Source organism: Meriones unguiculatus, chromosome 10, assembly GCF_030254825.1.
Source record: "Meriones unguiculatus strain TT.TT164.6M chromosome 10, Bangor_MerUng_6.1, whole genome shotgun sequence".
Lineage (NCBI taxonomy): Eukaryota > Metazoa > Chordata > Mammalia > Rodentia > Muridae > Meriones > Meriones unguiculatus.
In genome coordinates, this window is record NC_083358.1 from 60063940 (window position 1) to 60187977 (window position 124038).

Below are 124038 nucleotides of genomic sequence, written 5' to 3' on the forward strand. Positions count from 1 at the left end.
GTAGGTAGCTGTGCGTTGCCCTCTGTGGGTGCTGGGAACTGACCTAAGTCCTCAGGAAGAATCGCACACGCTTTGGACTTCTGGGCCATCTCTCCAGTCTTCCCAACTCTGTTTCTAACATAGCAATCAAATTATTTTTTAAATTTGCAGTTATTTATTTCTTTAAAAACTACTCACTATAAAAGGTCATTCCTCCATCTAAGGAACAGGGAAAATTCAAACAGGAAAAGAGAGATCAGGAATTGGAGCATGAAGAAAGTTTTGGAAGACATGTAAAAGTTTGGTTCTTTATTTGGTAAAGGTTACAAAAACACATACCTTTAGAAAATCTATTAAACTATATTCTTAAAATGACAATACTTGGCTGTACATAAATTATACCTCTAAATACTTAGTTACTTTAAAAACTACTTTTTCTGTCATTCAAACAAAATAGTGTTAATAAACTTATATATATCCTATTATGCATTTTCATGTATATCCTAATGTGTTTAGACAAAGGATAGCATCATTTTTTATTAAAGGTAACTTGTTTTTCACTTATTTTTATTTTCTAGTCCTTTACTTGAACATATATTTTTGCCTCCCAAACCAACTGCCCCAGCAAAGCTTACTTCATAAAACCCAAGTGGGAAAATTGGTCAGGGAGGGAGAGACAGGAAGCAGCTTTGGCTTTCAGAGCCTCTGGGATCTCATTATTGACTAGTTAACAACCATTACACACTTAGTGAGTAAGGCCTTGCTATATAAAGATTGTATTGCAGCATCTGCCATTGGTAATTTAATGGCAACTGATTGCCAGGAAACCCACTGGAGGCTCCTGCTGATGTCTGTGAATGTAACCCACTTGTTTATGAAAAGGTGATTCAATCTGTATTTTGGTGCCCAGTACACAACTCTCTACATCTGGACCTTTGAGGGCTCAGATAAGAGTACATTCTCACCGCTACATCTCCCCAAGGCAAAGCGGTCCTTTTCCAGGGTTTATAATTCTGAATCCCTGAGAACTAGGTCCTTCTTGTCTGTACAAGACCTCAGAGCATAAGGAAAGGCTCTGGGTTCAAAGTCAAAGCAGCCTTTGTTTCTATGGCTGCTGGCCTGGCACCCTGGCTGTTGATCATGTGTCACCACCTGGCCCCACCTCTGCCCTTGAGGGTGCTTGTGGCCATGTAAGCAGGTGGCTCTGCAGCCCAGGGTGGTAGAATTTTATGTGAGAAAAGTAAACAAAAAAATTCTAATTATGGCATAATCTGTCTCTAGGATAGCTGGTTCCTGAAGACCAGGAAAAGAAGCTCTGGAAACAGCCAGTTTTGGTAGGGGACAAAATAATTCCACTCAAATGACAGAAAAACAACAACAATAGCAAAACGCTAAAGTTGGTGACTCACTGAGCGCAGTGCCCAGTAGCTCAGGGCCATCTGTAGATAAGGGTTTAAGCAGGGCTTCCTGGTGACTCAGCTTTGCACATGTCTTGGAGGAGGAGGTCTGGGACCGAGGGACAGGCTGGCCCACGGTGTATGACTCCCAGTGCTTGCCACTGGCCAACCCCCAAGAAGTCAGGCTTGTAGCGAAGCCTCAGCCCCACCCTGATCCAGGCGGGCAGGAAGGCCTGAGTTCTTCTGGGTCAGATCTCGGTGGGGCGGGGGAAGGGCCACCAGGCTGGACTGGCTGCTCCTGTGTCTTTGTATCTTGGGGGAGGTTAGACTCACTCATTCTGCAGGTGTGTACAAAGTGAATGTCATCCAGGAGAGGCAGAAGCCCGGGCACTCTGACAACGGCAGAGAAGTAACAAATGAGAGGGCGGGAAAGCGAAGCTCTAAGGCGCTGCTGTCTGGGCCATTTAGCTTTGGCCTGCAGCCCTGTGCGCCCCAGACACTCCTGAGGGCACAGCTGCCTTATACCACCGCACCGTGATTGATGTCCAAAGTGAGTCATCAAGAAAAGGTCAAGTTGTGTTCAGAACATTTTGTTTAGGAAGGGCAAAGTACTACACAAAGCATGTTAGAGAAATTACTTTCCAAAATAAAAAGTTTAGATTGGCAAGTTTAGGTTGCATTATGCTGGCTTTTAATATCATCTCTACTTAAAACATGAGATGTGTTTCAGGTTGCAATATTAACAGTCCCATCCAAAGAGAATTACTGTTCTCTCTTATGTTCCTTCTGATGTACGAGCATATACTCATACATAAATTATGCACATACACACACACACACACACATATATTTGTGTTGTTTTAAATATTTGTTTCTTTTTATTATATTTGTGTGTATTTGTGTGTGCACACATGTGCACGTGCGTGCCTGCATGTATGTCTGTACACCACAGGCATGAGTTGGAGCCCCTGGAACTGAAGTTACAGTTGGTTGAGGGATGTTGGTTGAGGGTGCTGAGAACTGAGGCCAGGGCTTCTGCAAGAACGTCAATTACTCTTAACTGATGACTCATCCCTCCAGCACCGTGTGTGTGTGTGTGTGTGTGTGTGTGTGTGTTATACGTGGTTTGTGTTTGTATGTGTGTGTATGTACGTACTATGTATGTGGGGAGGGGCTAGGATTCTGAAGCTATGGAAGATTGGAGTCTGTCTTTTAGAAGCTTTTGGCTGAGCTCTGTGACCTCCTAGAGTCCAGATTCAGCAACTGTAGTATGAGGAAATCAGCTTGCCTTTCCCTCCTTCCTGCCCATCACAGCCCCCCTTTTAACAGCCAGGAAGTGAACTAGGTTCTCTGTGCCTTGTGAGATTCTCTCTCCAGGAAACCCTCCAGCTACACTCAAGTCGGCAAACTGATGAGACAGATGTCGGAAAATGCCAGCTCACCTGGGATAGGACCCCTCTTTCCGGGATCTTAGTTTACGTAACTGCTTTACTTCAGCAGAAACCCAACACATGTAAAACATATTTTTTGTTATTTCATTGGGCTATCTCACTTCCTTGCACTAGAAATTCTATGGACAACTGCATCTTACCTGGGAGTGGAAGTGCAGTGTTTCTACTTTTAAAGGCCCTGGTTAAAGGGCTGCAGGGCCGGCTTCCCAGTTAAGAGAACTTGCTGCTCTTACAGAGGGCCCAGGTTTGGTTCCCAGCACCTACATGGTAACTCACATATTACATGCTGTGCACATACATACATGCAGGCAAACACTCATACGCACAAAATAAAATAAATACATCTTTAAAAAACCTTTGTGAAGTTATCTGAGTGCTTTGTACATAGCAGAAAATAACAAGTAAAACTTTAGAGAATAACGAAATCTTTTCTGAATGAGATGGTAATATTTGACATGAGTTTAACTTGTAATAAATGCAAAATATCATCAAGAATGTGTTCTATATTCATATATATTATCTATATTTAATTCTTGCAATACTCTTAAATAGGAGTCTCTATGACTGGGCAGATAAAGGCAGCCATGTGTACCGAAGTATCTACAGTGGTCAGTGTCTTGCTCTGCACCGGGTACCGTGTACTTACGAAATCATTTCATGACGGTCACTAGCTGGAAGATAGGTGCCTTTCTCTCTTCTCCCAGAAAAAATAAAGACTGAGAAAGGGTGAGGGGGTCGTCTAAATGCTCATACCTGGCGAGAAGGGAGCCAAGGTTCAATTGCTGGGTCTCACTTCTCATCCAGGCTACCAGCATGTCAGTTTTTGGATCTATTCTGACAACAGCGTTCCTGGAACAGAAAGCTCTTCCTAAGCATCAGTATTCTGCAGGGATTTTTCAGGGATGACGTGGGGATACTCAGAAGTAGGCCAGAGAGCTTGATGGAGGCTGTACAAGCTTACTCAGATGACATTCCTCTTGCCTGGTCTCAGAGCTGAACAGCAACAACTTGTGAAATAAATGGTGATTTAGGATTAACCATGCATCTGTAGCAGCAGTCATAAGCAAATCGGAGCCTCGCAGGAATTGAATTTCTTGCTTTGACTTCATTAGCACCTCTGCTGAGCCTCTGAGTTAACTGGCCAGAGATCTAATCGCACTCTGTAATGGTTAGCAGCCCCATCACACTCTTTAAATACATTGTTGCTGCTTTAAAATCAAACCAACTGCTGTCACATGTTACATTATTTGCTATCATGTAGAAACACGAAGAGATTTACTGGAGAAAAGAGTCAGGCATTTCAGAGCCTTAGTGGAGAAGAGGTATGCTTTCTTGGTGCTAAACTAGATTTCATTTTCTCCTAACGTGTTCATACAATATTTTAATGGTGGGGTGAGAGGAAGATGTTCTGGTGGGGTGTCCAATCAGACATATTATTGGATAAGGATGGATGTGTATTAGAAGATTTACTTGAGGCATTATCTCTAATTTTTTTATGAAAACGTGCCTGTGGAATAAATGACATAAATTCCTCTTCATCAAATAAGACTTTCAGGAAGTAAAGTTTCTTTAAACCCTTTAACATTTCTGCCTGAAAGCTATTATTATTCTCAGTGAAAGATTGAAGCGATTATTGTAAAAGCACAATACTTTGAAAAGGAACTATCTTCATTTCTGTTCTTCTTGTATTATTGGTTTGTGCCTAGATGTATGCACATATGTTTGCTAAGTAGATATAAACATATCTATGTAGCCATGCATGTATACATGGCACACATATCACTATGCAAGCAGAGCCTATATGTCCAGCTGTTAATGAACCACGCTAGGTCTCCTGTATAAATTACTAGGTAGATACTTCCTGGCTTGAATTTCAAATCCAGTGTCTCTTCTTTATTAAAAAAAAAAAAAAAAAAAAAAAAAGAATATAAAAAGACTGTCTTCAAAATCAAAGTGGAATCCAGGTAAGCGCAGGCCTCTTTTCTCCCGTGTTCACCCAGCCACCTGTGGCCCTCTAGACAAGCTCCTTCCAGCTCCCTCTGAGGGCTCCATGTCCGCATTTCTGTCTCACTCAAACAAAAGGTCATCGCAGACTGCAATCCAGTCTTGCTGATTCTTCTCACTTGTATTGACCAGTTTAAACAAAATGAGCCAGTCAGTCTTTGTTCCTGTGTCAAGAGGGTTCTACGGCCTAAATCCTGACTGTGCTGGAACCCCAGTCTATGACTGGCTCTGGCCATCCCCGCCCCCAGTTAAAAAAGTGACTGGACAGAATGGCAGAAACAACCAAAAGACAGCCAAGGACCCCTTCCTACGGAAACACCTCTCAGTTACACTGAAAAAAAATAGCTGCTTTAAAAAATAGCAACCATGAGGGAGCAATTGTATCGATTTTTTCATTACTTTTTTCCTCCCGTTGCTAGGATGCAGTCATTATTAAAGGAGACTTGTTGTCTAGGTGAAAAATCCTCCCAGAGTAAAGGAATACTGCGCCCCCTGCTGACCAAGAAACACGGGCTGTTGGATTTGATTGAGGAGCTTTGTCATCTCCCCCCCCCCCCTCCCCGCTTAGTTTTGTTTTACCTTCCACACTGCCAAGTTTAAAACAGATGAGGCAGTTAGACACAGTTATTAGACAACTTTAGATTTCACCTGCAAAATTATATTCCGGGGATATCAGGAACGCATGTAAAGGAATCTGGAGAGGTTTTCCCCGCTTCAGTATGATGAGACATGCAGCTCAGGGCCCAGGTCTCCAGCTGCTTGAGGCTCTTTATCTCTTGGTTTTTAGCCTGTGGTGAGCCTGGCTCTTAAGGTGGCTCTTGACTTGCTAATTTTAGTTATTTGGTCATCTGAACTTATGAAAAAACACAAGGCAAGAAAGTACTTGTATTGCTAAAGAGTAACTTTTAATGATCACTTATTACTCATAATAAAAGAGAAAGAATCCCATAAAAATGTTGGCTTCTTTCACACTAAGAATAACTGGATGTTTCTCACATCCAGTGAGGGGCAGAAGCAGCCCTGAGTTAGAATACAGATATTCAAGGAAGCACAACTGACTGTTCAGTCCATGAAACTATGAGCTGACAGAGCCTGACTCGGTAGCCAGTTTGAAGGATTACTTATATAGCAAGCAGCCGTGCTTCAGAGTTGAAATCACGACCATGGGTTTAATCACCAAAGAGAGAGGTGTGGAAGATGGAAGGGCAGAGCAGGAGGGACATTTGAGGTACAGCATCAATGCTGTTTGCCTGTATGTTCATGGATTCTGAGTCAGTGCCAAAGACTCCTGAGGACAGCTAGGACAGAGTATCAGAACACAGTGAGTGTCACGGGCAAAAGGAAGTCAAGAAAGATGAGAGCCGATGACTCCAAGAGAGTTTCAGTACAGCGGTGAAGTAGAAATTCAACTTTAGCGGGAACTTAAGATTCATATGTTTATTTATTTATGTAATTTATGTTAATGGGTACTATATCTGCATGTTCATCCGCATACCAGAAGATGGCATCTGACATTTGTGAGCTGCCATGTGGGTACTGGGAATTGAACTCAGGACCTTCAGAAGAGTACTTCATAGTCTTAACCACTGAGCCATCTCTCCAGCCCTTTAGTGGGAATTTAAATAATAAAAATGAAAATAAAGACAATAAGTGGGAAAACTAACACTGTAGAAAATATTATAGTGATATGAAGAAAACAACTGGCTAGCACAGGGAGAAAGTGACAGAAGTTAAGTTCCTAAGATAAACAGAGTGGGGACTGTACCGGGGGACATGAGGAAACACCCGATTGGTCTGTCCCAGTTCAAGAGAAAGTGGAGAAAATGAAACATCAAGTGATCAACCATGCAGGCTGAGTCTTAGGGAAGAGGACGCTTCTTCTGGGACCACTGGAAACTAGGAAAGAAACACGAGACAGGGCAAAGGGCCTGGTTAGGGCTTCCTGCTGGAGCAGTGCTTTCCAGGACAAGGGAAGGAAAACTGTCAAAACAATTGTAAAAGCTCTGCGAAGGGTCTTTGTGCTGTGATAGAGATCTAGATTGCATGAGCAAGGCCCGGGATTGGTAACATAGCACTTCAAGAGAAAACATAGCTTATCTAGACAGTGTGGGGGGACAGGGTATAAGACTGGAAACACAGAACTGAGGTCAGCCCTGAGATCATTTTATATATATGCAAATATGCAATAGTATACCAAGCAGGTTGTACTTACATACTTGGAAATGCATGTATGTAACAACTAAAGAAGAGGAGGCTATAGATTTGAGAGAGATAGAGAGAAGGAGATTCCTGAGAGGGTTGGTAGGAGGAAAGGGAAGGCTGGTGATGTAATTATCATTTCAACAAATAAAACATTATTTTAAAAACGACACGGTTGAGTGGTTTTCCTTCAGCAGCAACAAGGTGTTAAAAGTCAGAAACCATAAGTTGGGTGGATTCAGTTATAGCTTGGAATAACCAAGCGAAGGGAGAGAAAAATGTTCTGCTAAGTGATCAGCAGTGAATGTGACAGATGGTGACGCTGGTGTGGAGAGAAAGGACTGGGTAGAGGGCTGGGGTGGGCTAACAGTTTGGAAGATATTGAGATATTAGAGAAGCCATGGGGTACAAATCACAAGTTAGGGAGAGAGCCAGTTGGGAGAAGGGGATCACGGCTGGAAGCTGGGGTCTAAAAGGACTTAGGAAGTTCATGATCTGGGGAAAGGGAGCCTTCCCGGGTGTAGATGGTGCTGGAAATAATGACCCCTGGGCACAGAATGAACCTAGAGCCTGATGTCTGAGCCTTCATAGAATGAAGATGGCTGAGGTTAGGTTCAAGGGACTGCACGATGGGAAACCAGCATAGGCTCAACGGTTTCAACCACTGTGTCCCCAGCTCTCTGTGGAAGTAACCTGTACATGGTCCCTCATTTAATTCCCATCCATTTCTTGCCACCTCTAGGGAGGTAAGCATTAACCCTGTTTACAGAGTGTGAAACTGAAGCCATTTACTTAATGTCCCTCAGTTCATAACATAGTATATACATATATATGTATTATATATAGTATAATATTGCCATGTAAATGCTCCTCTGGGCTGTGCACTCCAGCTCAGGCTTCAAAATTGCATTCTTAGCAGTTGAAATTTCCAAGCACATTTCAGGCACTTTAAAAAACAAATAAATAAAAGTCAAGTAAAAACGGTACTAGAAAAAAAAAGAAAAGAAAAGCAAAAAATTACAGCCAAAGGGGGGGAAAAAAAGCACAAAGCTCAGGCAGTCTCTACTCCTCCCATGGACATGACCACTGTCTCCCCAGAGGAACAGTCTAGTTTGATGGCCAAAAGTCTGGTTTCCCACTTCAAAACACGAAGAATCCCTATAATTGCTCCCTTCATCTTCCTCAACTGTTTAATGTGTGGTTTTATTTTTAAATCTGAGCCTAAGCTAAATTAAGAGTCCTACATCAAGCCTCCTGTCTGCCCTGTTTGTCTTATGAGGAAAACAATCTTCCCTTCTCTCTTGCACTTTTCCAGGAACTACCACACCATCCCCACCCCCACCCCACCCCCAAGGGTGTTCTCAGGACTGAAATAGACAGGCAAGGAGCTCTAGCTGGGTTTTTCATGTCAAAAGTGAAAGTGAGAAAAAGAAGTGTTTTGTGCGTCTGGAAACTGAGGGAGTGCTTTGCATCAGTCACCGGGAAGGACAGACTGGCAAGTCTCCATTTGGGGCTAAATGTCCTGGAGTGTGTAATATCGTCATGAAAAGAAAGAGCACTTCTGCATAGGCTTTTTCAATACTTTCCAGAACCTTATCGATCAATCTTATATTGCTCATGACGCTATGGCAAAGTCCTACTAAGTTTATCACTTCCAGGGCCTCTTGTTTCACACAGGCTGGAGGAAGGGAAATAAAGTTTCATGCTCATGACAACAGAGATTAGACACCCCCACCCCATACTCCCTCTCCCCTTTTTCACTTGCCCACACCCTCCCACCCAACACCCAGACCCTGCCTCCTAAGGGCCAGGAGAAAGCACAAGACAAAACAGTTGGCAACCTTGGTCTAGCAAGCCAGGCAATCCTGCAGTGTGCAATACTTCTGTGCAGTCTCCAGCGTGTTCTGGAAATACGGGGTGAGGAGTTGGAGGACTGTGGGGACCCTGTGGCTTTCCAGCTCCCACAGCTCTGCCCTTACTTGTTCTGTAAATGGAGCTTCCAAGTAAGACCGCTTTGAGACCTCTTTGAGATCATGCTGAATAGCAAAGGAAGACAACTAACCCTATGATTCTTTCTAATCCATTCTTTCAAAATCCACTACAGTTTTACTTCTCTCAAGTAACTACACTAAAGGTAGAATGCTACAGTATTTTCTGGTTCACCAAGACCCCAAAGCATCAACTTATTTAAAAATCTATTGTATAAGATTACAGGTAGAGGAAGAAAAGGATCTGGGAGAAAGATGTCCAGAGTCCAGATGTCCAGGATGAAAGGCCTGTCTAGCAACCCTGAGTGTACCACAAAGAGGTCAAGGAACAATGGGAGGGATGGAGGTCTAAGGACCCACTAGAGTAAGGGGCCACACAGGAGGCTATGAAGTGCGCAGGAAAATTCTGTGCCAGCTGACACTGTCTGTAAAGTCAGCCTCGGCAAAATTTGAAGTATTTTTGGTATCCAAGAAATATTAAGAAGAGTTTACAGAGATGTTCCCCCAAAACTTTGAACATTGCGTCTCTGCTAAACAGACAAGCTTGGCTAGTTGTAGGGCAAAAATCAATGTTAAGAAATTTTGGGAACAAAAGGGAAGGATAAATGAAAGTTAGACTCAACCTCCTTCTATGCATGCAATAAGAACAAAGTCATACTCATATCCATGGCCAAAACTGAAAGGATGGTGATAGGATTCAGTTTCCTTTTATGTTGTAGTACCTAAGGCCAGGGGTAAAGTGATTAGAGAAAAAGCAGAAAGTAGAGATAATTTATAGACCATTTTTTGACTGTTTTCCTTCTCACAGCAGCATGCTTTGAACAAATTAAGCCATGGATGATTGAAGGCTTTCCTTAGCATGGGCAACTGATAGACCTCTGGGAGGTAATGGGTGGGGTCCCCCAAGCTCCCATCAGTAGGATAACTTCAGCACTATTGCAGACTTTCTTTTTTATATAATTTTTATTTTTTATATTAATCACAGGTTATTTACTTTGTATCCCAGACATAGCCCCATCCCCATCCCACCCTCCCTCCCTTATCTCCTCCCTTCCCCTTTCCAAATCCCTTGATAGGGGAGGTCCTCCTCCCCTTCCACCTGACCCTAGCTTATCTGGTATCTTCAGGACTGGCTGCAATGTCCTTCTCTGTATCACAGACTTTCAATCTTTGAGTTATGATGTATGGTGGAAAGATTCTGTAATGCTCCCTGGAGATCTAAAAATACAGCAAGCCCCAACAGTGTGCATAGCAACAGTCTGCTGGCCAGATCTTGGGGACACGCTGCTAAACGTTTCCAGCCATTGGTTATAAAAATAAGATGCATCCAGTGAGTTTGCAAGTGTTGTCTTCAGTGTCATCCTAGGAAAATACCAACAGTGCAATGTCATTTAGGACTTTTCTGGGAAGTAGGTGAAAGCTGGGTTTCTTGTATATAGAAAAAAAAGAAAAAAGGAAGAGAAAATAAGGGATTTTTTTTCTCATCCAAAGCTCTTCCTGGTTGAACTCTTCTGAACCTAGGTTGACACTCAGCAAACAAACAACCCCTAAATCTCTTTCTATAGAACTTACATCTTTGTGAAATATCATTTTCTTCTGGAGTAATTCAGTCACAAAGGAGATTTTTATTTAAAAAATAAGATCAGAGTTGGGAATAAAAAGGTAAACGTGATTCTAATTAATATTTTCTATTACTAGAAGATGATATACCTGTTTAATGTTGAAAAACATTTCTTGCATGGCCCACCATGTTCATTAGATGATAAATTATTTCTAATAGGAAAAATTAATCATGACAAATATCTCTATATATTAGTATCTCATGAGGGCACATATATTCCAAAATAGATGAAATGAGGTTATTATAAAATAAAAATTCAACCCTCTAGCTGACAACTTTATTTTATCCCTTTCCTCCTTCCATTCTATTCTTAACACAAGAGCCTATTTTTAAAAATCCAGAATGTTTCAGACTTTTGATCAAATTTATACAATATTTAAAATACCAAATCTTCTAGTTAGGAAGATGGCTTCATGAGCAAAGTACTTGGCACCCAAGAGGGAGGACTGCGTTCTGGCCCCCAGCTCACATAAGTGCCAGATGGCCCACCTGAAGTCCCAGCATTCAGGAAGCAGGCAGGCGCTTACCCCAGCAAGCTGGCTACTTAGTCTAGCTGAATTTGCAAACTGGCAAGCTCTGGGTTCAAGTCAGAGATTCTTCCTCAGTAAAATAAAGTGGAAGGAAATCAAGAACAACGCTCAGTCCCAACCTCTGGCCTCCACATGTACACACACAAATACATGTGTAAAATAAAATAAAAACAAAACACTTACAAGTTCACACAGCATCTCTAAGACACTGCCTGCCCTTATGCCCTGTGACTCTGCTCCAACTAAGATGGCTTTCTTGTTGCTCCAGTAATCCTGGCATCTACTTCTTGCTCGATGTTAGTGACACATTTGACCTACTCAGGAAGGTCCTCCCTTCGTGCTCAGTTCCCACTCTGAAAACCTCCCAGCCCCCTTCTCCCGCTCCCTTCCATTCTTTCTTCTCTCCTCTCTTCTCTCTCTTCTCTTCTCCATTCTCTCTCCTCTCCTCTCCCCACTCTTCTCTCTCCCTCCCTCCTTGTCCACATTCTCAGCATTTTTCACTATCTGATTTAACCTGAATTTTCCTTCAGTATCCACTCCGCAAGGACAGGAATGCTTCTGTTTTGTGCTCTGAATTATCTGTTTTGAGCGCTAAAAGAGTGTTTGACAATCAGATCACCATGAATCTGAGGTCCTATCTAGACTACAGAGTGAAAACTTGTCTCAAAACAAAACAGACCTCCTGGCTGCAAAGCAAGACAGGGCATACCTATAATCACAATACTCTTGAGACAGAGGCAGGAGGATAAAGATATGGAAGCCAGTGTGTATAGCAAGATCTTGTTTCAAAAACTGTAAGTTCAGTGTGGTGGTGTACAGTCGGGTCATACAGTGAGTTCAAGGCCAGCCTTGGCTAGCTGCAGAGTGAGAGTGGATCTTAAAACAAAACAACACAAAAAAACAAAGAACAATGCTTGGTACCTAACAGAGGAAGGGAGATATTTGTTCAATGAACTAAATGAAGCCAATTAGGACTAACTTAATGAAACAAGAAAGAGAAGAAGTTGAAAAGAAATACAACTTAAGTCCACCAGCCTTTACTGCTTCTTGACACTCCCTCCTAAGGAAAGGTCCAGTCCAAAAGCCTTGTGATGCAACAACCTGCTCGTTCACAGGTCGGTTCCGGGAAAGGGCAGCAGCATTCTTAGAAGCAAATCCAGGCAGCACTCTCCCCACACCCTTGCAGGTCACCTGCTTTTCAGTCGTCCCCACCTGAATACTAGATACATATTTAAATGTTATTTTAGAGCTGTCAAGACTGCTTAGCTGAGAAAAGCTCCTGCTGTCAAGCCTTTCACTGAGTTCCATTCCCAGAACATGCCTGGTGGAGGGATAGCAAGGACCCCTGAAAGCTGACCTCTGACCCCCACACGTGCAGAGTGATCAGTGCATGCCCACACACATACAAATAAATGCATGTAAAGAACACCTTGATTTCATTGGTTTTGCCTGCTTATGTGTCCACAAAAGAGGATGTCAGATCCCATGAGAGTGAAGTTTCAGACAGTTGTGAGCGGCCACATGCATGAGTGTGGGGTATCAAACCCAAGTCCTCTGGAGGAGCAGCCAGCGTTCCTAACTTCTGTGTTATCTCTCCAGCCCTAAAGAATAACTTGTTAAATATGAAAGGGAAATACATACATGACAGTATGTGGAAGACAGAGATTGATTGGGTTCGGCTCCATGCATTAGCACAGACCAGTGGGAAGGAGAAGATCGGGAGTCAGTGGATGGAAAATTACTAAAAGGAAAGGTGAGAGATTTGGCTAAATTCCTGATGAAGCCAAGGTAATCCAATATTAATTGGGGTGTGGAGGATGATACAGAGGAGGGTTTTTGCAAAATGGTCGACAGCTTGTTTGTTAACCCAGAAGACATGAGGACGCAGCAGGTGAGCCTAGCGGATACTGAAGTGTGACTAAAGTCTGGGCCAGCAGAATCTGTCACCCTGCCTGCCGAGTCAGTGTTGGTGCATGTTTGAGGAGAGGTAGACTGAGAGCAGGACATTTACAGAAACCAGACTCACCTGAACAGACATTGCTGTCGAAAGCAAGACTTTTGCTTTTCAGTAAGAAACTCAAGACACTACAAATTCCACTGAAACCGGGTATGCCAGACTATATCACATGTGGACAAGAAATCTGATCTATGTGCTCTTAACAAAAACAAAAATAAGAAGTCAGCAGCTTATGAATGGGCTGGTACCTTTTAGAGCCAGTGAGCACCTGGTGCAAGCATTTCAAGCCGCATTGAGTGTCCCAGGCCCTGTTGCATATTGCTGCCCTCTGTGATGTGGGTGGTCCATGAGGTGGGGCTCACGTGAGGGGTACCTACTGGGAAACTAATTTTTTTCGACACACTGCCCATCTCACACCAACAACTGACCAGAAACAATATTTACTAAGAGTTACCCGAAAAGTTCTTGCTCATTACTTCTCAGGGTCAGAGAGTTTGACAGATTTAGGAAAGAGGTTTTGGAAGATTTTGCAAAGGCAGACACTTCTTAGAAGTAAATCCTGCCTAGAATTCTGGCATTTAAGTAAACAGCACAAGCCCAGGCATGTTGAAGTAGACTGCAGGCTCAGGGCCCCTGCCTCATCCTCCAGCAGCTGTGGGGTCCTCACACACCTCAGTCTAATCCTGAACTCTGCAGGAAGTGGGCCGAATCCACAGTTTGAGAGCTTCCCAGTTTTACTGCTGAGGCAAGCCAAAATATCAGGAAGGGGTACATATTTGAGCAGGGCTGTGGGTCCTCGTAAAATTAATTCTCTGAAAGTGCGAAATAAATTTACTCGGAGTTCATCCCCTTATTGTAAAGGGTGATACAGTTTACTTGAGAGGAAATCCAAAGGCCTGTATTACCTGTTTGTGTTTAGAATGGAGGTCAAAGCAGGTGGATTTGGGGGCTAGGTTTCAAATCCTTTCTGAAAAGTTCTTCCATTTACTAAGTTTGTCTTTATGCAAATTATCTAACCTCCTGTTGCTTTGCATCTTCATCTAAAAAAAAAAAAAGGACAGCAATAGACTCTGCTTTGGAACATGTTCAGAAAAATGTGAACAAAAGGGTATAAAACAAAAAGAAGATGTTATCTATAGTTCATGGGGAGCCATGGAAAATTGTTTAGCTTTCAGCAGCTCGAAAATTTATCTTAACCCTGAAAACTATATTATTTTTATTGTGAAACATTGGGGCTACTTCTTAGTGTGGTAAAATACAAAGATGGATCCCCACTTGTTCATCAGGACTCACAGAAGTTACAACCAGCCAGTCTTCCCCTCTGAAAGATACATTTGACAACACTGATCTCCATGTAAACCTGCTACTGTCCCCAGGCAAGAAAAACTCTAGCCACCAAACTGCCCTGCAATATAAAGAGAAGAAGCTGCAAGAAGGAAGAGACAGATACAGGGCATACCAAGAGTATTCATGAACCAGCGAAAATAAGTGAGTTCTCATTCATTTATCAAATACTCATATTGACTAAAGTCTTCAGTTAGAATTGGCTATAGTTGGATACTATGACCCTCATCACCTTCTACAAACACAAAAACTGGAGCAGAAGGTAATTAAGAAACTTCTCAAAATCACACATTTAGCAAGTGGTATCCCAAGCATCCCATCGAAGAGAATGACTTTTCACCTCTAGTCCACACTAGTGAACTCGTCGATATGATTCCTCTTTGGAGCTGAGGAAGAGAGCTGAGCAATGGAGCCAGACCATAGAGCATAGATCTGCTAGAGGACAGTAGGTTGAAGGGGGAAGGGGAACAGCAATAATTGTCATTATGTGCTGAACACTCATTATTTGGTAGGTATTCACCTGAGTATTTTGCATACTTTGTCATTGAATTATAGTTCTGTAGGGTTTGTGTAACTATCCTTCCCATTTTACAGGAATGGTGACCAAGGAGGAGAGATTAAGCCATGATGCACTGGGAATAAGTACATACCAGAGCTGAGACTCAGAGCCAGTTCTGCCCACCTCTAAACTCATGCTTCTAACTATTCATAGGCTCGGATTTCATGAAATAGTGTGAGAAATACTAGGACTGAAGAACTAAGGCTGATGTCAGTCATACCTAATGTTCAGCATAGCTGCGGGGTGTAGGGGAAAAGGAGGGACTCAAAGGTGAATCACGCGGAAGATAGTGATAATATCCAAAGAAATAATAGTGTCAGAAAGAGCCCAGCCTCTAGGAAGAACAAATGCTAATGTTTTGGTGACTCCCTTCCTAAGCAGGAAGACTGCCTGCAGAGCAGAGACCTAAGGTAGTTCACACCACTGTCCATCAAATTCCCCACGTGGAGTGTGGCCTAGCACCCCAAATTTTGGTTGCTTAAATGGAACACACACACACACACACACACACACACACACACACACACTTCCTTCACTAATTGAACAATTGGCATGATTTGAAAAGTGAAGTCTGAAGGAGAAATTTTGACCATCCTCTTTTTCTCTACAGGCTTGGTGTCTGTGTTGAACCCCAAAGGCAACTAACACATGACTACGTGTGACAACCACCAACATTCACCCACAAGATACATAGGGACTATCACAACAGGCAATGCCAGAAAGAAAAAAGAGAGTTCTGCTGCCAGCTGGGCGGCGGTGGCCCGTGCCTTTTATCCCAGCACACAGGGTGGCAGAGGCAGGTGGATCATGTCTACAAATCCAGTCCAGGACAGCCAAGGCTACACAGAGAAACCCTGTCTCAGAAAACAAACAAACAAACAAAAACACCTTCTGCTTCCCCTGCCTCTCACTGCCACCAAAAGGTGTCCAAGTCCATGGTAGACAGTAACAATATGCCAAGGTATAGGACTGACGTCACTCCTCTGGAAACTAAGTGGTCTGTCCACATTAAATTAAATGGTACTCATATTTACCTACCCTTTACTGGATGGATGGTTCATTCAGATACTTGGTTTCCTATTATTTGTGAAGTGAGAATGGTCGTCCTAGGACCTCCTACCTGAACAGACGCTGAGAACTGAATGCTGCCTCACAGTTGGTGCCAAGAGATGCCCTTCCCTTCACTGACAAAGTGAGGCACAGGGTTTTACCTTCCTCTAGATGGAAAGCTGGTTAGATCTGGATCCTTACTTGCAACTGTGTGCATTTTCCCACTGTACTGTGGTGTCTTCTTTAATTGACTAGTTTTAGAAGGGATTGCCTTGGATGAACTCTGAGTGAGTTACAAGAGAGATAGGGAAAAAAGAAAAAAAGAAAAAAAAAATTCAAGTCTGGCTGACCTGAGAAAGATTCATGTGTTGAAGTTAGGTTCTTATAAAATGAAATCCCACAATACTTCAGCTACAACATAAAAGTATTAGGGTGAGTAACAGGCTTTTATAGCTCAGTATATTCTGGCTGAAAGCCTCACACAGAATTTCTGGTCTTACTCCTGCAGACACAGCACAGCTGCTCACGTCACTCTGAAGCTGAGGTTCCTGACACTACACAAGAAAGTCTGTGCTGCCCTCCCTCAGGGGGGGAGCCCTCTGCTGAGTCTGCACTTAGTGCCCTCTTTCATTTTCCTCCTGGAGGAACAAAGGAGGAAAACGCACTGTGAGGTAAGTAGATGCAGAAGACAGTGGTGAAGGCTGTTGGCAAGTCCACCAACAGAACCTCGGGTTCTCATTTTAACTACCATCTTCTTATTGCTAGACCAGAAGGCTGAAAAAGAGAATAACAAAGGCAAATTTAAAAATAGAGCTCTTCTGATGGGTGTAGGGTGCAATCTCAGGGTCGTTTTGCATTACCTTGATGACTAAGGAAAGGACGTTGAGTATTTCTTTAAGTGTTTCTCTGTCACACAATATTCTTCTACAGAGAATTCTCTGTTTACCTCTGTACCCCATTTTTAAACTGTATTACTTGATTTGTTGCTTTTTAACTTCTTGAGTTTTTTTATATATCCTGGATATTAGCCCTCTGTCAGATATAGGGTTTTGGTGAAGATTCTTTCCCAATCAGTAGGCTGTCATTTTGTTCTGATGACACTGTCCTTTGCTTTACAGAAGCTTTTCAGTTTCATGAGGTCCCATTTATTGTTGCTCTTAGAGCCTATCCTGCTGGTGTTCTGTTCAGGAAATTGTCTCCTGTGCCAATGAGTTCAAGGCTCTTCCCCACTTTTTCTTCTAATAGATTTAGTGTGTCTGGTTTTATGTTGAGGCCTTTGATCCACTTGGACTTTAATTTTGTGCAGGGTGATAAATATGGATTTTTCTACATGTAGGCATCTGGTTAGAGCAGCACCATTTGTTGTTCACCTTACACCCATCAGAATAGCTAAGATCAAAAACTCAAGTGACAATACTATGCTGGAGAGGTTGTGGAGAAAGGGAACCCTCCTCCGTTGCTAGTGGGCATGTAAACTTATACAACCACTTTGGAAATCAATCTGGAGCTTTCTCAGACGATTAGGAATAGTGCTTCCTCAAGATCCAGCTATACCACTCCTAGGCATATATCCAAAATATGTGCAAGTACACAATAAGGACATTTGCTCAACCATGTTTGTAGCAGCTTTATTTGTAATAGCCAGAACCTGGAAACAACCCAGATACCCCTCAACTAAGGAATGGATAAAGAAATTGTGGTATATTTACACAATAGAATACTACTCAGCAATTAAAAACAAGGAAATCAAGAAATTTGTAGGCAAATGGTGGGATCTAGAAAAGATCGTCGTGGGTGAGGAATCCCAGAAGCAGAAAGATACACATGATATATACTCACTTATAAGTGGATATTAGACATATAGTATAGGATAAATATACTAAAATTTGTACACCTAAAAAAGCTAAGCAAGAAGGAGGACCCAGGGTAAGATGATCAATCCTCACTCAGAAAGGCAAACAGAATGGACATTGGAAGAGGGAGAAAACAGGAAATAGGACAGGAGTCTAATACAGAGGGCCTCTAAAAGACTACCCAGCAGTGTGTCAAAGCAGATACTGAGGTTCATAGCCAAACTTTGGGCAGAGTACAGGTAATCTTATGAAAGACAGGGCAGATAGTAAGACCTGGAGGGGACAGGAGCTCCACAAGGAGAGCAACAAAACCAAAACATCTGAGCCCAGAGGTATTTTCTGAGACTGATACCAAGGACCATGCATGGATAACCTAGAACTCTTGCACAGATGTAGCCCATGGCAGCTCAATCTCCAAGTGGGTTCTCTAGTAATGGGAACAGGGACTGTCTCTGACACAAACTCAGTGGCTGGCTCTTTGATCACCTCCCCGTGAGGTGGGGTGCAGCCTTACCAAACCACAGTGGAAGACAATGCAGCCAGTCCTGATGAGACCTGATAGACTAGGGTCAGAAGGAAGGGGAGGAGGACCTCCCCCTATCAGTGGGCTTGGGGAGGGGCATGGGAGGTGATGAGGAAGGGAGGGTAGAATTTTGGGAGGAAATGAGGGAGAAAGCTATATCTGGGATTCAAAGTGAATAAACTGTAATTAATATAAAAAATTAAATTGACAGAGGAATGGATACAGAAATTGTGGTATTTTTACACAATGGAGTACTACTCAGCAATCAAAAAAGAGGAAATCATGAATTTTGCAGACAAATGGTGGGATCTAGAAAAGATTATTCTGAGTGAGGTATCCCAGAAGGAGAAAGACATACATGGTATATACTCACTTATATAGACCTATAAGATATGATAAACATTATGACATCTATACACCTAAAAGAAGTTAAACAAAAAAGAAGACCCAGGGTAAGATGATCAGTCCTCACTTAGAAAGACAAATGGGATGGACATTGGACATAGGAGAAAACAAGTAACAGAACAGGAGCCTACCGCAGAGGGCCCCTGAAAGAATCTACCTAGCAGTGTATCAAAGCAGATACTAAGACTCATAACCAAACCTTCGGCAAAGTGCAGGGAATCATATGAAAGAAGGGAGAGTTAGTATGACGTGGAGAGGATAGGAGCTCCACAAGGAACAAATATATCTGGGCACAGGGGTCTTCTCTGAGACTGATACTCCAACCAAGGACCATGTGTGGATATAACCTAAAACTTCTGCTCGGATGTAGCCCGTGGTAGCTCAGTAACCGAGTGAATTGCCCTAGTAAGGGGAACAGGGACTATTTCTGACATGAACTCAATGGCAGGCTCTTTGACCTCCCCACCCCCCAAGGGAGGAACAGCCCTGCTAGGCCACAGAGGAGGACTTTGCAGCCAGTTCTGAAGATTACCTGATAAAACAGGATCAGATGAAAGGGGAGAAGGTCCTCCCCTACAAGTGGACTTCGAAAGGGGCAGGGAGGAGATGAAGGAAGGAGGGTGGGATTGGGAGGGATTGAGGGAGAGGGATACAGCTGGTATACAGAGTTAATAAAATGTAACTAATAATAAAAAATAAAATAAAATAAATTTAAAATATAAATAAGTAAAAAATAAAAATAGGGCTCAAGTGAAATTGTGCTTGGCACTTCTGTAAGCTGTGGGTAGAAGCATATACAGCCACCCCAGGGCCTGGATGTGCTAACAACTTCCATCTGAGCTGTGGAGTTCAAGGACTGCCTGCCTGGTACCTCAGAATCCCTCAAAGACAGACTCTGATTAAAATCGGAAAGAACTAATCAATAAAATGGACCCATGGTGTTTATGCACCAGAGTTCTTTTTACCGTATAACTGAAAAAGAAAATGGGGGGAAAAAGTGAATGAGCCATGTGCTTCCTTAAAGGAAAAATTATCTAGGACATAAAACGGCTGCCCAGTCTGCACACAGAAAGATGAAAGCTTCTTGATGCTGGTTTCCTGGAGCTCTTTTCTGAAGGATGAACTTCATCACACTCACAAAGTACATAAGGATGCAAAATAACTCCTATGACAAATACACTAACTGCTTTTTAAAAAATCACGCTCTCATTCATTTGTCCAATCAGTCAGTCATCACCAATGATTCATTGAGCAATAGGTCACCTCTGTCTCTACCAGGCAGATCCCAGTGCTGGAACATAGCAGAGAAGCAAGTATCCAAACGCCCTGAGCTCACGAGCTACGACCTATTTGAGGTCTGTCTATTTTCCAGCTGTCAATTGTATACACGTTGAATAGTGGTACTAACAGCTGATGTAGCTCATGGCTGTGTTAGAAGATGGGTTTTAAGGCACATAAAGCATAAGACATATGTATGTCACTAATTAAACCTGTTATCTCGCCTTCGCTTCCCTGCAAGCTCCCTTTTCCTTTTTGACCAGCAGAAGTAACACAATTCCTAGGAAGTGTTTTTTACCAAGGCATACAGTATAAAGAATCAAGAAAAGTGGGCTTTACAAACAAAAATGAGCATGCTGCTGATCCCCCTCGTCTGTGGGACTCCACACTGAAATACCTCAGATTTATATGGCAAGCAGAAAAACAGGTGTCCAGGCCACAAAAGTAGCATCACACACACACACACACACACACACACAAAGCAGTAAAAAAAACCCAGCGAAAACTTACTTCAAGGAGGTTCGGAGAAGACCCCCTACAGCCTGGCCTTGAAGATTCCATGTTCACTGGGAGCCAGCACAGCACTGTTCACCTCCAGCTGGGTCTACTTCATCTTCCAAGTGCCCTGGGTGGTGCAACTGAGGAGGGGTGGGTCAGGCAAACCCAGGTGTTTCATAATACAGCCAGGTACAGAGCACGTACTTGCCTCTGGGAAATAAAGTTACGAGGCTGAAAGCTTGTGAGGGAAATCAACTACGGCATCAAAAAATGGCTGCAAAATTAAAAGCATAAACATCAAAGCCTCAGCAATTATAAAAGTAGGTCTGTCTCTAAAAGAAAGGCTGTCACCGGACAACGCCACCTTAGGTGCTTCCCTTGTGGGCCAATTAGATGAGGGAAGAAGGGGCCTTCTTATTATATCAGGAAGGAAGGAAAGAAGAGGAGGAGAGATGGAGGGAGAGAGGAGAAGGAAGGAAGAAAAAGAGGGAGGGAAGAAGGAAGAGAGAGGAAGGAAGGAAATAAAGAAGAAAGGAAGGAAGGAAATAAAGAAGAAAGGAAGGAAGGAAGGAAGGAAGGAAGAAGAGAAGGAAGGAAGGGGGAGAGGAAGCAAGGGAGGGAGGAAGAGGGGAAGGGAGGGAGGGAAAGGAAGGAACCAAGAAAGGAAGGAATGAAGGGTGTGTCAGAAAAAAACAATAATTTCTGTATCTATTCCTCTGCTGATGGACATCTGGGTTGTTTCCAGGTTCTGGCTATTACAAATAAAGCTGCTATGAACATGGTTGAGCAAATGTCTTTGTCATGTACTTGAGCGTCTTTTGGATATATGCCTAGGAGTGGTATAGCTAGATCTTGAGGAAGCACTATTCCTGATTGTCTGAGAAAGCTCCAGATTGATTTCCAAAGTGGTTGTACAAGTTTACATGCCCACCAGCAATGGAGGAGGGTTCCCCTTTCTCCACAACTTCTCCAGCATGTGTTGTCACTTGAGTTTTTGATCTTAGCCATTCTGATGGGTGTAAGGTGAAATCTCAGGGTCGTTTTGCATTACCTTAATGACTAAGGAAAGGATGTTGAGCATTTCTTTAAGTGTTTCTCTGCCATTCTATACTTTTCTACAGAGAATTCTCTGTTTAGCTTCATACCCCATTTTTTAATTGAATTGCTTGAATTATTGCCTTTTAACTTCTTTAGTTCTTTATATATTCTGGATATCAGCCCTCTGTCAGATGCAGGGTTGGTGAAGATCCTTTCCCAATCTGTAGGTTGTCATTTTGTTCTGACAACAGTATCCTTTGCTTTACAGAAGCTTTTCAGTTTCAATGGAATACTACTCCGCAATTAAAAACAAGGAAATCATGAATTTTGCAGGCAAATGGCGGGATCTATAAAAGATCATCTTGAGTGAGGTATCCCAGGAGCAGAAAGACACACACGGTATATACTCACTTATAAGTGGGTACTAGACCTATAAGATAGGATAAACATACTAAAATCTGTATACCTAGAGAAGATAAACAAGAAAGAGGACCAGGGGTAAGATGATAAATCCTCACCTAGAAAGACAAATGGGATGGGCATTGGAAGTAGGAGAAAACAAGTAACAGGACAGGAGCCTACCACAGAGGGCCTCTGAAAGACTCTACCTAGCAGTGTATCAAAGCAGATGCTGAGACTCATAACCAAACCTTCAGCAGAGTACAGGGAATCATATGAAAGAAGGGGGAGTTAGTATGACCTGGAGAGGACAGGAGATCCACAAGGACCAAATGTATCAGGGTGCAGGGGTCTTCTATGAGACTGTTTCTCCAACCAAGGACCATGCATGGATACAATCTAAAACCCCTGCCCCGAGGGAGGAACATCCTTGCTAGGCCACAGTAAGAACTTTTCAGCCAGTCCTGAAGATACCTGATAAGCTAGGGTCAGATGAAAGGGGAGGAAGACCTCCCCTATCAGTGGACTTGGAAGGGGGCAGGGAGGAGATGAGAGAGGGAGGGTGTGATTGGTAGGGAAAAAAGGAAGGGGCTGCGGCTGGGATACAAGTGAATGACCTGTGATTAAAATAAAAAATAATAATAATAAAAAGAAGAAACAACAAAAGAATACCAGTATTTTCAGGAATAATGGTATCTTCCATGTCAAATAAGCTTGAACAGAAGGCAAATTTAAAATAAAAAGAATGAACTAAGCTGTCTTCACTGTCATGCTTAACAAATCAATATGACTAGCAGCTACATTAATATACAAAGAGTGAAATGTAAGAAAAACTTAGAAAATAACAGCAGTAAGATACATGTTTTTTAAAATTCAAAGAAAATAAAGTTCATACATGAGCAAGGGCACAAAGTGGTCCTAGGTAGTCCAGAACACGAGGTACTTCCATTGTGAGAATAACAGTGGAAGGTGGATTAGAATTCTGATCCCGCCATTAAGCATCATGTGAGGCAGCCCCTGGAGGACATACAACGTCACCCCACAGCTATTAGAAGCAACTTCCTGTTTAGTAAGAGGAACCCAAGCATGAAGAAGCCATCACGTTGAGTCAAACAGCCACTGAAAACTTCAACAATGCTCATGACTTCGTAAGGTGACTCTTCTTATTCACAGCTGAAAATTTCAGTATCAGAAAGGCTTGGGGAAGGGGAGACAGATGGGGGGACCAGCATATGAAGACAGCAGGCAACTGTGACATTTGAGTCTCTTTTTCTTGTTAACTGAATTTAAACCTTTGCTTTGGAATACTTTCAAAATATTTTAAAGGTGCTGGTCTCTCCTTCACACTCATTTTTCACTGTCGTCTCTGGATTCCTTCCCTGGTTGTTCCTTTCGGTGTCTTTTCCTCTTTGCCTCCATCTTTTGTGGCCTGTGAAGTTCCAAGTTTCTATAGCAACAACAACAAAAAAAAAGAAAGAAAAGAAATATGAGTAGGGAAAATGTGAGTGTAGTCAGAGGAATGCCTGGTTTTGCCCACATGTCCTACTTGTGTCTTTGTTGCTGGGATGAAACATTGACCAAAACCAACTTAAGGAGGAAAAGATTTGTTTGATTAGATTTCCACATCTACCATGGAGGAAACTCAGACGGAAACTCAAGCAGAAACCTACAGGCAGGCACTGAGGCAGAATGGCAGAGGAACAATGCCTACTGACTTACTCCCCAAGGCTTACTCAGCTAGCTTTCTTGCATAGCCATATAACCAAAGACCATGCCTCCAGGGTGGTACCATAGTAGGTTGAGACCCCATCAATCCAAGTTTAACCATCAATTTAAAAAAATGACCCTAACGTTATACCCACAGGCTAGTCTTGTTCTGGATGATGCTAGTTTGTGTCATGTTGACAAAAAATTAGTCAGCACATCACATTTCTTAAGCTGGTGATGATTGCTGTGGTGTGTCTGGGGTAGAGACCCAGGAAGGAAATGTCAGCACAAGTCAACTAGGCAGCATGTTACAGCTCTCACATCATTCTAATGTGCTCCACACCTTCCACCTTCTGGACAGGTGATAGTCTACAAAAATAGACAAGGAACTTTGCGTTCCAGAAGTCACAAGGCATGCCTAGAAAACATGGCTACACAGACCAGGCATAGTGGCTCACACCTATACTCCCTTCACCCAGAAGGCTGAGCAAGAGAATCACCATGAATTCAAGGCCAGCACGAACTCTAGTGAAACCTTTTCTTAGAAAAAAAGGAAAGCAAGCAAGAAAGAAAAAAGTGAGGAGAAAGGGGGCAAAGAATGAATGAAGGAAGGAAGAAAGGGAGGGAGGAAGGGAGAAAAAAATTGCTAAATGTCAATCCCTTTCAGAGACCCAAAAACCAACAGCCACACAAGAATACTAACCGTCCTACACACTAAATATTCTGGTAAGCTGTAAGGCTTCTGACTTTAATTACTCATGTTCAAACACAGTGTAAATGCTGCTGGTGTTTCTGTGACTAAAAAGAACCTCGTTGGAGCTTGGGAGATGGCTCCATTGGTAGGGTTCACGTAGCATGTGCTCAGCTCCTCATTCAGTTCTTAGCACCACAGAAGTGGATTGTGGTGGTATATGTAATTCCAGCACTTAGGCTGTGGAGGCAGGAGTAAGTTCAGGACACCCTCAGCTACTGAGCAGATAAAAGACAAGCCTAGACTCCATGAGGCCCTGCCACTACCACAACAAAAATCTGCTCTGCACCAAGGAAAACATCTAACAATAAATATACAGTTTCTGCTAATAAAGAATAAATGAAAAAATACACAAAACAATTGTAAAATGAATACACAACAGCATTGGCAATATTATTTTGTCATTAAATGGCAGGGCATTTTGAAGTGTTCATTTGTTCCTTTCCCTTCTCTGTAGGTGCCCTTTCTTCTTCCTTCTGTTTGTATCCTGCCTCCCAATTTAAGTTCATAATTATACATTTACAGCCTCTAAGTAGCTCTTGGGGCAGGAGGAAGATGGAAAGCAACAGAGGCCCGTGAGGTTTGGAATCCTAATTCTTCCAGTCATAAAAATGCATGGGCATTTTGTCAAGAGAGTAAATTTTGATGCCAAACAGAGCAACATGCTGGTCAACCATAAAATAAAAAAGACTTTTGTATGAAGAGATTCCATCTTCTCCAACAACAGGCCGAGGAGAGAAGAGCCTGCTGAGGTATGCCAGCTCTGAGAGCAAACCGAGCCACACACTAGTATAGCTTTGCTGAGCTCTGGGAAGCAAAGTAAAAGTTCCAGCTAACTTCAGCAGGTAAAAGTAAGAAAATCAATTCTTGTTGGGTCTTAGCTTGGAAACAAAGGACATGAAAGTACTGGTAGTTCGTGGGGAAGCTCAGAAGTACAAGGCAACTCGTGAACACCTTCAGAATGGGGAAGGTTGAGGCACAGAAAATCCTGCTTACAGGAAGCACAGAAGACAATCAGTGAGAGCAATGTACAAGTCCAGCTTATTTAAATACTAAATTCTTTCTCCTACTTACTGATCACTACTATGCATTGGCTCTAATAAATTCCCCATTTTCTCATAGTCTCCTAGTCCCTGCCTGCTTTTTCAGCTCATCTTCAATTATTTTCCCTACCTGCACCCATATCCTCATAATAGCAAAGGACTTGTATTTCCTTGAATACGCTGTCCTATTTCACAATCACCATTTTTCCTCATACCATTTTCTTTACCTGGAAAGCCCTTCCCTGTTTCCTGTCTGCCTGAAGATTAAACTTGCCCCGTTCAAACACTTCCTCTTTGAAGATGCCTCCCAGGTGACTTTCCAGCCCTTATACCCTTTTCCCATCACTTCTCATCATACATTAGGCAAATCTTTCCTGGTTTATGACTTAATTTTACTGTTTTGTAGTTATTTACATCAATGTTTATCTCCTTATGGATCTTTGAGCTTTGTTGGAAGATTTTAAATAATGAGTGTTGAATAAGTCAATGAACTTTTCAGATAGAAACCAACATCCCACAATGTACCACCTTGCTTAGACTCACACACACTGAGTGCATAGAATAGTCCCTAAAGCCGTTGTTTTCTGACAGGGGCTGACAGGCCACTGATGGAGATGTACAGTTAATGAGATAGGACAGGAGGTTTTATTAAAACCTTCAAACACTTGTTCTTCCTAAAGGCCACCTTGACTTACAAACAAAATGTGCCCCTTTTGCTTCCTTGATTCACCAATATCTAATAAACCTTCATTTTATGTCAGCTGTGGAATAATAAAACTTGCACTCCAAAATACCATTAAACGTTTAATTGCTAACAAGATTTATGTCTTGAAGCATTTCGTAACATGGCCATTAGCATAACATGATAATGAGGCTTAAGAGCCTGGTGGGCTGGGTGTGAATTCTGGTTCCTACCAGGTCATCAACCTCTCTGTGCCTCAGAGCCCCACTTTGTGAAATGGGGCACCAGTACCCAATCCTTTGGATAGCCAAGTTCAGCTTATTTAAATACTAAATTCTTTCTCCTACTTACTGATCACTACTATGCATTGGCTCTAATAAATTCCCCATTTTCTCATAGTCTCCTAGTCCCTGCCTGCTTTTTCAGCTCATCTCCAGTTATTTTCCTTACCTGCACCCATATCCTCATAATATCAAAGGACTTGTATTTCCTTGGATATGCTGTCCTATTTCATGATCACCATTTTTCCTCATACCATTTTCTTTACCTGGAAAGCCCTTCCCTGTTTCCCGTCTGCCTGAAGATTAAACTTGCCCCGTTCAAACACTTCCTCTTTGAAGATGCCTCCTGGGTGAGGCATCTTAAATAAATGACAGACAGAAAGTGCTGAGAACACTTCCAGAAATGAACTGCATGTTAGTTGGCCCGCTTGCTGCAATAAAATGCAATCCTTACTATAAGACCACGGTGCTTAGTCATTACCCACCTCTGATTAATATGTGATATTAGAGTGAATGAGAAGCATGATGACACAGGAATAGAAGACAGGGAGGTTATTTGTTTCCATCAGAATAGCATCCAGGGTCTTTGGTAATGTGACTATCAGGACATAAGAATTAATTCAGGACATAAAAATTAATTCAAAACCACAATAACAAAGAATGATCTATAAGGAATAACGTCATGTAATCTGACTTGACCAGGACTGGAAAGCGAGCTGCCCTTCTTTCTGTGAAGAAGAAAGCTGTGAAAAAGAACAACAAAACCTTCATCTTAGTGGAGAAATAAGCTTTGGGTCCCTCTGAGAAATTGAAAGTAAGCAACGATTCCAGTGAAGTCAAGCGTCAACCATCCATATTTTCAATCAGTCTTATTTCCTGTAATTGGAATAGCAATGCTAACAGAAACTGATTTTATGAAGGGAAATATAAAGAATTTATCTTCTCTCCTGTAAGCATATGTTTTAGTTGAAGTTGGTGGCACCCAGAATTGGTAGTTTTAGCTTTTTGTTGTTCTTAGTGGTGGATTTTACTTGTATGGGTGTGCTAGCCTCTCAATAGAGTGTATATGATGAGACATAGTGTAAGCTTGTTCAGGAGTCTACAAATTGTCACTTTTTAAACTCATTTTTAATGGGTTTCATGCAACCTAAGCTAGAATGACTTTAAAATTCCATCTCTCTTGCCTCCACCCTCCATATACTGGTCATAGGCACAAGCCTCTATACCGAACTTATCATTTTCCTTTGGGGGAAGATTCTTGTCAATCCAAACTTATTTCTGTATGTTTTGATTCTTTAAAAAAACATTTTATTGATTATTTATGAATTTCACATCATGCACCCAAATCCCACTCATCTCCCCATCCCTCTATATGTGTCCTCTGCCCTTGCAACCTCCCCTGACATACACATACACACACACAATTAAATCTTTAAAGTTTTGCTTTAAAAAGCTAATTTGTATTTTAATTTATTTGAAAAAAGACCATAGGGATGTTATGAAGGGCAAGTAAAACCTGTTTCCTTGGAAGTAACAATTTAAATGGAATCTGATGTCTAAAGTCTTGTAAGATTACAACGTGAAAACAAAATGAATGCTTTGGTTTCGGTGAAACTGAAATCTTCCCGCTTCGGCCTCACCCTGTTGTGCTATTCATTTATATCTTAGTTGGAAATGGAGACTCATTTTTCACTTTCTCCTCTCCTCTTTTATCTCCAATATTTAACACTTCAGGTGATAACTGTCCTTGCACTGTGTGTATGCTGTTTTCAGAGTTGCTACGTATACTCCAAAGTTGAAAACAACACATATCAAAGAACTTCAATCATGTACCGAGAACCAGTGTGTTCAATCATCTACCGAGAACCAAAAGATGATGTGTTCCTCCAAGGATCCCTCCTCACCCTTTCCTCTCCTCCTGACTTATCCATGTCTTAGACATTATTTAGGTGCTGGATACATGAAGAAGTCCCTGGAAACAAGTCACATTGTTCTTTTTTCATCCTCAGAACAAAGCTGAAAACTAACCCAAATGACTTGTAAAGACAAGAAATTCCTGTAAGAAGGAAATGCAAATCTCTTGTTGCTGGGTTTGGCATGTGGGAAGGTGGTGGATTTCCCTGATGTGTTCCCGATACCGTCCTGAGAAGGAGAAAAACGAGACTTGCAACCAAAAGGTAAGTGACTGCAGTCTGGGTAGCAACGCATTTACAGTTCCCACAAGAAACCACAGAAAGTCAGGCGGCGGCTGAACTGCTGGCCAAGAAGACATGTGGAGTGAGGGAACCAACAGAAGGGACCACATAGAAAGTAAGGGGGCCACACATGAAGGAAGGGGACCACATTTGAAGAGGACAGAGTTCAAGTGACTAAGGAAGGTAGGCGAAGAACTGCTTTTCCACATGGAGAACTGTGCAAGCCTTTGCATGGATTTGTCAGGTGTTTGTCCCAGTCAGAGTTTCGATAAACACCACGGCCAGAATTAAACTTTACAACTCTCAAGTCCTACTCTCAGTTCACAAGGAAGTCAGGGCACGAACCTAGAGGCAGGAGGCAGGAACTGAGGCAGAAGCCATGAAGGAACATTGCTCACTGGCTGGCTCCTCATGGCTTGCTTAGCCTTCTTTCATAAACAACTCAGGACCACCTGCTCACACTTGGCACCACCCACAGTAGGCTAGCCACCTTCACATCAATCATTAATCAAGAAAGACGACATATAGGCAACCATTTGGAGGCGCTTCCTCAACTGAAGGTCCTTCTTCCCAAATGACGCTAGTTTGTGTCATGCTGACAAAAAATCCCAACCAGGAGGACAGTGTCCCATCAGATAGAGGTATTGTGAGGGTGCCTGCAAGAGTTTGTCAGGGAGACATTTATGACTGTTCTCCTACCTTCTGCTCACACTTTCCAGGCTACAGAACAAAGTCTACAAGGAAAGAAGAGAGTCTATCTGCCAGCTTCTAGGGATGGGTCTCAGTCTGGAATGGAAGGATACAGGAGAAAGAAGAAGCGGTTTAAACTTGATTATACTGTTTTGTCTCTTTGCAGCACTTGGAACCAATCCAGGATCTTGAGCACGCTAGGCAAGTGCTCTGACTGAGAATATATATATATATATATATATATATATATATATATATATATATATATATATATGTATATATGTCAGGTTGGACTTTAATATTCAAAAGTCACCTTAAAGCTGTAACAAGATGATGAGCTGTGTGAAATAGAGCATTTCTTCAACTTCAGTGGGTAAACAGAGCCAGATGTGGGTGCACACATCTGTAATCCCAGCACTTCAACAGCAAGATGGGAGGTGGAGAAAGGAAGGTTGTCCAGAAGCACAGGCAAGCTAGCTTGGAGTAACAGCATAGCAAAAGCAAGAGAGAGCTACCTTAGCAAGGCAGAGGGAGAGAACTGACCACCAAGTTGTCCTCCTACCTCCACACGCACAATGTGACACACTCTGTGTGTGTCTCCCTGTCTGTCTCTGTCTCTCTCTGTCTCTCTGTCTCTCTCTCTCTCTGGGTCTTTCTCTTTCTCTCCTGTCACATGATGCCCAATTCACTTGTTGATTTTTCCAGCACCATAGTCTAGATGCTACTCAGTTATTGAAGGCGACAGACTTCTAGAGAGGTAGGAGGACTGCTCCGTCTCACACAGCTGGAACACGTGGGCAAAGACTGGAGCCCACACTGGCTAACTTTGAAGCCTATGTTCTTAAAAACAATAACGTCCTACTTTTAAAACCTCGGGAGTCTGATGGATATTACAGTATTTACCGAATAGTGACTGGTGGAGAAACCTCCTGACTCCTGCAGTGCTCTTCTGTTTCAGTGCTGCTTAATGCCTGGCTGAGATCTGAACTGTCACATTGGTGCGTTTGGGTTTTGGTTTAGATTCTAAGTTCTTCCCAGAGAGGGGCTTTATATTGTCTCACGGTTCTGTCTTCCTCACAAGGTCCATGTCTAGTTCCAAACGCTCAGAAATATTTTTGGCATGCACTAATGAATGCGCGGATGATCTTACTTCATAGTTGATATGGATGGGGAAAACCCTGCTCACTAGACAGAACTTTGTGCTTGGGGAGATGGTGATGACCGCACAGCAGTGCTGAGACCCACCTGGTGTGTTGTCATGAGCCTGAGGCAAACATGACACACTCTACCCTCTGTGCCCGGACAAGTCGTGACCTGTCTACAACAGATGTTAATTTCACAGTGAATGAACAATTATTCATTCATGTTAAAGATTTGAAGTAAAATAGAAAATTAATCTATTGCATGTACTTTATCAATAAGCAAAACGCTAGAATACATTGGTTTAGAGAAGGCTAGAGGGTAATTTTCACACAATTCAGATGCTAAACCTGTGCTTATTAGCCCATATTCTACAGCCCTCTCTGAGTGATTTGCTTGTAGAATCATATTCAGGTATTTGAAAGTTGTTTGATTTCCCAAAAAAAGAGGCTTAACCTAGAATAAATACATTTCTTCTGGCTCCTAACCAATAATTCTGCAATTATAGCAATCAAATAAATTTTAATATATTGCCTCATCCCATGAGATCATAGAGAAAACTATTTTCTACTTTGCTATAATTGAGACTATCTAAAATAAGTCCCCAAGGTTTAATTATAGAAATGAGAAATCATACAAAATACATATTTTCTTAATTTTACCAAAATTATACCAGATTATACTATCTATGCAATAGGATCTATGGATTGAATAGTTCAATCAGACATGGCCCTTACATTCACTGCCGAGAGCTCCACACACCTGCCTCTCCTGAATGACACTTTAAGTGTTTTATTTCTGAAAATAGATTGGAGTCAAGAAAATAAGCTCCTTGCAAATGTGTGGGACTGTGTCCACCCAATCATTTCCCATAAGCAAAATGGACCTAAGACTATGCTTATGATAGTTAAAAGGATTATTTATGTTATAAGGTAATGATTAGAGTTTAATCTGGGTGTTATTTCCATAGCTTTGAATTTCCATCTTCCCACTGGAAAAATGAAAGTACTTCCTTTCTTAAATCCACCTTACAGGAATTTTATAAGGGTTCAGATGAAACCGTAGAAGCACTTTGACAATTTCTAGACTGGCATGTTAGCTCTTGACTTCTTTAAATAGCTTTGTATGTCATTTGCATAGATAATGCTGAGATGATCAGAAAAAGGAATAGTTCTTCCTAATACAGCCTTTGTTCAGACTTCTCCAGCTATGGCAGCAGCTCCAGCAAGATATTTGTGGATTTTTGATTAGCTTAAAAAAAATAAGTAAGATGAGTGTGTTCTGCTGAATTTTATTCTAGAAATGTTAACCTCACCGTGAACTATTCACCTTCAGTCTTGTATATCTCATATGGGTGATTTAAATTTTTTTTATATTCTGGTTTCTACTGAAAATTCTGCATTTTGACAAGTTTTGATGAAGTCTATTCACTCTAGACAATTTCTGCAAACCCAAAATGAATAGCTGATTTTGGCTTTATCCCCTAGAGTTTCTAGGACTGCCCTGATTAAAATTTAAAATATAATTACAGGTAGCACACTGAGTCAGTCAGTTAGTCAGAGATCTGAGCTCCGTGAATGCCTGCTTCCTGCAGTGTGCTGCATTAAGTGTTGTGGAGGAGGGTGGGGGTGGGTGGAAATAGTCACCCATGAAATGATTTAAGGATTATTATTAAAATCACCATTAAAATGTATCACCAAGTGCAAAGTACTCAGGTAGAAACTATATATAAAAGTTCAAGGATTGGAGACTAAGCACGACTTCTTCCCTCCTTAAATGATCTACTCTGTATATTTAGGAAATGTTTTTTAAAGCTGTCGGTAACTTTGGAAGCATTCTGTCAAAACAAGTTAAATGACTGGTCTCTGAACAGGCAAGCTAGCTTGGTGTAAAGTCATTCTATAAATTATTGTACATGGACGCTAAGAAACTCTTAGTGAGGATCAGTGAGAAAGCCTTTATTTTGGAGTAATTTTAAGTTTACAGAGAAGTTAAAACACAGTGCAGATAGTTCCTGTGCCCTCTGCACAGCCCTACATGTGACATCTTACATCACCATAAGGAAAGTCCCCAGAATCAATAGCCAGCTCTGGTGCATTACAATGAAATAAAATTTGGACTTTCTTTTTCCACCAATATTTGGTTCTTTTGTTTTGCTTTGCTTTTTTTTCTGTTCCAAGACTCAATACCGGAAGGAAGAGACTCGAATGGTTCAATATTGAGATTCATACAGCATGGGTTTCTGAACAATGAAGCTAATCAGTGCAAGACATGAATGTGGGCAGAAATAAGATGAGCCGAGCGACCAGCAGGCATCTGGACACACCATAGCGTCAGGTTGCTGGCCAAACTAAAGGAAAAGCAAGCTCATTTTGCAGTCATAAGCAATCTCTCATTTACCTAAAGGTGCTGATTATATCCCATTTTACCATCACGCTAAGTATTTTTATAACAGATACATAATCATGTGTTGCTATAAGAAGTCTTTCAGTAATGCCTGGCTTACTCATCTAGATTTTTCTACATGAAGGAAGACATAAGAGGAGGCTGATTTGGATACTAAATCTACCTGTGAGGGGGATTACTATGGAAGTCAGAGAACAGAACCCTTAGTGACCTGCTTCTGGCTGTCAACGGCTGTGATACCCATTTGCCTTCTTCAATAAGCATACACATCAGGGTCACCTGGAGGAGCTGTTAAAGTTCAGCTGCCTCTGGGCTCAGGGCGGCCCAGGCAGCTGCACATCTGATGGCACCCAGGTGCTGACGTGCAGTGTTCACTCCACTGAGCTGATCTTCACAGGTCCCGGGCCGGGAGGAACGTGTGGATACAGTCAGGGGGCCTCAGATTTGTATGTTGCTGACTCATCAGATAGGAGATCTAGTAACTCTCTCCTTCCAGTTCTGAGCAGGGATAAAGTTGGGACAAAACTAATCATATCAGTTCCCCACAATGCATCTATCATCCGGTCTTAGCTTGAGACAATATAGTCACTTAAACATCAACAAACATTGGGGTTTTTTGACAGCAAAATAGTATTTTAAACTAATGATAACTAGACATTACAGCACATGCCTGTCATCCTGGTCCTTGGAAGGTAGAAATAAAAGGATCAAAAGTTTAAAGCCATCCTTAGGTGTCCTAAGACCAGCCTGGGGCCACATGAGACTCTTTCTCAACCATGTTCTTCAAAACAAACAAACAAGCAAATAAAACAGCCCACATAATAAGTCCAGTAAAATTTTGGGACTTAAGCTAGGCTTTTAATAAATTGAGGAGGAATCAGCTGGGATAGTGGTTTAGCTGGGGAGGTTTTTGCCATGCAATCATGAAGACCTGAGTTCCATCCCTGGTAACCATGCAAAAGCCAGTCATCCCAGCATGCACCTGAAATCCTACGGCAGAGCTTGTGGGTATGCAATTCTAGCTATACACAGTCACTTTCTTAGGCTGATCCTTCATCTTTACCCTTCTCTCTCCCAACCACCGCCCCCATTGGCTCTCTGTGACTGTAATTACAAGAAAGACTTCCTTTCATTTTCCTCCCCCAATGAAGCTGAACTTTCTTTCAATGTTTGTGAAACCAAGGCAACATTATAGTCTATGTTATCATCCCTGTTATAGTAGAAGAGGTAAAAAGCTGGCTTTATCTCTAAGTCATCTGTTTGCCAAGGGAATGAAAAAGGATTCTCAGAAAAATGTGCAAATGTTAACTGGCTGCCTGAAGGATAAGAAATAGAAGGTTGGCCCTGTGGGACACGTCTGTAATCCTAGCACTCAGGCAGAGAGAGGTTGATCTCTGTGAGCTTGAGGCCAGCCTGGCCTACACAGCCAAGGCTACACAGAGAAACCCTGTCTCAAAAATAATAAAATTAATAATAATAATAATAATCTGATTGATGATGATGATACTAGAAGCTATGAGAAAATTTCTTTCCTTTAATTAGCCAGGAAAGAAAAAGATGTTAGTCAGAGCAACAAACAGTATAAACTTTGGTTCCAGTTATGCTTAGCCATACAGTGGGGTGTGGCTTGCACCATTGAAGAAGCCCCTAAAAGCGCTTTGACATTGCTTCATACTGAACTCCCATTTTATACTAGCACTGTATGTTAGGATTGTTCTTGATGTTTAATTAATGGCAGCAATAGAAAGTAAGCCATATTTTTAGGGAAGTTTTCATCAATTAGAGGCCCCAATGTTCATGACTCTCAATTCCCCAAAGCCCTGTTTTAACCCTCGGGTCTCACAGAGGGTATTGCCCTTAGTGACATACAGCCAAGGACAGCCCTTTTTGAGTGGAACTTTGATGCCACTGTGGGCTTGAAGACTTTCAGTACCTTGCTGATTCTTTTCTCTTCTTTTTTTTTTTTTTTTTTGAGAATTTCCTATATGCTTATTGTAATTACAAGAAATACTAAATGGACACAGGTGTCTGTGTGTGTGGTGTAATAATTAAAGAAGTCATGAAGTCATGAATTTGAAAAGGAATTAGGGACTTGGGAAGAGTTAAAGAAGATAACTAGGTTGAAATGCAGTAACTTTTAAAACCACATCTTTCAAAGTTTGGTAAAATGATAGGTGGATAGAAAAGGAAGGTGGGCTGGGAAAAGTTGAAGGGCCTGAATATGATCAAACTAGGTTGTCCAAAACCTCTCATACAACTAGTAAAATTCGTTTTAAAGAATTAGCAATCAGGAATAGGACAGAGATTGAAATTCACAGTAGTTTCAGCTTCAGTAACTTTGACCCATTGATCTGCATGTGTGTATGTGCTTCTGCATGTGTATGTGTAATCAAAAAATGGTATAATTAAATGTATCAACTTTTGAAAGGCACAGCGAACCACTATCTTCCAAATGACCAATAAATGCATATTGTTACAAAGACACACATGGGTGAAAGGTCCATTCAAAATATGATAAATACATTTTAATGTATATAACAATATTAAAAGCTCAGTGATATGATCTATGGAAATTTCCTTTTTTTTTTTTTTGAGACAGGGTCTCACTATGTAGCATTGTCTGACCTGGAACTCACTATATAGACCTGGCTGGCTTGGAACTCACTGTATAGACCAGGCTGGCCTTGAACTCACAGAGAGAGACCCACCTGTCTCTCCCTCCCAATTTCTGGGATTAAAGTTGTGCTCCACCATGTCCAGCTGTTATGGCAAGTAACCTTTTAGAAGCTTGCCACCTATCAAATTTTGATGTAGTGCCAAAAAGCAATAATTGTCCGAAAAATCCCTCAACTAGCTGCATGATTTTTTTTTTTTTGAGAAAAGATAGACATGTATTATTTTTTCCTTTTCTAAAATTTCAACTCAAAAAATATTCAAGGAAAAGATGGGGAGGCTGGATTGGGTCTCCTTAAAGGGCATTTGCTACCAAAGACAGTGGTCTGGCCTACGTGCAGGCTGCCCCCACCCTCTCCTGCTTACTTCAGGATGGGAAAGACGCGGGGGGGGGGGGGGGCGGCACTTACAGCTGGGAATGGGCCAGGGCAGTGGCTGTTCTGGGGTAAGAAGCTGGGCTGCGGTTGGGAGCTGCTTATGTGCGCCATCTTTGCCCAGTGACACCTCAAAGCTGCTCTGGCAGCTTTGAACCTACAGAGGCATGGGTGAGGCAGGCTAAGTGGGACGCTGTAGCTCAGGGCTGGCCTTTCCCTTCTGACACTCTGCCAGGATCATCTATCGTCTGTCATGCCAGCCTGTGAAGCCCATCTGTTGCTGCCCATTTGAAGTTCCCCCTCCTGAAGTTGACTCTCTGTGAACTCCCTCTTATGCTCCTGGGCTTTCTTCATAAACCAGTTAGGATCTCTACGTTAGTGTCTGTTGAGCTTCCTGTTCTGATGGGAAGGTGTCCAGGAAACTCACAACTCTGAAGCCTGGGAGCCCCAAAGCTCTTAGGAGGGATAGTGTCCCAAGGGAAGGGAAAGGTGAGACATGGGAGTCCAGGAACCACATATATCTGAGAGGAAGACTCCTCAACAAAGGCACTGCAGATTCCAAGGGAGGGTTTCCCCAAAACCAGCTGAGGTGAGGAGCTCAGGAGCCTCATCCCTGCTTTTTTGTTTCTTCTCTTCTGAGCTTCTCGGCTTCTTCCGATGACAGAGTCACACCAGGAAGCAAATCTCTTAAAGTTGGAGAGACAAATCCAGGAGAGGAGGGAAGAAACTAGTAGTGGCTGGAAGCTTAGGGAGTGGTGGGGTTGTGCTCAGACTTGAGCATAATCTGGGAGGGGTCCCACTGAGAGACTGGAGATGACCTTTGTGACAGAGGCTCGAACTACCATTATGACAGTTAGAGGTGTGGGGGAGGGGTCTATTGACTCATACCTCAAGGGGTTTACATAGACTTGAATTCTAAGCTAAACAAAACAAAGTTCCTTAACTAAACTATGGATTTATGGGCTAGATTCCTAGTCCTGGTCCATATCTGTATAGCTCCCTCTATCGGAGGAATGGCTAGTTTATACATTGTTGCCACAGAGAAGGTAGTTCCTATCAGATAAGCCTCCCTCCTCCTCAGTTCCCTGTGAGCAGCAGCCATAATTGAGGCTTCAGGTGTTCCTGCTTTCTCCGTGGCTTCAGCTTCTCAGATTCTCCAGGTGTCTGATCTCTGGTCTCTGGGCTGTGGAGATTTAGCCCCAGCCACTCTGGAGTCCTGAGGTATAGAGAGGCCAGCAGCACAGCCTGAAGATAAAGACAGCCCTTTCAGGGCCCACAGGGAGGTGTAAAGCTGGAGCAGAGACATTTAGTGATGCCCACATTTAGTGATGTAACTCAGATTTGCAGTCTCAGAGCTGTGGGTTTTCCGGGACACCCTTTCGTCCTAGTACCGCAAGGCAGGCCAACAAAAACAACAGGTTGCTCTCAGGAGAGCTGAGGAGCTGAAGACAGGACACCCTGGAAAGATCTACAGGAAGCCCAAAGGCAAAACTTGGTGCATCCCAGCCTGGCTGCTGGAGCTCCTCAGGCAGGGGCCTGGACACTTGCCAGCAAAGTATGGCAAGTTTACAAAGGGAGTCCACGGGAGGGAAGGTTTTCCCCGCTGCTTGAAAATAGCCAACAGTCTCTATTATTCTTGGTCATGGACAAACTGCCCAAAGCCTTTGGAGTCCTCTGCACTGCTGCCGGATCTTTGCCTTCGAAGAGGTCAACAGTCTGGAACATGTCGGTCTTGGTGACTCCATAGTCTTCTGCTGCCTTCACAGATTGAGCTACTTACTTCATCTGCTTGAAGACCATAAAAAGGCGAGTCCTCAGGCACCTTCACTGGTTTGGGTCCCTCAGGAGCATCTTGCTCAGAATCACGCCATTCTTCAGCCACACCTGGAAGCCCAGGTGCCCAGGATCTAGGCTGCCAGCACCAGGGCCACACTGCATTACAATCCACTCTACTAGTCGCTGCTCTGACTCCTCATCATACTTTTTCTCAATTTTGGACTGCATGTACCATACATGGGATAGACCCATGTTGAGGCAGAGAGGGCTTGGTCATTCGTGGGCTGAAGAAGAGTACTGTCAGTATCTGGGCTGGGATAGATGTCAACTAACTGCATAATTAAGGCCAGATTTTCTTCATATATTTCTACAAAGATTTCTAATCAGTAAAGATTTTATGCAAAAAATGATTATTAATCCAGCTAAAAGTCCATAAAATAATTCCTTGCAATTGTTCTTGTTCTACAAAATATACCCATTTTAATAAAGTATGTAAGTTGTTAAGCAATAGTTTTTATTGCTGTATACTTAAGTATATACAAGCTTTATAAGCCCTTGTAGCAGAATTTTAATCCAGCAATGTGGCTGCTCAGATCACATCCAAAGGCTGTCTAGGTCTGTGTGATCTGTCTGGAATGCAGACATGCCCTTAGCACACACCTTTAATCCTTAACAATGAAGGTAAGATAAGCCATGTTTGAAAGTAATGTCTAATTGAGAGGCAGACAAAGTGATGAATCAGATTTCACAGAATAGGATATTCCCAACTCTCACTAGAACAGAGAGGAAAGAGCAGTGGCTTAAGAGAGAACAGCACAGAGGGAGAGAGAGAGAGAGAGGAGGTGGTTTTACCAGGACAGTAATACAGGCTGTAGAGAGAACAAGCTAAACACAGGTGAAGACAGAACAAGCCAGAAAATGAGAAGGAGCCAGAAGATTAGAACATTTTGCTAGAGTTAGTTTGAGGCCAAGCAGAGCAATTCAGTCAGAAGCTGAGAGAAGCCAGATTGAATGAGTCAGCTTGGAGAGAAGTTTGAGCCAGAATAGCTGAGTTTAGCCAGCCAGCCAGAGTTCAGAACAAACTAGAAAGGGTGAGCTTTATTCAGCAATAAGTCTCAGAGAATGAAAAAACTCTAGGCCTACATTACCTTGTACAGAGGCAAAAAGCTTCCAGGACTAGACCTATGTTAGCAGATGGAGGCAGTAAGCTTCCAAGATGACAATTACATCAGGCAAATAAAATATACTTTTACAAGCCCTAATTTAAGTTTTTGCTTATTGTGGCAGATATAGCCACATAAACAAAAGTTTGGGAAACATTTTCAATAACTTTTAAAGAGTATTCTGAGACAGAACACCTGAGAATAAATGACTGTTTTATTACATTTAAAATAACCAGCTCTCTTGCCTGGCTGATCTGATCACAATGTAAGGGTTAAATTTTATAGAAAATACATTCTTAACAATGATTTCCAAATATCATGGATTATTTAGTAAAGGAGATATATTTTGTGAAATGTTTTTTTACTAGACAATTTTATCACTGTACAAACAACATAGTGTGGACTTAAATAAATGTTGATGGCATATGGCAATCATTTGGCATGATCCTTTGATTTGATCAAGAGATATGAAAAAGCATGGAATACATAAGAGCTCTTACAGATGTAATATGGTGCACTGTTTTATAGAAACAAAAATGGAAATGGGAGTATACTTTGAAAGTGTAGGGCAGCAAATAACATAAACCAGCAGCATTACAGCTGCTGGTAATAGAATTTGTTAGCATCATCAATGAATAAACGTCGTAATGTTGGAATTTTAAATGACTGTCACCATGGGGGGTTTATACCAGCATTACCACAAACATGAATTATGTTCTGCTACAGCTTAACAATAGCTATACCACTAGCCAATAGGATTGTTTTCAGCTCCATGGTAATTGGAAAGCTGCTGCTGAAATCTCTCACTCTGCTCTAACTGCCTACTTAGTGTCTCCATCAATGTAGTCGGGAAATGTCTTTTAATTATTACTTTTTGTTATGTTACTATATTGAAAAAAAAAAAAGCTTTAGGAACCTGCTTCCACGTTGCAAAAATGGTATTTGGAGAGACGTAAACCTGTTTTTCCAGGCCATGGCCAATCATATTTGGCTCTAGAATAAATTACCTTTTTCTCTTTGAGGTAAGAGCTATGTTTTTGTGCGAAAAACACGACCTTTGCTCAATTTACTATGATTTCTCATTCCACTCATTTCCCCTCAGTTTCATTTTTAATTAATTATTATGACTGCTGTTTTTTGTGTGTGTGTGTGTAAATCAAGGAGGCTGTAAATCCAGCTTTGGAGGATCACTTAGTATCCACAAGACCTTAAGTTTGGGCTGTAGTACCTCAAAAATAACACAAAATGCCAGATCACCGTCCCCCTCAAAAATACAATCAAGAAATCTGCATCTTACATAAAACACAGAATCTTTACAAAACCCTCACAGGATCTGTTCAGTTGCTCAAGAGCCGCTCCCCCCCCCCCCCCACGTGCCTCTTTCCTATCTCTCCTAATTCTTAAATCTGAATTCTGTTGTGTCTGGTGTTGAACTAGTGGACAAATTTTCTGTCACTGAGGTGCCACGGAGCTAGCTGTTTCCATTGCCTGGGTAACTCTTAAATTATCAGCTTGTCTCAGATTAAAGGCTTTTTGAAGGATTACTGCGTAAACATCTTTACTTCCTTAAAGTCTCAGAACAGTGGTAGAAACACATTCTGAAAGTGCATCTGAAGTTGCGAGGCTCCTTTATTCTCTTTTCATCTTTTCCCTTGTTCAGTTTTTTATGTCACAACTACTTTAAAGCTCACCACACAACATGTTAGCCATTCTATGTTTCTTTGCAGCAAGTTGTAACTAAACACAAGGATCGACACTCAGAACTCTTCTCTCCGTTCGTACACTTCGGGGCAAAGCCTGAATTCTGGTACCTTCTTAAGTACCTAAAGCATAAGGAAACACACTTGTTCAAGCAAGACTTTCGTGCCCCCGGAAGTAAAACCGTGTGACCCCGGTCAAAGACGGAAAGCATTTCCGTTTCCGTACAGGTTCGACAACATGGCGACCGCCGGGGAGAAGAGTAGCGGTGGCGGCAAGCGAGGTTTCAAGAGGAAAGCCGCCGATGAAGAGCCTCAAGAGGCTGCGGTCGCGAGCGATGGGGCGGCGGAGAGCGGGGTGCGACCCCCGAAAGCGGCTGCCTTCCCTCCGGGCTTCAGTATCTCGGAGATTAAGAACAAACAGCGACGACACTTGATGTTCACGCGGTGGAAACAGCAGCAGCGGAAGGTGCGCGCGGGGCTGGGGGCGCGCGGGGCCAGGCTGCGTGCGCGGTACCGGCCCTCGCTCTGCGCCGGGCTCTCTACCGTCAGCCTTTTGCGGGACGATCCTGGCTTGGGGGATCCGGTCCTTGCCTGCTCCTTGAGTTGCACTTCTTCGGGAAGCCGATGGTCCCAGAAAAAATGAGCCAGAGGGCGCAGGGCGCCTCGCCTTGTCTTGCCCCGCCTGCCCAGGGTTGGTGAATTTCGAAGTGTAAACTCCAGATCCCAAACTCGGCCTCTGACTCAGGAACTATGACTGAAGATAGTACTGTGAAGTGTCTGTAAGAACTGCGTTTGCTCTCTAACGCCTTGTGCAGACACAGTTCTGGAGTAAACACAAACTAGACCAAGACCGTAAAGGCTCATTTGTGTCTAAGTTTGAAAAAGAAAAATCCTTATTACTGCATACATAGAAACAAACACGATGTTCTTTTAATTTTTATTTGCGTTTTTCCTACTGGAGGACCTTAACTGAGTCTTTTTGTAAGTGCTAGGTTGCTAAGGGAGTTCATACGATGGACTTGTTTACCTATGGTTTACAAGTATGAGGGAGGAATGTCCTAGAAGCCTTATTGAGGATCAGAAGGCACCACAGAGTGTGTCAAACATTTTGTCTGGAGATCAGGAGATACTGGTGTATGTATACTAAAGAACAACCATGTTTGTAACTTCCTATTGGTCTTCAAAGCTTGTTTTGGTTACAAAATATAAGAATAACTAATGGTGATCTTACTGGAAATCTCCTGAAAACTCATGTCCAATTTCTGTTTATTTTTAGTGCTTTCTAGGAAGTTTAATTATTATAACCATGATGTTTCGGATGCGTCCACTAGGGGAAAAATACATGTTAATAATACGTTTAACTAATTGGTGGCTTTATAATAAAACCTAAAGCTACTCAAAGTTTAAATGCTCAGCCTTACGTTGATTTGACAAAGCAAGCACTTTGTTAAATACATCTTATTGATTAGCCTGTGTCTGGTTGGGGGTGGTAGGGTGCACCTGTAATCTAAACACTGAGGAAGCTGGGCCAGGAGGATGGTCAGTTAGAAGCAAGCCTGTGCTACCTAAGCAGACCTTTAAAAAAGTTGTGTTCTTACTTTAAAACATTATAATAATTTATCATAGTGGTCTGAGAACTGATTTGTAGTTTCAGTATGAGTTTGTAAAATAACTGCTAGTTTCTCAAAATTGTTTGTTTTTATCCCATTAGGAAAAGTTGGCGGCTAAGAAAAAACTGAAAAAAGAGAGAGAAGCTCTTGGTGATAAAGTACGTAAGGTTTTAGCCATGTGATTTGTCTCATGTTAAGTAGTGTTTTCTGGATACTGTGTTGGTTTTTTTCTAAAACATTTCAGATGTATGAAAATAATGGAACAAATCGCTTTCTACACTGTACTCAACTTAGCAGATTGGTGAAAGCCCATTGTCTGTTTTTGAAGTAGATTGTTCATATGAAGTTGTTTGAATTTCTTCTTTACTATACCTTATGTAGTATGTTGTGTTCAAAGCACAGTAATGTTGATGTTCAGGAGGCAGATAAAGTGCTCCCTGGCTTTCAGACTGGGGGACTTCCTACTTTAGGCTTGAGGGTTTAACTCTTGTGACTTAAAGCTGAAAGAATTACTAAAAATCCCTGCCTTGTTGCACAACTAACTAAACTTTATTTTTAAAAAATTTTACACGTGCTTTTTTTTTTAATTATCTTGTAAGGATTTTATTTTATTTTTTGTGATTTTTAAAATTAATTTATTTTTTTATTAATTACAGTTTATTCACTTTGTATCCCAGCTATAGCCCTCTCGATCATTCCCTCCCAATTCTGCCTTCCCTCCCTCATCTCCTCCCATGCCCCTCCCCAAGTCCACTGATAGGGGAGGTCCTCCTCCCCTTCCATCTGACCCTAGCCTATCAGGTCTCATCAGGACTGGCTTCATTGTTTTCCTCAGTGGCCTGGCAAGACTGCTCCCCTCCTCAGGGGGAGGTGATCAAAGAACTAGCCACCGAGTTTGTGTCTCAGACAGTCCCTCTTACCTTACTAGGAAACCCACTTGGACACTAAGCTGCCATGGGCTACATCTGTGCGGGAATTCTAAGTTATTTCCGTGCATTGCCCTTGTTTGGAGTATCAGTATCAGAAAAGACACCTGTGCACAGGTTTTTGGTTCTGTTGCTTTCCTTGTGGAGCTCCTGTCCCCTCTAGGTCTTACTATCTCCCCCTTCTTTCTTAAGATTCCCTGTACTCTGCCCAAAGTTTGGCTATGAGCCTCAGCATCTGCTTTGATACACTGCTGGGTAGAGTCTTTCAGAGGCCCTTTGTGGTTGGCTCCTGTCCTGTTTCCTGTTTTCTCCCTCCTCTGATGTCCATCCCATTTGCCTTTCTGAATGGGGATTGATCACCTTATCCAGGGTCCTCCTTCTTGCTTAACTTCCTGAGTTTTTTATCTTAGCCATTCTGTTGGGTGTAAGGTGAAATCTCAAGGTCATTTTGATTTGCATTTCCCTCATGAGGAAGGACTTTGAGCATTTCTTTAAGTGTTTCTCTGCCATTTGATACTCCTCTATAGAGAATTCTCTGTTCAGCTCTGTTCCACATTTTTTAATTGGATTGCTTGATTTGTTGCTTTTTAACTTCTTGAGTTCTTTATATATTCTGGATATTAGCCCTCTGTCAGATGTAGGGTTGGTGAAGATCCTTTCCCAGTCTGTAGGCTGTCATTTTTGTTCTGATGACAGTGTCTTTTGCTTTACAGAAGCTTTTCAGTTTCATGAGGTTCTATTTGTTTATTGTTGATCTTAGAGTCTATGCTGTTGGTGTTCTGGTCAGGAAGTTGTCTCCTGTGCTAATGAGTTCTAGCTCTTCCCCACTTTTTCTTCTAACAGATTTAGTGTGTCTGGTTTTATGTTGAGATCTTTGATCCACTTCAACTTTAGTTTTGTGCAGGGTGATACTTATGGATCTATTTGCATTTTTCTACATGTAGAGATCCAGTTAGACCAGCACCATTTGTTGAAGATGCTGTCTTTTTTTTTCATTGTATGGTTTTGGCTTCTTTATCAAAAGTCAGGTATCTGTAGGTGTCTTATAAGGATTTTAAAGCATATGGTTCTCCCCACTTTCATCTTATATAAGCAACAAGCAATAAGGATTCTTGAGAAAGGCAAAATATTCAGACTATACACAGAGTAATCATACTACTTTTTCATAAAAGTCTAACTAGTATTAGTTTAAATCCTCTAAAACCATCAATATTAGGCTATTGACCTTCAGAATTCTAATACATCATGTAATATTAGTCTCTCTGAAACTCCTATAATCAGCTAAATAAGCAAACCTTAACATCCTTACTGGCCAAGGTTGGAGGCACAGCTTAATAGGCTTTCAACTGGTGTACACAGCACCCTGCCTAAACATAACAAAAATTAGCTTTTGCCTGACAGGTGATTTCCTAGAAATTATCTTTAAAAATTACGTAAGGACCAGCAAGATACTTCAGTAAGGTAGAGGCACTTGGCAGTCTGAGTTTAATCCCTGGAACCCACATGGTGGTAAGAGAAAGCCAACTCCACAAATTGCACAGCTGAAACACATACACACCCACCATCCTAAATAGTCTTATCATATTTCCTTCATGTCAGTGCATAACATCCATGTGTTCTCTTAATTCTGTTGTGCTCCTTAGTTTGGTGATCCCATTTCTTGAGCGAAGCTGTGTGGTAGTTCTACAGTGCCTAGTCGTGTGCTAGCAGTTACCCTGCTGTGGGACATTTGCTCTGTTGATGTTTCCGTCCATTGTGAGTGACCCCCACAGACCTTTTCTTTCTTACTGTAAATTCCCACAAACAGAATTCCTAGGTCACTGGATAGACGTTTTTCATATTTCTGAATAGATTTTAGCAAGGATAGAAATAGTCACTTGCATTTGCACCTGACTGATTTTTTTTTCATTCTGTTAATTTCCTTTTTGCTGTTAGATATTATTTTAGATATGGATAATTTTTGTGATTTCTGCTACTTCTGCCCATTTTTAAGTTGTTGCATTATATATTTACCATGTATATGTTGCTTTAGATTTTTAAGAGAGCATTAATGCTCCATTTTGTCTCTAGGATTTTGCAACAGTAGTTGTGGTTTGAAATAAGGACGGGTTATTTTGAGATTATTTGAAGATGTTTTTGCTTCCCAACAGTAATGTGAAGTGGTAAATATAAAATGCTTCTAACACTTGGTGCTTTCCATCTTTCTTAGGCTCCACCAAAGCCTGTACCCAAGACCATTGACAATCAACGAGTCTACGATGAAACCACAGTAGACCCCAATGATGAAGAGGTAATGTCAGAAATAAACCTGAAGGTCACCCTTGGTATCTAGCTGTTCACCATCAGGATGGTTGTAAGAGCAGGATTTACCCTTCTCACTTCCCTTTTTATTCTTTTTCCCTCTCTTTGGTTCCCTCCCTTCTAGAACATTTGAAATATCACCAGGTAATGCTAGTCCAGGGACCTGCATATGTTACTTCACTTATATCTTTCTTAAATACTGAAAATATGTTAGTAAAATTTGAATCGTTGCACACGTAAGTCTTGTTAGAGCTGTTCCTGTCCTGTGGCTGTCCCTTCGAGCACATGCATCTCTGAAGCTTGCTTTGTTTGCTGGTTTGTAATGATACAGTAGTTTTGTGGGGTAGTGGTCCTCTAGACATAGCTGTACCTAAACTGGCTTCTAATAGTTTATCCAAATATTGGCTTCATTTTAAATTTTAGATATTTATTGCTCCAATGACAGATTTATCTCTTGCTTTATTTTTTAACTTTTGTGCTGATGGGACTTCCGATGTAATGTTGAGTAAATAGAAAAGGCTTGTTCCTGATTTGAAAGAAAGTATTGAGATGCTCATGTGTGTGTTCAACATGTTACCTTTATGCACCTATGGGTTTTCTAATGTTAAAAATAAGTATCTTGCATTCTTGGGGTAAACTATTCTGGTTATCATGTTCCATTGTACATTGTTTTGGATTGTTAATACTTGCTTAAATTGTTACTTATTTGAACTCATGGGTGAAACTATAGTAATGGCTCCTAATTGTTCTTTTTTAAAAATTAAAACTTCACCCTAATTATCTTGCAGATAGTCATCATGCAGTAAGAGGAGCTGGACCTGCATTCTATTCTAAGAAAACCCGTAGTTTATTCTAACACTTTCTTCTCATGAGGTTTTTACCAGACTTCGATATTTTGTGTTCTTTTTGGTTTTTCTTTGATCTTTTCTAATGACATTTGTGTTTCTGTCTCCCTCTTGTTTCCTTCTACTTCTCTATTTTAATTTTACAGATTTGTTCATTTTATATATATATATATATATATATATATACATACATACATACATATATATTTACTATGAGCAACAAAGTTCTCTTTGAGTATCCCTCTTGGTAAATCCCACAAGTTTGAAAATGAGCTACTTTCACTGTTACTTAAATCAGGGGTTTTTGTCCGTTAATAACATAGCTAGACTTTTTATCTTCATCTGTCTTTCTCCCCTCTCTGTATTTCTCTCTGTTCTTGTGTTTTTAGTATGCTATTTTAATTCCTCTTGATGTTTAGACTATGGTAGTCTTGTAGTAGTTCCTCTAGAATTATAACATGCATTGGGCTAGGAGCTTAATTCTCAGCCCTGGAAGGAAACAAGCCAAAGGCCACACACATAACTTTAATCATTACGACTGCTGCAAAGCTGCATAGTTCTGCTAAACTGTTGACATACATTAACTTCCTCCATTTTTAGTGTGCTGTTGGTCATTCACTTGTCTGTGAATGACCTGGTGTTGCAGTTACTAGAATTCATCTGACGCTGTTCAAAGAAACTAGACTGTCTGTCCATATAGTCGAATCTACATACAAACAGCTTTACCATTTTAGCACCTGTTTCCTAGGTCCTCTAGGTCTGTCTTACCATCTAGTGTCATTTTCGTTCAGTTTACAGGATTTCCTTTTTGTTTTTATAGCATATCTAATAGCTGCTCATTATCTCAGGGCTGTTTACTGAAAATACTTGTATTTTGCTTTCACTTTCAAAGATAGCGTGAGAGTTTAAAGTTTTTTTCTTTTAGTACTTTGATCATATTCTGCATCATTATTTCTGCTTCTCTGCCTTGTCTCTTTAAGTTTTCTTGTGATCTTAACAGCTTGACTCTACTGTGCTTATTATGTTGTCTTTATATTCCACTTGGGATTTGCTGAGCGTCTGAGATTAGTGATAGTATCTTCACCAAGTTCATCTTTCTAGCCATGGTTTCTTCAAATCCTTTTTCTGCCTTTGTATTCTGTCCTTAAGAGACGCCCTTTCCACACTGTTGAAATGTTTGACATTATGCTGCAGTTGTTCCCTATCCTTGCTGCATTTCTAGGATGGTTTATGTTGGCGTCCATTGTTTTTCAGTTCACGTGTCAGCCCAGTCAATTATCTGCTAATTATTTTCTCCGATTATATATCATACTTCCTTTTCTATCAGGCTTTGGCTGAAAGTTAGGCTTAGACAACACAGTGTTGTAGTTCTAGATTGTAAGTTATTTAACTTACTGTGGATTTGTTTATTTGACAGGACCTCCCTATGTAGCCCAGCCTAGCTTCAAGCTCATGGCAGTCTGCCTGCCTCAGCCTCCCTGGGATTATAGACATGAGCGACTGTGCTCAGCTGTATTTTAGTTGGTTTTTTTTTTTGTTGTTGTTTGTTTTTAATATTTATTTATTTATTATGTATACAGTGTTGTACCTGCATGCCAGAAGAGGGCACCAGACCACATTATAGACAGTTGTGAGCCTGGACCATATGGTTGCTGGGAATTGAACGCAGGACCTCTGGAGGAACAGTCAGTGCTTTTAACCTCTGAGCCATCTCTCCAGCCCTGTATTTTAGTTTTTAAGGACTGTTTTGTTTCTGTAGCTTACTTAGACTTCAGAGTGTCAGGTCATTCTCTTCTGCATGGCACAATATCTGCTCAGTTCTTGTTGTGGTGACTTTAGCTTGTCCTGCTACTGAGTGCCCATTTTTATTACATGCCTGTATCCGTCGGTGATTAGGCAGGTACTGCTGAACACCTGGAGTCCTTTGAACAAGTGTGTTTCTCCATCTGAGCTGTGGGTGTGTTGAGGAAGGCCTTCAGTTCTTGTCTGTGTCCCTGCCTTTCACAGTCAGTGGGTTCCCAGGTCTCCCTCAGCTTGTGAGAAGTTAGTGCCACCTGTGGGTTAGTGGTGGCATACCTCAAGTACACGTGCAGCTTGAACTTCAGAGCACAGCTTTTATATTCTGGCTGCTCCATACCTACCCTAATGTAGTCTGCAACCCTGGTTTGGCAAAGCTCTATGTTATCTACCTTTCTCCTACCAATTCTGATTCTTGCCTTCTTCTGCTCTAGACTGCCAACCCATCCTAGAAGCTGGTACTGCTGGTTTCCCCCACCAACAAAATGAGGCTGGAGAGTAGCATTGGTCAGGACTGATGCTCTTGCCCAGTTCTGTAGGCATTTTACAAGAATACAGTAAATCTTAGTTAAGAATACAGTACATCTTAGTTTGTGCCCTGAAATTCTTGATAACTACCCAGTTTATACATGAATTATGCAGAAGGGAATCAGCTTCTTCACGTGAGCTCCTCCAGTGCCTGTCAGCTAACAATCATTAAGTGATGCTTTAAAATCCCGGTTAAGTGAACTGTTTGATGCAAAATGATCTCTCCTCTCTTCCTAGGTGGCTTATGATGAAGCTACAGATGAATTTGCGTCTTACTTCAACAGACAGACATCTCCTAAGATTCTCATCACCACCTGCGATAGACCTCATGGGGTAAACACAGTGATTAGTGTCATCCATGAATTCTTATATTTAGAATGCTCCCTTCAGAAAAGTGAAATAGTTCATTGCCTTTGATAGTGACTGTGAGCCAAACAGAAATAACTGATGATAATGTAGGTTCACTGAGCACACTTCTTCAGGATGGTTTTGCACCCTTGACACTGTTAACACCATTGCTGGCTAAGTCCTTGTTATGAGGTGCTGTCCTGCCCAGTATGGGATGTTTAGTCACATCCTTAGCCTCTGTTCATTATAAACAAGCAGCAACCCCACACCCCTGCCCCAGTCCTAGGCACAAACTCTCTCCAGAAGCTGCCATGTCTCTGGCTCCATGAAGTAGCACTACCCCTTGTTGAAAACCTGTGCTTTAGGATGATTGGCCTTTAATACACGAGACTTGGCTCTGCTTTCATTCTTCCCCAGTCATGCTCAATTTGGTAACATTGTCTTAGACTTGTCATTATTCCTGTCCTTATAAGTATATCCATATTCCTTTTTTGGTAATTTTTCTTCTCTTCTTACAGAGAACAGTGCGCCTCTGTGAGCAGCTCTCAACAGTCATACCAGATTCACATGTTTATTACAGACGAGGACTGGCTCTGAAAAAAATTATCCCACAGTGCATTGCAAGAGATTTCACAGACCTGATCGTCATTAATGAAGATCGTAAAACACCAAGTATCCTTTCGGTTTGTTATTAAGGAAACTTTCCTGTCCCTTTCCTCACCTGTTTTTAAGCATAACTGGAAAAAAAAGAAACAGAAAAAGGCCTCTTATCACTTGCAAAGAATGCACGTTTTTCCATAACATGGTATTTCTAGCCAAGATGCCATAAGGTTTTTATTCACAAAAACTTTTATCAGACAAGTATTACAGCTAAAACACTGCTGTAATGTTTAGTAAAGGATGCAAACATAACTGTCAACTTACCACAGTGAATTCAGGCAGATAGTTCTGTCAACTACAGAGCACTGTTCCAGGGACATGGGGCAGGAGGACTACACAGGAAGCTTGAGCAAGGTCTGATTGGGAAGGGGTGATGAATGAGGAAAAGGAATAGTCATTTGTTAAGGAAGAGATGTGAAAGTGCTGGCCCAGTTGACACACATATTTGGTATAGCTTCACCTCAGGCTGTCCGAAAGCACATCTTTTCATTGTTCTGAGGTGGGACTTAGGCTTAGGCCTTATGTGGGTTGGTGGTGTTTTGGTTGCTAGTAACAAAGAAGCTTTTTCTGGGATCTCACATCTGAGATAAATGCCATTGACCCCAAGGTATTTCTCTTGAGTTGAAAGAATCTGAAATACATCTAGATTTCTTTGTGTAGTTGCTGTTATTTCTTGAATAGTGCCTATAATTTCAGTATCTAGGAGATGACCAATTGGGTGAGTCAGATTAATAAAGAATTTATAAAAATAGCAATAGGACTTTCTGTTCGGCCACAGGACAACACATTCTTTTTATATCAGTGAACACTTGGTGTTTTAATACACTTTTTTTAATCCATTTTTTACAGCATTCATTATTTTTAATATAACTTAAGTGTATTATTTTGTTTGTATGTATTAGTTTTCCAGAAACCAAAATAGACCAAACTAGCTTTTTAATGGGGCATTTGTTGGCTAGATTATAATTAAGTTTGACTAGATCATTGTAGTTTTTGTATGCCTGATTATTTTAGAAAAGAACTATTTTTAAAGTGATTGCTGCCTTTATAACTGCTTTCCCAAATAAAATGGCAAGGTCTGTTTTGATTTTAGCTTTGAAGTTATCATCGTAAGGCTGCCAATACTGCAACAAGCATTAATCAACTTAATAATGTTTTCTCTTTGCTTTAGTATTTCCTATAGGTACACAAATGACACCATTTCTAGCTTTCAGAAAGCTTGCATTGTCAAGACTAAGTCAGTCTTTTTCTCTGAAACATTCATTTTGTTTTACCGAATAATCACATTGTGGGACCAGTTTTCAGCCTCTTTTTTTCATTATTGAAACAGGCACACTGACTGTTTTGCATGATTTTTGTTAGTTTAACATTAAAACTTATATACCTCCCCCCCTAAAAAAAAGCAAACAGTATTTGGGAACTTAAGAATTTGGGATATTTTGCTTTTGATATAAGCCATGATTTAATAGGAATGTTCGAGATAGAATTCGAGCCTTTACAAAGATGGGAGAAAATTATTTTAGAACTACCACTCTTCAAAATTTTCCTGGTTTTGTGAGTGTCCATGCAGTCAGAGACATTCTTGGCTATACTTCATAAAGTTGAACCTGTAGTGAATCTTTAAATAGAAGAACTCAATGTTTACTTTTAGCCTGTTGTGTAGTAGACACTAATACTTATTTAAAACAACAACAACAAAAAAAAAAAAAAACAGTTCTAATACCAGGGTTAATAGAAGCTGGGAGGCCATATTTTCATGACTCATAACTGCTATTCTAAGTGATGAGCATTATGGTACGTTAATTCTAACTAAATGAAAAGGTGGGATTGGAAGCAGTCCTTAATGGAGAAGCAAAATACTGCAAGTATTTGAAATAACTAGGGCAAAAATATATGTTGTATATAAGATTGCATGAGGGCTTTAAGTCAGGAAACATTTGGGAAAGTTGGATATAAGAAACATAATTTGCCACTACATTATTCTGTTAAACTAATGTCTTTATTCTGAACATGAGTCAATGATAACAGAATGGTAGGAAATTAGAGAACCAAGGGCTAAATCCAGGCTTGAGTACCATCAGTATTAGAAAATATACACAGAAGTAAAAAGTACCAACTGAAACCTTATTTTAATGATACAGGTGGAAAATGTCAACTAAGAAAGAAGTGGTTGTAGAAGTGGAAATGTTAAATGAGAACAGTAATACCTGGTGGATGAGTGAAAAGTTGAGAACTAATGGTGGCAGTACTGTTTTGTAAATCTCATATTATGTGCACATAGATGTGAAATGGTTTTGGTTAGGGCATAGTCTCACTTTCCTACTATAACGACACCATGGTTATTTTATAAAAGAAAGCATTTAATTGGGGGACAGCTTACAGTTTCAGAGAGTGAGTCCACGACTATCGTGGCAGGAAACATAGCAGCCAGAAGGCAGATATGGCACTAGAGCGTTAGTGATGAGCGCTTACATATTATCCACAAATAGGAGAGAGGGAAGTGCGGAGAGATAGAATGGGGGGTGCTGATGAGGGTTTTGAAACATCAGAGTCCACCCCAGTGACAAACCATCTTCAAAGCCACACCTCCACATCCTTCCTAAACAGTCTACCAACTGCAAACCAAACAATTCAAATATATGAGCCTATGGGTGCCATTTCTCATTCAGACCACTGCATTCCAAGGTTGTCTTGAAGGCAATAGAAAAATAACTACAACCACATATGTAAGGTTGATGGTTTTTTTTTTAGAATTGGGTGTATTGCAGCTCCTTTCGCGTGCCTTTAGTTCAGCAGTTCTCAACCTGTGAGTTGTGACACCTTGGGGGTTGATGCACCTTTCACAGAGATTGTCTAAGACCATTGGGAAACAGTAATTTACATTATGATTCATAACAGCAAAATTACAGTTATGAAGTACCAATGAAAATAACTTCATGGTTGGGGAGGGGTCACCTCAACATGAGGAACTGTATTAAAGGGTCACAGCATTACGAAGGTTGAGAGTCACTTCTTTAATTAGTAAAGACAACAAACAAAGGGGCAAAGTCAAGGCAGCAGTAAACTCTATCCCCCATCCTTTTATGTACTTTTTAACTTTGAAATTGAGTCAAAGTGCCCAGGCATAGGCCTTGATCCTCTCTTCAGAATCTGGACTGCTGGGCTGGGTTATCAATACCAGCTTCCCCTCTCATATCCCCCCACCTTAAACTAAAAGCATTATTAACTGAAAGCCCTTGGTCAACCACAGTTCTGCCTGCTTATGATATAATTGGACACCAGCCATAACTTATTAATTGAAAAGTAAAGATTATTCTTTGTGCCATAAAACTTTGCAGCGAGGACTCTAGGCTTTTGCCTACTGTCCTTGCTCATAGATCTCGTATATTTAATTTGTAGTTTATAGTATCTAGCATAATTCTGTTCATGATAGACTGATTATATGCTAGTGAGTTATTGATTTTAATTTCTCATTAATCCTGAGAGCCTCTCTCTTAAAAAATAGTGGTCACTTTGACTTCAGTGTAACAGGAATGTGTGGTTCTGTTGGATGATACTCTATCGTGTCCTAATCATACAAAAACATACAAGTGGACATAAACTTACATACTAGCTGCACTGAACTCATCCTTTTTCCTTCTTGAGTAGTGGCCATGGAAAGATTTGGTTTTGTTCTTTTACTTTGAAAGCCCAGGATATCCTATTAAGAGTAATGCTATTTAATTGTAAAAGCAAAAAACAAACAAAAGGTAAGACTATTCTAGATTAATACATATTTTCTTGAAAGGTTTGATGTGTTTTGACTTAAGTTTGGTTAATCCAGAACAAAAAATACATCTGTCCACTCATTTGTAGATTTTAGGTGCCCTTGAATACACAGAAAACAACTTGTTTATTCAGTTTCAGACTTAAGTTACAGTTTGGCATTTCTTAACATTTATAAACAGATGGACTTATTTTGAGTCATTTGCCAAATGGTCCAACTGCCCATTTTAAAATGAGTAGTGTTCGTCTTCGTAAAGAAATTAAGGTGAGTCTTATATACTGTTTGACCAATATTGATCTCAGGTTATCAGTAGATTCTTAAAGATCTATTTGAGTTTAGTTAATTGATCTTCTGATGACATCAGATTGTCTACTAAGATATTTTGTGAAGCAGTAAAAAAATTTGGTAACAGCAGTACTCATTACCATGAAATGTTGATTTTACAGTATTTTGAGGTATATTCAATGCATATTAAAATATTACATATATATTTCTGGATTTGATAAGCCACCTGTTAGATGTTTGTCATTTTAGAAAGTTTTTTAAAGCCAGGATTATTGTTTCCTGATTGTAATCCCAGTATATCAAGGACTGAAGCAGAAGGGTCACTAAGTTTTAGGGAAGTCTGAACTAAAGCTCCAAGCCAGTCTGAGCTATGTGAGATCCTGTGCCAATAGATGACTGAGAGACAATTTAAGTTCCAAACCCCAAAATTATATGAATTTTCTAATTATCTTTATTGAGCATCTTTTTTTTTTTTTTTTTTTTAATTCTTCCAGAGACGAGGCAAAGACCCCACAGAACATGTACCGGAGATAATTCTGAATAACTTTACAACACGGCTCGGTCATTCTATTGGACGTATGTTTGCTTCTCTCTTTCCTCATAATCCTCAGTTCCTCGGAAGGCAGGTTGCCACGTTCCATAATCAGCGGGATTACATCTTCTTCAGGTTTCACAGGTGAGACAGTAACTTGGACTTTTTGTTAGTCATGTAGTACATTCAGTGTGAACTTGTATTCTGATATAACAAGTCCTTTAAGCTTTGCCACAGAAAGTTGAATGAGCCTGACTGTTTAACCTTTGTCTCTGAAGATACATATTCAAGAGTGAAAAGAAAGTGGGAATTCAGGAACTTGGACCACGTTTTACCTTAAAATTACGATCTCTTCAGAAGGGAACCTTTGATTCTAAATACGGAGAATATGAATGGATCCATAAGGTATGTGCTTATTGTTCCAAAGCCCACTTTATATTGTTACTTACATGTTAGGATGTATGAGTGAGTTTCTTATCCCATGATCTAGAAAGTACCAATGTGATATGGTATCCTGGCCTGCTGATTAACCTGGATTTAATGGAAGTAGCACAAAGAACAGTCATTTGTAAATGGGACTAATAGTATCATATGGATGGAAAACTCTCGGGCCCAGACCTGCTGCACTAGTCAGCTTCATGGGAGTTGGCTTAGCAGTCTCTTAGGCCTGTTAGTGATTCTGCTTTGGTATTTGAGAACCACTGTCATTCTCAAGAACATTAGGAAAGCATCTTAAGTGAGAACACCTGAAAAACATTCTTCTCCACTATCTCTGCCTAGTTAGCAGCAGGACATCCTTCCTATTTTTTACTTTAAAACTATACACAGGCATGGAACAGAAACTCCCAGCATGTTTACATTAGATGCACCCAGAGTGTTTCCGCACGGTTAAGAAGCCAGTTTTTATTACCTTACCTAAGTTGTTCTTCATTGTCTTTTCCTCCCTTTCATTTTCAGCCACGGGAAATGGATACTAGTCGAAGAAAATTCCATTTATAAAGTACTACAAGAGTACTATTGAATTTTCCTGGACAAGCCTGTCTTGAAAAACTTGGTAATTTAACAAAACACCCTTTTCAATGTGGAATTTATTGATTTTATAAATCTTATATTTGAACAAATGATCGACTGCTGTGATGTTCTGCTCCATATAGTAAAAATAAATGAATGTGATTTTGGTAAGGGTCTGAAAGGCTTCAAATTGGTTGTGAATAATTTCATTGGAATGGAGATTCAAAGCAACTTTCTAATCTGTACCCCCAAAGAATTTGTAGGCTAGAGAAAGTATTGGTAGATAGTTTGTAACCATGACTTACTATATCAGTCCTAGAGGTTACTACACCGGTCCTTACTGTACCAGGTTACCAGCACCTGGAGCAAAGTCAGAGGTCACTGAAGCCAACTTTCGTTCCTGTTTACCTGCTCCTTTCTGCCTGCTTACCCTCCACTACCGTACTTCATTCAGGCATTGTGTTGAGGTCTCAGTTCTTGATTCTTCGTTATTTCCAGACTGAAGCAACTACCTTCTTGGTATAAACTAACTGCTTGCTGTAACCACTACAGAGGTTTTTGTTTGGAATCTTGCTGCCTGTGTGAGCCCAGAGGACAATTTCAAGTGCCCTATATCTCTTTTGCCTTATATACTTAAGTAGGGTCTTTCATGGAGCTCACCATTTTTACTCAGGCCAGTGGCCAACAAACCGCTTCCCCCCAAGTGCTGGGGTTATAGGCCTGCGCAGCCATGTCCAGCTTTTTGCATAGGTGGCAGGGATCTGAACTCAAATCATTATCATAGATGGCATACCAAGCTCAGTCTCCTCCCCCATATTTGGAATATTTTAAAGTAATTCCTGTAGCTGAAGGACAAACTAGAAGTATCCCAATCTTTAAACAAAGATTTGTAGTTGTTCTCTAAGTTCCTCGAAGCCTTACCAATATAAGGCATTGAGTATTAAGAGTTGGTGTTGGGGCTGGAGAGATGGCTCAGAGGTTAAGAGCACTGGCTGACTGCTCTTCTGGAGGCCCTGAGTTCAATTCCCAGAAACCATATGGTGGCTCATAACCATCTATAATGACATCTTATGCCCTTAGGCAGAACACTGTATATAGAATAAGTAAATAAATCTTAAAAAAACAAAAAAGAGTTGGTGTTGAAAGGATTAATAAATAGCACATTCATATCAATAACAAGGCCAAAAATTTGTATGCTGTTTTATTATATGCTACAGCCAGTGTATATAAAATAGTTAAACCTTGTGAAACAGAAATCCATGAAAATTCAGAGAGGTAGATGTTAAGGACCAACAAGTAGAAGATTGTAGTATATCATGGCACGTGCGATAGAGAAGCTTTTGTACAGACTTCAAATTTAGTTGTTTTGAATATTCACTGGTTCATGAAAAGTGGTTTGAGAAACCTAATGGGAGGAAAAACAATATAAAGTATCAATTAACTTTTTTTGAGAACATTTTTATCACCAATACTTAATCAAAAGCAATTTTATTTTTGAAAATGGTTTATATTCTGCCTATTTTATTATTATGCTTTGAATCTTGACCTAGTTAGGCAATCTGGGCCTCTTCAGTGATGGCCCTGAGATGCTGTGCAGCAGCAGCAGCAAGGTGACATCCCCTAGTGTGCTCCATAACCTACCAACCCTCCCTGTGCAGCTCTTCCACTGGGCTGTGGTATTCTTCAGTCTCGAGGCGGCTCACCCGAATGTCAGTTTATAAAAGCATTTTTAAATTAGGTTGAGCCTAAGCCTGCTTACCTGTTTACTTTTGAAGATACATCAATGTTAGTACAAAAGGCCCTAATAAAACCCAAGTTTCCCTGTTTTATGGAATCTTACAGATAGTAAGATTACTATTGCAATATAATTTATCACAATGAAAAGGTATAAAACTGCTTAATGAGGAAAATCTTAAGATCCTTTGAAAAAATTGTAAGATGTAATCACTTCTATTCACCTACCAACAAAACACATGGCCACAAGGATATTGAGCATATTACTGTCAGCATACAAATCAAACAACTTCCATGCTGCCCATTAGAGGGATGGTTAAATGAGGATCTGTGTATACAATAATACTATTTAGCAGCTTAAATGACCAAACAATCCATCAGGAAAAACAGGGATCTCAAAATTGAAGCAACAGTTATACATTTAAAAATCGTATTACCTTGACACTATCAAATACAGAGGAAAAAAACAGGCATAACAACTTCACGGTAAGTGATTATGAAAATCGGTAAAGGTGTAAGCTGTTTAAAAAAATAAGGTGTTAAAAAAAAATTGAAACAGTAGATGGCCAGTTCACCTTTCTACTAATTTGAAATTTTGAATACCTCATAACAAATGCTGAAGGAGTTGAAACAAAACGGGGGCAGAGGGGAGCACATTTAACTTCTCTTTATAGCAAGTTAAGTAGGGTCTGTTTAGCAAGACTGAGGAGACAAGAAAAGCACCATGCCTGCGTGGAAGATCAAAACAAGCAGTGATAATCAAGTATTACCAAAATTTCCAAGTCATTGTTTAGTAGTTTTACCTCTAAAGCACACATAGCCACTAAAATATCAGCTGGCCATGGTCCCAAACTTGGAAACTGGTATTAAGTGAAGTTCAGCAGTTGAAAGCCCTATTTACACAGAACACTTACTGAGGTGGAAATCCTCGTGGAGGGAACATACAACAGCAACTGTTATTTCCTTTTTGCATTCTCTGTTGCTAATTTAATTAGTTGGGTTTTTTTTTTTTTAAAGCTGACTCCAGTGACTGTTTTTTAATCCCTGTGTTTAATGTATACTAGACCATCAACATAGCGAACAAATGAAATGCAGGTTCTAGGGCCTCACCTTAGACCTACTGCACTTCATGAAGGCGATTTTTAAATTCCCTCGCAGTTTTAAGAAGCAGTGCTTTTACATATAAATACCCTTTCCTTACCCTAAACTGCTTCAAATCATAATATCCAAAGTTTTCTTTTATTGCTTGAATTAACAGGCATAAATCTGGGTTCTTATATCTCAGTCATTAATAAATGTAAGTCATTTAAATTTAAACATTTAAGTTGACTCTTAAAAACAGGACCGCAGACTTATAATTTTTTATTAAGTGAAATTAGTCAGTAAATATGCAGGAACTGAGTCTAAAAAATGTCCTCAGTAAATCATCAAAAATATGAAACTTGTAGAAATCTCCAGTGAATATTGCCAAAAGCCAAAAAACTTTATCACTGTTAGTACAAAGCCACTAGGCTAGACTGTTAGCAGTATTTCTTTACAAAGAACCTGTTACCTAAAGCAGCTCTTACTCCCCTTCTCCTTGTGTTTCAAAAAACTTAATCATCTAAACGAATTACTTTATGTACCCGAACAGTACTTACACTTCCTGGACACTCCCAAATCTACAAAGCCTAAAACAAGGTATTTTAGGAAGCAGCTTCCTGAACTTTTCAAGTCAGAATGTTAGTATAAGGGTGTGCACCACACACCAAGTATTTTTTTAAAGCACTGTTAATGTTTGCTTCCTAATTCAATACTACTAATGAATATACCAAAGATTACAAATGACAGTATCCTGTAATTTACATTTTAAATTAGCCGAAAGCAATTTTAGCCACATCTATGGATGATCAGGTTTTTTTCACACATGACATTTAATCTAGGACAAGATTATCTGACAGACATATAGTAAACACCAAATGATTTATTATCGTAATCCTCAAATCCAGCTCACTGACAACACAAATGTAAACCTCATGTTTTATGTTTGCTCAACAAATGAAAAAAGCAAAGGTAAAACATTCCTTATTCCAGATGCCGGTGCCATATCTGCTTGTTCAAGTACCCAACTTTACTCTTTCATTCTCTACATCACTCATATCTTGGCTCTTAACACCAGTGACAACAATTTATCCAAACAATTTATCCAAATCCGGATAAGTACCTACAGAGTACTGTAAACTTTGTTAAAATTTCAATTTGCTAGGTAAATAAACAAACTGGTATTTTAGGACCTCTAAATACACATGCTTTTAAGGCCAGTACTGTACAGACACACGGCTGTGGTAGCAGTGGAGTTCTGTGAGTCCCCATCCTCTTTAACAGTTACTACATCTGTTTAGCACTCTGATAGAATTGAAACCATTAGTCCTCTTGACTACAAACCAACCTTCAAAAACAAGACATTGGAATGACAAGATTACAGAGATAGATGCTGTCAGTGCTACAAAAACTTACCTCAAGATGTATGACTACAAAAAGGAGCAGACTTTCTGGGGTCTGAAGGGATTTGTACTTGAAGACATTCCAGTCAGCAGAGGGTCATGCTGAGCATTCTGCAGACAGAACTGTTTCAAGTCTGCAGCTGCCTGGGACACCTATCATTCAATGAGAGTGGAGAAAAGTCTGTTAAGGTTTTAATGGTCCTTATAGGTCTGGAACTCCCCCCCCCCCCGAAATAAACAGCACATCAAAATAGTTCAGCTACTAGTTCTATACTGGCTCATACTTAAAACCCTTAGTAAATGATTCAAATACATCAAATGATTCAATACAAAGTATAATCCCATTTACCCATGTCTTGTTTTTATATGATAGGCTGTCAACAAGCCTTAACAGCTTGGTTTAAGGAGAATAAGAATTGTTTTGTCTTGTGTAGACCAGGCTGGCTTTAAATTTGCTATGTAGCAGCCAGCCTTGAATGTCTGAGCCTCCTGCCTCCACAACCTGGTTGCTGGGATTAAAGGCCTGACCCATCATTGCTGGGATTCAACTCAGGACTTTCTGTATTCATAGGTAAACACTAACAATGAAGTCACATTCTCCAACCCCACTATCTTTTTTTTTAATTAAAACTAATATATAGTATTAGTAATTCAACAAAAAAATATTTAACATTTTAGGGAAACTGTCTTGAAAGCAAACGGAAAATGCCCATGAATGAACCTGAGGTAACTAGCACAGAACTCAGATAACCAAATACCATTCAAAATATTCAAATTTATACTCATCCATATACATCTTGTATTTAGGAGCGACATGCATTCACTCATTTAATCATCTACCACTATATTCTGGTTAGGAACTATAGGATATAACAATACAGGAATCCTATTTTGGTTGATAAATGTATCAAATCACATTTGAGACAAATACAGGCTTCTCAGAAGGGTTGTTAATCTGGGCCTGAGGTTGATCTCCAGAATATAAAGGTGGAAGGAGAGAACCAACTCCACAAGGTTGTTCTCTTACTACCACCCATGTGCACCATGGCATGTATGCCCACGTACACCATGCATATGCTTTTTCTAAAGTCAAAGCTGTTAAACTAAGGTCACTTTTAGCTTTTCAAATCACAAGATAAAGGGCGGAAGGTTGTCAGGGTGAGGTTTTATAACTAAAACAGTTCTACACCAGCCTGACTACTTGGTAAAACCCTATCTCAAACTAGTTGAACACAGATACCAACACAACAAACTGAACGGTTACACTGAACATGAATGGCTGAAAGTACATCAAACCACCTAGTTCCCTTATTTACTTCATTCACCATCTCAGTTATCTCTAAGGTGACAACAAATGTCCAAGGATTAGCCCCTCACATAACAGCTATAAAACTGTGACCAAAGGAGCACCATGGGATAAGTTTACACTGAATAGATCTGTTTGGTTTACACAAGAACTCAGTATTTATTAGTCTCTGAATATAAGAGGTGCCTGCTTTGCCCCTTAAAAGTGGCTACTGTAGGGAGGGTACAGAATCAGTTTTAACTGTGTTACAGCACTTGGTTTTGTTCACAATCAGCAGTAAGCATAAAGTGCCTGTTAATTCCTTTCCCACAAAATTTTTCAAGTAACCATTATATATGAACTATATTTCTAGGCACTGAGTAGGCTGTGTGCCTAACAGTTAAGTAAAGAGTGGTAGAAAATGACAGGGAGTCAGGTAGTGGTGGTGGGGTACTCCTTTAATCCCAGCGGGCAGAGACAGGCAGATCTCTGTGAGTTCCAGGCCAGCCGGGTCTACATAGAGTTCCAGAACAGCCAGGGCTACACGGAGAAACCTTGTCTCAAAAAAAAAAAAAAAACCTCTTCCCTCCCCCCAAAGAAAGAAACATACTCTCAACAGGAACTTTGAGACTCAAAATGCAAAAGCTGCTAATCCCCAAGACACAGAAACATAGCTACTCTGGAAAGTGATCACATCCACAGACCTTCTAGGTCTGTGTGATCTGGCTTGAATACAGACACACCTTTAGTCTTAAAAAAGAGAGGCAAGCAGTTCAAGGCCAGCCGGGTATAGAGCAAGTCACAGCTAAAGAAAAATTTAAGACCAGGCCTTAATCTCAGCACTCAGAGGAGACAGAGGCATGCAGATCTCTTGAGTTCCGATCGGTGGTGCTTCAGGTAAGTTTGGCTGAGTCAGTGAGTTGAACAGAAGTATGGTGGAGTTGAGTTCACGGAAATTCTATTCATTGAATTCAAATGCAGTTTTACCAGAAGAGTTTGCAGAGACAGGTTGAAGAGAGAACAAGCTAGACACAGGTAAAGACAGACCAAGCCAGAGAATGAGGAGCCAGAAGATTATAACAGACTGCTGGAGTTAGTTTGATGCCTAGCTGATCAATTCAGTCAGAAGCTGAGAGAAGCCAGTTTGAAATCAGTCAGCCAGGAGGAAGTTTGAGCCAGAACAGCTATCTGAGTTGAACCAGTCAGAAAGAGCAACAATTCTTAGGGGCTGAAAACATTCTAGGACTAGATTAGATTGTATGGAGGCTAGAAGCTTCCAGGACTAGGTTACTGGACGGAGGAAGTAAGCCTCCGAGATGACAATTATATCAGGCAAATGAAAAGTTGTTTTCACAATAGTCACTGTCCACTATCCAGGAGATTCACACTGGAAACTGTTAGTCAGGCTTCCAAATGTCCTGATATAAAGTACTTGTAATTGATGAGGCCTGCTCCTTTTGAGTAGCATAACTATAGCCATTTCTGTTTCGGCCCTAACAGCCACATCATCTCAGCTTCTTGCTGATAGAGAGAAAAGCTTATCTGTGCAAGATCAGGTTAACAAAAAACTGTGTCTATGTTCAGCATACTCTATGGCCTTGCTACTCCCAGAAATTCCCCAACCATAAACACAGCTAGCCCCAACTGGCAGGCACATTTTCAAGGTTAGCTAGAACTGGCTTTGTCTAATTAGCAAGAATAACTGAGGAGTCAGAGGTGACTACCCTATCCCACTATCCACCCCCCCCCCATGTGAGCTAACTGTGGGTTTTGCCTTTATAAGCTATCTTTAAAAGACAATGTCATAGTCGTGAGTTTCTTTCTGTATACCAGACCATCAGTGGTCAGTCTTGGGGTGTAGCATTCATTAAACAATTCCCGAGATCAGTGTCTCAGTGGTTTGTGCGGCTTCCCTTGGACCACAATAGCAATTACCAACTAAACAAATACAATAGTTAAGTTTATACTCACTTTAAAATGTCATACACAAAAACGGTGCCTAGCATAGGCATGGCATGGACGACGTGACACCTAACCTAATTCAGGAACCTAGAAAAAAATCATTTAATTCCCAAGTGATATGTGCCTTGCCACGGCAACTCCAAAAACCTGCTTATTTGTGGTGGTTGAAACTATCCCAATCAGAAGCCTTCAGAAGAACAGATACACAAGACAAGATCAAGCTTCGAGGCAGCCACCCACAGAGTAGCTAGGGTTTTCAAAGAAAAGCAAGTTCTAGTCTGAGAGCTCATTTCTTGGACCACTGGGGCCAAATACCACTACTGTAATTACTGCATTCACCTGCCTTTCTTTTCTTTCCCCAACCTATTTTTTTTTCCTTCCCAACCTACTTTTTGACTTTAACATATATCAGTGATGATAATAATAGGTCGCTTCCTATTTCAGAGCTCTATCTGGCCAAGGCTGACTAAATCACTTGGATGAAGTGAAAATCTGATTAGAGAAAGGGTGTCCAAACCAAGACTAATGGGCGTCTCCCTACCCTCCTAAGGTCACCACATGGAAGTTAAACGATCCCTGACATTTCTTCTACTTGAGGGAAGCTAAATAGAAGCCCTCTCCACAAAGCACGTTAGAAATAACGACTAGCTTGCTGAATATCAAATCACCTTGGAAACTGGCAGCTTCTAGTAGGGTGATTAATAATTCTTGTTTCTTTTTATAATCACAGGAGGTGTTTCACATGTAACCTGACCTACTGCATCAGAAAGAAGCCAATCTGGTTAGGATTTAAAAAATAAGCAAACGGTCCTCAGAACAGCGTTTGAAAACCTGGTTGTCAATCAACAGAAGGCCTTTCCCCAAAAGTCAGTTTAGCCCAAGCCAATGCAATCATCACCAGACAGCAAGGTAAAGCCCAACGCAGCCAGGGCTAATCAGTTTCTCCGGTGTGTGAACCAGTAAACAGATACCTCAGGAAGGTCAGATCGGAGCGAACGGCGCCCAGTCTGTCCAAACACCTCTTTGTTCGAGGCTGTACTGAGCAAGGGTGGTGTCCTGAGACTCCGGGGCATTCCGCAAGCAAACTTGCTTATTATGCCGTAGTTGGAAGTCACCCGAGCGGACTTGTGTGTGTTCGAAGATCGAGAAATGGGTGTACGTCTTTGTGAAAAGTGTGACTCGAGAGTCGGGGGCGAGTCTGGGCGTCCCGTACGGAGACCCTCTGGGGCAGGGCAAGAGGCGGCGGAAGGGCGGGCTCACTGCTGCCGCGGCCCACAGCCCGCCACCGCCCGGGCCCGAGGCGCCGCGTGTCCGCCCGCTCGTCCGCCCACGCCCACGCCCGCTCACCTTCACGCGGTTGAGCCCGGCCTCCAGCCGGAGCTGCTGAACCACCTTCTTCATGGCGGCGACACTTGAGGAACCCGACATGGCGCTCGGGACAGCCGTGCCGACTCGTCAGTGCGAGCGAGGGGCGGCGGGTCGCGGGACGGCGGGGGCGGGGCTCCGAACTTCGTCGAAGTTTCCGGTGCCGTGCGCGCCGCGCATGCGCCGGCTGCCCCGCGGCTCGAGCCGAAGAGAAGGGGCGGAGCGGCCGGTGGGCGCGGCGGCGACGGGGGCGGTGCGGCCCGACGCCGGGCCGGCGCCTTCCGCGTCAGGAGGGGCTGGTCGGGGCGAGGTAAGGAGGTCGCCGCGGGGTGGCGGGCGTTCGTCACCGAGTCGGCGGCGGGGGGCCCAGCCGTGTCCCTGGGCGACCCTCCGTCCAACGGGCGGTGCCGGCCGCTGCTCGCCCCGTAGGGCGCCGACCTCGGCCGCGGGACCGAAGACGGTCGGAGGCGAGCGGTGCTGCCGGAGCCCGGGGCTGGGCGCCCCACACAGCCTCCCGTTAGCCGTTTCTTTCAGGAATTAGTCTTTGTGCTTCTAAAAATAAAGCTCTTGCGTTTAGGGAACGTTTGCTCTTTTGATGTCTGTAAATGCTTCCTTCGTGCTTGTAACTGAACCCCAGAGGGATTTTCAGGAGAAAAGAGTTAAAAGTTAAATAGGATTTAAATTTGTTCAAGCTCCACTGTCCCGGGTTTGAGACCTCACGTTTATAAACCTGAGTGTCGTCAAAAGTGCTGTTTCTTTTGGATAGTGAGAAAAATGACATATACTTTGCTTTGACCGACAAACCGCATTACTAACGGTAATGTGTACTGGATGTTTGATGTTTTACCCAATCCTTACAGTACAGCGAATGTGTTAGAAACTGCAGTTTGAATTTGATTCTACCGCTTGCCCAGGTATGCTTCGGCAAGCCAAACTGCCCAAGTTAGGAAGGAGTTCTTGAGAATGAAAGGAAATGAAGTTATGTGTGTGAAAACTATGAAAGGCGAGGCTGGCCGTTAGAGGGAGGACTGAGGACCTGAGTTCAGCTCCTGGCACCCACGGCAGCTCGCAAGCGCCAAGCTCCAGGGATACTGTTGCCCTCTTCCCAATTCTGGGGAAATCGGCATTCACGCACGCACAGACCCACATTCATACATAATTTTAAAAAATATATATTGTTGGGTTGAGACAGGGTTTCACGTTGTAGCTCTGGCTGACCCGAAACTGTGTAGACCAGGCTAGCCACAAACTCTTACGAAGTATGCCTGCTACTGCCTTCCACACTTGCACCACTAAAATAAATGAATGAACATGAAAGGCAACGCGAATATTTTACCTTGTTCCTTGTTGCCTATAATGTATGCTAAAATAACGGAGATTTCTAAGATTAAGCGTGTAACTTAAAGGATATTCTACTTTACATTAGCTGCAATAATATTTAAGAACTATGGAATGTTAGTGCTGGAAGGATTGCAGAGAACTTACATGGTACAGTGCCCCCTGCTAAGGAAATGTTGAGGAGTAAACAAAGTTTATTTCATCATAGTCTCAGGAAGTTTGTTTGTTCGTTTCTCCAAACTATTGAGTTAGGAAACCACACTGTATTGCTGTCTCAAACACCAGATGTCATCTTAATTTTATATGTCCAATAAACAGTAGATATTGGGATAGGAAGGAAGGAAACAAAATCCCCTTTTAGTTCATTTATATCTGAAGCTGAGTATTACAGTTTATGAACTATCAAGATCTACTATAAGCTTGTTTTTTAACCTTCCACAGTGTTCTAAAATATTTCAAAGGCTTTATCATGTGTTCACATTTTAGATGATTAAAGAAAGACTTTGTAGTCAAAAGTAACTTGACACAAATGGAGCCTATTAATGAGAGAAAACAACCAATAAACTGCTTTCTTCTTGTATTTTGTCAGCAGAACATTGCCAACTTAAATTTACCTAGTTCTTCACTTACTCAGCTTTGGGTTGAGTAAGTTCATTTGGTCTGAGTTCAATATTAAATAAAATACTTTCAAGATTCACAAGCCTTTGTAGTTTAACCAAAAGCCAGAAGTTCTCAAAATGAGTTTCTCAATGAATTTATATTACTTAAGGTAAGCACTTGGCAGTTTTGAGTTCACATTATTCTGCTTTTTGGTAGCTAAGGAAATTGAAGTTCAAACAAAATGAGAGACTTGCTTCAAAACAAAAAACATACAGCTTAGGTTTCACAATTTTTATCCTATTACATGCATACAATCATACAATGCATTTCTTTCCATGACTTTGCTCACATATTGCTATAATTAGTTTTCATAATTGAATATGGAACCTGTAAGATAATTAAAAGAGCATTTGCAAAAGGGTTTAAGATAACCAGTAATATGTTTGAGTCAACATCTATGCATGTTATCACCTATTTTCAGGGAATGGGGTATTAAATATTCCAAAATCTTACATTTCTTTTCTTCTATCTTAACCATGTTAGCATTCACCTCATGCTATGGGTTCCATGTTAAATACACTCCAAAAGCCTCCATGCTAAAGCTTGATTGCCTGTCGGTGGTGCTATTTGAAGGTTGTTCCTTTAGGAAGTGAGGCCTAGTAGAAGGAAGGTAAACATACCATTGATAAGGATATTAGGACTCTTGCCTCTTCCTCACTCTTTTCATTTTATATCATAAGGTGATCAGCTCCTCTGTCAGGTGTCCCTGCCATAATGTACTGTGCTGCCACAGGCCCAAAGCAACAAGTCAAGACTTCATTATAAATAGACTTTAGTCTTCAAATTAGTTCTATCGTCTTAAATATACCGTAGGTGTGCGGACTCTGCGGTGTCCGCAGGTACTTTATTTAACTAACACAAATTACTTTTTTAGGAGAGTTAGAACTTTATTACGTCACTCATCTACTAGGAAAGACAAAACTCTCAGAAAAGAAATAGACCTTGAATTTATCCTGATCAGAGATACCTGTGTCAAAGAAGTACTCCCATCATCTGGCCTAAGGTTGACTATATTCTAATTTCTCTCATTTCCTGAACAAAGTTGTTGTTACTTTCTGATTGAATTTAAGAACTGGAAAGGGTCTTACTGAGCCCAAGTCACTTTCTTGTCAGTGTTAAGACACTGAGACATAGACCATAATGAATGGTCTTCTATAGTATGGAGGACTACAACCCTGGTTTTCTAGTTCTCAGTCCACTTGATTGCTTTGTGTGGGGTTCTGCTATATTTAAATATAGCCTATATCAAACTCCCAATTTCAGTTACTTTTAGGGTTTCTAGTCCACTGAGTATCTCTTTGTATATGCTTGTATCAAACAATAACTAAAAATTACTGAAATCCTTATTTTTTGAAGAATACCAGAAATTCTTAAAAATTGATTTTAGCTCTGGAAATGAGTCTCAAAATTATTTTTTATAATCTCTGCAGTCCTTTTCTGCTTGGGATACTTTTCAATAACTATTTTAAACAGATAGTTCTGGGGTCTCAAACCTAAGGGCGTTGCACACACTGCGCAAGCAATCCTCCGCTGCAGATTGCAGCAGAACCCCAGACTAAACAACTGACTTTTAGACAAATTGGTAACTGTTGATTGGAATTAGTATGCCAGAGAAGATCGAGTTTCTGCTCAGAACTCTTCTTGTTCCAATTGTTGGCGTTGCTTTGTCCATGTTATGTTAGTACTTAGTACGTGAAATGATTGTTCAGGATTAACTTCAAATTCTAATCCTGCCTAAGTTTTAATTTAAGCATTATTACTGATTTAATAACAGACTCATTCGGGTTAGCCACACATTGAGGTTATTATTATAAAGATAACACAGACAAGTCATGGAAATTGATTCTATGTGAAAACCCCAAAACTAGAAAATCCAAGGCTGAGAACCTCGGTAGCAAAAATTCTGCCCTTTGTTGCTTCTAACTGGTTGTAGTATCTACTCAGTTTTCCTGTTAGAAAAACGGAGTCAACTGTTTTTAAAATCTATTTAAAACCTCAGTAATTACAGCTTTCTCATGGAATAAGTGTATCTAATAGCTGTGATAACTGCTTCATGACTTTTTTCCCTATATGCTGTTTGCTTTAGCAGCTACCAAATATTATTTGGAATCTTGAGTTCTTTTCTAAATTCTTATTCCTAGTGGGCTAACCTTCTTAACAGGCCCTTTTAGTTGTTTTTAGCCACCAAAGAATTCGATCTCAATTACTCGTACAGCTGAAAATGACTAAACATGGCTAAATTATTACTGCCTTTCTATTACTTGGAAATGAAGAGTATATTAAAGTATAGTTTACCAGAGAACAATAGTAAAGTAGGTCTTTATTGACATTTCTTGAGGTCTCTTGATTACAAGTTTCTTCTGAACTAATACGGTATATCTAGTATATCTATATAAAATTTCAGTTTAATTTGAATACTATTTAATTAATTCATATAGTAATTGTTTTAGATTATTGACTAGCTCTTCTCTAATAATCATGAATGTATATAAGTCAGAGCTTTTTAAAACTCATAATAGAAACTAATATTAGCATAAAGAGCCTTTGACTAAATATAAATATGGGATTACTATTTCTTAAACTACTAATGCATTTAAAATAATATATCAAAATGACTGATAGTTTTAGCTGTTGCAATAAATTTATATATATAGGAAGTGACTCCAGTTTGATTTAAAAGATTGTATATCCCACAGACTAATTTTTAATTTTGAAGTTAAAACAAATAGTGGTATCTCGTAGTATTTCATAGAGCTAAGTACAAAGAGTTTTGAATTTTATATGACTTAAATTATTGCTTGGAAATCAGTGTACAGCAGTGCTTTGAGACAGAAAAAAGCTTTCATTGTGTTAGTATAAGTATCATTAAATTAGTGTAAGTTTCATCAAGGATTAGCCAGTTTTGGAGATTTTAGAATAATATTTCAACTACCCTGTTTTTTTTTTTCAGTTTTTATCATAGACACAAATATATTTTAATTTTATCATTCATTCTTATGAATTGAAATAAATTTTATGAAGAAAAACACAGGAGAATTATAAAAATAATGCCTGTACTTAAAGACTAATGTTTTCAAATGGAATGATTGCTTACGTTTATTCTATGCCCTGAAAGAAATGCATCTGAGAAAACTATTTTCATCATTCAGTGGCCATTGGTATAAAATCAGTCTTTGCCCTTGTAAAAGTATATTTCTGTTGTATGTATATAGTTAACCCAAATTTTGACCCACACGCACAAAAAAAGAATTGTTTAGTAAATAGTAAAACATGGCCTTGTCAAAAGTTCATCATAATGTAATTACTGCTTTCCTTTATTATTCTTGACTGGCATGGGATTCCATGGTGAGTTGAAAATACTATGTATTTAATACACTAACTTAATGACTATAACTTAGCAAGAGTTCTCACCTTGTGACCCTGTAACTGACAGACAGGGCAGTGGCTTACTGTTCCTGCCCAGCACTCCAAGAAAAGACCAAGTTAATGCCTGCCAGCTCAGGAAGACACCACCATTCTAAAATTCTACCACTTCCACGCCATCATAACTTGAAGAGGCTGTCTATATAAGAGTGTACGTTTTCTTAGAACTACTGGCTTACTTAGTGTATAATGTATTTTTAAATGAGAATAATAAAATTGTGTACATGTATAAGCTTATATTAAAGCTTTTATGTTTTTCTTTTTACTCTTCGAACACATCAGAGAGCAGAAATAGCTGGAATGCTATCTTAAACCAAAAAACTATTTAAATACTTTTTAAATGCTGCTTAAATGGAGAAGTATATATAAAACATCCAAAACTCTACCTGATAACTATCCCATTGAGAGACTGGTCAATATGACACTGAATCCAAGTCGACCTTCTTCAACAGAGGTAAGAAAACCATGCCTATCAATGGTTTTGAAAAAAAGCAAAAAATATGAATGACATAAAATGTTAGATGCTGATGCTACCATGATCCCAACTTCCTGGGTCACATTTTCAGATTATGGGATTATGCTTCTTGCATCTCTAACCTACTTTCTCTAATCTTCTTTATTACGATTAGCAATGATCGTATCTAGCTTAAATTCTTTAGGGCACAGGATCACTCTGGCTCATACTTTTGACCAATAGTCATCTTTGTTGTACTTTGATAAACAGCCCTACTAATGCATTGTCCACGTACTCTTTCCAGGAGAACTGAGGAAGAATGTACAAGAATAAGGACCACTTTAACTTTAAATTCATGACCATGAGTCTCAAGTGAAATCTTTTCTGGAAGGCATTCATAATATGTGTCACTCATTGACTTACTTTTTTGTACAAGTATTTTGTGACACAATAAATTACCAACAACTTCCTGGTCTTTCTTAGTCTACCCCAATCATCTTTTCACTTTTCATAAACCCACTCTTGTTAAATTCACCTCTTCATCATGAAATTCATTAATTTTCCTAAACATACTTGATCTGATTGAAAACAACAGCTGATACCATTAATCCCTCTCTTTCTTGATAAAATTTCTTCACATTGCTTCTTAAATTATCTTGGACTGTCCCCATTATTTTGGATTTCTTTTTCTGTCCATGGTTGTTCATTCTCAGTCTTCTTTGTTGGAACTTCCTCCTCTTCCTACATCTTTATAGTGGATCATCTCAGCTGTTCTCTCTGCTCTTGTTTTGTGGTAGTCCCATCCAGCCTGTAGATTTGCACTTGTTCTGTAGTGGTCTCATCCAGCCTGTAGAATTTTTTATTTTTGTTTTTGGGTTATTTTACTTTTCAAGACTTGGTTTGTCTTTGTAGCCTTGGACTCACTTTGTAGACCAGGTTGGCCTCGAACTCAAAGAGATCTGCCAGCCTCCCAGAGTGCTGGGATTACAGACATTGGCCACTGCATGTAGCTAAGCCTATAGATTGTAATACTGTTTTTACAAGGGCTTCATTTTTTTTCTCCTTTCCAAATTCCAGTTCTTATATACATATATTCAAGCTGACCATTTGACATTGCTGTTTGGATAATCAGTGAGCATCTCACTTAACATATCTGAAACTGGTTTTTAACCCTGCCCCAGAAACTTGCACTGCTGGTTCCTTTTCTAGGATGATGGCAAATGTTTTTTCTTTTCTGATGCAAATCCTTTTAGCTAATACTTGATTATTCTTGAATACTTGACTATTCTTGACTTCCTAAATACTGGGATTACAGGTGTGCCCCATCATACATATCTTCTAATACATGAATCTTGATTGAATTCTAGGCTGAAAAAAAAACTGAATAAAATTTAACAATATACTCTGAATATAGATCAGATGCTAGTTAACATTAATAAATAATTAAATGTTTTATTGAAAATAGAAATGTTAGAGAGATCCTTATTTATAGTTAATGGATATTAAAACATTTAGGGGTACTTTGATATGAAATTATGGTATCAGATTTACTTTGTTGTGTCGAGAAAGAGAGTACCAGATATAGTGGTGCATACTGGTAATCCCACTATACTTGAACGACAAAGGCAAGAGAATCAAGAGTTAAAAATCTATCTCATGTACAGTGAGTTCAGACAAGAAAGAAAGAGAGAGAGAGAGAGAAAGAAAGAAAAAGAAAGGAAGGAAGGAAAGAAAGAAGGAAGGAAGGAGGGATAGACATAGCAGAATGTTGACTTTTATGTAAATTGTAGATTTTTAAATATTCATAATTTTTGTATGTGTATACATTTTTCATCTGTGAAGTATGCCATGTCTTATAGTGCTTCTGTTAAAAGCATGTATCCCTTCCTCCTTGAAGGTTCTGCTTACTTTGTTACTCTTTTATCGCCTGTTTGCTTCATTCCTCTTCAAGTTTGTTTCCTTCAAGTTTGAGACCTTTCCCTTAGCTCTTCCTGTGACTCTTTCTGTCTCTAGGTGTTCACTTGACTGGATCATTCTTTCCTTCAAGTCTTTGTTCAGACCTCAGCATCGTCCTGCAACACTAACTATTCTATTTAAAACTCACAGCATCTTCATGCCTTTATCTTCCCATTTTTCCTTATCCCAATATCATTATATTTTCTAGTAGATACCCTTTCAAATAAAGTCTTTAGTCTCTTTTATACTCCTTAACCAAAGTTATCTAATCCCTCATAGGACCAAGATTAGTTGGAGGAAAATTAGGTACTTAGTCTGGGTACAGAATTTAAGGAAACACCAATGTGAAGGAACAAACAAAACAAAACAAAACAAACAGTAAATCAAGATAAAAACTTTAATACAACATTTTAAAATTATAGTTATTTCAAAAATTCATAGTGAATAATTTATAAAGACTTTAAATAGAGATAAGATCTAATGCTGTTATGTTGTGAGCCATTTTGAAACATAAGGCAAAAGGAAAAAAATAGGAGACCTATATACATATTCTTTTAATGTGTTTTTAAATGGTTAATGGATTTAATGAAAATATTATTGATGAATTATTTGCTATAAAGCCAGGAGTTTAATATTAGAATAAGATGGTATTTTTCTAAGATTAAAATATTTAACTTTTTTTTTTAAAATGTTCAATTTTTTAACCATGTTAACTTATAGAAAAATATTACATGTATTTCTTTTAAATATGTATATGCATTTAATTTAGGAAATATTAATATAATTGTTAAAGATAAGGTTATAATTAACTTTGTATTCAAACTAGGGAATAAGCTTTTAAATGTTATATTGTTGAAAATAAAGCATAGTCATTGGTAATATTTTATCATCAAAAGTATAGGAGCAATTAATTTGGTTTATAAAACAGCTTAAGCAAAACCTTCCATTCAAGAACCATCTTATCTCCTGTTTAAAAAAAAAAACTACTGGGACAGTAGCCTACCACAGAAGGCACCTGAAAGACTCTACCTAGCAGTGTATCAAAGCAGATGCTGAGACCCATAACAAAGCCTTTGGCAGAGTGTAGGGAATCATATGAAGGAAGGAAGAATTAGTATAACCTAGAGGTGATAGGGAGCCCCACGAGGTCCAAATATATCTGGGCACAGGGGTCTTCTATGAGACTGTTTATCCAACCACGGACCATGCATGGATATAACCTACAACCCCTGCTCAGATGTAGCCCATGGTAGCTCAGTATCCAAGTGGGTTCCCTAGTAAGGGGGACAGGAATTGTTTCTGACATGAACTCAATGTCTGGCTCATTGAGCTTCCCCTCCTTCCCTCCCCCACGAAGGAGGAGCAGCCTTGCTAGGCCACAGATAAGGACATTGCAATCACTCAGTGAACTTGGAAAGGGGCAGGGAGGAGATAAGGGAGGGAGAGAAAGAGGGAGAGGGCTGCAGCTGGGATACAAGTGAATGTATAAAATTATTTAAAAATTAAAAAAATATTTTAAAAAAAAACTCACTGAATACCTTTGTTTCTTTGGCGTTCTTAATAAAGAGTTATAAATAAAAAAACTACTGATTTTAATAACTGGTGTGATTCAAACATTTTAAAAAAGATTAATCCTATTTGTACATGTGCATATGCATGCATACGTGTGTGAGTGTGTGTGTGTGTGTGTGTGTGTGTGTATCATGGGCTATCAGAGCTAAGAGAGGACAGTGTTGGATCACCTGAAACAAGAGTTACAGGCCCCATGGGTGCTGGGAACGAAACTTGGGCAGTTAGCAAGAGCTGACTGTCAGCAAGTGCTCTTAACTTCTGAGCTATCTCTTTAGCCACTTATTAAATCTTTTAAAGTTCCCAGAGATTTAGTTATAGTTAAGAGTATAAGTATTCAAGTTCTTTGAACTTTAATGTGCAGTGGATATCAACCTTTTCTAGAATATAGAACATAAGACTCTGCTATAGTTTTTTTTTTTTTTTTTTTAGTAATCTAAATATTTTAAATGGGTTACTGATTAGAGATATAAAAATATATCATTGATTTAATTTTAAGTAGGTAGTTTGGTACAGTCATCAACAGGCTAAGCTAACATCAAGAATAGATTCTCCCTAGAGCTCTAGGGAATAGATATATACCTCAAACCACAATATTAACTTTTGGATTGTCACTGTGAGACAACAATCCTTCAACCTTTAAAAGGCAGACAATATACAAAGAATAAGGATTCCAGGAGGTCATATTAAAGAAATTGAGAATGTGGAGTGGATGTGTGGGATAAAAGCCAATGATAAGAAAACACCATTTCCATTTCCAGCTTATGATAAGGGTCTGGGGAAGAGACTACAAAGGGCTCAAAAACAGGCCCCTGAAACAGCTCAAGATATAGGCCAAGGAAATGGATGAGGAAGACAAGACCTTCAAGTGGAATCAAGAAGAGGAGTAGAAAAAATCTCAAGGAGCTAAAAGCCAGGCCTGCTGGAAAGGGACCCATAGCCACAAATGGAATTAGGAAGTCTGGTAAAAAATAAGCTGTCCTTGTACTCAAGATAGTAGCAAACGCTCTTTCATTTCTATTTAAACATCTGGATTTCCTGCTGTAACATCTTTTTACCACCTAAAGCTATGAAGTGTTATCCTGGAGCTTGTTGTACATTGTAGTAAACTTTTGTTTAGAAAGAAGAACAGAAAGAAAAAGGAAGGAGAGAGAGAGAGGGGGAAAGAGAGAGAGCACCTAATATTCTTACTGGATGCCACAGGAAGAGTGTCATTTATCAAAGGTACTGAGTAGGCTGTGAGCCAACAGGTATTGTTGTTTCAAAGGAAAATGCGTTCCAAGTGTCACGTGGTCAACCTGACAAATTGTTGTTTTAGCGTTTTTAGATAAGTGCATATATGCTGTATTTCGATTGTATTTATGTAATTTAAATTCTATAGGAAATAAATTGATTCTTTTTCTACTTTAGAAAAAATTTAACTGATGTTTTTCTTATTCAGTTGGTGGAACTTCATGTTTTTTATGTCCCTGAAGGATCGTGGAACTATAAATTAAATACTATTTCAATAGAAGTTATTAACAAGTTTATTTCTGCTGGATTTATAAGGCAAGTATTGTGTGGTCATAAAACAATCTCTATTAAAAAAAATATAGGCTGGAGAGCTGGCTCAGATGTTAAGAGCACTGGCTGATGACTAAAGGTCATCAGTTCAATTCCCAGAAACTACATGGTGGCTCACAACCTTCTATAATGAGATCTGGGTCTCTCTTCTGTCATGCAGGTATACATGCAGGCAGAACACTGTATATACATGATAAATAAGCCTTTAAAAAAAGAGAACTATATTTTCTAGAAATTAAAAAATCTTGTAAGTGAAAAATATTCATATGATTTATTCCTAGTTCAATAAATGCTGTCAATAAACAGTACTGTGTAAGGCTAGTGATATAGATCAAAGATAAAGTGATAAACAAGGCCCCAGATGTGATCACCAATACTGCAAGAAATATAGAAGCTTTGTATCTTAAACATTGCTACAGGGAAAGATGTCGCCTGGCCATAATACTACTACTGCTCAGAAAACCATGTATGACCTGCTTATTACAAAGATTGCACACAAATGTAATTACCAGAAATTATCTAAAATTTAAAACCAGTTGAAATATGAACAGTAGTAGTTAAAGCAATATATTGACAATGGTCTTTATAATTGTTTAAAATGTTGGCATATATATATATATATATATATATATATGGGTATTTTCACATTTAGACAGACATGACACTATGTGATTTGGCAATTTGTTTTCCCCTTGAATGTATCTCTCCCCCTAAAATTTCTTATGTGTTTCTCCAGTCACTTTGATTTCCTTTCTGTTCTATATATATAGTCATTATATATAGACCTGAGCTGCTGAGATTTGTCAACAACTAAAAGCACTTACCACACAAGCCTAGCAACCTGAGTTCAATTCCTGGAACCCACATGAAGGTAGAGGGGGAGAAGCAACCCACAAAGTTGTCCTCCAATCTCTATGCACAACCATACATAGGAACAATTTTTGGGAAAAAGTATATAAATTCCATATCAAAGTTTTGTTTTAATTACAAAACATGGATATAGATTAGCAAAACAGACATTTTTTTCAATACTAAAAGCATTCATTTGTTAATTTTAAGGGACATTTTTAATCTTTTGTTTTGAAAAGTACTTACTAGAAACCCTCAAAGTTCTAGGATGTATAGAAACATTATATACATTAAATTAGTTTAATACATTTAATTATTTACATTTGAGTTAGCTGACTAAACTTGTTGATTCATTAATATGTTCAAAATCTATTTAAAACAATGTCATGGTATTTCAGAGTATCTCCTCAACTAACTTTACAAGCTCTGAGGGAGCGCCTTGGTGAGTTTCTTGGTGTAGATGCTGTTGCAGAAAAATTTTTATTTCTGAAATGCATTGGAAATAATTTAGCTGTGGTAAGTTTCCTTGCCTTTTTTCCTTTTTAATAAAGTTTGCTTTTTCAAATTACATTTCTTAAATGCTTACCAAGTCAGTTCCTTCTCCTACTATGAGATCATTTAGGACAAATTCTAAAATGTTTGTAATATTTTATTTTAAACAAATATTTGTTAACATCTTCTTGCATATAGAGATAAATGTGGAATCTGTCCTTAAAGTATATTTGGTTAGTGGTGAAATAAATTATGTAATGTGAATACATTAAATGTCATATTTTATATTGTGAAGAAGAAGATTTTCCAGCAGAAGGAAAGGGAAGGTAGGGGACACTGAGGAAGAAATGATACTCAGGCTTGGATCTTGAAAGATAATATTTGATCTTGGAAATAATGAAGAGCCAGAAAAGATTTCTGACCAAAGAAATAAAATGATCAGAGGAGTAAGAATCATGCAACCAATCGTGTCAAAAAGTGGGGAGGGAGATCAGAGAACCAATCATAAAGCACACTTTTGAAGGTCTTGAATGCCAGATGAACACTTAATAATTTTTTTTTTCTGAAGACTTGGAGTTTTTGAGCAAAAGAATAGCACAGTTATATCTTTTAATGAAAATTACTCGACCTTTATTGAGAAGTAGAAGATGTTATGGGTACAAGTTCTAGCCAGTTATACCATCTGAGAAAGTTACTTCATTTTTATGCCTGTGCCTTCTTGTCTATGAATTACAGATGATGTTCATGTTCCTCTAATGGAATTATAAAGATTAACTGAACTAATTTATGTACTGCACACAGAATAGTGCGAGACATACACTGCTTCTCATGCAAATGATTATCATAATTATTATTAGAGGACATAGAATTTTGATTGTTGGTTCTGTGAATAGAAGTAGGATCAGATTGTACATTCTCTGTGATCTAGCCATAGTTGCTGTTTATATTTATATGCTGTATGTCTTCCATAGAAAAGCACAGAAAAATAATTGAAAAAGATTATCAAAGATTTCATTTTTTTCTTATGTATTCAATTTCTAGGTGAAGGAAAAGCAAGAATCAGAACTGAAACTGAAATCATTTGCTCCTCCATATGTATGTACTATAATCTTAAAGTTAGACTAATTTTAAAACTTAAAGTGGATTTTGTTGGTTTTTGACCTTTAAAAAAATTTCCTATGTTTTAGGCTCTTCAACCAGAATTATATTTGCTTCCTGTAATAGATCATTTAGGAAATGTTTATTCAGCATCAACAGTTACTTTAGATGAACGGCAGAGTAATAATGACACTACGGAGATTAATGGAACAATCCATAGACCAGATAGTGTAACTTTGTCAGAGGATGAACCTGGAGATCCAAGTTTGTTGGAAAATACTTGGAAAGAATTTACAGATGAGGAAGAAGGTGATTTCAATTAAAATGGGACAGACAAAGAATTTCTTATATATAGTAAATTTGAACACTCAAGCCTATTTACAAATTTTGGGCAAATCTAACCTTACAAATAGAGGCAAGATACAAAGAAAACTGTAGTTCAATTAGGGCTTAAAAATGGACAAGCGGGAAAGAAAAACAGTGAAATACTTTGTTAAAAATGAATTGAGGGTTAGGGAGGCAGCTCAGGGTGTAATGTGCTAGGCTTGCAAACATAAGGGCCCATATTCCGAGCCTGTGTAAAACCAAACAAAGAAAGTTAGGCATGAGGGTGTGCACTTGGATCACAGCATTGGGGAGGCAGAGACAGATCCTTGGGATTTTTCTAGCCTACCTAGACTGGCCTCGTTGGTGAGCTCCAAGCCAGGGAGAGACCCAATCTCAAAAACACAATGGTGTGAGCTGGAAAGATGATTCAGAAGCTAAGCGCATTTTCTGTTCTTGCAGAGGACTTGAGTTTGGTTTCTACTATCCACATCAGGCTAATCACAACTACTTATATCTCCAGCCCAGGAGATCTGAAACCCCCTTCTGGCCTCCTGCACCTGCACTGGTGTACATACCCATACAGACATATATAATTAAAAATAAAGTAGATCTTTAAAAGCACAGACAGAAGTATATGGTACTTGAAGAAAGACACCTAATATTGACTTCTGATTTCTATAGGTACATGTGCACACACACCTATACACATAAAAGTAATTATATCCTCTAGATTGTGATTGTTGTCCCAGAGGCTTACTGCTAAATAAGTTCACCCTTTCTAGTTCCTTCTGAACTCTGGCTGGTTCAACTCACCTCTTCTTGCTCAAAACTCCTATTCAAGCTGACTGATTCAAACTGTCCTCACTCAGATTCTCCCTGAATTGCTTTGCTTGGACAAACTGCCCCTGATTTTCGTGAACTGAACTGCACTGAACTGAACTCCAGTGCATTCACTCCGAACTGACTGCCAAGTGACTGACCTCAACTCCCCTTCAACTGCCTCTCTCTGCACTCTTCCTAATAACCTCTTTTTCCTGTGCTGTTTTCATGGGAGTTGGGTGTATCCTGTCTATGACTCATTCTGGCAAGTCTTTCTCTGATTTCTCACTTTGTCTGCCCCTCAGTTAGATGTCACTTTCAAACATGCCTGCTTCCTTCTATAAATTAAACTTACTTTCAATTTTTGGGATTAAAGGTGTGTACTAAGGGCATGTCTGCACTCCAGCCAGATCACAGAGACCTAGAAGGCCTTTAGATGTGATCCCTTGCCAGAGCAGCCTTGTTGCTGGATTAAAATTTTTCTACACAGACACTGGTGCACCTACATACACATGTATACACACAAAATGGCAGATAAGCAAACTGCTTTAATTAAATTAAGGTTACATAAACAAAACTGTTTAGAAAAATGTCACCTGAACATTTTTATAATTTTCATGGGCAAATAAGCTGTGAAAGGAAAGAGCAGGTCTACTAGATGTTAGTGAAGTACATCTCTCCTGAACTAATAGCAGCATCCATTACAGCTGAAGGATATTGCTTCATAACTATATTTCTTGTCATCTCAGTTTAATCTACAACCAGATGATATTTCAGACTTAGCAATTCCTTTAATATTTTCTGCATTAATATTTAATATTACTTGATGTGAGATAGATATTTGGTTAGAATCTTTATCTTGGCATGTCTCTAATTTTCATTTATGATAATCACCTATGAACTAAGGGGAAAAATAAGAACATTCACAGTAAAATTCAGTATTTCTGAATAGTACAAGGGAGAGTGCCTAATGAAGGTGCAGTTGCTCTTCATAAATCTTTGAGTTGTGTGAGATTTCATATTCTACATGAATTATGATAACTGCGCACAACTTTTTAAAACTTGGTAGAAATGTTAAATTACGCTAATTCCTCACAAATGTGGTTATTTTACATTTATTTGTATGTATGTCTGTGTGGAGGTCAGAGAAAACATGTAGGAATGCGTTCTCTCCTTCTACCATGCTGGTTCCAGGGGTTTAAACTCAAGTCTTCAGATCTGATGAGTGCTTTTACCTGTTAAACCATCCTGCCAGCCCAAGACATATTTTTTAAAGTAACTTTTATTTTTTATATTAATTAGTTTATTCACTTTTTATCCCAGCTGTATCCCCCTTCCTCATTCCCTCCCAATCCCACCTTCGCTTCCTCATCTCCTCCCATTCCCCTCTCCAAGTACATTGATAGGGGAAGTCCTCCTCCCCTTCCATCTGACCCTAGCTTATCAGGTCTCATCAGGACTGGCTGCATTGTTCTCCTCTGTGGCCTGGCAAGGCTGCTCCCCCCTCATGGGGAGGAGAACAAAGAGCCAGCCACTAGGTTCATGTCAGAGACAGTCTCTGTTCCCCTTACTAGGTGACCCACTTGCACACTGAGCTGCCATGGGCTACATCTGTGCAGAGGTTCTAGGTTATCTCCATGCATAGTCCTTGGTTGGAGTATCAGTCTCAGAAAAGAGAGACATGGTTCTTAAATTGGATTCATTTTTGGTCCTTTTCTAAAAACAAAACAAACAAAAAACATACAATTTAAATGAGATGCTAATGCATGCCTATTCTTTAAAGTTCCAAAAACTGCAGTATGTATCAAGAAAAAACATTAATAATGATTCTACTAATCAGAAGTAACGTGTCAAAATTTTGATATGTATGTGTTCTGACGCTTATTGATCATGTGGTTTGAGTGTGAAATATTTCCATAAGGATCATGTATTTGAAGACTTTTGCCCCTAGCTGCTGGTGCTGTGTTAGGAAGCCTGTTAAACCTTTAGGCCATTAACCTATGGGGGTGGGAGGTAGCATGTCCTCCGCAGCTGCATGTGTGAGCAACTGGTCCTCAGCTTATGGCATTGTTTTAGGAAGTTGTGGAAGCTTGCATATGAGGCCTTGTACACAGACATGAGGCCATAAATGCAGCAGGGCTTGGTGTTTGTAGGTCACTGCCACATCTACCACAAGCTCTTGGCTTCCTAGTCATTTCCATATAACAAGCAACTGCCACAGGCTCTTGCCATAAGAGCCACAGCCTCCTCTATAACCATGAGCGCCACCATGTTCTCCCAACTTTGAACTATATGTCTTGCTATTTCTTCATTTAGAAATGTTCATAAACTGGCTTTGGGTGATAGCCATCCACACTTTTATGCTTAGTCAAATATATTTTCAAGTTGTATATTTTGACTCATCCATTTTATTTGGATGAGTTATTGTAATATAGCTATTTATTGTCATAGCAACAATTTTTCATTTGTATTTTTTCATCCTACAAGAAGGAATTTATAATTTTTTATTGTTTAGGTTGGTATATAAAGACATTTCTTGAAAATATTCTTTATTTTATTTTATTTTATTTATTTATTTATTTATTTATTTATTTTAATCACAGGTCATTCACTTGTATCCCAGCCGTAGCCTCCTCCTTCTTTCCCTCCCTCCCTCCCTACCTCATCTCCTTCCTGCCCCCTTCCAAGCCCACTGATAGTCCTCTTCCCCTTTCATCTGACCCTAGCCTAGCAGGTATCTTCAGGACTGGCTGCAATGTCCTTATCTGTGGCCTAGCAAAGCTGCTCCTCCCTCGGGGGGGGAGGGGGGCCAGTGAACCAGTCATTAAATTCATGTCAGAAATAGTCCTTGTCCCCCTTACTAGGGAACCCACTTGGATACTGAGCTACCATGGGCTACATCTGAGCAGGGGTTCTAGGTTATATCCATGCATGGTCCTTGGTTAGAGAAACAGTCTCATAGAAGACCCCTGTGCCCTGATATATTTGGTCCTTGTGGAGCTCCTGTCCCCTCTAGGTCATACTAACTTCCCTTCTTTCATATGATTCCCTGCACTCTGCTGAAGGTTTGGTTATCAGTCTCAGCATCTGCTTTGATACACTGCTAGGTAGAGTCTTTCAGATGCCCTCTGTGGTAGGCTCCTGTTCTATTAGTCTATTTTATGTAGAAGAGCTGAAATCATTTCTTTCCTTCTCATTCACCCTGTTCAGTTTCTTCTGAATGTGAATTATCCTCATTGGAAAAACAAGGCTGCTGAGAACATTTTAAATGTATGTTTAACATGTTTATTAAAATGAAGAAAGGGAAAAATGGAACATCCCTGATCTGAAACTTAAAGTCAGTGCCCCCAAATAAAAATACCCTAGATTCTGAAACTTTTAAAATGCTGACTTGAATACCTCCAGAATGCTCCCTTCATATAATCATGATGTGGATGGAATTCTCAGGATTTAGTTAATGGGGGTTTATTCAAACATTTTTACCATTATAGTCTGAGGGCAGAGGATGAAGAGGTAGCATTAACTTGATTTAAGAACTCTGTGTACAAGCTAAAAAATTCAATGGACAGTGGAAGCCACCTGGAGTATTTAACAAGAGTGACAGGATGGAATTTCAGTCCTAGAAACACAATTTAGGTAACAATAAGAATAGACTTGGGCACTACAGGCCTGATCTAGGAAAATAACAGTTGGGATTTGAAATCAGATCTTGAAGTCAGGGATTTGTAAGGTTTGGAACATGTGCTTCACTTCACCACTGTTCTACTTTAAGGGGAAGAAATGGTGAAGTCATACCTGCTATGACAATGCCAGAACTTGAGCTGTGTTTCATTAAAGCCGATGTATACAGGAACTAGAAGCATATTGAATTTTCACTGTTGATTTAAAATGTTACACAGATTATTAGTTCGCTTGTACACTTCACACGCCTTTTCCTTTCTCGAGTTTCTCTTAACTTTGTGACAAATAACTCACAATACAAATCTTAGTTTCACGGTAATTCCCTTTTCTGTGAGTCTGTATATTTTTACAAAACATTTTATCATTTTACAAGGGTAAATATAGAAATAGGAATTTTTATATAAAGTTGCATAGATATCATGCTTGCCATGTATCATGCTTTGAAATATCGTTGGTAGGAATGAAAAATGTGCATCTTCTGTTCCTACCAGATTGGACACACAGATATTCTAGATTTTGCATTGTCATTTCTTTGCTGGGAGTGGGGGGATGGGGAATGTGAGCAGAGTGGTGTTTCACTACTTTTAAGTACCTGTTATATTCAGTTATGATTAATTTAACATTAATTAGATAATTTTGAAAGTTCCTGTTTTCTTGACTTTGCCAGTGTCAACGTGGAAATGAGTGGTAGCTAAATTAAAAGTAAAGTGATACAGCTTCAATTTGAAAAAAATATTTTGTTTGTTTGTTTGTTTATATGCATTGGAGTTTTACCTGCTGTATGTGTACTGAAGTCATGCAGTGTCCAAGGAGGCCAGAAAAGGGGGCATTGGATCCTCTGGCTTAAGAATTAACAGATGGTTGCAAGCCACCAGCTCTCCACCCCTCAGAATTTCTATTTAAATAAAGGAGATTTTATGAGTAGAAATGTGGATAAAATAAAAGTTTTCTTCTGTTTTCATACCTGCTTTTTCTTAAGTATGATCGTCAGAACATTATTTCAAAAGCATCTCTAAAAAGCAAAAGGTTTTATGAAGACTAAGCTTGATAAAACCTAACTTATTTCCTCTTTTAGATTCATGTTGCACATAAGAAATATTGCAGTAGTATGTGTGCACATGTGTGTGTTTGTGGTGTTATGTTTTAAGGTGGGTGATCAATTGAGTTCACCAAAGAATCTTTTATTCACATAAACTAATATTTTGTGAAACTTATTCTGAAAAATATAGATTTGTATTTACGAAGGTCATGAGATAAGGTTATAAATGTATAAATATATATTTGTATATATAAATATATATACTATATAAATGTATAAATATATATGCTATATATTTATATATATAAATGTATAAATATATATACTATATATTTATATATAAATGTATAAATATATGCTATATATTTATATATAGTATAAATATATATATTTATATATATAAATGTATAAATATATATATATACACACACACAATATGAAAAGAAAGCTTATTTTACTATTTTCCTAATGTGTGGATTTTATTTGCCATTGCATGAACATAAACATCAGTTGAGGAAAGCCAGATTATACCAAATCACCGTGGAAATTCCAAGCTGTCAGGAACATTGGATGAATTAAATGATTGTTTTATGAACCTAAAAAGGTAATTACTACCAATGGTGATTGTATAGATCCTAATCTTGAGTATAAAGAAAATAATGTATTTATATAACAATTTAGATTACAGCCTTTTTGAATTAAGCAACAATTGTATGAGCAAAAGAATTATATTCACTAAAGAATTGTTTATAAAATTTCTAATTATTTTTAATCTTAACATAGATCCATAATGATGTGTAATCATATTAAATGTAGTTTCTGTTGACATAATGGAAAGTAAATATATGGCCCAGCATGAGTCTATTAAAAAGAAAAGAAAAGAAAAGAAACAGGGTCTCATTATGATGCCCAAGCTGGTCCTGAAACCATGGGCTCAAGCAGTCCTCTACATCAGCCAGGGAAAGTTAGGACTACTTACACAGGCCACTCATCTGGCTCTGAGGTTAACTTCAAACATTTTAAAAGTTATACTTGTGTTCTTATACTGTGCATGCAATTATTAATGTATGAATAGTGGGGCTGGAGAGATGGCTCAGTGGTTAAGAACACTGTCTGCTCTTACAGGGGTCCAGAATTCAATTCCCAGCAACCACATTGTGGCTCACAACCATCCATACTGGGATCTGATGCTTTCTTCTGGCATGCAGGTGTACATGCAGTCAGATTACTAATATATATAAAATAAATAAATAATTCTTTCAAAAATATATGAATATGTAGATATTAATACTCATGGAATCGAGTTTTAATATGGCTTTCAAATCTGTTGTTTTTTTTCAGTCCGTTTTTTTGGAGAGATGAGGAGGAGGAGGAACAGGATGGACAGGAGGAGGATGACGCAACCACCAGTAGAATTCAGGCCAAACTGGTAAGACATTAAAATTTTTACTTAAATGTAACACTTCAACATAACATAAATAGAGAAATTAAAACTGAGCTAGAGATTAAATTTATTTATAATGCTATAAATATATTCTTTTTTCTCATTTTTTAATTCTTTTTTTATTTTTTTCTTATCAGTTACAATATATTCTTATAATATCAGGATTGTCACTGGAAATTCAATTTTTGTTTCTGCTTTTCTGAAAAGATATGTCCAAATGAATGGAATAAAAATGCTATCTGCAACAGCTTTTTATATTATTTTCCTAAATGTTTTCACTGTTTTTAAGGCACTCTAACCTTTGATTGGCAATTTTATTAGATAATGTTACTGAAAATTCTTTTAAGTGTATTTTATTAACTCAGCTCTTTAGAACAGATTTTCTGAGTGTGATGACAGAGTAGATAGTATCTGTTGACTGTTGTCCACAGTTTTCAGTCACTAGCTGTTTGATATGGTTAGCAACAGTCTAGAGCAGCGAGTGGACACTGTTTACATCATCAGTTGATTCTGAAGAGCTAAGAAGAAATGGAGAGGATTTTGTAAACATCTGCAGCATGGATTTAGGACATTATTAAGATGCTAGCTATAAGCATCTTAATAATGCTATAATGCTTAGCTAGCTATAATAGCTAGCTATAAGCATCTATTACCAGGCACTATTCTAAGCATTTCATAGATATCGATTCATTTCATTCCCATTTCCTCTGCAAACAACAACAAATCTTATGAGGTAGATATGATTATAAATCTTGGTTGTTAACTTAATTGGATTGAAATATGCCTAGGAATTGGTAAGGCACGTTTCTGTGTGTGTCTCTGAGGATGCTTCCAGAGAGACAAGTGGGGAAGATCCAACTTCAATAAAGATGTCATGCTCCAGCATGCTGGGGGCTGTGCAGAACACAAGCGGAGGAAGGAGAAAGTCTTCTTGGTAGATATTCTTGTTCTGGTACCTGGGCACTATGAAGTAAATATTTTGCTGGGCCACACAGTCATGCTGCCATGTTGTCTGCCTCATCACAGGCACACTAATCATAGAGAGAGACAGCTGTGGACTGAAATCTTTAAAACTAGTGCTGAAAGCAATCTTTGCTTCCCGCAGACATTGTCAAATACAGGTGTTTTCAGTGGCTAAGCATTTTTTTTCCTACTAACTTAATTCAATGGAATTCACATCTTGGTCATTAGCCCTCTAGAAACACCTTTTCTTTCTAAAGGGATTGCTCACGCTTTTAGAAATTGTATCTGGTCATGATAACCACCTCCAGTCCCCTGTGTGCGTATTTTCAGTTCCTTGCTTTTGTACCCTCTCATTCAAATCTTCCTGATCTAGGTGGAGTCCTGCCTTTCTAGAATGGAGCACAATTGACATTTCTATGCTATCTGTGTATAGTGTTTTCTAATAAAAAATGTTCATCTGACTTTGCTGGAATGTGAGCTCCTGGCCATGCTATGGGTTACATTTACATATAAATTGCAGGATTCTGTGATCTTATGCTGTACATACGTTATATTTGTCTTCTTTTTAGGGCATCTGAAAGAGAATTTTTAATTTCCATTACCTTGTAGAGTCTTGATTGTGTAACCGACTAAAATAATCTACAGAAACAAAATACAAGACTTGATTATTCAAAAGTTGTAACTAGTAAATTAGAGAATTAAAAACCTAACAATTCAAGTAACAATTTTACTTCCTATAAAAGCAATGAGAGAAAGCATCAACATGGCATATAGGCTTAACAAGAAAAGGTAAAAATAAGAAAATTGAAAAAATTGGGGCAAGAGTTGGCAAGATGGCTCAGCAGGTTAAGGCACTTTCCATCAAGCCTGATGATACCAGGACACACTTGATTGAAGAGAGAACTGAGTCCTGCAAGTTGTCATCTGACCTCCACAGGCATATACCACACACAAAACAAACATATAGATGCAAAAAGAAGAAGGAGAAGGAAGGAAGAAGGAAGAGAAAGAGGAGGAGAAGTAAGTCAGTTGAATATAACACACAGGAAGTAGGACATATACGAATAAGATACAAAACAATATGCTAACATTTAGAAATTGCAAAGACTTGGGATTGGGAGGGGAGGAGGGAGGGGCTCATGGGGGGATGCAGAATGAATAAAGTGTAATTGATGAAAAAAAAATAAACTAAGCCACGAAAATAAAAAAAAAAAGAAATTGCAAAGACTCATCAATTTTCTTGGCAAGTATAGATTATCAAAATTGACTCAGGGTGAAAAAATCAATAGCATCTTAAAAACGTTAAGAAGCTATTATATTGAGCCACTAAAACTAGAAATCTTGAAAAGGAATCACACTTGGAAGAAAGATAACAAATTTCTAAAGCTTTTGTTTATACTGTCTTCATAAAATGCCCAAGTAATAGTGAAATAGAGAGACAAGACATGAGACATAATCTATAGCTAGAAACATAGAATTGGGAGTTCATCACTATATAGTAAAAGCACATTGCTGGTGTGCATTAGCAAACGCATGTAGACAAAATGAAAGAATGTTTCCTGCTCTCAAGTTCTGTTCATTCTCATGCTTGCTTACAGGTAGGTGAGGAGCACTGCACACTGCCAGGTCTTAATGACTTGCCTTCTCAACGAAGTTTAAGATTAACTGATAAGTCTCTATTAAAAATTGAGAGTAAGTATTTGTGACATCATGAGTATAGATATTTCTATGTGAGGCAAATTTAAATATGTTAACAAGAAGTTATTGTGTAATGGCCAAAAAAAGCTTCTGTTTGTGAATGTTTTTAAACTTATGGAGATAGATGGTGGGAATGGTTATACAACATTGTAATAACTTAGTGTCACTTAATTGTACACTGAAAAGGGTGAAATAGTAAATTTTGTTATATATATTTTATTATAAAAAAGCTAGATATATTAATGTTATTTTGGTTACAGTATATAGTTAGTCACTAATATCATTTCATTCACAAATATGCATTTTCCATGTAAGATATACCTACAATAACTTTGGGCCCCAAGTAAATTGACCAAAAATTTAGAAGCTAAAAAAAGTAAGAATAACTTAAACTTGACCACCTAGTTTCACATATATATGTAAATGCAGAAGAAATGTACTGTTTTACAATCCATGCAAATCAAAATGTTTCCTCCGTTCTCTCCATAGTGGTAAGAGCAAAAAGAATAACATGTTTTATGTAAAATTTATTCTTGTTGTTTACACACTTTCAGGTTTTTAACTCTTCTTTTGGAATATGAACCATCTTTTAGCTTTTCAGAATTGATGAGTATGGTTATAATCTCTCTAGGAGAGAAGCTTATTGAACAAATGAAACAAGTAAAAGAAGAAAGAAGATATTTGGAAAATATTAGAGACGAACTAATAAAAAAAGTTGAAAAGCTGTTTGAACAAAATAAATCGAAACAATATCATGGTAAAGTTTATTACCCATATTTTATAACTATAAAGAAAACAAATCCTAAGTTCTACAAAATTGATACTTTCATTATAAATAACATTATAATTAATATTTAGTTTCACTTGTTATACTTTAAGTAAAACATGATTGAAATTCATTCAACATAGAAAACACAATCATTTCTCAACTTTTATACAATATGCTTTGCATATGGCTTTGTAAACTAAAACTTATTATTTTTTGCCACCAAATTTATTTTTAATTAATGCTTTCACCTATTTAAGTATTTATATGTTTAGCAGATTTAGACACTGCTATAGGGCTGAGGAGATGGTAACAGGCACATACAATCATTTTCCTACCATTGTAAGTTTTAGGGTCCAATGGAGAAATGAGAACCAAGTGAAGAATAATGATAGATCTTGTTTAGTGCTATTGTAAACAAACTGTACAATTGTATGGATAGGAATTTGAAGGAAGAACACCTAAATTGGATGGGGAAAAAAATCAAAAAAGCCTTTGAGAAAAAATGGGATATACTAGGATCCAAGTGTTTCCTGACTCCATGCCCTCTGCCGTGCTTTTCCCTAGTCATCAGTAATCTTTTTCAACTTGTTCTCCTCCTCAGTTCTACTCTGCTCACTAGGTTGTTTCCCACAGGTCATTCAAGATCATATACCATGAACTGTAGCAGCCATCTTTGAGTCTTTGAACTGCCCTTGGTGCTTAATTTTGGGATAATGTGCCTCTCTGCTAGTATGAATACATGATGGAACTTAAGAGAAAAAGTCATTTGCTTGCAATAAAATCAGAAGCAATATGATTAGGGCTAGTAGGAATGAATGGAAATGTGAGCCAGAGTGAAGAAAGTAAAATATAATGGTTTGGGAAATGTTAAATTATTTGAGAGGCCTTCATTTGGGGTTGCGTTTGAGTATTATAAAGAAAATGCCATAAATGGAATGAACTTATTTTAGGATTCTTGATTTACAGCAAAATACTAGAACTGCACTAAAAGTGACTGAGGGCCACAGACCATTTCATAAGCTCTGAAGACTATTCAAAAAGACTATTAGTCACTGTAAAAGCAGCAGCAGCGACTCAGCCTTGTAATGCTGAAAGTCAAATGAACACTGCACTAAAAGTCACAGGGCCTTGATTCCAACACTGAATCAGGCTTTTACTTATGCAAGTTTTTTATATATCTAAAATGAAAATTATGAGTCACTTACAAGTAACACACACACACTCGCACACTCAGATATTTAGTGATCCTGCTTTGTGCCAGCTATTGTTTTAAGCACTAAGGATGCAACAATGAAGAGAATAGAATAGACCTGGGCCTGGCCTGCTATGAGAGCATGCTTCCAAATGGTAGGAGTCTGATAATAAACAAGACAATATCAATTAAAATGATCCACATTTTAAACTAATTTTAAAAAGCACAGTTGGGGCTGGAGAAATGGCTTAGTGGGAAGAGAACCAGCTGCTTGCTGTTCAATTCTCAACTACCACCTGTAACTCCAGCTTCAGGGGATTCAGTACCTTCTGGCCTCTGTGGGAAATATATACACATGGTGCCCAGACATAAATGTTGGTGAAAACCCATAAAAAAAAACAAAACAAATAACAACAACAACAAAAATCACAATTAAGAGTAACACGTCATGGTGCTGTATCTAGGATTGCTAGGAAGACATTTCTGACACATGGAGAGCAGTGCTGTGTTGGCAGTAGGGCACTGGTAGAAGCTGCTGAAATCAGATAGCAGGGTTGGAGAGACAGCTAGGTTCTGAGCTAAAGTTCCATGCAACTATGGGACATGAGACCACCTTAAATGTAGAATTTTTTCATGTAAGTTTTCAGTTCTATGATAATCTCAAAGAAATAAATACAGGGGCATCTTGGTGGCATTCCACTTTGCAGACTGTTTATATTTAGCTTTTCCTGAGTACTGAAATAATTTACTTTTCTCAGCAAAGGGCCTTGTATAGAGGGATGTTAAGTTCAGAACATGGCTATTCTGGCAGGGGATCGCATTCACAGCCCTTCTATGTCTGTGTGATCCAGTTGGAATACAAACACTCCTTTAAGTCCTGGAGACAGAGGCAAGCAGATCTGAGTTTAAGGCCAGCCTGGTGTAGAGCAAGTTTCAGGCAAGTTTCCATTCCAGGGCAGAAGGCATGTAGAGGGAGCATCAGATGTCTAGTCCAGGCAAGAAGCAGAGAGGCTTCCCCCCACCCCTTTTTATTCATTTGGGGATCCCAACCAATGGTATGCCATCACTCACATTCAGGATACATTTTCCATCTTCAATTAATCCTCTTTTTCTATTTGGAGTCTATTTGGAGGTTGGGTCCTAATAGAACAGAAAACAAAACAAAACAAACAAACAAAACCACCACCAGGTTGATTGACCACTTTTCATCCTGGAATTCCAAGTGAACTAGGTGTCTTTCATTTCCTACTATTGAAGAAAATAGGTCCATGTGATTGACAATGGTGGTACATGCCTTTAATCTCAAACCATGAAGGTAAAATTAGGTAGCAGAAGGAAGCACCCATGTTTGAAAGTGATGTCTAATTGAGTGGCAGAAACAGTGATGAATCAGAAAAAGAGTTGACAGAATAGAATACTGAATAGATAATGGAATACAGAATAGATAAGGGAAACTACTTAAGGGTAATACAGAAAGGAAAAGAGGTGGTTTTATTGGGCCACTAATACAGAGACAGGGTTGCAGATAACTGAGGTGAAGACTGAATGAGCCAGAGAATGAGAAGGAGCAAGGAGATTAGAGCAGATTGCTTGAGTTAGTTTGAGGGCAAGCCGAGCAATTGAGAGGCTGAGAGAGTAGCCACATTGAATAAGTCAGCTGGGAGAGGAGTTTGAGCTAGAACAGCTGAGTTGAACCAGCCAGCCCAGAGCTCAGTAAGAACTAGAAAGGGTGACCTTACTAAGCAGTAAGGCTCAGAGGCTGAAAATGTTCTAGGCCTAGGTTAGACTGTATGGAGGCTGGAAGCCTCCAGGAGTAGGCCTAGGTTAGCAGACAGAGGCAACCTGAAGCAGGTGAAAAAAAGTTCCTTTTACAGCCTTGGATTGAGAAATTGCCTGTATTAATTACTTTTTTCATTGTGTGACAAAGTACCTGAGAGAAGCAACTGAAAAGGAAGAGGATTTTTGCCATATGTTTAAGAAGGAGTGAATTCCATTCCAGGGCAGAAGGCATGTAGAGGGAGCATCAGATGTCTAGTCCAGGCAAGAAGCAGAGAGGCTTCCCCCCCCCTTTTTATTCATTTGGGGATCCCAACCAATGGTATGCCATCACTCACATTCAAGATACATTTTCCATCTTCAATTAATCCTCTCTGGGTACCCTCAAAGTTGTGTCATAGGTGATTCCAAGTCTAGTCAAGTTGATGATAAAGATTAACTATCATACTATGCTTTAGAACATGAGGGAAATGCTTAGAGTAACTCTGATAAATGATCAATGTGAGTCCACAAAACAAATCCATATGGTGGCTGAATGAATGAAATAGCCTTAGCATTTATCATATCTTTCAAAAATAAGCAAAATAAATATAGATTGGTGTATATGTGGTATTTTTAATTTTTTAAAATACGTTTTACATTTATGTGAATACACATACAGCTGTGTAGATATATGTGGGTACCTTCAGAGACTAGAAGGTGAATCAGATCCCCTGGAGCTAGAGTTAGAGGTAGTTATGAATTTCCTGATGGGTGGGTGCTGGGAACTGAATTCAGGTCCTCTGGAAGAATAGCACTGAAGAGCTGGGCTTTCTCTATATCCTCAATACTTTTTAATAAAGACTTTTCAGAACTCTGCTTAAAGAAAAACCTGGTTGTGGTTTATAGATGTATCATTATTTTAGTGCATGTGTAGAAGGAAGTGACAGGCAGCTAGTGATGACATATCCTGCTGTTGCTAGGTCCCTGAAGGAGGCAGTGGAGATGCCTGGTTGCTAACATTTACAATAGGAATGAATTCTATTGGCTGATAAACAGAACTCAGGGCTAGGGGCCTAGAGGAAGGATCTGAGGTAAGTATAAGGATAGATTCTAATGGTGATGCCTTTTTCAAAGGGATGTATTCTATTTATTCATTACAGGACTAGGGCCTAAACAATGCCCAGGATATTGGGGATAATGGGAGAGTCTATTTGGAGGTTGGGTCCTAATAGAACAGAAAACAAAACAAAACAAACAAACGAACAAACAAAACCACCACAAGGTTGATTGACCACTTTTCATTCTGGAATTCCAAGTGAACTAGGTGTCTTTCATTTCCTACTATTGAAGAAAATAGGTCCATGTGATTGACAATCCTGGTTATCCAATGTTTAGTCTAAGCTGTGCTTCCTACATCCATTACCATCCAAAAAGGAAAGAAAGGAGGCTTAGGAGGAAATACTGAACCAAAGCAAGACTGAAATCCAGCAAGGCAAACTCCAAATCCTTTAACTCTATGTCTGATGTCAAAGGGCTTAGTTGGCTCTTAGGATCACCACTCCTTCCAGCTTTGCTGACTGGAATACACTTCTCTTTCTTGGGCTGTTTCCATTCCTTGTTTGCAGATCTCAGCAGACATCACAAGGCTCTGACATTTCCAACAATCTTGGGGTCCAGGGCAATCCAGGCTTCACTTTCACAGCTTCACATAATGGCCTCCCAGGGCCTCCTTGCAGTGAGTCCCCTGCCACAGACTCGGTAGCTCTCCTTAACCATGGAGGAAGATTCCACAACCCCTTTACTCCTGTAGCTTTGATTCTAAAACCAGAACTACATGAATGAAGCTGCCATGTTCTTGCTTGAACCAGAAGTTGGTCCCCTTCTTGATTATATCTGCATAAGTTTCCCTTTATAGTTGTTTTTTAGTCTGAGGAAATCCCTTTGGCCATTGCCTTTCACAGGGTGCAGAATTAGCTGAAGGCACCCTCCCTTTATTACTCTATTTAGTATCCATTTAGCATCAGGCCTTTCTTAAAGTGGGTTTAGCATTACATTCCTTGTGCTCCTTTTCTTCTCAAACTCACATGTTATATTTCTTTTTGCCTCTCTTTTTCATTGTAGGTCTGTATGACTGGTCACTAATAACCATGTGATACAGTCAATACTAGGTTGACTTGAAATTTCTGCTGCCAGTCATATTAATCCAACATTCTTCAATTTAACCTCAGAGACATTCTTAGGAGAAAGGCAAAAAAAGCAGTGTTTGCCAAACGATTATAATAATTTTCTCTAGACCAGTTGCTAATATTTTTCCCCTTTTGAAAACTCTTGAGCTATAGTTCACATTGCTCTCAGCACTACTGTCTTTTAAGTTCTTCCTAGGATGGCTCATTAAAACCCTTATAGCATTCAACCACAAGCAACATGCTAAGGCCTGTCACAGCAATATTCTGGCCCCTAGTACCAACTTCTTTTATATTGCTGTGAAGAGACACCATATACAAGGCAACGTATAACAAAAAGCACTTACCTGGTGGCTTGCTTACAGTTTCAAAGTTAGCCAATGATCATCATCGTGGGAAATATGGCACTGGGGAAGTAGCCAAGAGCTTACATTTGATGCACTAGCAGGAGAGAGACTGAGCCTGGCTTGGGCTTTTCACCCCTTCCCCCAGAGCTACACCTCCCAACCAGGCCACGTCTTCTAATCTTCTCAAAGACTTCTACCAACTTAGACCAAGCATTGAAATGTAAGAACAGTGGGGCTGTTCTCAAACCAATACACTAAGTATGTTATTAACTAGCAAATGTTTCTCTCACCTCTAAGGTACTTAATAACTCCATAAGAAATGGAAAAGAGGAGAGACAGAAATGCTTTAATTTTTTTTTAAACTCGAGTCCATTCTGCCTTAAAAGTTTAATCCTTTAATAGTATCAACCTATAACTTGTGTAGTTTTTGTTTTGTTTGTAGACTGTGATAGCTGGAAGAAAAAATACTTTGACAGCAAGAAGGTCACAGCATCATTGGAGGAAGTTTTAAGAAAACTTAGAGAAGATTTGGAACTTTACTATAAAAAACTGCTCATGCAGCTTGAAGCCAGGGAGATCAAGATGCGACCAAGGAATCTGGCAAACATCTCAGATTCTAAGGTACTATGCCCTTCCATAGAAAAATCCTATGCAGGAAGCATGCTTTATACTTGTATTATTGTGTTTAGGATTCTGTGGGTTGCTTGTAGCAAAGCTTGCTTGGACAGTTAAAAACAAAATCTGTGGCCTGGTATCCAGAAGAGCCCCTGAGGAGGCAATAGACATATTTCTTTTAGGGCCTTGATGCTTTTGGTATTTCCTCCCTGTTTTTATTGATGGCCTCCTGATTTAAAAACAAACAAAAAACAATAATAGCAGTAGAGTTGCCAATGGCAAATAGGATCATATGTTTTTAAAATAGGAGAAAAACCTGGTCCAGAGCAACGAAATATAGAAATCTTTCCTTTAGCCTAGTGGAGGTCAACTAGGTAGTAACAATGGCCAAGGAATGCTTTGGCTGCCTTTGGCAAATTAGCATTACAAAGAGATAAAAACCTAATAAACAAGAGTAAGGTGCTAACTGAGCCCACTATAGTCCTGTGGGGAGAGGGCTTTACTACACCCATAGAACTCAGAATTACTGCTATTCCAAAGAATTTTTTACATTCTATGAAATTTTGATCAATTCATTTTGAGATAATCTTGAATCTAACATCTCAGACAAGATCATCCTTTATTGTAGAATTCTACCACCTAATTAAATAGGCAAAAATAAGTAAATAAACCCAGGAGATATTTAACAGTTTGCTTTTTGTTAGATTGATCTTACATATCCAAAAGACTTTAAAATATGTTAATTATGATAATAACTTCACTTTAGAATGATGAAATAGTGAATATTTACTATTTTAGGTAAATTTAATATAAAAAACCAAGATGGGCCAAAATAATTACTTACAACATTAGTTGATACTATTTTAGTGTAGTTAATACATTTATCTTGCACTTTTATTGGTTCAACATGAGCATCTGTTTCACAAAGGAAGTTTAAAAATTTTTTGATTGTTTTGTTTTTTTGAGATGGGATTTCTCTCTGTAGCCCTGCCTGTCCTGGAACTCGCTCTATATAACAGGCTGATCTTGAACTCAGAGATCTACCTGCCTCTGTCTCTGCCTCCTACATGCTAGGATTAAAGACATGCACCACGACAGCCCTGCATGGAAATTTAACATTTTAAAAAACTTCTTTAGTAAAGAGCACTGTATTTCATGAGGGTTTCTGGAAAAACGTAGATTTTCTTATATAAAACATTTAATTATTAAATGTTAAAAATAGTCCTAATCTGATTCAATTAATATAATACTCTGCTTATTTTTAAGTGTTTGCTAATATTTTCTTAAGTTAATAGTGTTGATGATGTTAAATTGATGGCCAGTTTTACAAATATAAATTCTGTTTTCTGAAACAGGATTGTAATATGTACCCAACCTGGCTTCACACTTAAGATCCTCCTGCCTCATTCTCCTAAATACTGAGATTATAAGTGTGTGTCATGATGCCAGGATAATTTCTTAAAAATAATAAATGACCAGTGTAGAACAGAAGCAAAAGTCGTTGCTATTGCACAAGAATTCAACAGAAAGAAAGACATCCAAAACAATGATATTGTTTTCTGAAATGGATTGTTTTCATGACTAATTCATAGCTTATGTTCATAAGGCCATTTATGTTAAATACACAAATATACTAAATAAATAATTTTATGTCTCACACAGAATTATCTTATAATCCAGATTACTGAAGTACAGCATGCAATTGACCAACTTAAGAGAAAATTGGATACTGATAAGATGAAATTCATATTAGAAGTTAAGGTAATCTATATTTCCCCTTATCAGATTATAATATTTATCTTGAAATAAAATAGTTTGGTGTTTTAAATTTGAATGTCAATATTATAAGGGGACTGACTTTTTAAATTAGTACTTTAACTAGAACAGGAATGAACAAAATGCAGGAAGAAAACTAAATATTATAAAAGGATGCATGTTGTAATAAGCCAAAGTAAAATTTTACTTAAAGTAACTAAAACTTAAAGGACCATGTTGAGACAGTACAATATGGGGGGAAAAACAATTTAAAAATCGCCTTTCTACACTTGTATAGCATGCATGAGATCCTGTATTTCAGACATTGATAAATCTGACAAACCTCTGGGTAAGCCCCTAACTCCCACTTAATTTGTTCTCTTTTCTTGGGTGATCAAATGTTGCTATTGTCATATATATGAAGCATGGCTCTTCTCCTAGACACTAAGTGCCCAAATGCTTCTAAGGATCTTAAATCTTTCATTTTCCTCATTTCATAATTAAGGAAACTTGAGGCCAACCAAAAGGCTAAGTACTTTGCTCAGAGTTTAAAGTACAAGGTTGGAACATCTATTCCTCATGCTGTGAATGTATGGACCAATAGCAGTAGCATCACCTACAGATTTGTGAAGAGTAGACATAATGGTGGCACACATCATTAATCCCAGCACTCTAGGAGGCAAAGGCAGGCAGAGCTCTGTGAGTTCGAGGTTAGCCTGGTAACAAAATGAGTCCAGGACAGCCAAGGCTACACAGAAAAAACCTGCCTCAGGGGGAAAAAAAAAATCTCAGGCTGCCCCGGGCTTACGGTGTCAGATGCTGCATTTTAAAATGAATCCTCCTGTTAAGACAGCCATTAAACCTTTAGAAGCACTGCTTATGCTCTGCTACCTTGAACAGAACAGACTCAGGTTAGCATTGGTGGAAATCTTTTAGGCAGTCACTCAAAAATCAATAACACTTAGTATTGGTTATATGTCCTTTAGGGATTATGGCTACATATGGGATTTTTTTTTCTCCTAGTCCATAAGCTGAAAACTCTCTTTCCTTTTTTTCTTTAAAACTAAATTACTATTTAGGTCCAAGTCATAAGTCATATTTGTAAAGTTAAAATCTACACAGAAGGTAGACGCTAATGTGCACACTTTCCAGAAGAACGCGGAGGAAGTCATGATTGAAGGTTTGGGGATACTCTTTTCTGCATCCCCACTAATTTCTGATATACAAGCCTATACTCTGGCTGCTTCTCCACATCTTGAACACATACTGGTTTCCTTCACTGGACAAATTGGTTTTGATTCCACAAATTATCCTTTGTTCTTTCCCTCTTCAATCTTAAGTATCCTAGTGCTGAGTGACCCTTGAGGGAAGCGCTCACATCTAGAACTGCACTGCCCAGTGTAGTAGACACTTGGAGGTTTAAATTTACAGAAGGTAAATGCAGGTCCTCACCCAAACAAGCTTCATTTGAGTGCTTAGTATCCTTGGGTGGTAGTGGCAACCACATTCACCAGTGAAGTATGCAACATTTCTACATTGTCAGTGCTAATTCTAGAAAGTGATAATTATTCTGTGCCATGAAGCTAATCTGGAAAAAGGGTTTAATGGAGAATTTCTGTTTTCATGTTCTATGTATACATGCTTTTTTTTTGTTCTATTTTTTTGTTTTTGTAAAGCCAGGGATTTGGTTGTAGCTCAGTGGTGAAGTCTATCATGTACAATGGGCTGCTAAAAACCCCAGCATGTACATGCATATATAAAAACTGCAACAAAGGTATCCATACTTCAAAGATTATTCCTATGATACAATTATATATAACTTTATTAAAAAAAAGTTCAGAATGCTCCAGATCATCTCCTAAGCATCTAGTATAGAAAAGCTCCCCCTGGTGAAAGTAAGCCCTCCCAGGGCAGTCCCTGCTCCGGAGGAAACTCATATTCATGGGCCTGCAGCATTTGTTTTGTTACACAAGGAAAGCCAGGCATGGGGGCACACACCTGTTTTACTGTTACTTGAGATTTTGAAGATAAAGTAAAAAAAAATAAGGTTCCTTTTAAGGACATTATCTCATGCACATCTGCTTAGATAAGTTAGGCCTATTAAGTGGGATGTATAACATGAGTTTATCATAGTAATCTAATAGGAATGAAGCATGAAAGGCAAATGAGGGCGGTTCCAGCCATGACACACTTTCAGAAGGGTAAGATGAAGTTCATTTCTAAAAGGCACTTCTTTCTACAGATGAGAAAACAAGCAGTTTCAGATTTGCAGACAATAAAAGCTGACCTGACACAGAAGAAAATGGGTACATCTTTCCGATCTCCATTATGTATGTTCATTTAACTTATCTCTTAAAATTTTAAATATTTATTTGAACAAGATAAGCTTGGTAATGTTCCTTGGTAATGTTTTACATAAATTATAAGGTTGAGAATAAATTTCAAGAATAAGATTTAACTTTTACCCCCCACTCCCCGAGGGGGGAGCAGACTTACCAGGCCACAGAGGAAGACAATGCAGCCGGTCATGATGAGACCTTATAGGCTAGGGTCAGATGGAAGGGGAGGAGGACCTCCTCTATCAATGGTCTTGGAAAGGGGCAAGGGAGGAGAAGAGGGAGGGAGGGAGGGAGGAATTGGGAGGGGATGAGGGAAGAGGCTACAGTTGGGATACAAAGTGAATAAATTGTAATAAATAAAAAATAAAAGATTTAACTTTTACTTCTTGTATTGCTATTGCAAAGTATAACATAAATCTCTAAAGTGTCTGTTTTTATTGAAGATTTTGAGTCTATTACCTATTCTGCAGTACTGTATTTTAAAACTGCTTATTTTTAATAAAATTAAGTTTAAAGGGCAGTAGGAGAGCAAAATTAATGACTAGCAAAACATGTAATGTCCTAGTAAATACCAGTGTATTTGCCTGGAAATAGAATTGTGTTAATCATATTGTGATTGAAAACAATTGTATCTACACATACAACAAATTAATGTCCAATAATCTAACTTGTATTGATTTTTAAAAGTGTAAAAAGATTTTTAGAAATACAAAGTTATTCAATATATACCAAGGAAGAAAATAATTTTACTGTCATAAGCAACTATGGAAATAGAAAGCAGAATATTGTCATAACATATAGTTGATAAATCATTTATTTTGGTTTGGAAGGGGATCATATATAAAGAAGATAGAATTTATGTAAATGGAGCTCAAAGGATACAAACATTTAATCTATTTTTTCAGGAAGTAATACAATTACAGTGTAATGAGTTGTTTTATTTTTTATTTAATATTTTACATGCACAGATGTTTGTCTATCTGTGTATCTCTGTCTATGTGTACCAGAAGAGTGCCTCAGATCCCCTGGAACTGGAGTTGTGAGCAACCACCAATGCTAGGAGTGACCCCAACCTCTGGAAGACAGCAGGTGCTCTCACCTGATGAGCCCTGTAACTTTATTGATTGCTTTGAGAAAGAGAACGAGGACTGTTTTACATTTAGAAATTTATTTTCACAATATTAAACTTTTAGTAAAAAGGAACAAGTTGAGAGAATAATGTTCTTAGGTAGCTTAATAGCAAAATGCAAATGAAAAAGAAAGTAGTCAAGAGTGAGTGGATAAAAGTGAAGGACCGGGAATGAGTGTGGAGAGTAAAGAGTGAAGAGCAGCAGCATATTCTTCTTACAGGGAATCACAGCAACCCCACTATCCACACCAAGCCACTAGTTACACACAATTTTAAACCTGTATTCATTTTTACAGAATATGTTAATACCAGGAAGGAAAATCCAGCATGAAATTTTGAAAGCGATTTTTATAATTAAATTATAGTCTTGAAACATTGAGGAATATTTAATAGAGTAAGTTGACTTGTTTTTTGCTTTTATATTCCTGGATATTTAAGAAATGTATGTATTTTTCAAGTGCAAATGAAGAATTTCTTTATTTCTTATCTGTGTATTGAGTATACCATTAAGTGAGTTACGGCAAAACATGACAAAAATATATGTTTTTATCTCTTCAAAAAGTTAGATGTACTTATACAGCTCAGTCCTGGAAATCTACTAGTCTGACAGAAGTGCTCCTTGGCATCACAGCTTTGGCTTTAAGGCTCCCCACATTTCTTTTGTTTGCTCTCTGGCTAGAGTGTCATCTGAGTAGTCAAGACAGTTTGCATTCCACATGCCAATGCCCCGCAAGCCATAGTCTTGAACATACGCTGCCTTCAGTGAGATGCTCCGGGGGTTGTCATACCATACTTGATGAAAATGGCCAGCAGGGTCCTATACAGAAGCAATAAGTTGGAAAGTTAAACTGTTCAATGCAACAATGCAACACTGAAGCACAAGGCTTGAACATGCAATGAAAAATGTTATAGCAAGTCACTTTCCTGCTCTAATATTTCATGGTTATACACATGGTGTTTCATTATCTTGTACTTCAGCAACAGTGAATAGTACACAACCTAACTTCCTATTTAAAGACCTCCCTGCCTTAGGAGTCTTTATTTGATCTGTTCTAATGATTATCAACTAAGATGTACACTTTATCATTGTAGAGCATGGAGCTTTTAAATGTACAGACTCTAGTAAGACCTGGTGAACACCTGGTGATGAACCCATGAGGTCAAGGCAAGCCTGACCTACCCAGTGGGATCCTGTCTAGAAAAACACAAGACAAAACTAACAGTTCAGATTAATATATTTTCACTCTGCATAAAACATGTTGAATTAAATGCTTCTAAGGCACGTGCTGTGATGCATATTAGTTTATTTTATGTTTTAATATTCCATTGGGTAACTCTGATAATGCAACCTAGTTTAAAAAGAACAACTGCTATTATATATTAAAACCAGCACATTTATTTCTTTGTTTGATTATTTCTATTCCTTACAGTTTCTGGAAGTGTGCCAACCTAAGAGTTCATCAGATGAATACTGGTTGTGATAAATCAGCCAGGAGAACAGGTAATAACAGTGGAGGAAGAAAGTGCTCCTTCCTAGGTCTTAATAATTGATTCTAAAAGGCTGTTGGAGGTGACTCCCCAGATGACTTTGCACAGAACTGCCAAAGAACAGTAAACTAGACTGTGGTCATATACTTACCTTCTTTTCTACTCTGCACCACTGTCTCTCAAGAAACACAAGGGTTATTAGAAAAGATACAGGGAAAAGAACAAATGAAGGAGAAAAACGTATTAAGAGGAAAATCCAGCGCATAATAAATAATTTACTGTTGCTCTAGGCATTAGGAAACGGCGTAAAGCAACCTGGATGAATGCCAGTACTGTTGTTCTCTGTGGCAGCGCTCTTAGAATTAGTTTCTTGACAGTCCACTTTGAAGAGCAGTAGTAACATGGCAAACCGGCTGCAGTGTGGTTCAGCCTCATAGGCTCATTCAGTGCAGGCAAACCTCGGCCCTCACGCTTGGTGCACTGACTGGTGTAAGCCTACTTGCAGTATACATGGTTATAAAGAGCAGAATGATTCTTTTCAAACACAGCAGAAACTTGATTGTATTGTGACTAAAATTGAAGACCCTAACAGTAACAACAGATTGTTGTTTAAAGTGCCTATTAAATGGCCTCTGAGGCTCCCCAAAATGTTTCATGAACTACTTGGCTTCAAATAGTGTGTTCTAGATAGTGCTTACCAAAACACACTCAGTAAGATGAAAGGACATCTCATACATAAGAGTTTAAACATAAAGAAATATAAGAAAAAATGCTATCAACCTTAATTTTATCAGTGGATACTGTGTATTGTGTTGAAAACCATACTGAATCCAATTAAAATATGCAACTAACACAAGTGAATAAAAATATTTTAAAGTGTGTCTAGGAAGTAAAGAAAATATACTTAAAAACAAATCTATCTTTCAAAGAAACTAAACTGGTAGTTATATCAGAAGAGGGAATGGGGAAAATGGAGACACTCAAAGGACATGCTATTTTAGTCAAAAGAAATAAGTTGAAAAGATCTGCCAAATGTAAAGACCAAGATAAAAGGGATTAGATATTGAAAAAAATTGCTGATTTTAACTGATTATGGTTTCATATACTTTTCACTATAAAAGAAGTCTGTGGAGTAAGATACATGGTAGGTAACGGGTTTAACAATCCCACAGTTTAGACAATGTTAAAGCAGGTTGTATACCATAATAAGATACAGTTTTGTCAATTAAAAATGTTATTTTTTTAAAAAATGAATTATGTTTCTGCATTTTCTCCCTTAGTGAATAAAAATTACAAAAAACACTGTGCATGACAGTATATGCTGTCACTACACACATTTCTAATTTATATATAATTGGTTACTATAATGACAAAATATTCTTCCCCTGCATTGTTATAAAACAGGCTCCATGTTAAATAAATAACTTTATGTATTACAACACTTTTTAAATATTTTAATATAATTCCATACAATAGAAATCCCAGACCAACAGATATGGCCAAGTGTTTTCTAAATATATTTGATCATAGCACATACATGCATATTTGCATATGTATGGATGTGCCTATATATAATGAATGTTAACAGTCCTCAGAACAGAGGTCTAGTAATATTACTTTATATTGTATATAATATAAAAATATTACATCATACACATATATTAGGTATATAATTTTGATTCTGAAGTTTAAACAGCTTAGCACTACATATCTGTAGTAATGTGCTTGCAATCAACTTTCTATAAGCAAGTATCAGATCATCAGTCAGTAAAATATAAAGACAACATATAACTAATATTTCAATATTACTTTTAAAGTAACGTAATTCAAGGTAACTTTAAAGATAATTTGTACTTAAAGTTTTTTTAGATTTAAAACAAACAAACAAAACAAAAGGTTTCACTTTTCCTAAAGGTGAATTGTGAAACAATTCTTTGCCTCTGGAATAGACATCTCTATTGCCACTTCTCATTTTTTTTTAACCACACCTATAGTTCTTCAGGTTTTCTTATGTAATATTTTTGTTATTAGCTTTTAACATTTCTTACAATTTGTTTTACTTATAAAATAAACTTTCTGGATGCCATTTTTTTTTTCAATATGAAAATCTATCGTGACTCATCTACAGATCTCAGTTTCATTCCTACCTCTCTGGGTCTCATCAGAATCATTAAGCTATTTTGAAATAAGTAGAGATTTTCAAACATAAAACCTACTCTGGCCAGAGGCCTTTCAAAAGCAAATTACCTTAGCATAATTGTAAACTATTAAGGAAATTCTGTTTGTGATACGCATATTTTATAGAATTTTCAAAAGAAAATTGACCAAGCAGAGTAATGTAATGTGACTTGTATTACATTACACTAGTAATGTACTTGAATTACTGCACTAGTAATGTAACTTGAATTGTTCTTCCAGGCAACTAAATGTCCTGGTTATACACAGTGAGGTTTATGCACATAACCAGTAAAATTGATATTGCTACTGCGAAATATCTAACCACAAAATATGGAGTTATGCAAATCAATAACATAAATGTTCATAATTTGTGAAACTGTACCTTGTAGTTATAGTAAGGAGCTTGCTGGTCTTTATTCCATTGACTTCCAGAGACAGAACTATTTACTTGCTTCATGATTGCTTTGTAGGGCACCTGATGCCCTGCAGCATCGCTACAGGGAGCCCCCCTAAAAGGGACCTTTGCAATGGTACAAACATCATCCTAGAAATTTAAAAATGTTCATTTTATTAGTAAGCAAATGTTAAAAGCCAAATGAGAAAAATAATAACTGTTAGAAATAAAAAATATGCTATGAAGAACCTGACTATACAGAAAAATCATAAAATTTAATAATAAAGTAAACTATACAGCATTCAGAAACTTCCATTATTTTTAAAGAATTAAAAAGAAAGTTTAGGGCTGGAGAGATGGCTCAGAGGTTAAGAGCATTGGCTGGCTATTCTTCTAAAGAGCCTGAGTTCAATTCCCAGCAACTACATGGTGGCTCTATAGTGAGATCTGGTGCCCTCTAATGGTAAGAAGGCACACGTGCAGGTCGACTGTTGTATAAATAATAAATAAAACTTAAAAAATTTTAGCCTTAAAATGTATTTCAAAACTTATTAAATAAAGTTTCATCTATTCAGAGCAGAACAAAATATATAATGGAGTAATATCACATAACAAATAAGTTGTTCTTACCTCTGAGAGATTCAGGCAGAGGTAATCATAGCCATACCAGGGAATACCCATTACGAGTTTCTTAGGGCTAATGCCCATCTTGATGTAATCACTGTATCCTGGTCACATGGAAATAGAAAAAACATATAACTCTTTCATTTATGTATCTGTTAATAAGTATATACAAGCTGGGCAACCACACTAAACGTTAAATTTATAAAAACAGGTATATGTGCAGATGTAAGGTGGGTTTTCTTCTGTGATGTCATAAAAGTTATCCCTTAAGAACTGGAAGTTCTATGTCTTGCTTTCTAAGCTATTTGTTTTTAAATAAGAGACAATTTCTAATGAAGATGATATGGAAACAAAATACACAAAATATAATAGGAGAAGTGAAAATTTCAAGAAATCATACTAATTTTATGTGTTAACTGCTAACATATACTTGATATTTGAGATTCCAAAGCTTCAAAAAGATTCTATAAATCTTAAACTTTATGACAGTGACACTCAGAATTTCTTATAGAAACTCAAGTGTTCCATGTTTAAAAGTATTCTGTATGTTTCCTAATGGCTGCTGGAGATAAGAAATGTCCTTGCTCTTCTGCTGTGGTAACCTGTAGTTTAGTCCACACAGACTATGAACGAGCTCTCCAGCTGCTCCTGAGAATGTTGACTGGCTGGGTCTTGTGCAGGTCTTATGTCCGTTGCAGCCAGAGCTGCTGGGAACTTGCAACTGCATCACCGCATCATAACTGGAAGACACTTTTGCTATGGGCTCCTCAACTCTACTTCTTAGACTTTCTGTGCACACCACAAGGGTTCCTGAGCCATGTGTGTGTGTGTGTGTGTGTGTGTGTGTGTGTGTGTGTGTGTATGTGTGTGTGCACTGCACACACGTGTGTAATACAGAGTACCCATGAGTTCCCATTTGTGGTTGAGTATATATGGTTGAGTCCATATATGGTTATTGTTTGTACTCTGACTAGCTGTGAATTTCTGCATTAACTTCCATAATATTAAACAAAAATATCTTGGCATACAACAAGAGTATTAGGCCTAAAGTAAAAAGCACCCATTTCTGATTTGAGTTCTATCTCGTCTATAATGTAGGAGCAATGATAATATAGCTGTCCCATGAAACTATGATAAGTAAACAAAATTTTCAATTTTTTTTTAAATACGAAAGTTCTCCAATTTATTTTTATTCTTTGAATTTTATTATATTTTATTATTTAAAATATATTTTATTATATTTATAAAGCATGCTTTTATATAGAAAGTGTATAAATTATTTAGAAATGCTAAAGGTACCTTGGTATCTGAGGTTTTGGAATAAATATTACTAATTAAGTGATCATTTCTTTGAGTCTTACCAGTTAATGTCTGATTGTAGGGAGCATTGGCTGCTGCAGTACATTCTGACCAGATCTGACTTTGCTCATCATAAGACATCACAAAGAGAAAGTCACAGGCATCCGCAATCCCAGTGTAATTATAGCACCTGTTGTCTATATTCTTTGGTGACCAAGCTACATCAAAGGTTACCTGTGAAAAAACTACATATTATTTTATATAATGTGATAAAGTATATCAGATTTTTATTTTTCTTGCCTTGTTCTACTCAAGAATAAGGAAGTGCTTATAATGTATGCATATGGGAGCTGACACATGTAGACAAGGTCTAATAAATACATTTTGTTACTACATTGGACTGGCCTGCATCTGGATCTGGATACATAAGCACCAAGAGAGAACACTGTAAAGAAAAAGAATTTCAAATCCAAAGGCTGGGCTAGGAACTCCCTTATTGAAAGAAGCAAGTTCAATAATAACACCCAATGTGGGGCCCCTGGATAAGTGGAAAATGAAGCCACATGAAAAGAAATCAAATACAGAGACTTTAAAGTACTGTAAAGGCTACGTAGATCACTTGTTGGTTCTGCCTGATGGTTAATCCCTGATTCAAAATTATATACATGGTAGGGTGGCCCAAGATGACATACAGTCAGAGGCTTTACTCATCAACTCAAATGCTTAATGCATCACTTAAATGATCTTAGTTTCTGGAAAGAGCCAAATGAATCAGGTGATAAGCTATGCTTTACTTTGAATAGTGATCAACAAGGATGAGTCTCTTAAAATGTTTTTTCCCTTAACTCTTAATAAATTTTATTTTAATGTGTAGAAACATTCTAACATTCCCTCAAGTGTTTCCCTTAATTAGACACCCAGTAAACACCAGTTATTATAAAATGAGTCTTTATGTAAAATCTTTATATTGTGTCTAATTTATCTTATCAGACTTTCAGACTTTTTCAAAGTTTTCCCTATGCTTCATTGAGAATTAACAGTTTTACAGCAAATGGCTATGAAGCAAAGGTTTACATATTGGACCCATTTTATCACTGTCTCTTCTTATCAAATGGGAGCTGTGTTACAGTAGTAAAGTGAGTAAGTACATACACACCAGAGGTTCTCAACCTTCAAAATGCTGTGACAATGTTGTGGTGGGCCCAACAATAAAATTATTTTTGCTGCTACTTTATAACTGTAATTTTGCTACTGTTATGAATTGTAATGTAAACATTTTGGAGTTGAGGTTTGCCAATGGGTTGCAACTTACAGGTTGAGAACCACAGCTCTAAGCAGTTAACATTACAATCTGCTCTGTTACTGTTTATATATCTTGAACTAAGATTATTTTCACTTGAATGGCTCCTCAACAGTTTCTCACCCACTTCAGAGAGGGTAGTGGTTAGAGAGAAGGAAGCCAAAGCCTTGGGTTTCAGTATTAGTTCTTGTGGCCAGCTATTTACATCTGTGGCCGCAGTTCTACAGTGCTGTTTCTACTCCAGGCTCTCTAGTTTGTTTTTCTGAGACAGGGTTTCTCTGTCTAGCCTGGCTGTCTTGGACTCACTTTGTAGACCAGGCTGGCCTCAAACTCACAGCAATCCTCCTGCCTCTGTGCTCCCCAGTGCTGGGATTAAAGGCATATGCCACCACACCCAGCTCTAGCTTGTGAAGTTTTAAGACATATCAAGAATGACTCCTTTTTGAGTGGTCTAGCACTTGTTCTATTTCTTCTTTTTTTTTCTATAATGAACTTTTCAAGTATTATTTCAAGATTAGCCCTGTATAAATCAGAGCCACCAAGATAGCTTAGGGTAAAGGCACTTGCCACCAAGCCTAGAGACCTGAGTTTGTTCTCTGGAACTGACGGGAGGAGAGAGCTGACTCCACAGCATTGTACACACACACATGCACCCACCTGCCTGCCTGCACACACATATACATGCAGTGCACACACACACATATTTATACACAGACTAAGCTAACCTAAATTTAAAAATTAATTCAACAAATATTTATCAAACATTTCCTGAGGACAAGAGTGATGCCATCATCCCAATCTAAGCTATAACTATCTACTTGTAGATAACTACCACTTACTAGTGGTACTTCATTTCTCCTCTAAGTTTATCGATCACTACAGGATGATTTTCTACTGTCACCTATTATATACTGAATAAAATGCATTTTCCCAGCCTGATATTCTGAATCTTTCACAATCTGGTCTTTGCACCTTTTCTCCCATAAATATGAACTTCATGTAATATATTCACCTAATATAAATCTGACCCCTTAAAAACAAACAAAAAAATTAGAATTTGGTTTAGCTAGTCCTTTTGACCTTGTCCTTTCATTGTAGGTTAATTAGGACTGGCAGATTGTTGTCCTCATGCCAATTCTAACCCTCTACTAACAGAGAATGAAGGAAATTTTTCTGAGACCAAAATTTGAGAGGCATATGCTACTCTGAATGCCAAGCATTTGCTTTTGCTGATCTATGCTGAAAACCTGAATTCCACTGGAAACTGATAAACATTTCTGTTGGAGGTTGGTCTAATGCTAATTACTGGCGCTTAAGATCTGGTTACTGGGCCCCTAGACACCCATCCTTGTTGTGTAAACCTACCTAAAACATGCCTGATTGGTTCATTAAATGGTCTATACCTGAGCATGGCAGAATGGGGTAGGCGTGACTAGACAGATGGATGGGAAGGAGGAGAATGATAGGTTAGTGTGGAGAAAAAAACCATGTGGCTGAAGAGAAAGGACTCCAATAATGGCATGGAAAGGCCCAGATCAAGAATAAAAACAAGTAGCATGGGATTATGTATTGAAGGTGTTCTGCCCAGTTCTCAAACCCCAAAAGACCAGGAATAAACAGACTCCACTGTAAATACATGAGGTTCTTTTTATTATAAATCATTACAAGCTGCAACTTGGGCCCACACCCCAATTCTGTTCCTGAATTGGTGACCTATAGCCTAGTTCCTGGGACTGGTGACTTTTGGGGGAGGGGAATCAGGCCTGGTTCTCTCATTATCTGCCTAGCCCAAGGTGAATAAAGCAACTGTAAATCTAACAGGCATCTGTATCATATTATTTTTGATAGCAGGTTAGATGATACCCCCATTATAATCATAGGACTAATAATAAATATATAATCTGAGTGTAAGGGTTATGCCACCATCCCATTCTAGACCATAAATTTTCTTACCACTAGACAGGATCATCCTTGTGTTATAATTACCAGTGTGTCTCAAATTCGTGACAACCAGCTGTTGGGTGTTGGTATGGTGCTCAGTGTATACAAATGCTGAACTCTAGGCCCCAAGATCTGGTTATTGTCCAGACAAGTGCACTGTCACATACTCTGATCAATGTTGTGTAAACTTTGCTCCCCAATTATCTGACTGGTTAATAAAGTAGCTGACAGCCTGTAGCTGGGCAGAAGAGAGATAGGCAAAACTTACATTCCCCAGCTTGGGGTCTCAATAGGGACCAAGAGGCAGAGGAGAAGGAGGAAGAAGAGAGAGTAAGAAAGGATGTCACCATGAGGAATTGGCCTGATGGAGAGAAACAGCCCAGGTAGGACCAATAGGGCAAGTAACTTGGGGTGTGTGGCTGGGATGTAGCCAGACTAGCTTAAAGGATTAGTATAAATGGATATCTGCCCAGTTATTGAGCTTAAAGCTTGTTAATAAATATAAGTCCCTGTGTCATTTATTTGGGAGGTAAAGCGATGATTAGAAAACGACCCCTGAAAAAATACATACTATCCACTACAACCAACCCTACGAGAATCACCTGATGCACACAGTAAAAATGCAGTTTCCTAAGCTCTATCCCACCCTCAATGAATTAATGTTAGGAAATTTTAAATAGCTTCCCCATGTGATCCTAGGTCAAGTTCCAGAATCATTGGCTTATAGTAAGATGCTCTATCTTGGATGAGTATTACATGTATATGTAATAGATACTCAGAATATATTCATTATACATATTTTATATAAGGGTGGTTTCTGCATTCATAAATTCTACAAAATACAGAAAAAAAGTTTGCTAATTTTCTGTACTGAATATGTGTGGATATATTTTTTAAATCAACAATCAATGTAATAGCTTTGTATATAACATATTGTACTAGATATATCAATAATGTAAAGATGATTTAAAGTATATGGGCAGTGTTGTATAGGTTATATTGAATACTTTGCCATTTTATGACTTCAGCATCGATAGATTTTGATATCTACTGGAAACAATCTTCCATGGATACCAAGAACAATATGTGTGAGTCTACTTAAATATTTTGGCTTTATTAAGCCAGCATCTCACTATGTAGCCCAGGCTAGCCTCGAACTCCCAGTCTCCCTGCCTCTACCTAAAGCACTAAAATTAGAGACATGTATCATCACAGCTGGCAGGATTTTAAATGTTTTAAAACAGGGATAATTAATGTGTTCAGTAATTTTCTTTTCAGTGCTGGAGGGTATCCCAAGGGCTTTGTGCATATGGATATGTGTATGTGCACAGGGCTTTAGGTTTTTATTTTTTATGACCCTGAGTTTTCTTTCTTTCTTTCTTTCTTTCTTTCTTTCTTTCTTTCTTTCTTTCTTTCTTTCTTTCTTTCTTTCTTTCTTTTTTCTGAGACAGGGTTTTCTTTGTAGTCATGGCTGTCCTGGAACTGACTCTATAGACCAGGCTGGCCTCAAACTCACAGAGGCCGGCCTCTGCCTTCAGAGTGCTGCCATCATGCCCTGCGACCCTGTTTTCTGAATGTGCAGGCAGTTTAACAGTCCTGATCCAAAGGCACATTGCTCCCTGCTACTTACACATTGTCTGCAGGATTCCTTGTGCTGAGATCTGCTCTAATTATTCTCCTGGCCTACTGCCACAGTTCGGACTGGTTCTACAGAATTATTCCTTCGACCTTTCATGGGCCCCGAGTTCTTTGCCAATAACAGAGACTACAGAGAGTGAGACATTTCCGCAGCACCTCCCCTCCTTAGTGCCTGCTTTTTCTGCCTATATACCAGTAAGAACCATGTCGGGCCCCCTTGCTTCTTGCTGCCCCACACACAGCCTGTATTGCTGCAGGCAGGTGGGCAGATAGATGGAACAATCCCAATGTTGACATCAACAGAAACTTAGGACCTTAAATAATAGTAACACATCAGAAAAGGTGTTCTGGGAAATATGTGTAGACATTCTTTCAGCATTGAAATAAAGATTTCATTAGTCAACACTTTTTTTGTGAATATGTTTTGATTAAAAACTAACAACAAAGAATGAATACTTACCTGTGAGCCTTCAATCTCATGATGGAAATACTCTGTGGTTTCTTTGACCAAAGCTGTCAATGCTTCATATTCAGGTGATGAACAATTAACTTCTTGTTCTATGTCTATATTAATTCCATCCATATGTTGTGTTTTGGCCAAATCAACTTTTTGAGCTATCCATGATGCTCTGAAGGCAGGATCAATGATATCCTTCAGGGAGACATCACCTTTGGAAGAAACACATATCTATATAGATGGTTTTCATAATTAAAAGTCATTTACTTCACAAAGCCACTCCCAAAGAGATCAAAATATCTTTCATTATAAATTTTGGAATATTAAGCCTCTAATTTGCTGTCCAACTTGAGAAATAGCATGCCAAATAACAGCCACTGCTTACTAATCTTCAAAATGGTCATTATGTATAAAATCATCCTAAGTTCAGCATGCTATAAGTAGGCAATCACATTTGCTCAAAAACAAGAAATGCTTTTATTTAATTTTTTTAAATCTGTATTTGTGGAATAGATGTAGCAGTATCTACAGTTAACTTGGATACAGAAACTAACAATACAAAGTGTGGCATATTTACACAATGGATTACTACTCAGCAATTAAAAACAAGGAAATCATGAAATGTGCAGGCAAATGGTGGGAACTAGAAAAGATCATCCTGAGTAAGGTAACCCAGAAGCAGAAAGATACAAATGATATATATTCATTTATAAGTGGATATTAGCCATATAATATAGGATAAACATACTAAAGCCCTAAAGAAGCTAAACAACAAGGTGGACCCTAGGGAAGATGCTTAATCCTCATTCAGAAGGGCAAACAGGATAGAAATCGGAAGTAGGAAAAGACAAGGAACAGGACATGAGCCCTCCACAGAGGACCTCAGAAAGACTACCCACCAGGGTATCAAAGAGGATACTGAGACTCATAGCCAGAGTGCCAGAATTCTTATGGAAGAAGAGGGAGATAGAAAGACCTGGAGGGGACAGGAACTCTACAAGGAGAACAACAGAGCCAACATACCTGAGTCCAGGGATCCCCTGCAGAGAACAATACTCCAACTAAGGACCATGTATGGAAAGGACCTAGACCCCCTGTTCAAAGGAATCCCATTGGCTGCTAAGTTTCCAAGTGGGCCAGTAAGGGGTACAGGGATTGTCTCTGACATGAACTCAGTGACAGGGCCTCTGATCACTGCCCCCACCTGAGGATGCAGCCTTGCCAGGCCACAGAGGAAGATGATGCAGCCAGCCTAGATGAGACCTGATAAGTCAGGGTCAGAAGGGCAGGAGGACCTCCCCTATTAGTGGACTAGGGAAAGGGCATAGAGGGAGAAGAGGGAGGATGGGTGGGACTGGGAGGAGACAAGGGAGGGGGCTGCAGTGGGGATACAAAGTGAATAAATTGTAATAAATATATAAATTAAAAAGGAATTTTAAAGAAATCTGTATTTGTGGAATAGATGTAGCAGGATCTACAACTAGGTTTTGAAAAAAGAGGCATAAAAAGAAGACTATAGTAAACAGTGCACTATAGTAAATATGTGTTCCCATTGGCTAGACACATGTGTTTGCTAAAAACATACCTTTCAGCACTACTCTGGCTCCTTTTGAATGAGCATAGCACATAAGTTCTGAGTCATATTTTCCAAAAACTGCCACAGTTGTAATCTGTGACCAGTCAAAAGATTTCCAGGTTTTCTGTCCAACATCAAATACAAAGACCTGCCAGGAAAACAGGGGTAGGTACCAGCACTTAAACTGAGATTATCACACTGACATCCAGATATGTGAACCACCTCCATATAGACACTGCAGCAGGCACTGGGCACTGAGAGTGCAGGACGAAGCCATCAGGTTACCAATATAACTGCTGCCTGAGTGGACCTGGAATTAGTACTGGCTAGTGTTGAGTCCTGAAGACAGAAAGAGCACAGTCACCATAAACATTTAGTATGGCAGATGCCAAGAATTTAGAGGACACTGAAAAGAACCAGAGAATGGTTAATCCAGGATAAATCATGAAAGGCTATATCAGTAAGTCAGCCCTGTTCCAAAGCTAGTATCCTGAGGGAAATAGAGCAAAAGCATCTTTATTTAATAAAACACCTTATTGTAACAGACTCGTAAAATCGCCACTGTAATGGACTCACGTAAAACTCATCAGAGATTAAGGCAGCCGCTCAAACACAAACAGCATCTCCCTGAACTTCTGAATAGACTGAACGGCCATTTTGAAGCCATGGAGCTTCACTTCAGGTTTTCTACTTTTACTAGCCATTACAGTTTTACACATTTGTCCATCACACACACACACATAACTGTGACAGACTTGAAATAGAAAAACCATCTGCTGTACATGTGCTTATGTGTTCTTTTGCCTGCATTAATCCCCACCTAATGTTAAGTTTTTAAAAAGGAAAAGGAATGCATTCTAGAAAATTCCCTTCTGGTGAAATGAGAAATAGACTAAAAGGCTGGCATTTAATTTTCTCACCCACCCTTTTACCTTTCAGAATATGCATAGTTAATTTTTTTCTGCCAAGCAATTATCCAATAAAGTAACTATATACAGAATGTGAACTGAATGGCCCAACGCCCAATGTTTTTAGTCTCATATTTAGGACTCAATTTATTTTAAAAAAAATAACAAAAACTAAGTCCTGTGGTATAATAGCAATCACCCTCAGTCTTGAATATACAAAGGAAGGGGGTGTTAGGTCTGGCACTCTGGAGAATGGTATCTTAGGTTAATGATTACTGTGATGAAACCCGAGGACCAAAGCAAGTTGGGGAGGAAAGGATTTATTCAGCTTAGGTTTCCACTCAGTTCATCTTCAAAGGAACTGGTCAGGTCAGGTCAGGACAGGCTCCTGGAGGCAGGAACTGATGCAGAGGCCATGGAAGAGGACTCCTTGCTGGCTTGCTCACTTTTTTTTTTTTTTTTTAATAGAACCCAGGAACACCTGCCCAGGGATGGCACCGTTCATAATGGCCTGGGCCCTCCCTCGATGCTCACTAACTGAGAAAACGCCCTACAGGCTTGCCTACAGCAGGATTTCATGGCATTTTCTCAATTGAGGATCCCTCCCCTCTGATGACTCTTAGCTTGTGTCAAGTTGACATAAAACTACCCAGTACAAATGAGGTTCGTCCTCAAAGCACAGTTCAGACCCCAGTATTTCCCCCACACAAAAATACATGCAATGGGGAGGGAGAATCATATAATCTAGTCTTCCCTTTCAAGAAATAAAAAGCCGGCAAAGGGCTCATTTACTACAAATATATGAGGATAAATTTTGTCTGTGTGTGTAATTCAAAATTCTCACAAATACTATGTCACCTACTAAGTATTGGGTGCCACAATAAATCAGACTGTTACAAAACCATTTAACTGTGGGGAAGGGCTTTAGGCTGAAACAGCTGAGTACCTTGAATTCCTACTTACCGAATCAGAACCAGCCAACCAACTAATCTCAAACTAGGTTTCTTAGTTAGGGTTTCTATTGCTCTGAAGAGACGACATGACCACAGCAAATCTTGCAAAGGAAAACATTTAATTGAGGCTGACTACAGTTCAGAGGTTTAGTCCATTATCCTTTTGGAGCAAAGCATGGTGGCATGAAAGCAGACATAGCGCTAAAGAAAAAGCTGAGAGTTCTGCAACATAACATCAGGCCTGGCTTGAGCTTTATGAGACCTTAAGGCCCGCCCCCACAGTGACACACTTCCCCCAACAAGGCCACACCTAATAGTGCCACTCCCTACAGGACAAGCATTTGATTACATGAGTGCATGGGGTCATTCCTCTTCAAACCACAGTAGGGAAGTCCCACCAGACCGTATACAAAAAGCTAAACAGCTATCCATTGCCAGCTAGCTAATTACATCCTTCCCAGATTTTTAAAAAGATTTATTTTATGTAGATGAGTGCTCTATCTGCTTGTACATCTGTATGCCAAAAGAGGGCATCTGATCCCAGAATAGGTGGTTGTGAGCCATCACGTGGTTGCTGGGAATTGAACTCAGGACATCTGGAAGAGCAGACCTTGCTCTTAACCGCTGAGCCATCTCTCCAGCCCCTTGCCCGGATTTTAGCGTCTGAGCTTTTTATGATTTGAGTGCTGCCAATGACCACAGCTCAAAGATGGTCCTTAAAAAAAAAATGTTATTTTTCCACAGAAAGCAGTCTCCAAAGATACTTTCACTATTTTTTTTTCTGAACAATGTGTGCAAACACAAGCATTTAAATATGTCTCAAAACCCAATATAAGATTAAGGGCCAAAAATTGTTTCTTCTTGTACTATTTTTTTAAGCGCTCCACCCTGTGACCTCTCCGACTTCTTCCAGGTCCAGCTTACTGTCATCAACTCCAGTTACATAGTTTTACCATTGCTTCAAGAAAGAGTGTCAAGTCCACAGTCCTTTATAAACCCTTATGTTGGGTTAAAGGAAAATACTGGAACACTTGTTTTTGCCACCTTCCTGGGTGGGTGAGCGTCCATAAACTAAAGAACTAATCCATATCAAGCGCAAAGGTCAACAGACATTCTGCCTTCTGATGTACTACCGGAGGCTGAGACTCTCTCGTACTAAACCTTCATTGCCTTGGAAACGGAGGACTTGTTCTCCGACACCCTGCGCAGGAGGCTGAGCGGGTAGGAGAGGAGTGGGCCTTGGGGGTGCGAGGAGGCATTAGCGCGCTCAAGCAGGCACTCTCAGGCTGAGGGAAGTTGCCCAACCTCTCTGCGCCCAGGGTTCCCGTCTACAGGGAAGGAAAGATGAAAAGAGGAAGGCTTGGGGTGCTCGGGGTGGTTACGGCCGCTCTGAACGCCACAACTTCTCCTACAGCCTTGAGTACCAGACAGCAAAGGGGGTGCTGACCTCCAAGTCGCGGCGAGAGCGGATCGGTCGGCAGAGCGCAGCCTCTGAGCACGGGCAGTCCCCGGCCGAGAGCCGCGCCAGCAGCGGCACCAACAGCAGAGAGAGTCCGGGGACGTAGCGTAGCGCCATGCCGGGGCTGGAGGCTGCAGGGAAGACAGCTCCTGGGGGGCGGGGCCCGTGGTTGGAGGGGCGGGACTTGCTGCAGAACAACTGCGCGATTGGGCCCTGCGGCCGGATAGGTGGGCCTTAAAGGGCGGGGCCTGTGCTGGACGTTGGAGAGGCGGGGCTTGCTGCCGAGTGGATGGGGGCCTAGTGCTCTCCGCTGGGAGCGCAACTTAACTAAAAGACGCAGCGTAGTCCCCCCACCTCCCTCCACTCCAATGCGTGGACGGGCCGGGGCTCTATCATGTTTATCCTCTCCATCATTCTGGCTCCACACCATGCCATGGTTGTGTGGTCCAAAGTTTTCTGCTCATTCTTCTTAAAACTGTCTTAGAACACTTGCGTAGTATTGCTCCCCTCCAGTGCACCCCTGCCTGAGGTTCGGCCCAATGATTGGCTTGTGGTAAACAGTAAGTGTACTGAGAGACTCCGAGAGCACCTGTTTTCTTTTTAAGACTCGGATTCGATCTGTTTGACACCCTTCTAGGCATTCTTTTCCAATTCCCTATACAGCATGTTAAAAAAAAATGTAAAGTAGATGGAGCGATATTATTGTCAGATATTACCAGATGTTTGGCTAAGTGGGTACTGTGATTTCCAGCATAAAATAAGGTGGATTTAAAGATAAACTCCGTGTAGTGACCTTGCATGAGAGTTACTACTTCATGAAAACCCTTCCCTTTGCTGTTAGAACAACGCGACAGCGGAGTTCCAGCAGGCTCATCAGGTCCTGGGGTGTGGCCTGGATTGCTCTGCTTAGCTAGAGCAGTGAACACTAGAACAGTTTGAAAATTACTGCGATTCCTTGGGGATTCTCCTGTTTAGGTATCAACAGGAATAAACGTTCTCTTTATGGCTATAAAGGAAACTGAATGTCATTAAACTCCTAACAACTAAAACACCAATTATAGCATATGAATTTAAATTTATTGTAAACCCCCTAAACACCAATAAAAATTTAAGTGATATAAATTTTTCCCAGAACCAAAATGTTATCAAAAATAAAGACTGCTTTGAGCTCTCTCAGAAGATAACTAGAAACAGAATAAATTAATATATTTCTAGTCTTTGCAGATTGGAAAGGCTGGAACCCAGATCTGCTTTCCTGTCTTAGTTTCTCTGCCTGTTGCAGCGATTAAAAGGAAACCTAGGACAGTTTGGTTGTTTAGAACCATGAGCAAACAAACAAACAAGCAAACAAGTCTACTATGGCAATGAAGTCAAGGCAACAGGATCTTGAAGCAGCTGGTCACCCTCAGAAAGCTGGGTGAACGCAGCAGGCGCTGAGCTAGCCTTCCCCTTTATAATGAAGTCTAGGAGCTACCCCAGAAGATGGTGCAGCCCACAGTGGCAGAGTCTCCACAACACGCTGAACTTCCCCCACCAGAAGTAAGCCTGGAGGCTTGTCTCCTCGATTATCCTAGAGCAGTCAGGGGGACAGTTGACACTATCACATTCCATCATTTTGAAGTCTTCTTGAGGGATGCAGGAGCAGCATTCTTCAGTCTCCTGCGATGAGTGTGGACTTTTGCTCCACTACTTCTCTCACTGCTGATATGCATTTGAATCCTAACCCATTCATCAGAGTAGTAATCATGCAAAGTAGGCATGCTTTTCAGCTTCATTTTACAGTGAAGCTAAATCATCGGTGGATGGTCCAAGGCACAGATGATACTAAATGTAAAGCAGGGATTTGACCTGAGCTTGCCTTAGCAGGTACTCTTGTTTTTCAGTATTTTTCTATCTCAAACCTGATTTGTGCCTTAAGGGTTGATTGTTGCTTGAAGCTCCAAGTCAGTGATCTAACAATGATGCCAAGTAGTCTCCATTTTCCATCACCTGGCCTTTGAGCAGGTAGTCAGCCTGCTCAGGTAAAACTGCACAGCATCTCAGGGCCACAGCATCTCCATTTTTAATGGTAATCTCTACTTGTTAGGTAAGTGTACAGACCATTTTGCAGAGGTAGAGGAAATAGCATTAGCGTGATGGTTAAAACAGGCATAAAGGCTGCAGTACACGTCATTGTTGTAGAAAACATAAAACTAATAATGTTTATTATTAAAAGCCAATAATTATGGTGGTTTTATTTAACCTGCTATCAAATCAATAAAAGACACAGACACCTGTTGTATTTAAATAAGCTTTGTTTCACCTGGGGCTGGACAGATATTACCCCCTAGTCTACCTTGATACCTCTCAGCCCCACATCCCATACCATTTGGCTTAATCATTCCTATCTGGACTGCTTCCCATTTGTTATCTCCATAAATACTTTCACATGCTTTCTATCTGGGCTGTGCCTCTCCACAGAGGATCACTCCTCCCAACCCACACGGTTCTTTACCTCTCCCAGAGATTTTCTTTCTTCTTTCCTCTCCCTGTCTCTCTCTTTCCTGTGATCCTTCTCTCCTCAAACTTTGGCCATACCTACCTCATTTCTGCCCTGCCCAGGTGAATAGGCATTTATTCAGCCAATCAGGGATAATTTGGAGGTATCACAAACATCATTTTGGTATGTGAGTGTCTGCTCGTAAAAGACAGCCAGCAGACCACAGGAAGCAAAATAACTCACAAACACAAAGCACCAGGCCCTGCTGTTACAGGTCATGATAGCTTCTAGAATCCCTCAGGCCGTCATTACCTATCTTTGAACAAGATCTCTGGAAGTCCCGCCTCACATTCATCTTTACCTTCCATAGGGGTAGGTTTCAAAGTTGGGAACTGTGTTGCATGTCATCAATACCAGCACCCAGGAAGCAGAGGCAAGCACACTGCTGTTGAGTTCAAAGCCAACCTGGTCCACACAGTGAATTCCAGGACAGCCAGAGCTACACAGTGCAACCCTGTCTTAAAAAAAAAAAAGAAAGAAAAAGACAATAGGTTTCAGCTCTTGCCTGGCTCTTCCAGAATGCGCTTAGCATCTTATTAAGCAACATAGCCTTTTAAAGAAAACTAATAACTGCAGATAATTTCCTACCCTTGGGCTGGAAACTGTTTTATTATTCCTGCCTCTTTATCTCGGGAAGTTCCAGGAAACAGTTTTCTGTCTTCCGTAAGGTACCTTCACATATTTGAACACAGCCAAAAATTTCCTCCTGATTCCCAAATCTTTTCTCTTCTAGCTAAATAAATCAGCTTCCATCACTAGACCCAGACCTAAGCAGTTTTCTGACTCACCACCCACTCGAAGCTCTTTTGAGGTGCTTTGCAGACAGACTCTGGCACTTATGGCCACACACGAGCAGGCCTATGCATCATAGAGCCTAACAGTTACCTTCAGGAGCAGATGTGCCTTCATGCCTGTCACATCCCTGTGGCTAACTGACCGCCAGTAAAGCCTATCAATGTTGGTTTAGTAGGAAACACAAAACCCATTCTCATTCCCCCTTTACTAATGCAGCAAAGTTCACTTGTTTCACATTTATCCTGTAAAACTGCGTCTTACAGAGCCAGTCCATCCTGGACGCAAAGACCCAGAGACCTTGCACCTTTCATGTATTTCAAGTTGAGAAGCTTAGAACTCAATCTGCAAACATAATGCTTGTCAGTGTCTTTTATTGGCATGACAATCATTACTGAAAAGAAATCTGTTTTCTACCTGCTGCATGATGGAAACCAACAGAGGCTGAGGCTGTCTTGTTGGCCAGGTCTCTCTATTAGCATGCCAAGACTGACTGCACTGAAAAGCAGGTAGAAGCCTTCTTTTCAGCTCATCTTTAGCACTTTCTACCACAGCCCACACACGGAGATGGCCACAATATTGTGTGATTAGCTTACTAAGGTGGCAATAACTGTCCTAAGCCAGAATGAAATAATAACAATGTATTTATTATTCTATAATTCTAGTTGTCCAAAAACAAGATATAAAACAAAACAAGGTGAGTTCTTTCCAAAGGCTATGACAGAAATCTGTTCTAGCCTTGCTTTCTGGCTTATAGTCATCTTCGTGTTCACACAATATTTTGTATATTGATGGAGGTTGGTCTGATGAAGCTAAGTTGCCTTTGTCAGATGTTTTGTCACAGCAAGGAATAGTTACTGACCCATTTACTTTTTAAAAATTTGCTCCTAAACTACAGAGAACTACAAGTCTCACTCTGCAGAAAGTGCTTGAGGAGAAAGCTCTCTTCTCCGCAGCACAGGTACCAGGCAAACCCAGCTAGAGTTAGGAAGCAGGAGTGCCAGGGCATCTCTGCCCTTTCTGCCATCAGCACTGTGCACAAAGGGCCTCATTTCAGTCACTTTTCCCAGGTCAGAGAGCAAGGTCAGGCAGACTGTTTTCTGCAAGAGCTGAGGAAGATGGAAACTAGGAGGAGAGTTTTGCCAATTTCCAAATCTCCCTGAGAATAATTGCTGTGACTCTGAACTGAAGTAATGAAGTTAACCTGTAGGTTCAGTCCGAAGCACATGGGGTCCAGTGGGATTTGAATTACCATCCCGGCTCCTTCAGGAGTGATGAGATCCAGGCCCTTAGAGGACTACTGGAGAGGATTGTTTTCTAAGAACCACCTTGGTTCCCAATTTTCTCCACTAGACCAATTTCTCTAGGCCATGTCTGTGTGTAGGACACACATCTTGTGTGCTAGCAGTTAGACCACACTTTTACTTTCAAAAACAGGGAATGAAATAAAATTGTGTGGGAATGAGAATGGGGATAAACTGGGAGTTTCCACCTAATATCACATTGGTAAATAATCAATTCATAAACTTTAACACTACAATGTAATTAATTTCTTGCCTCAAAAATGTAGGTGGGAACTACTGACAGATTCTATCATATATGTTTCCTCAAAGATTGAAACATTCTATCTTGCAAGGAAAGCTCAATCAGGAAGTCTAAACAATTCAAATTGCTTCAGGAAGTCCCTGAAACTGACCAGATTCACTAGGCCCCTCCCTGCCACTGTAAGCAATAAAAGCTATGAGTCCTCCTCAGATGAACTGAAGTTAAGCTACAAAGATGACTCCCAGACTATACCAGCTGCCTGGAGGAAGCAGAAATCAGCCCAGCTGCCTGGAAGAGGTTTAGACCAACTGAGGAACTACTTGGAAGAGACTCTCCAACCTGCTGAGCTGCCTGCAGGCTGTGCAGTGTGCTCCAGGTTCCCTGGTGAGCTGTCACCCACGCTGAGGTGGGCTTTGGTGATACAGCCATGATTCAGTCATTTCTGCTAGATCTAAGTAACTCCTCACCCCTACTCCTGGAACCCCAATAAACTCACTGGTTCACCACGCTGGACTTTGGTGGTAAACATACTTGGGTCTGTCATGGGCTCCCTATTTGGGTTAAGTTGACATTGTGTTACATCTCTCTCCAGGAAAGGTTCTGTTAACAGAACAGGTTCACAGCACCAGGTTTCTGCTGGTCTAGGGGGCTATAGTCTGCCGTGGTCACTTCTGCAGCTCTTGTTCTTACCTCCTTTGCTCTATATCCTTCTTGCTTTGCTCAATACACTGATGCTTTTATAGTGAACTGTTACGTGAGTTGCCAAATTCAGTTTTTCTGCATATGAGTTCCAATTAGGTTTCTGTCAGTTACATACAGAATCAAGCCCGAGTTTCTTGTGTTGGGGCTGACCAGCACTGATGACCCTGAGAGATCAATACAGCAGAGAAGTGATGACCTGGTCAGACATCCATCTGAAAAAAAAGGCACCTGTGGCTGCATTCCTGTGACCATACCTAGTGCTGCACTAACACAGCTGTTCTCTCAGACACTGACTGCTTCCATGCTAGGATGACAAGTGCTTGTATAATTATAGTGGAGCCCAGGTGCTGCCACACAAAAAGTTATCCATGACTTATTATACAGTGCGGTAGGAAAGACAGCAAGGACCCAAGTTTACCAGCCATACAATGGGCAGCTCACAACCACCCACAAACCCCCAGCTCCAGGGAGCCCAACACCCTCTTTTGGCCTCTGTGCACACCACATGCACCTAGCTCCAAACTACGAGAATCTGAATGAAATGGCTGCTTCCTGCATGTTAGGTGGTTAAGAAATACAAGCCCACTGTAATGATCACACTTTACCTGGAGAAAGACTCAACACTGCATTATTGGGTTATGGCTTCTAAACGGGGACACACCGGAGAGTGACATAAAATCCGAGGGTAAATGGCGCTATTAAGTGGGTGTGGGTGTGGCTCAGGATGCACGGTAGCCTGGAGCAAGAGGAAAATGTCTGCGATGGCTTTGTGCAGCTTGCTTCCGCTGCGGAGCTGCCAGTGTCGCTGGCGGTTCCCAGCATCACACAATGTGTGTGGAAACAAAGGCAAGGTTTGCATTACGCTTAAATTATCCCCTTATATTTCATTTGAATTGGTACAAATTTCTGTGGTTTTGTTGTTTTTCATTGCATGTATAAACAACTTAAAGAACTACATATTAGAACACATTACAATTTGCTTCTCTCTCAGGAACTACCAGTGTCTGAGGCAGGACTCAGAAGAACTAGTTCTGGGCAAGGAGCTTAACTGAGAACTCAGATTGGAGCTGCTTGGAGAAGGCATGTAACATACACAATTTGACCACTTTGTCACAGCTGAGGCCTGTGGTACCAGCCCAGTCAGACAGCCCCCATCACCATCAAAACTCTTCCAAAGTTTGGGGCAATCTGTAGCCATCAGACAGAGCCATAGCAAGGAGACGTTATGGCATGACTTGGAATCTACAGAGTGAGGCCACCCTGTCCAGAAGAGATTCTGGAGTCGATAGGACTGTCGTTGCAGGAGGTCACATACAAGCCACCGTGTTCGGGAATGTTACCCTTGTCTCTGGTCCTTACTGCCAAGTCCAGAGTTCACCTCAGATTTACCAGTGTTTGCTGTACAGGAGGAGCTTAACTTGGAAGCACTTATGAATCATGTCCTGCACCAAGAGCTTTCCTACTCACAAAAATGAGCAAGTGCTGTAGAAAGAGGAGCTTTCAAATGCCAGTAAACCATTTCTGTTTACTTTCTAGAACAATGTGCCAAAGCACTGTGGCCAGACACTGGATTTCTGCTTTACTTGAGGCGTTTCCAGTGAAATTTTGTTTGAAAAGTTTAATTTTCCTAACATCAAATAACGAAGATTTTATCAAGTATATGTTTCTTTGCTTAAAAAGAAAAAAATTAAAAAAAGGGGGATCTTTTACCTTTCACGAAAAGGGACTTCTCAAGATAGAAGAAAAATGCTTAAGAACTGCTACTGGTCCACACAGCGTGAGAAGCGCCCCTCCGTGAACCTCTGCACCGAGCGAACACTGGACATGCAGGCTTCCCCAGAGTCCTGCACGCTACAGGGACTGTAGCCACGTACAGTGAGCTAGAGCCTGGGGTCGGTGGTCCCAGGGTTAGGTGCCACTGTCACTAGTTCTGTGACCCTACATTGCCATTTAACACAAGCTGTTTATTAAACCTCAAAAGAAGGGTGTTAGTATCCTATTAAAAGAGCCAAAACAAACGAGTTCTGTACACTGGATTTGAAAAACTAAACCATTAATACCATTTAAACATTTTTAAATCTATTATGAAAAAGATCTTAAAATAAACATTTCTCTCAAAGACAAAGACTATCCGAAGTTTCTATAATCACAGCAAATTCACTGCCCAATTGTGCAGTGGATGAAATGCCAGCACAGGCTGCATTCCAGAGCAGACTGTCAAGCTCTCCAGACAGCTCCGTACCCATCAGGCTGCAGGTAAAGGGCCTGCCTTTTGGGTCTGGACCTGAGGCAGATCCCACACCACCCACCAGTCTGCTCTTTCTGATCTGACAAAGCTGGGACCACATGCTCTCCCTGACTGTGCCTGGGCCACAGAGACTTGCAGGACTTGGAGCCTTTTCTGTGACAGGGTGTAACTTTTATTATGTGGATTGTGATCTTCTCTACCTAAACCTCTGCAGAGTCAAGCAGGGACACATAGCAGGACCCACTGAGACCAAAAGATTAAAAATTAGCAGCTATTATTAAGATACAGTTGCTAGGAAACTGGCCCATCCCCCTAGGGAGGGACACCAGGTCACTACGGTCTGCAGACCTTCCAATAGGCAATCAATTCAAAATGTAGCATTTTGACCAATAGATGCTTGCCAGGCAGGAATTGCCCCTGCCTTGGGCATGCTGGGATGGACCAG

At 39.5% G+C, this 124038-nt stretch overlaps 4 protein-coding genes and 2 pseudogenes across 4 annotated transcripts; 3 read left to right on the forward strand and 3 right to left on the reverse strand.

Moving 5' to 3' along the window:
• Positions 1-36252: 36252 nt before the first annotated feature.
• LOC110540244 (transgelin-like) lies at positions 36253-38043 on the reverse strand (annotated as a pseudogene).
• Positions 38044-40863: 2820 nt separating this feature from the next.
• On the forward strand, positions 40864-55444 carry Rpf1 (ribosome production factor 1 homolog). Its single transcript, XM_021627044.2, has 9 exons — positions 40864-41120; positions 42366-42422; positions 45400-45480; positions 48899-48994; positions 49528-49681; positions 53617-53699; positions 54215-54396; positions 54531-54657; positions 55210-55444. The coding sequence occupies exons 1-9, from the start codon at positions 40893-40895 to the stop codon at positions 55249-55251; spliced, it is 1050 nt and encodes a 349-aa protein (XP_021482719.1). The 5' UTR covers positions 40864-40892; the 3' UTR covers positions 55252-55444.
• Positions 55445-56451: 1007 nt separating this feature from the next.
• Gng5 (G protein subunit gamma 5) lies at positions 56452-64260 on the reverse strand. Its single transcript, XM_021627043.2, has 3 exons — positions 64075-64260; positions 59494-59633; positions 56452-56668 (listed from the first exon to the last, which is right to left on the reverse strand). Exons 1-2 carry the CDS (start codon positions 64153-64155, stop codon positions 59508-59510), a joined length of 207 nt encoding a protein of 68 aa, XP_021482718.1. The 5' UTR covers positions 64156-64260; the 3' UTR covers positions 56452-56668; positions 59494-59507.
• A 32-nt stretch (positions 64261-64292) lies between these two features.
• Positions 64293-105755, forward strand: Spata1 (spermatogenesis associated 1). The gene is made up of 15 exons (XM_060392564.1): positions 64293-64402; positions 69796-69967; positions 74934-75040; positions 76303-76420; positions 77438-77491; positions 77584-77803; positions 83871-83964; positions 84702-84789; positions 87366-87459; positions 88097-88222; positions 94157-94335; positions 95992-96090; positions 98327-98414; positions 100983-101053; positions 105618-105755. Exons 2-14 carry the CDS (start codon positions 69854-69856, stop codon positions 101003-101005), a joined length of 1404 nt encoding a protein of 467 aa, XP_060248547.1. The 5' UTR covers positions 64293-64402; positions 69796-69853; the 3' UTR covers positions 101006-101053; positions 105618-105755.
• Positions 74257-74851, forward strand: LOC110540241 (translation machinery-associated protein 7-like; annotated as a pseudogene).
• Ctbs (chitobiase) lies at positions 99575-115922 on the reverse strand. The gene is made up of 7 exons (XM_021653153.2): positions 115756-115922; positions 112457-112595; positions 110875-111083; positions 105598-105769; positions 104243-104340; positions 103601-103762; positions 99575-100369 (listed from the first exon to the last, which is right to left on the reverse strand). Exons 1-7 carry the CDS (start codon positions 115882-115884, stop codon positions 100178-100180), a joined length of 1101 nt encoding a protein of 366 aa, XP_021508828.1. The 5' UTR covers positions 115885-115922; the 3' UTR covers positions 99575-100177.
• Between the last annotated feature and the right edge of the window lie 8116 nt (positions 115923-124038).

Bases quoted from the DNA above. Each gene is read 5' to 3' on its own strand.
- Rpf1 (XM_021627044.2), top strand. From the start codon at position 40,893: ATGGCGACCGCCGGGGAGAAGAGTAGCGGTGGCGGCAAGCGAGGTTTC. The intron at 41,121-42,365 runs GTGCGCGCGGGG...TTATCCCATTAG, and splicing joins GGAAACAGCAGCAGCGGAAG to GAAAAGTTGGCGGCTAAGAA. The intron at 42,423-45,399 runs GTACGTAAGGTT...CATCTTTCTTAG, and splicing joins GAGAAGCTCTTGGTGATAAA to GCTCCACCAAAGCCTGTACC.
- Gng5 (XM_021627043.2), bottom strand. From the start codon at position 64,155: ATGTCGGGTTCCTCAAGTGTCGCCGCCATGAAGAAGGTGGTTCAGCAG. The intron at 59,634-64,074 runs GTGAGCGGGCGT...ATTGAATGATAG, and splicing joins CCGGGCTCAACCGCGTGAAG to GTGTCCCAGGCAGCTGCAGA.
- Spata1 (XM_060392564.1), top strand. From the start codon at position 69,854: ATGCTGCTTAAATGGAGAAGTATATATAAAACATCCAAAACTCTACCT. The intron at 77,492-77,583 runs GTATGTACTATA...CCTATGTTTTAG, and splicing joins AATCATTTGCTCCTCCATAT to GCTCTTCAACCAGAATTATA. The intron at 87,460-88,096 runs GTAAGTATTTGT...TAATCTCTCTAG, and splicing joins GTCTCTATTAAAAATTGAGA to GAGAGAAGCTTATTGAACAA.
- Ctbs (XM_021653153.2), bottom strand. From the start codon at position 115,884: ATGGCGCTACGCTACGTCCCCGGACTCTCTCTGCTGTTGGTGCCGCTG. The intron at 111,084-112,456 runs GTATGTTTTTAG...TTTCTTCCAAAG, and splicing joins AGCCAGAGTAGTGCTGAAAG to GTGATGTCTCCCTGAAGGAT. The intron at 104,341-105,597 runs GTAAGACTCAAA...CCATGTGACCAG, and splicing joins CTACAATCAGACATTAACTG to GATACAGTGATTACATCAAG.